This window comes from Takifugu rubripes, chromosome 11, assembly GCF_901000725.2.
Source record: "Takifugu rubripes chromosome 11, fTakRub1.2, whole genome shotgun sequence".
NCBI lineage: Eukaryota > Metazoa > Chordata > Actinopteri > Tetraodontiformes > Tetraodontidae > Takifugu > Takifugu rubripes.
Genome location: NC_042295.1, coordinates 6,205,014 through 6,331,016, shown reverse-complemented (window position 1 = coordinate 6,331,016; position 126,003 = coordinate 6,205,014). Strand labels below are relative to the sequence as shown.

Below are 126,003 nucleotides of genomic sequence, written 5' to 3'. Positions count from 1 at the left end.
GAGTTCAAGCACCTCGGGGTCTTGTTCACAAGTGAGGGAAGAATGGAGCAGGAGATCGACAGGAGGATCGGCGCGGCGTCCACAGTAATGCAGACTCTGCACCGGTCCGTAGTGGTGAAGAGAGAGCTGAGCCGAAAGGCAAAACTCTCGATTTACCGGCCGATCTTCGTTCCTACCCTCACCTATGGTCATGAGCTTTGGGTAATGACCGAAAGAACAAGTTCACGGGTACAAGCGGCCAAAATAAGCTTCTTCCGTAGGGTGGCTGGGCTCTCCCTTAGAGATAGGGTGAGAAGCTCTGCCATCCAGGAGGAGCTTGTAGTAGAGCCGCTGCTCCTCCGCGTTGAGAGGAACCAGATGAGGTGGCTTGGGCATCTAATTAGGATGCCCCCTGGATGCCTCCCTGGTGAGGTGTTCAGGGCATGTCCCTCCGGTAGGAGACCCCCGGGAAGACCCAGGACACGTTGGAGAGACTATGTCTCTCGACTGGTCTGGGAATGCCTGGGGATCACTCCGGATGAGCTGGAAGAAGTAGCTGGGGAGAGGGAAGTCTGGGCTTCTCTTCTTAGGCTGCTGCCCCCACGACCCGACCCCGGATAAGCGGTAGAGGATGGATGGATGGATAGGTTCCATTAAAAATGAGAACAAATGTGGAGGGACAACAATGACAAATGGAGCTCAAAGGGTTGTGGCCCCCCATCACATGTTTACTGTATGATGCACCTGTCCCTGTCCTCCTCTGTCTGTCTGTCCTCTGTATGCCTCCTCTTGTCTGTCCGTCTGTCCACCCACCTGTCCATCCTGCCCTCCCAGTGGAGAGTCCCCCTGTCCTCTGGTCCTTGTTCAGGGCTCAGGCTTCCTGTGAAGTGTGAAACAATAGTGATTGTAACAAATACTTGAATCTTGAATCACTTGAATTTGTCCCCAAATGCACCTCCCCTGGTGGTTTAAGTGTGAACGGGTCCGTCTTCGCATCTCCAGTCAACATGTGTCTGTTGAGAAACTGGGAAATTTGAAGTGTTTCTCTGGAGAAATGAGATGAAACAAAGCTAAAACCAAACAGTAGCTTTCATATAACATACATGTATTGTGGTAATTCTATGTTTCCTGGCCAGTTGGACTTCCAGTCGCCTGTTGATGGCTGTAGCGGCGAAAGCAGCTATGGAGAGGCTACTGTCAGACGTGTGTGAGTAGGAGTGTGAAAAGCATTTTAGAACCATTAACACCCTTTCCTCTCCTTTTAGGGCTTTTAAAAGCAATATAATGTGTCTGTGTTGGCTGGAATCTTGCTAGATAGAGATGAATCAACCTCACACTCCTCTGTTGAAAAATGTCATTTTTCTCAGTCTGTATTTCTCACCTCCTCCTCTTCCTGTCCTGCTAAAGTAGATCATTTCCATCTGAACCTAAACTCAGGTCTGCAGGTACAGTCTGATTGTCCTACATCTTGGCATCACTCTAGTTTGAATCAATCTCAAATCAAATCAATCTTTATTTATATAGCGTCTTATACAATCAAAATTGTTTCAAGGCGCTTTCCAGAATCCCAGGGCCTGACCCCAGACAAGCAACAGTGGCAAGGAAAAACTCCCCTTTAACAGGAAGAAACCTTGAGCAGGACCAGGCTCATGTAGGGGGACCCTCCTGCTGATGGCCGGCTGGGTAAAGAGAGAGGAGAAGGGAGAGGACAGGTAGAGGATAGAATGGAGAGGAGAGGAGGAGAAGGGTAGAGGAGAGGAGAGGGGTAGAGGAGAAGAGAAGTAGAGTGAAGGGGAGGTAGAGGAGAGGAGAGGAGAGGAGAGGAGAGGAGAGGAGAGGAGAGGAGAGGAGAGGAGAGGAGAGGAGAGGAGAGGAGAGGCACAGAGCACAGAAACACACACAAAAATACAATATACAATCACTTCAGCGGGGCCGGAGGTCATTATGCAGCTCCAAAGGCGGCGATACCTGTAAATAAATAGGGGGGGGGGGCAGAAAAACTACACAAGAATCAGCATAACTAGTCTGCTTGATGAGGAGGAGGAAAGGAGAGGAGAGGAAACCATGACCCAGTGGGGTGACAGAGGCCTGTCAGGTGATCATGTTTCCGGACCCCGGCAGCCTTGGCCTATAGCAGCATAACTAAGATGTGACCTAATGATTAGACGACCCCCTAAGTATGATAATCTGTCTGTCTATGATAGTAACTGGAACTACAGAATTAGTAAGAATAAGCTTTTTCAAAGAGGTAGGTTTTAAGTCTGATCTTAAAAGTGGCGATGGAGTCAGCCTCCCGTACCTGGACAGGGAGCTGGTTCCATAGCAGGGGGGCCTGGTAGCTAAATGCTCGGCCCCCCATTCTACTCCTAGAGACTCTGGGAACCACAAGTAGACCAGCATTCTGAGAGCGGAGTGGTCTATTGGGCTGATAAGGTATCACTAGCTCCTCAGGGTAGGATGGAGCTAGGCCTCTGAGGACCTTGTAGGTCAAAAGAAGGATTTTAAAAATTATTCTAAATTTAACGGGCAGCCAATGAAGCGACGCCATTACAGGAGATATGTGATCTCTTTTGTCAATGCCTGTCAGAACTCTGGCTGCAGCATTTTGGATCAACTGGAGGCTTCTTAAAGAGTTATTTGGACACCCTGATAATAAAGAATTACAGTAGTCCAGCCTGGAAGTAACAAATGCATGGACTAACTTTTCAGCATCATGCCGCGTCAGCAGCTTCCTGATCTTTGTGATGTTCCTCAAGTGAAAAAAGGCACTTCTAGAGACTAATTTAATGTGTGAGTTGAAGGAGAGATTTTGATCAAAAGTTACTCCTAGATTCCTCACAGAAAGACTAGATGTTAATGAGATACCATCTAGAGTGATCATGTGATCTAATCTATCCCTGAGAGGTTCAGGACCAAACACCATGACCTTTTTTCCTGAGTTAAGGAGGAGGAAATTTGAAGACATCCAGGACTTTATGTCTTTAAGACAGGTCTGGAGCTTCACTAACTTCTCTGTCTCCTCGGGTTTCATGGATAAATAAAGCTGAGTGTCATCAGCATAACAATGAAAATTTATCCCATGCTGCCGAATAATGTTCCCTAAGGGAAGCATGTACAAGGTGAAGAGGATTGGTCCAAGTACAGAACCTTGAGGAACCCCATGGCTAACCCTACTGTATGAGGAGGGAACACCATGGACATGAGCAAACTGGTATCTATCAGATAAATATGATCTAAACCAGTCTAGTGCTGTCCCTTTAATCCCAATCACATGTTCCAGTCTCTGTAACAGGATGCTGTGATCAACTGTATCAAAAGCAGCACTGAGGTCCAGCAGAACCAGCATAGAGACCAGTCCATGATCGGAAGCTATGAGAAGATCATTAGTGACTTTAAGAAGTGCTGTTTCTGTGCTGTGGTGAGCTCTAAAGCCTGACTGAAACATCTCAAACAGGCTGTTCCTCTGCAGGTGCTCCAGTAACTCCAGTCACCACCACCTTCTCTAGAACTTTAGAGATAAAAGGAAGGTTGGATATTGGCCTATAATTTGCTAAGACATCAGGATCCAGTGATGGTTTTTTAAGCAACGGCTTAATCACTGCCACCTTGTAGGACCGGGGTACATAACCTGACACTAAAGAACCATTGATCTGGTCCACGATAGAACTGCCTATCAATGGTAAAACATCCTTCAACAGGTGTGTTGGGATGGGATCTAAAAGATACGTGGTGGTCTTGGATTTCTGAATTAGCGATGACGCCTCAGAAAAATATATAGGGTTGAAGGAGTTTAAGGGCTCGTTGGAGACCCTGTATGTTCCCACAGTCAGCACATCTGGTTAATTTGGTTGGTTAATTTGGCCACAGTGCTGAAAAGAAACCTGGGGTTGCTCTTATTTTCCACAATTAAAGAAGAAAAATAAACTGTTCTAGCCTTGCGAAGGGCCTTTTTGTAAACTAATAGACAGTTTTTCCAGGCTACATGATAGCTGTCTATTTTACAAGAATGCCACTTCCTTTCCAGTCTTCGCACTTTCTGCTTGAGGGTCCTGATATGTGAATTATACCAGGGGGCACACCTCCTCTGATTTACGATTTTCTTTTTCAGGGGGGCAACAGAATCAAGTGTGATTCTCAGTGAGGTTGCTGCACCTTCAGCAATAGAGTCAACCTCTGCAGGGCTAAGATTATAATGATTGATCCCTGGGGAAACACACGGTGGTCCTGGGATCAGCACAGGGATCGCTTCCTTAAACTTAGCTACAGCATTATCTGAAAGCCATCTGCTATAGTAAGACTTTGTTCTGAGGATTGAAGAATCCTTAATCATAAATGTAAAAGTGATCAAATAATGGTCTGACAGGACTGGGTTCTGAGGGAACACTGACACATGTTCTACCGCAACACCATAAGTCAGAACTAGAGCTAGGGTGTGGTTAAAGCTCTGAGTTGGTTTATCTGCTGGAGGAAACCAACTGACTCAAGTAATGAAATGAAGCCATTTCTAAAGCTGTCATTTATAACGTCTATATGGATATTAAAGTCTCCAATGATAATGACTTTGTCCGTTCTAAGGACCAAGTCAGATAAGAAATCAGAGAACTCAGACAGGAACTCTGAATGTGGACCAGCAGGGGGCCGATATAAGTGGCTTTTCTGTCTTACAGTTCAGATGAGTGATGCCAAGAGTCAGGCTTTCAAATGAACTGAAGCCATGTTTTTGTCTGGGATTAATTAATAACTTGGACTGATAGATTGCTGCCACTCCCCCTCCTCGACCAGTAACACGAGGAATATGATAATTAAGATGGGTAGGAGTAGATTCATTTAAGCTAACATACTCCTCCTCCTGAAGCCAGGTCTCAGTAAGACAAAATAGATCAATGTGATGATCCGCTATCAGGTCGTGTACTAACAGGGATTTACACAAAAGAGATCTAATATTTAACAGTCCACACTTAATTGTGATATTAGCTTCTCCAACTTGTGCTTTAGTATTAATTTTAATAAGATTTTGGTGATTGAGCGCTCCCCTGCTCTGTGCTTGGTGAACTTTTAACCGTGGAACAGAGACTACCTCTATAGTGTTAAATATGTTATTGTTGGTGGATGAGGGTTCTAAGGAAGCAGCAGAGAGGTGTGTAAGACTACAACTCTGCATCCTGGTCTGGACCCTGGATTGTCAGGTCACTTTGGGTCTAATAAAATTAGCCAAATTACTAGAAATGAGAGAAGCACCATCTCATGTGGGATGGACACGTCTCTCCTAATCAGACCAGGTTTTCCCCAAAAAGTGCTCCAATTGTCTACAAAGGACACCTGGTTTTCGGGGCACCACCGTGACAGCCAGCGACGAAGCGACAACATGCGGCTAAACATCTCATCGCTGGCCAGATTGGAGAGGGGACCAGAGAATGTTACGGAGTCCAACATCGTTTTTGCGTAGTTACACACCGACTCCAAGTTAATTTTGGTGACCTCCGACTGACGAAGCCGGGTGTCGTTGGCTCCGACGTGAATAATAACTTTACCAAATTTACGATTACGTCTCGCCAGCAGCCATAAATTTGCTTCTACAAGTTCTGGCCCCCGGAATGCACTTGACTATGGTCGCTGGAGTCGGCTTCACGTTGCGCAAAACAGAGTTGCCAATTACCAGGGTCGGTTTCTCAGCGGGTGTGTCGCCGAGTGGGGAAAAGCGGTTAGCAACGGCAAGCAGGTGGTAGTGCACCGTGGGCCTTTGTTTTGGGCTACGCTTCCTACGAACCGTCACCCAGCCGCCCTGGCTAGCCGGCTGCTCGGCTGCTGCCGGGGGACTGCTAGCTGTAGCTATGCTAGGCAGCTCCGCAGCAGCTAGCTTATCCTGGCTACTTGACGCAACTCCAGCTAACTCCAAGCTGCGGAACCACGTCTCAAGCTCGTTAAGTCTAGCCTCCATAGCCATAAATAAACTACACTTTCTGCACCTATTCCCTTCACTAAGGGAGGCAGAGGAGTAACTAAACATTTCACACGCTGAACAGACAAAGACACCGGGTGAAACAGACGGTGAGGCCATGCTAACGCTAGTAATCGGCGAAGCCCTGTATTTGTTTAATATGGGTTGTTTCTCACTGTTGATATCAGGTGACTAGAATGTCCCAAGTGTTCAAAATTTTAAGTAAAGTGAATACAACACACTGATGAGAATTGTCTTTATCTTGTTGTTATGTGTTTCACCATATGTTCCTGTCTTCTTTTAGAAGTTAGCCAAGGTAGACTCATTAGCAAATGTAACAAAGTACAGAGACATTCCATTCACAGGATTGTTGTTTGTTCCACTGTTATCTCAGGACCAGTCAGGCAGGGGGTGTTAAACACCCATCATAAACGGGACATCATGGTGGGGTTGGTGATCGTATTTGCATAAAGAATGGGAACTTTGATCTGGCCACCTGGGAAAATAATGGAAAAGAAGGACTGTAGCAACACCAAATGGGACTGGAAGAAGAGGACGAGGCCATCCCAGCAGGGGATCTGGATTGGATTGCATGAACATTGTGAATTTGCATGTGTGTTACTATAAAAGACTGGGCCAAGGGATAGTTAGGTTGTCAGACTTCGTGCCTTGACAATTGACTCTGTTGTTGCTAGGGTTATGAACTGGCCCGGAGCTCTGTAATATTTGTATCTCGAATTGGTTCTATTGTCAAATACATTTTGAAATTGGCATTTTTCTTCTTGAAGTCTTCATTCAAAGAACACGCGGATTAGCAGTTACATACGGGAGGTATTGCGATCTAACAATTTGGTGACCCCGATGTGATGAAGACATAGAAGTCATCTGAGGCAAAGAATTAAACAACGGTCACTTCGGAGGACAACTGACGACAAAGGGATCCCTAATAAAAGGTAAGCAGACACCTTTTTAATCAAAGCTCTGCATATTGGCAATTTCCAAAAATTTGTCGTCACTGTCAATTGAAGTGTCCTAGTTAAAAATTCCAGTTACAAATATAGAAAATATTGAAACGACTGCAGGAATTACGGTTAGAGTCCGGAAAATAGAACGGTTAGAGTCCGTCAGTAAATACGGTTAGAGTCCGTAAGTACGGTTAGAGTCCGTAAATAAGAACGGTTAGAGTCCGTAAGTACGGTTAGAGTCCGTAAATAAGAACGGTTAGAGTCCGTAAGTACGGTTAGAGTAAACCGGAAATAGTACAGTGCTGTATTGCATATACACAGCACTGAAAAAGATTTAGGTTGGGACTCGGAGCGCAGTTGACGGGACGGACACTCCCGACGCTCGAGATTTGTGTTTTTGTGTGGGTTGGAAAAGTGCCAGAGTGAACGTGAATTAAAAGGCTCTTTGTCCTTGGGAATTAACCCCCAGAGTGGAACCGGATCAAAGACGTTTGATCTAGAAGCTTGTTTCACTGAGGCATTGAGTTGACCGTTGGAGTCATTCACATTCAATCTCACTTGGGAGCATAGTTAAAGATGAAACTAGAATGTGGCAAAGCGTGCTGGGATCAGGGAGAATGTTCTCCCTATCACCGGTGTGTAGAAGAACAGTGGAAGTGGACTCTTGATCAGGTGGTGAGTGGCATGAAAGAAGAGGACAGGGAAAGAGAATTGGATGCAATAAAAAAGTTGTGGAAGGAAGCTCAGAAGCAAAAGATACTTCCCCCTCCAGAGGTGAAGGTTAACTTAGCTGAAGCATTGTGTAAGTGGGAGTCAGAAATTCACACTATATTACAGGATCATCTTGATAATACAAAATTAGGGTTTATAGCAGAACAATCATGGCAAAAACAGGGTAAGGAGTTAGAAGATAAGCGTAGAAGGATACATGTTGTGGCTGTGGCATGTGCAGCGGTGCACTATTGCAGATCGAGGGGGGTCACACGAGTGCCTAATGTTGAGAAGCCTCCATTAGAAGATCCAAATCAGACACTGACACTTAACACCACTCTTTACCCATCATTACCTACTACCACTTCCCCACCCCCATATCAATTGCCAGTTTTGACTATAACAGTGGTCAGTTAGATGTGGACAAGGATGAAGAACTGCAGGAGTTACGTGAGACAGTGCGGGAACTCCGGAGACAGGTTAGAAGGATCAAACAGGGACAGGAAGAGGTTGAAGATAACTTAGGAAAAAATGAATTTAGACAGGAAGCTCAGGTGGTTCGCCCTAAAATCTCCCAACAAACTACATTTAAAAACAGGACAGTCAAAAATCTACATTAGATATTTTTAAAACATCTAGCAATCAAATAAAACAAGTAAAAAGAGTTGACCCCTGAGGAGGATTTGCCAGGGCTGAGCGCAGGGAGGAGAAGGCAAGATTGAGTTATGGCAGTGATAAAGAGGAGAGTGAGAATAAGACAGATGCCCTCAAAATTCCGGCTACATTTATTGGAGAATTGGAGCTTCAGGAGCCTGTTGAAGCTCAGACAGAATTATATGAAAAAGATCCGGGTTCAAGTATGGGAAATTATGAATTAGAATCATGGGAAGAGAGTGAGTGTGAGTATAGAGGTTTACCGTTGATAGGGGCCATGAACAATGAGGGGGTGGTGACAGCGCAGGAACAGCTCCTAAAATTCAGTTAGATGAAGCACTGAAAAAGCTTAATGATAAACAAAAGGAAGAAAAACAGATGGTTCAGCAGTTTTCTCGGCAGGTGCAGCCAGATCAGTTAGGTCCGCAACAAGATTTTACTCCGATAAACCCGTATTGGGTCAGTCCAAGGGGAGGCATGTGTGGGAGACGCGGCGGGCAGGGATACGGTTTGATAGGCGGGTACTTAGGCCGAGATCAGTGTCACGCCTGCAAAGGGTATGGTCATTGGCAAAGGGACTGTCCATATCACAACTACCCGGAGGTACCAGGCAGTGTTCCACCATATCATGGAATTTATCACCAGAGCTGATCTCATCTGACACCGTTGAGCTTGTGGGGTTCTCAGGGAGCCCGGAGAGACTGCCGTTTTCGGTGCCATTAGTGACTCGTTTTGCCGGACAGACTGTGTTGCACCCTTTTTTGACTTCACCACATTGCCCTATCAACCTGTTGGGACGAGATCTCCTTGTGAGGACAGGAGCAGTAATTCTGTGTGGAGATAAAGGTCTTGTGGTGCAATTTCCTAATGGACTGAAACTGAACTGCTGTATTTCACACCAAGGTGTGAAGGGACAAATGCTGATGAGTCCGACACCCTCTCCAGAACAGGGGGTGTGGGCGGACATTTACTGGTTAGAACTTGAGCCAGAGACCTCACCTGGTGTCGGTGTTGTGGCATTGTTTCAGAGCTGGAGGCCCTGGTTGTCGATGCTAAGTCCCTTTGCCCCGCCAGTTGATCCCTATCATGTCACCCTATTTTACGACCGTGGGAATAATGAGGTCTATCAGGATGCGTTTAGAGAAAAGTTACAGGGAAATTTCTGGATGATTACATCAACGTGTTTGTGTGTTGGGCCTGAGGGTGTGGCTGCACAGGTTGACTTTACTGCTGAACAGAATGATTGGTATGAGAGACTGTAAAGGAAATGTTGTCATTTCTGGGTCTTGCGGGCTATAGTAGACATTTCATTCCTGCATATTCGGAAAAGACTACGCCCCTACGTGCAATGGTGAATGAACAGGGAATGTGTAATTTGACGGCCCGGTTAACATGGACAACTGAGGGAGAGAAAGCATTCATTGCCCTTAAACAGGCACTCACCACAGCTGCACATTTGGCAGTTCCAGATTATAAGGAGACTTTCTTTTTGGATGTTTCTGAAGGAGAACATACAGTAAATGGTGTTCTCTTTCAGAAAAAAGGGGGTGACAGGAAAGTATTAATGTATGCAAGTATAATGCTGGACCCCATTGAAAACATGCAGCCACCATGTGTAAGGCATGTAGCAGGACTAGCAAATTTTTTACAAAAAACACCACATTTAGTGATGGGTCATGCTCTGACAGTTCTTACAACACATAGTGTGGTATCACTGGTCAGCTCAGCAGCATTCACCATGACCTCACGTAGGCAGAAAAGGATGGACAAGATTTTAACTGCACCACACATAACATACACACATAAAGGGATCAATATGGCAGATGGTATGGGAGAGGGTGAACCACACAGATGTGAGGAGAAAGCGAAGAAAGGTGAAGAAAATCAGAGTAGATCTTAAGGCGGAGCCGTTAAAGGATCCAGATGAAATACTATTTACAGACGGCTGTTGTTTCAGACACCCACAAGAGGGGCTGAAAGCTGCCTATGCAATAGTTAGAAAATTAGAAGAGGATTTTGAGGAACCCGAGTGGTGTTTTGTTATTGGACTTCTGTGCTCGTCTCAGATTGTCCATAACGAACACCTTGTTCAGACATAAAGGCGTCCACATGTGCACTTGGCACCAGGACGCCTTAGGCCGCAGATCGATGATCGACTTTGTGGTTGTGTCATCGGATTTGCGGCCGCATGTTCTGGACACTCGGGTGAAGAGAGGGGCAGAGCTGTCAACTGATCACCACCTGGTGGTGAGTTGGCTCCGATGGTGGGGAAGGATGCCGGACAGACCTGGCAGGCCCAAACGTGTTGTGAGGGTCTGCTGGGAACGCCTGGCAGAGTCCCCTGTCAGAAGGAGCTTCAACTCACGCCTCCGGGAGAGCTTTGACCATGTCCCGGGGGAGGCGGGGGACATTGAGTCCGAGTGGACCGTGTTCCGTGCCTCCATTGTTGAGGCAGCTGACCGGTGCTGTGGCCGCAAGGTGGTTGGTGCCTGTCATGGCGGCAATGCCCGAACCCGCTGGTGGACACCAGCGGTGAGGGATGCCGTCAAGCTGAAGAAGGAGTCGTATCGGGCCTTACTGGCCTGTGGGACTCCTGAGGCAGCAGATGGGTACCGGCGTGCCAAGCGGAGTGCAGCTACGGCGGTTGCCGAGGCAAAGACTCGGGCATGTGAAGAGTTCGGTGAGGCCATGGAGAACGACTTTCGGACGGCCTCGAAAAGGTTCTGGACCACCATCCGGCGTCTGAGGAGGGGGAAGCAGTGCACTGTCAACACTGTGTATAGTGGTGATGGTGTGCTGCTGACCTCAACTCGGGATGTTGTGGATCGGTGGAAGGAATACTTCGAGGACCTCCTCAATCCCACCAACACGCCTTCCAGTGAGGAAGTAGGGCCCGGGGACCTGGAGATGGGCTCTCGTATCTCCGGGGCTGAAGTTGCCGAGGTAGTTAAAAAACTCCTCGGTGGCAAGGCCCCGGGGGTGGATGAGATCCGCCCAGAGTCCCTTAAGGCTCTGGATGTTGTAGGGCTGTCGTGGTTGACTCGACTCTGCAACATCACGTGGACATCGGGGGCAGTGCCGCTGGATTGGCAGACCGGGGTGGTAGTCCCTCTTTTTAAGAAGGGGGACCGGAGGGTGTGTTCCAACTATAGGGGGATCACACTCCTCAGCCTCCCTGGTAAGGTCTATTCAGGGGTACTGGAGAGGAGGGTCCGCCGGATAGTCGAACCTCGGATTCAGGAGGAGCAATGTGGTTTTCGTCCTGGGCGTGGAACAGTGGACCAGCTCTACACCCCCCGCAGGGTCTTCGAGGGTGCATGGGAGTTTGTCCAACCAGTCCACATGTGTTTTGTGGACTTGGAGAAGGCATTTGACCGTGTCCCTCGGGGGGTCCTGTGGGGGGTCCTCCGAGAGTATGGGGTGTCGGGCCCGCTGATACGGGCTGTCCGCTCCCTGTACGATCGGTGCCAGAGTTTGGTCCGAATTGCTGGCAGTAAGTCGAACTCGTTTCCGGTGAGGGTTGGCCTCCGCCAGGGCTGCCCTTTGTCACCGATTCTGTTCATAATTTTTATGGACAGAATTTCTAGGTGCAGTCATGGTGTTGAGGGGATCCGGTTTGGTGACCTCAGGATCGCGTCTCTGCTTTTTGCGGATGATGTGGTCCTGTTGGCTTCATCGGCCCATGACCTCCAACTATCACTGGATCGGTTCGCCGCCGCATGTGAAGCGGCTGGGATGAGAATCAGCACCTCCAAATCCGAGGCCATGGTTCTCGACCGGAAAAAGGTGGAGTGCCTTCTCCGGGTAAAGGAGGAGATCCTGCCCCAAGTGGAGGAGTTTAAGTACCTCGGGGTCTTGTTCACGAGTGAGGGAAGAATGGAGCGGGAGATCGACAGGCGGATCGGTGCGGCGTCCACAGTAATGCGGACTCTGCACCGGTCCGTTGTGGTGAAGAGAGAGCTGAGCCGAAAGGCGAAGCTCTCGATTTATCGGTAGATCTTCGTTCCTACCCTCACCTATGGTCATGAGCTTTGGGTAATGACCGAAAGAACAAGATCACGGGTACAAGCGGCTGAAATGAGCTTCCTCCGTAGGGTGGCTGGGCTCTCCCTTAGAGATAGGGTGAGAAGCTCTGCCATCCGGGAGGAGCTCGGAGTAGAGTCGCTGCTCCTCCGCGTTGAGAGGAGCCAGATGGGGTGGCTTGGGCATCTAGTCAGGATGCCCCCTGGGCGCCTCCCTGGTGAGGTGTTCAGGGCATGTCCCTCCGGTAGGAGACCCCCGGGGAGACCCAGGACACGTTGGAGAGACTATGTCTCTCGGCTCCCCTGGGAACGCCTGGGGATCCCTCCGGATGAGCTGGAGGAGGTAGCTGGGGAGAGGGAAGTCTGGGCTTCTCTCCTTAGGCTGCTGCCCCCGCGATCCGACCCCGGATAAGCGGTAGAGAATGGATGGATGGATGGATTTTGAGGAAGTAGAAACAGGAAAGATAACAGGTAAAGAGTCAGCACAACTTGCAGAATTGAAGGCAGTTATTAGAGTGTTAGAAATATCAAAAGGAAAGAAAGTCACTATTTATACAGATTCAGCATATGTAGTGGGAGCTATACACTTAGAACTTTGTCAATGGTTGCGGGCAGGTTTTAATACAGCATCAGGCTCTCTTATAAAACATGAAGCAGAGATGAGGCAATTGGCACAGGCACTCATGGAACCAGCGGAGGTCGCAGTTGTAAAATGCAAAGGTCACAGCAAGGAGAACTCTTTAGAGGGAAAAGGTAATGAGGTGGCAGATCAGGCAGCAACGAAGGCGGCAGGTTATAAACCAAGTTACAATTTGTTGTTGGTAGAGAAAACGGTTCATGAAATGCTTCCAAGATACGACAGGGAAAGACTTGGTTGTGATCAAGAAGAAGCTTCTCCACATGGAAAAACAGTTTGGAAGGAAAAGGGGGGTTGTGAAAGTTGAAGGAATTTGGCGGGTCCCAGACGGCAGACCTGTTCTCCCGCCCGGTCTGTTAGATGCCGTTCTGGAAGAGGCCCACGGCCTGACACACTGCGGGAAACCACGAATGATGCAGAGAATGTTCAATATGCACACGATTTAATGTAAAATCAACAATTCGACTACATGAGGGCAAGTTTCCATGGCAGGGCAAGGAAAATTTTAGATTTCACTGATATGATAGATAGGGTCAATGGGTTCTGATACCTCTTGGTCGCAGTGGATGCATACACTGGCTGGCCAGAGGCGGTTCCCGTAAAAGTAGAAGAGGCAAAAAGTGTTATTAAATTTTTGATTAATCAATATATTCTAACACATGGTTTCCCCAAACGAATTAGATCTGACAATGGAACTCATTTTAAGAATAGAGATTTACAATCCATAGGCCAGCCCAGCACTTTTATGAAATATAAATCTTATGTTGTTCAACTAAAAACAACTCTCTCAGTTTTCTCCCAACAGGCAACCTCTGTAACCACAGTCAGTGAGGATCCAGGAATTCCACACACAGCTGCGTGGGTTCTTCTGAGAGTCATTAAGTGAAAGTGGTCAGAGCACAGGTGGACTGGTCCCTTTGAAGTTGCAGAGCGAACATTACTTGTTAACCCTAACATCCTAACATACTAACACCCTAACACCTTAACCCTAACTCTGGTGTTACTGGAATCAATGTACCCCAGCAGGTAATTCACAGAGAACGCTTGGACGGATCCAGGAACATCTAAAGAAGATGGCACCATGATTAAACTTCTATTATTCTTCATTACATTTAAGGGAGTTGTCAATGAATTGTTTGTATTGGCCTAGCTTAGGCTAGGTCAAAAGGGGGATTGATGATACTGAACACCAAGTGTTCAGTATTAAGTGAATACAGCACCCCGTGCACAATGCAACCAACGAACGATTGAGAAGACAGGAAGTGACGCAATACTCACCCCTAGGGCAGACACAGAAATCTGTCTCTGTCTCTAAAGAGATCTGGAAAGATTTTCAGTGTCCTTCTCAAACCTTTTCCACAGATTTGGGATGAAATCAAATTCCTCTCTCTTCCTTTCTGCTTTTTCTTTTCTGCTCTTATATTTAAGCCATAAGTCTAATTCTGCTCTTCTACACGTGGTCAAGCACCTGATATCTAATAGGTGAGATGCTGTAACATTAGAACATCAGGATCAGAACATCAGGATCAAAGCAACAGAAATGGGGCTTTTCCTCTGTTAACTGGCAGCTACTCAACTGGAGGAAATGATGGAGCTCAACTCGGGCGTTTTTGTAAACAAGTAGTCTTTACAGTGGGGGCCCCAGACCCTGGGGGGACCGCCAGAGTAAGGCCTCAGAAAACTGGAGGGAAAATGTAGGAAGAAATGCAAAAAAACAGAATGGACTATAATTATTTTTAAGCATTTGTGAGTTTAAATAATGCAATGTTGAAATCTTATTTGCCATGCTAATGTGGAATCATAATTTTTTTAGCTGAATGAACTTTAAACTTCCAATTCTGTGTTCATATCATGGGATGTGTGTTGTGGTGTTGTTTTGTTGATCTGATCATCATTGCAGATGGCAGTATTGACGCCCAAGTGTTTAGAGATGTCACCTCGGGGTTTAGTGGCACAGGATTTCATTAGCATTAGCTAGACATTAGCATTAACGGGACAGAATTAAGCACCTTAATTTCCACAAAAAGTAGCTGTTGAGAGTTTTGTGATGAAGACACATGTGAACCAGCAGAGTTGATGTGTGTGGAGACACGCATGCAGGATACACAGACCAGGCTGCTCGCAGGCATCTGTAGTAACTTTAGCATCAGAGCATAGAATAGTCAGCTCTAATCAGCTCCCTCAGTGAAGCGCATTAAGAGCTGGGTGAAAAGCAGTTTGGTTGGTGTCTGAGGATCCTTTCTTGTTAGGCCTGATGGACACGTCAGGTGATGGCTGAGAGTCTGAGCAGCCATTAATCTTTGCTGCTATATTGGCTGTGAAGGCACAGGGGAGGGGTCAGAGCAGCTGGTCAGTTAACTGCTGTCAGCTCCACTAATCTGGAACATTTCTCACTATTAAATGGAGTGTGTGGAGGACCACTGGGGCAAAACTGGATTCACTAAAACTGGAGAGGTTCTGTCACATCCCTTAAAGTTTAGAGCTGATTAAAATCAGGCAGAGTCCCCTGAAACTTCAGCCTGAAGCAGAAGAATCTTTGTGTGTCACCTTCTGATGAATGACGCTGGAAGTTGACTCAGCATTACCAGGAACCTGACAGAATGTCCCCAAAACATACGAGGAAGAAATCTACTCAGGGAGGTTCACCAGAGGCTCTGATGAAAATAGGGTTCTTTTTGGCCAAAATATGTGTAGCACAAAAGCAACATTTCACAGGACACAAAGAATAACACACAGAAATGCTGAACAGCTTCCTTCAGAAAACTGAAGCTGAGGAGAACTTTAACCTTTCAACACAAGGAATCAAGGCAAACATCCATAACAATGAACGACGGATCCACCAGCAGGCATGTCAAACTCAGTCCTCGAGGGCCACGATCCTGCCGGGTTTTCTATCCCACTGAATGCATTGTCAGCCTGGTAGGACAGAAAACCCGGCAGGATCGTGGCCCTCGAGGACTGAGTTTGACACATGCGCACCAGAGGAAGACTGGCTCCAACAGATCCAACTTTTATACCCACTGTAAATTTCTAAAAGTATCTTTTTGTTCCAGTTGTTTTCAATTCTGTGAGATGTCTCTGAGATGGTAAATCAGTTGAAAACGAGCCGTTGCATCAAAAGACTTTAGAGGCTACGTATAAACTAGTGCTGGATATTGGCTCCACAGGAGCAACACCACAGAAGAACTAGCCAGAGGAGAAGTTACCAAAGGCTGACTGTCGTCAGTGAAGGCCGATCCTTTGCATTCAACAACTGAAGAACTCACATCTGACTGGAAGATGAAGATGATGACGTCCATGATGAAGCATTCCTTAATACCTATTTCCTCCAGGAAGAGAGGGCTAAACTCCAGGAACGACCAACACCGCATAAAGTTATCAATTTGTTTCATATAGATGATCGTAAAGCTGATGGCATAGATGATCCTATGGCTGGTAGCTGATGGTATTGCTGATTCATGACAAAAGCCTTGCTTGTCTTTTTTTGCTGGATAAGCATACGTGCGCAGTTGTCATTAAAACCGTACATTTATCATGTATAGGTTATGCCCACAGCTCAGCTGTCCTCCTGCCCCCACCCATCTCTTTCACTCTGACCCCCCCCCTTCAGAAACACATATCAACGCTCTCACAAACATTTATGCACTGAATAAACAAGAAGGGATTGCAGGAAAAGCAATGACTCAGCAGGGTTAGTTTGGATGCTTTTATTAAACTGTCTTGGAGGGAATTTTACATTTCCTCCTTTATTCGGAGATCCATGTTGTTCCAGCTGAAACTTCATCTGGTGGTCTGAGTCTGACCTAAGTTGATCATGTTGGGAAAAGCCACCGTGAGTGTGTCCATGTGAGCTTGTGATGAACTGTCACTGCTGTTTGAGGAAGAGGGCGGCTCCCGACTGTATCCATCGATTGGGGTTTGAACCACAAGGGAAGCAGACGTGCGTCACCAGCTTCACCCTCTCTGAGCTTGTGTATAATGGCAGCAAGATCGTATCCCCTGAGACGGAGGAATCTGCAGAGTTCTTCCATCACAACAGAAAGAATAATGAACAAATTGAATAGAAAAACACACATTTCATCTCACTTCAACGACCCACAGCTGCTGTGTAAAGCTTCACACACCTGTAGAACCCAGGCCAGGTAGCATGTTGGGATTGCTGACACACTGGGAGAGTTGTGCTGGTTCTCACAGAGACAAACACCATCAAAACTACAACCTTCCAATTGGAGAGCTCCAACCTGGAAGACAAGTGTATCCACAAAAATGGCCACACCACTATAATGAACAAGCTGTACATCAGAGCGTGAGTATACATGTTGCTTAAATAGGGACATGAGGTCATGACAATTTACTTTTAGCTCTGAATTTTACTTTCTATCTACAAAGTTGAGACATCTTTTATCAAAGTTAAAATTGGATCAGTTTTTATTGTCAGCAATGAAAGAAAAAATTAGGGCAGGGGTTAAAAGGGCAGCATGATGAGAGGAGAGAGGGACAGAGGTGTAGTTTGCTGAACCAATAGATGCCAACATCAGGCAGAAGCTCCAAAGGTTTCTACCTGACTTCTCCATTCTATTCTACTTCTGTGGTGCACACATTTTTAAGATCTACCTTGATTTGCAGCTTTGCTCCAACGATCTGACTCCACGATGAGACAAAGACCAATTCATCCATAGAATAAGCCATGGATCTAAAAGGACACAAAGGGACATTAAGGTACTGCACACAGAGGCTCAGTACCATATGCAGGATCTTTACCTGGCAGTTTCCTGTCGTAGCGCGTTGAGGAACGTGTCTGGATGGAGGAGCTCAGACAGGTCCAGGATATCAGCTAGAAGAGTGTGAGAGGCTGCACGCTCCGCCCATCTCTGAACCAAGCAGTAGAAGAGAAATAAGAAAGTCACACCCACCACCAAAAGAGTCACAAACAAAGCAAAAGTGGTGAAAAACGGATGGTTAAATTTCTTCTGCTTCTATGTTTCTTTTTCTGAAACATGTTATATTATGTCCGTGTAGATTCTCAATCATCCAGGTCATAGTTATCCAAGTAAGACCTCTGCGTCGACTGGACTTGTTAGGGTTTTTCTTGAAAACTTTCGCCTTCTCTCCAGAAGCCTTCTTCAGTGAAGAAGAGAGAAGGCCAAACACCCTAACAAGTCCAGTCGACGCAGAGATCTTACTTGGATGTTATATTATGGTTACTGTGGGGCTGAAACCGGTTACTATGTCTCTTAGATATGTGCATCAATCAGGAACTATCACGACATTTATTATTCTGATTATTATTTTAGATCTACAATTAGAGTTAGGTTGGGGGATGGGGTAAGAGCCTGGAGAACTGACCTAAGGCTCAGACCTTTATCTATTCTGGGCCTCAATTTCAACACTTGAGGCCGTGTAGCTCAGTGGAGGGAAGTTGTGATAAAAATAAACCTTAAACTGAGGCCGTTACGTTTGGAATATTTTGGGTTTAGAGCGAACTATTACTCAGCGTTGTTATTTTGAAGGGTCTGTCTGTGTCAGGCTCAGCCATTAACTCTTAACTAAAACAGGAGAAGGCATTGGGAAAAGATGGAAAACAGAAAGAGAGGAGATGTACAAGAACAGCAGATGAGAAGGCCAGAACACCTACTGAGGACCAATGTGCTCCAGAACCACCCTTTGAAATGATTATTGGATCTCCAAGTCATTTTCTGACTATCACAAATGCACAGAACTTTAAACACTAACTTCTCAGTTTTACAGTTTTTGATTCTATTTTCTGGTACTTTAGTCAGAACCACTTTATCCTTTTAACTTTGACCTCATAAGGGGATGATAAGTTTTTCAGCAGCTGGTAAATACAACACGAAACCCAGCTAAAGTGGCCATGAAGAATAAGGAAGAACTGATACAGGTTGACTTAGCAGGTGTTTTGTTTAGGGCTTTCCTGCTTGAGAGCAAAGAGATGGAGGTTGGTTGACCTTTATGGCTCCAGCTCGGGTTACCACTGCTCTGAGGTACTGCAGCGGCTCTTCTGGTCCCTCCCATTCTTTTTGCCACATTAAAGGACACTAGGACAAAGGACAACAAGCAAAAAGGGGATTATTGATTCGTAGCAGCGACAGAACATCACTAAATGTGAAGTCAATTCTAGCAGCTGATTTGTGCTCTGATTCTCTGTGCTCAGGATTGGGATTTGAATAAAGCTGAAATTCAACAAAGACGAATAAAAACTGAGCAAGTAAAAAATCCAAAAAGACACTGAGAACAATCAGCAGAGTCAACAGGGTCAAGGTCAGCAGGGTCAACGGGGTCAGGGTCAGCAAAGCCAACAGGCTCAGGAGGGTCAGCAGGGTCAGGGTCAGCAGGGTAAACAGGGTCAACAGGGTGAGGGTTAGGCAACAGTTCCATTATTGTGTGTCCTTTTTATTACCTCTTGATTGAGCAGAGCACTGGCCAGTTTCTGGACTTCAGGGGTCAGCAGCTGGCTTCCTCTGATGACTTTACTCAGGGCAGCCAGAGACTGGTGGATACTCTGGGGGATTTTTAGCACCAATGTGTGGATAAACTCAAGTATAAAGTCATCTCCATGAAAGACAAAATAAAGCAACGTACCTGGACCAAGCGGATGCAGCTGAACTGCTCGAGAAGAATGAAAGAATGGATGGGGGAGTCCTGAACCTCAGTGGGAGGATCAACCTTCTGATGGATCAAAGAGGATCCCTAACAGAGTTAAAACAAAATCAGCATTTTAAACCCTGCAATGACCTGAAACTTCTTTTAATTTATAATGAGATTTAGCTACCAGGCCCCCCTGCTATGGAACCAGCTCCCTGTCCAGGCTGACTCCATCGCTACTTTTAAGATCAGACTTAAAACCTACCTCTTATTGCTTATTATAGCTTATTGTTGTTAATTCTGTAGTTCCAGTTATTATCATAGGCTGCCGGGGTCTGGAAACATGATCACCTGACAGGCCTCTGTCACCCACTGGGTCATGGTTTCCTCTCCTCTCCTCTCCTCCTCCTCATCAAGCAGTCTAGTTATGCTGATTCTTGTGTAGTTTTTCTGCTTCCCCCCCCCCCCCCTATTTATTTACTTCGGAGCTGCATGATGACCTCCGGCCCCGCTGACCCATTATATAGTGTATTTTTGTGTGTGTTTCTGTGCTCTGTGCCTCTCCTCTCCCCCTCCTTCTCCCTCTCCTCTCCTCTCCTCTCCTCTCCTCTCCTCTCCTCTCCTCTCCTCTCCTCTCCTCTCCTCTCCTCTCCTCTCCTCTCCTCTCCTCTCCTCTCCTCTCCTCTCCTCTCCTCTCCTCTCCTCTCCTCTCCTCTCCTCTCCTCTCCTCTCCTCTCCTCTCCCCTCTCTTTACCCAGCCGGCCATCAGCAGGAGGGTCCCCCTACATGAGCCTGGTGACCTCATAATGCTAATGCATCGATTAGCATCTTCATCAGAAAACACACAAGCAGACGAAAACAATGGAAGGAAAAGAGTCAGAGAGGTGGATGGATGGATGGATGTTTTTCACTTGTCTCCAGTGATACTGTTGGTGTTTTAGATCATTCTAATCTATATTTTCCTGTAACTAAAGCAACCCTCGACTGCATACTGTAAACTCTGAAGTGTTCCTCTGAGCAGGTGGAGAAATTAAGAAACCCACCTGGTTGATCTTCCTCCACAGATGCAGGACAGGTGAAAGTCCAGTGGACCAAAGTTCTCTGTCAAACTTGGAGCCTGTGGCCACGGAGCGGCTCAGCACTCGCAGCTGTGAGATCACCTGAGCATCAAGAGTTCCGAACACACACAATTCTTTTAGCCGACATAATCAAGAATGATGACGTTGGTGTTTCTGTGCTTACATGTCTGATTTAATCATTTATTTTGGAATTGTGATATGACGTTTTGTTGCCTGTTGCCTATTTTGCCAATGATAAATAGTTCTATTCTGGACCAGATCAATTGTGCTTTAGTAACAGGTTATGTACCCTGGTCCTACAAGCTGGCAGTGATTAAACCATTGCTTAAAAAAACATCACTGGATCCTGATGTGTTAGCAAATTATAGGCCTATATCCAGCCTTCATTTTATCTCTAAAATTCTTGAGAAAGTGGTGTGGCTCAGTTACTGGAGCACCTGCAGAAAAAAAGCCAGTTTGAGATGTTTCAGTCAGGCTTTAGAGCGCACCACAGCACAGAATCAGCACTTATTAAAGTTACTAAGGATCTTCTTATAGCTTCAGAACATGGACTGGTTTCTATGCTGGTTCTGCTGGACCTCAGTGCTGCTTTTGATACAGTTGATTACACATCCTGTTACAGAGACCGGAAAATGTGATTGGGATTAAAGGGACAGCAAGAGACTGGTTTAGATCATATTTATCAGATAGATACCAGTTTTCCCATGTCCATGACATTCCCTCCTCATACAGTAGGGTTAGCCATAGAGTTCCACAAGGTTCTGTTCTTGGACCAATCCTTTTCAACTTGTACATGCAACCCTTAAGAAACATTATTCAGCAGCATGGAATACATTTTCATTGTTATGCTGATGACACTCAGATGTATCTCCGTAGCATCTAGTCTCTCTGTGAGGAATCTTGGAGTAACTTTTAATCAAAATCTGTCCTTTGTGTGTTGGGTGGCGGCCAAAGGCAGGGACCTTGGCGGTCTGATCCCCGGCTGCAGAAACTTGCTCTAGGGACGTGGAATGCCACCTCTCTGATGGGAAAGGAGCCTGAGCTGGTGCGCAAGGTTGACAAGTTCCAAGTAGATGTAGTCGGCCTGACCTCGACCCATGGCAGGGGCTCTGGAACAAGTCTTCTTGAGAGGGGTTGGACTCTCCAACACTCTGGAGTTGTCAATGGTGAGAGGAGATGGGCAGGGGTGGCAATCCTTGTTGCTCCCTGGCTCAGTGCCTGTATATTGGAGTTTACCCCGGTGAATGAGAGGGTAGCCTCCCTTCACTTTGGGTGGGGGGACGGATCCTGACCGTTGTTTGTGCCTATGGCCCAAAGAGCAGTTCAGCGTATCCACCCTTTTTGAAGTCCTTAGAGGGAGTGCTTCTTCTGGGGGTTCCCTCGTCCTCCTGGGTGACTTCAATGCTCACGTTGGCAGTGACAGTGTGACCTGGAGAGGTGTGATTGGGAAGAATGGCCCCCCTGATCTGAACCCGAGTGGTGTTCTGTTGTTGGACTTCTAAATTTGTCTCAGATTGTCCATAACAAACACCTTGTTCAGACATAAAGGCGTCCACATGTGCACTTGGCACCAGGACGCCTTAGGCCGCAGATCGATTATCAACTTTGTGGTCGTGTCATCGGATTTGCGGCCACATGTTCTGGACACCCGGGTGAAGAGAGGGTCAGAGCTGTCAACTGATCATCACCTGGTGGTGAGTTGGCTCCGATGGTGGGGAAGGATGCTGGACAGACCCGGCAGACCCAAACGTATTGTGAGGGTCTGCTGGGAATGCCTGGCAGAGTCTCCTGTCAGAAGGAGCTTCAACTCACACCTCTGGGAGAGCTTTGGCCATGTCCCGGGGGGGCAGGGGACATTGGGTCCGAGTGGACCATGTTCCGTGCCTCCATTGTTGAGGCGCATGACCAGTGCTGTGGCCGCAAGGTGGTTGGTGCCTGTCGTGGCGGCAATGCCCAAACCCGCTGGTAGACACCAGCGGTGAGGGATGCCATCAGGCTAAAGAAGGAGTCGTATCAGGCCTTACTGGTCTGTGGGACTCCTGGGGCAGCAGATAGGTACCGGCAGGCCAAGCGGAGTGCAGCTACGGCAATTGCTGAGGCAAAGACCTGGGCATGGGAAGAATTCCGTGAGGCCATGGAGAATGACTTCCGGACGGCTTAGAAAAGGTTCTGGACCACCATCCAGCGACCGAGGAAGGGGAAGCAGTGCACTGTAAACACTGTGTATAGTGGCGATGGTGTGCTGCTGACCTCAACTCGGGATGTTGTGGATCGGTGGAAAGAATACTTTGAAGACCTCATTAATCCCACCAACGCGCCTCGCAGTGAGGAAGCAGGGCCTGGGGACCTGGGGGCAGGCTTTCGTATCTCCGGGGCTGAAGTTGCCGAGGTAGTCATAAAACTCCTCGGTGGCAAGGCCCCGGGGGTGGATGAGATCCGCATGGAGTTCCTTAAGGCTATGGATGTTGTAGGTCTGTTGTGGTTGACACGACCCTGCAACATCGCGTGGACATCGGGGGCGGTGCTGCTGGATTGGCAGACCAGGGTGGTAGTCCCTCTTTTAAGAAGGGGGATCGGAGGGTGTGTTCCAACTATAGGGGGATCACACTCCTCGGCCTCCCTGGTAAGGTCTATTCAGCGGTACTGGAGAGGAGGGTCCACTGGATAGTCGAACCTCGGATTCAGGATTCAATGTGGTTTTCGTCCTGGGCATGGAACGGTGGACCAGCAGGGTCTTCAAGGGTGCATGGGAGTTTGACCAGTCCACATGTGTTTTGTGGACTTGGAGAAGGCATTTGACTGTGTCCCCCGGTGGGGTCCTGTGGGGGGTCCTCCGAGAGTATGGGGTGCCGGGCCCCCTGATACGGGCCGTCCACTCCCTGTACGATCAGTGTCAGAGTTTGGTCCGCATTCCTGGCAGTAAGTCAAACTTGTTTCCAGTGAGGGTTGGTCTCTGCCAGAGCTGCCTTTTGTCACCGATTCTGCTCATAACTTTTATGGATAGAATTTCTAGGTGCAGTCATGGTGTTGAGGGGGTCCGGTTATGTGACCTCAGCATCGGGTGTCTGCTCTTTGCAGATGATGTGGTCCTGTTGGTGTCATCGGCCCGTGACCTCCAACGATCGCTGGATCGTTTCGCCGCCGAGTGTGAAGCGGCTGGGATGAGAATCAGCACCTCCAAATCTGAGGCCATGGTTCTCGGCAGGGTCAAGGAGGAGATCCTGCCCCAAGTGGAGGAGTTCAAGTACCTCGGGGTCTTGTTCACGAGTGAGGGAAGAATGGAGCAGGAGATCGACAGGGGGATCGGTGCGGCATCAGCAGTAATGCGGACTCTGGACCGGTCCGTTGTGGTGAAGAGAGAGCTGAGCCAAAAGGCGAAGTCCCCCCAGGACGAGCTGGAAGAAGTAGCTGGGGAGAGGGAAGTCTGGGCCTCTCTGCTTAGGCTGCTGCCCCTGTGACCTGACTCCGGATAAGCGGTGGAAGATGGATGGATGGATCTGTCCTTTAACTCACACATTAAAATCATCTCTAGAAGTGCTTTTTTCACCTGAGAAACAGGAAACTACTGATGTAGCATGATGCTGAAAAGTTAGTTCATGCATTTGTTACTTATAGGCTGGAATATTGTAATTATTTATTATCAGGGTGTCCAAACAACTCTTTAAGAAGCCTCCAGGTGATCCAAAATGCTGCAGCTCGAGTTCTGACAGGTATTGACAAAAGAGATCACATAACTCCTGTACTGGCGTCTCTTCATTGGCTGCCCATTATATTGATAATAATTTAAAGAATTCTTCTGACTTACAAGGTCCTCAGAGGCCTAGCTTCATCCTGTCTGGAGGAGCTAGTGACACCTTATCATCCCAATAGACCGCTCCATTCTCAGAATGCCAGTTTACTTGTGGTCCCCAGAGTCTCTAAAGGTAGAATGGGGGGCTGAGCATTTAGCTACCGGGTCCCCCTGCTGTAGAACCAGCTCCCTGTCCAGGTACGGGAGGCTGATTCCATCTCTACGTTTAGGATTAGACTTTAACCCTTCCTCTTTGAAAGAGCTTATTGTCACTAAGTCTGTAGTTCTAGTTATTATCCCAGACGTATAAATTATCATACTTAGAGGGTCGTCTAATTATTAGGTTAACATCTTAGTTATGCTTTTATAGAGGAAAACAATCCCTACATTTGCAAGTTTAAATGACCTTTGCTCAGTATTAGACTTTGATGTCTCATCAGAAATAGTTCCTTGTTCCAGTTATGTGTAGCAGAGAAAGTGGGATAACAGAGGGGAAGCTGTCAGTAGGTGACACTAGGTGGCCATATTCAGATGGTTAATGCGGCCTATTACATCCTGTAATAAACAGATCTTCCCGTGTTTACAGATGTGGGTCTGTTTATTACATCCCGTAATACCACAGGAAGATGGAGAATGGATCAGCTCTCCTCCTGTACACTTTAATGACTGTGCTCACTCTCCCTCGTGGTGGTGGTGATATCAAGAGGCAGATAAGATCAACCTGGTTGCTGGTTCATACGCCAGTGTGGAGGTTGTTGAGCATGAGTACATATCGATCTCTAATGCATTGGTTGGATACGGAGCACCGATGTCAGTCAGACTAACAAGTGAGGGTTGATGTGGGGATCTCGTCTTGTTTTCTCATGGGGCGGGCGCACGTATGGGTGAAGGCTGGTCCACCCAATGTGAACATTTGTAGGTTCGGTACCTTGCTCAAGGGTACCTCAGCAGTGCTCTGAAGGGGTTCTGTCACATTCCCCTACTACCAAAACCCCTCTGGTGATTTGTCACCCGAGCTCAAACCGAGAACTCTCCACTTCTCATCCAAGACACCAACAGCTACCACCGCCCGATGAATTAAAAATAAAAAAAAAACAAAAAACCTCAACAACAAGTATGAGAAACAAGAGACAGGGAGACATAGAGAAAATTAACATCTACTATTAAGAATGCGCAGAAAAGCAAAATCTTTATGGTCATAGCAGGGCCCCTCAGGTTCATTTATACCAGACCACTAATTTTTAATTAGCAATTACATTTACCTAGATTCAAATTTGTCCTTACACAGTAAGTAAAAGGTACTGCCTGTCTTTGGTGATGTGAATGAATCTGTTGACCTCTGTTTCATTGAGAGCAATATTTAATTATGGAGCTGTGATTACAGGGCAGAATAGGGAAGCAAAAACATCAAATATCTGAAGGAAAAACTTCTGGCTCAGAGGTCAGAGGTCAGGCTACACAAAGAGCACCTACACAATCTAAACAGGAACATTGCACGTATGTGGCAAAAAATCTCTTGTAGTAACCTTCCCCCAAATACTGACCACAAGGATGACTAGTTTGTCATGTATGTGCGCATAAATTCCTACCTCCCTACTGTATATTGTACTCTTATGCTTGTATGACTACATATACGTGTGATTGTGTGTGTCTCATATGAATGAACTGATGCAGAATGTGTCTGGTCCACCTGGGAGCTGATGATTCTTTGTGAGGACCTCTCAATGTTGGCAGGCAGACCAAAGATTACAGGTCTGTCGTCCTCTGGGAGAGTCTCGATGATGCTGCGGTAGTCCTAGAAAGACAGATGCAGGTTACACACTGGTCACAAACCAAAAGAGCTGCTGACAATCACACTAGAAAAACATTCAGAATGGAGCTGTGAAAGCAGGTAGTAAATCAAATCTGTTCTAGTAGTATGGGAGCATTAGCTGCTGATGCGCAGCTACCTGACACCTACCAATAAGGTGCAAGAGTTAGGCAGGCTGATTGCAGGGATAAAGGGGGACATTTCTACTCTGCTCCTTCTCTGAGGAGCACAGAAGGATGACAGAAGCTGTGTGCTGAAGAATTGCTCAAGGTAAGAGCGTAAAATGCGCAGGTCAAAGGGGTTATCTATGTGTCCGCCATAGATGGCACTCTCCAAAAGCCCATGAACAAACTCCAACTGAAGAGGTTTAGCACCTGCAGAGAGAAAACCACAGACAGAGGAAAGGGTCACACAGCATACTAATGCAGATCAATGCATGTCCAGACCAACTTTGATCCAATAACAACACTATAAATGCTGCAGAGGAACAGCACATTATAGTGGTCTTAATAGAGTTCCGTACCTTCAAAAAGTCTGTCGATGATCTCAAAGCTAGCACGGAGGTCTGACAGAGAAAACTCATAAAACTTAGTCCAGCCCTAAATAAAAACAAAATATACTTGTTAACTAAACAGGCAGGTAAATATGACGCAAGTGCATAAATGTGTAAGTGATGGAAATAATACTAATGACAAGCTAGTGAACAATTCATGATACTGACACCAAATCCACTAAAGTGGCACGATTTGTAAAAGAGGAGAATATGGGCATTTGGTGGGTACTTAGTATGGTCCTCCGGTGAACCAATAGAGAGAAGGACAGACTGTTTGTTTGACTTCAGTGTTTGTGTGTGTGTGTGTGTGTGTGTGTGTATGTGTGCGTGCATGTTCACCTGTGGTATGTAATTTCGCCTCTCCTGGCAGACAGCATGGAACCAAGCAAGACAAAAGAGAGACTGGGCTCGAGCAGGGTTTCCTCCTATGGACAAAAGAACAATTCCCAACATGTCACCTGTAACAGTCAAACCCTGTCCTGTCTAGCTTTCAACACATTCATTTTTATTATTTATGTGAAAACACAAAGGTCAAAGGCCAAAGACGAGGCTGGGGCTCTTCCCCTGCCCTAGCACTTGCTGGATCTAGTTCATATTTTAGCTTAAAAATTAAGTTTTGGTCATTTCAATCTCGAACAATGTAATAGAGTTATATATTTCATGATTATCAGATGGTGACAGGCACCTTTACTAATCTGCTCTGGAGTCCATGATTCATATGTTCTCAGCAGATTCTTCTTCAGACCAGGTGGAGACTAGACACAAAAAGGAAGACACAAACAAAGTGTTTAAATCAAGACTTGTAAGCTGGCAGGAAAATGATTCCCCTCAAAGGGTCAGACACAATTATTCAGATATTATGTCAATGTTCATTATAACAGCACTAAAAAAAAAAAAAGGAAAAATAATAATCTTTTTGGTTCAGTTCTGTGCAGCAAAACCAAATAGAAGCAGCAAATTGGAATAGTCATCCTTTTCTGTGTCAGGACACATGTGATGTGTCCTCTCCATTTTCAACCCAAATATGGTCAGTGTTTCTCAGTAACTATATTAGCAACAGGTGTAATACAACTAAACATATTAGCGTAATTTCCAGACTATAAGCCGCTACTTTTTTTCTACACTTTAAACACTGCAGATTATTCTACGGTGTGGCTTATTTATGTTTTTTTCATGTCGCACTATCACAACTATTGTGAATCAGTCATTTTTACTAACCCTCATCAACATGGGAAATACTAGAAGAAAAGCATATGATGCGGCTTTTAAGTTAAAAGCGATCACTCTGGCGGTTGAAGAAGGAAATCGAGCTGGCGCACGTAATCTTGGCATACATTACGGTAATCAATGGCGAGAAGGTGGAGACGCCCACCTAAAGAACTGATCGAAAGCAAAAAGACGACAAAAGCTTTTAGACGTAAACATAGCAGGTGGCCCAAGCATGAAAATTTTCTGGAAGACTGGGTCAACACACAGAGAGCAGGCGGCCGCGGTGTTTCTGCTGTACAAATCAGACGGAAGCTGATGAAAATAGAAGATTTTAGAGGTGGGCCATCAGGGAGTTTTAGATTGTTCATTGTTTGAGTAAAAAAGCATAAACAACGTAATTTGTGTGTAGCTGATACAAACATATATTTCAAGGTAGCTGCATTACAGACACCGTTAGAAAAAAAAAGCATTTACCAGTACAATATATTTATGTTGCTAAATGGATTAAATTAAAAGAAAAGTAAAAAAATCCCGATGTGATGAAAATTGGACTTAAGGTCTCTGTATAAACATACAAGTGAAAAGAGTGGCTGTTGTTTCTTACCTGTCTGTTTGTCACTCGTCAGTGACTCGTCTCTTACGGTAATAAAAACATATACCGGTACTGAATGTTTTCGATCTAATTTTCATATTACTACATGGGATACCTGCGGCTTAAAATCCGGTGCGGCTTGCATAAGTAAAAAATTGATTTTCTTTCTAAAATTAGATTATGCGGCTTTTAATCAGGTGCGCTCTGTCGTCCAGAAATTACGGTAGTCATTGGTGAACAGCCAATTCCACGTGGAGTATCAGGACCATGGTGCTGCTGAAGCTATTGTGTCTGTAACCATTGGGACTGACAATATACAATTCACTTCAACAGTGGAATGTTTGGTCCAGGGCTTCTTGTTATTGTAACCAGGGCTTCTTATCCAATAACATATACCAGTAGAAGTATCTGTGCATGTAAGTGATGCAGAAATTAGAGTTACGTGTCTATGGAAGGCTTGATTGTTCCTCCAGGACACTGAGCACTACATCATTTCTTTGATACATGCACTGCTCATGACATCAATAGAAAAGTCACTCTCTGTTTGCCTACCTCATATGTGATCTTGAGGGTCGATTGCAGTAATATGGGAGGAAATCTGGGATGAACTTCTGCTGTCAGCCAGAGACGAAAGCCTGCCTTTGGTCGAAGCCCATTCAGCTCCTGTTGATCAGACCGCACTCACAAATAAGAATCATGACGTATGCTGCTGTTTACGACAAGTCATGAAACACTAGATGACTGGAATGTACAGTGGGACCTCTACTTACGAATTTAATTCATTCCAGAAGTTGTTTCGTAACCTCAAAATTATGTAAGTAGAGACGTGTTTTCCATATAAATGCCCTAATCTCTTCCAAGCCCCCAAAATTTCGGACATAATTATTTTAATAAATCATAAAAATGCATCAAAACATGTAACAAATACATGTTACAATTAGATTACCGCACAATAAATGAAGGAATTCAGTTCAAGGCTTCTCCAGGAACAAAATGAACTTTATTACAGGCTAATCTCACATTAGCCGTCATTACTAGCAACGAACGTTAAGACTTGTGGTAACACCGCCATCTAATGGACAAACATACGAACACCCATAATAAATAAAAGTGAAACGAAGGCGACGCTGGGATACACACAAACTTGTACATATTGACATCCCTCCTAGCCAATGGGATGACAGGAAAATGCTAGGCGATAGCCAATGGCAGAGCAGCTACAAGCAAGTTTGTGTTCGCTAAACTCCGCGAGCTGCGAGTAGCAGCGGTAGCATATTTTTGACCTTCGCATCCTGAAATTTCTTTCGTAACAAGAGGAAATATTTTCCCGTTGAGACGCTTCATAACCTGAAAATTTCGCATGTAGAGACGTTTGTAAGTAGAAGTCCCACTGTACTTCAGAATAAAATGCACCAATCAATGAAGGGCAAGCACACAAATTATTACAAACCCCCAGAAGCCAATTAATTAAATACCTCAACTGAGAGGGTTTATTGATAACAGACTGTAATATGTGAGGTGGATAGAAAATCCTCCCATGTGTTCTGTCACTCCTTCAAGCTCAAATGCTCTACCAGACGGTCCTGCACAATATCGGGTGTTCCTAAAGTGGTACCTCAGATGCTCCAGCACCCTGATCACCAGAGGGATCACCAATGTCTTTACACACCACATCCTCTTCCAATTTCACTGTTCCTTCTTCCTTATGCGGCTATATCTCACCTGGTACCACACTCATTCCCCACTACCCCTGCAGACATGCCTTTGACCTCAGGACCTCCAGTCCCGCGTATTCCTTTGCCAGCCACCTGGTTATGTGGTTCTGTGTTAGTATTTTACATCCCGTTGTTATGTGCTGATTGCTTCAGTGGCTTTTTTGCATAGCCTCCACCTTGGATCTTGCCTTGTGTGGAAGGTCCCAGCTTCTACCCCTCTCATTATGCTTAAAACTTCTTCCTCACTGGCTTTCCACTGATTGAGATAGTTGCTTAGCCACCCATCCCTAGGAGCCCTCTTTCTGACGTGCTAATTAATCTCTTTTATTTCATCCTGTCTCGTGTCTCTGATCCGGCTAGTCTTCAGCCCCCCCTCATGTTACTTGGTGTAGAGCCTCCCAGGAATTGTGGGTAGCTTCCTTGTCTTTATATAAGTTGATTCTATCTCCTCCCCTGGCCATCTTATTATACTGGCACAATTCTGATTACCGTTAGGGCCTTTCAAGAAACCTCAGGACACTTTTATAACAAACAAACAACAAACAATCTAGCAGTGAAAAACCTGGGTAAACAAGTGCCTCTTCAGCACCCAGCTAATCTCCATAGGAGGAGATGTCCAGAGGGTTGGGGTGGCCATGTTGAAGGCGCCATCCCCAAAAGTCCTGTTCTTTCCATTAAGCTGATTTCTCAGGACAAACAGCAATACACTCTTTAGAGGTATTTGGCCAAATTGTGGTCAGAGGAGGCTGCCCCATTAACCAATTGGTTGTCACAGCGAGTTTTTGCAATGATGTGGCTGAGGGGGTTCAGACCTGTAAACAACTTCAGTAGGGACAGACCCTCATTTAACTACTGTACACATCGCACGTGATGCTGACTTATGTGATGCGCTGAAAGTTGACTTCTTGGTTTCCACAGCTGCATGGAGCTTCTGCTTGAAGCCTGAAGAGTCCTGCTGATCTCCTGCACTTCGGAACCCTCAGGATTCATATGTGAGACATGAACTTGCAGTTTTCAGAAACTGCTGTGTCTACCAGCATGTGGTACAGAGAAAGGATATCGGTTGGATGGGAATAGCCCTTTCTGCGGATCATTTGCAGTTAAAAAATTGTTATTTTCAGTGACTAAATTCCTGACAGACTTTGATGGTGTGATATCAGCACCATTTGGAACACACTCATCAGAGCCTGTGCACAAAAATCCAAATGTAACACTCAGATAGCTGTGGATAAAATTGGAGATTTTCTTTTGTTTTTCACCATGAAATCTGTTTAACTTGACACAGTTATGGTATAATTTTGAAAAACTGTAATTGAGATTGGACCTCAAAATACCTAAAGTCAGAATTAAGCTCATGGTGAAGCAGCTTTTTACTGTTTGGCCCAAAACTGTGGACCAGCCTTCCTTCACACACCACACCAGTCTCTGGTGTTTCCTCAGCTCTACCTGTACATGTGAGTGAGCGTATTAGTGTGTGTGCCTGTGTGTGTGTGTGTGTGTGTGTGTATGGGGGGGTGTTAAGTTACGTTATTTAGAACTTTTCTCTGTTTGTTTGTTTTGTGTGTCAGCCCCTATCAGCTCCAAAAAGAACTGCAATGAATTTTGTATTTGTGTCATGTTTAAAGCACCTTTCTCGCAACTCTGCATTTACGGTTTCTTCCCGAGCTAACTGCAGGAAAACATCCTTTTTGTTTGCTCTTGCCTACCAAGCTTTGGTTCATTTTTCTATGTTCCTGTGTTTTCCTTGTTTTTCATTTCTCATTCAGTGATTTTCTTTCTTTAATTTTTGGGGCTTCTTCTATTCCCCATTGCATCAGTTTTTAATTTCAAACTTGAGTGCTCACAGCCAGTTGCTAAGTAAAGAGTGACAAAAGGGAAAGAGTGACAGAAAGAGAAACAAAACCACAAAAAGGTCAGATATAAGTCCAAAATTTCAAGAGACATGTGTGTATTATTTAGTTGGTTTTGTACATGCAGCACCCACAGAAGGTGATTTCCACAACTATATAACTTTGACCAAGGCGGCAGAGCTCAAATAGCCTGTCAGGGTCATGGCTTGATTCCATTTATCATTTTATGATGCAAATATTAAAGCTTTAGAAATAGCCAAAGCTTCTCAATCTTGTACAAACAACTAGCAATCATGGCTTCCTCTAAGTAGTCGCCAAGCTGTGTGAAAATGAAAATGATGGAGAGAAGTTTTCCTAGGTGCTAGAAAGCCAGAAGACCCATTTGACCTCAAATTCATCAATTAGGTAGTTGGGGTACACTTTTATGTGACAAAATATGCTCTTCATGGCAGTCACCAGAAGGGAACTTCCTGTATCCTCTACACAATATTCATCACCAGACTATCGCAAAACAACATCTAGACAAGCTGTATGCATTTTAGGAAGCCCTGTGCAAATAGATAATACCTTTTGGCCACAACAATACTTCCCAACATAAGGATTTGGAGAACAAAGTCGAGAGAACTTTGTGAAAAGAACACCTGTTCAACAGATTTTCGGCTGTGTTGCAACCAACAATTTCTGGACAAAAGCACAAAACATAAAAAAGCTGAAGAGGCATTTGTTGAAGGCTTTGCCGCAGCCCACAGTGAGCGAAACATCATTGAAAATCTGTGGACAGCGGTCAAAAAAGAGGTGCCTGCAAGAAGACAGGAATCAGACTGAAATCATTTGGCAGGAATTCTTCAAAATAAAACTATTAGTTAGCAACAAATAGCAATTCCAAACTATTAAGGTTGTGAATATAAATCATGATTTGTTTTCAAATATGAAGGGAATATGTTGTTAATTTCATGCTTACTGTAACTGTACAAAATAACAAAGAGTTTGGCCAGGTATGCCCAATGCTTGTGTACTTCTCATCTTCTTCAACTCTTTATCCCCTTCGGGGTCGTGCGGAGGGCATGTATGGGTGAAGGCAGGTCCACCCCTGATGACTCCCCAGTTCATCGCAGGGCCCTATGTGAGCACTTGGAGATTTGGTACCTTACTCAAGGGAGCAGTGCTCTGAAGGTGTTCTGGTACTTTCCCCTACTATCAGTATCCCTTCCATGATTCGGCCACACCGGGGCTCAAACCAAGAACCCTCCACTGCTCCTGTACTTACATAGAGTATATATCATACTCACAACTCCACCCGTACCTGATAACTGTACCTGGTGCTCATCGCATATTGGTGTGTTAGTGGATATTATTTATGTACATTTTAATTCCACGCCCTTGGCATTTAAATATAACATTTCACCATCGTATAGTTGATGGGTGCGACACTAAAGGTTTATTTGATGTGTAATTAATAGTTATGCGTTGACAGAGCACTCACTTTTTCCAGCAGTGGAAGCCATGTAGTGACAAGGTGAAGGTTTTTCAGACAAAGCCATTCTCCATTTTGGGAACATTCTCGAAGTGTAGCTAAGGCCACATCAGCCTGGCCCTGACCCATAGAAATCTAGACGCAAAGGAGGGGAGAGGGGGTGGTTTAATTCTGTAAAGCATGTTGTGCTGTTACTGATGTAGTTACTACTTTTTTTTTTACCTCATGGTAGCTGGTCCTGCTCATAGTTTCAGCTGCTAGATCTGCAAGTTCTTGGGATGGATCTGCTCCAGGAGAGATGATTATCAACACCGGCTCCCATTCCTTTGTTTCTGTGTAGAGGTGATGTAGGTTCAGAGGAGGAGGGTAGAGCTCTTTCATACCTGCAGCCAAGAACACATGAGTACGTTAGGATGACACCACATCAACTTAACTTGAACATAACAAAGCAAGAGCGATTGAGAGAAGAAGGAAAAAACATCAGGAACAGACATCAGAAAGAAAGAGACAGAAAAGGGAGAAGTTGAGAAAGACAATGAGGGTGATAAGCAGTATGTTGTGCTGTGTCTGACTAAGCAACCCTCACAATTAATCACTTGTAATATAGAAGAGCTGATAGAGCAAAACTTCAATCTTCCAACATTGTTATGTAAAACACACACAGCAAGAGTAAAACACACATGTTCCACATTATCAGCATTCATCCAGCAGACAATTGCCCTTGAGCAGGAAAGTTCACCTTGGGTTTGGTGCACATACTGAACAGACTCAGGAGTGTACACCAAATGGTGACTGCTATTGTATTTGTGCTTTTAATATTGTTGCTTTTATCTTCATATTAAAATCCCTACCAACGCAGAAAAGCAATGCTGTGATAAAGTTCAACAGAAAAGCGAGCATAGCTAAAGTTGAAAATTAGGGTATAGAAGCCAGCAAGTGTGCGCAAGACTGTGCATGTTCTTCAGCCACGCATGCTTGTGTGCATGAGCCGTGCCCAGGCTTGGACTGGGGATTGACTGAGATTATCTGATAGAGGATTAAAGCACATGCTTTATTAGCATACTGATTTACAGCCAAAAACACATCCAGACTAAATTTTCTACTAAATTTTGAAAATCTTTCTGTCTCTACCAGTCTCTCTCACCAGATAATGGAGCCATGACTTGACTTACTAAATGACAGCCTCCTAAACAATTGCTTTATTTTTACATGTTTCAAACGTTGATATCAACCTCTTTGAAAAAGCTTATTGTTACTAATTCTGTAGTTCCAGTTACTATCATAGACAGACAGATTATCATACTTAGGGGGTTGTCTAATCGTTAGGTCACATCTTAGTTATGCTGTTATAGGCCAAGGCTGCCGGGGTCCGGAAACATGATCACCTGACAGGCCTCTGTCACCCCACTGGGTCATGGTTTCCTCTCCTCTCCCCCCCCCCCTATTTATTTACAGGTATCGCCGCCTTCGGAGCTGCATAATGACCTCCAGCCCCGCTGAAGTGATTGTATATCGTATTTTTGTGTGTGTTTCTGTGCTCTGTGCCTCTCCTCTCCCCCTCCCTCTCCTTCTCCTTTTCCTCTCCCTCTCCTCTTTCCCCTCCTCCTCCTTCTCCTCTCCTCTACCTCCCCTTCACTCTTCCTCTCCTCTCCTCTCCTCTCCTCTCCTCTCCTCTCCTCTCCTCTCCTCTCTTCTCTTCTCTTCTCTTCTCTTCTCTTCTCTTCTCTTCTCTTCTCTTCTCTGAGTGAGACGTGTGAGAGCGGAGGAGCGAGCGAGCGAGTGGAAAACCGTGCGAAAGCGCTATTTTTCCTATTCTTTCTTGTGTGCGAGTGAATGCTAGATAATATAGTTTAATTTATTGTGGTGTTTGCAAATTTATATTAGTTTATCGAGTGTTTGTGTGGGTGTGTGAGGCGGCCGACCGCGTGCGGCCGTCATGGCGGCCAACGCCGGTTTAACCGGCTTGAGTCGGAAGCACGGAGTCAAGGTGGGTGCGGGCTCCGTGCTTAATGTGGAGGAGGTGGCGCTGGCTGTGGGCCAAAAAATTGGCCACAGCTCAATCAAATCCGCCGCCCGCATGAATAGGGCGGTGGTGTTGTTCCTGGCCAAAGTGGAGCAGGTAAATATGTTGGTGGAGACGGGGATCACCGTGGGCGGACAGTTCGTCCAGGTAACTCCGCTAACACATCCGGCGGCACGGATTACACTGTCCAATGTGCCGCCGTTCATCAGCGATGAGTTCCTGGTACGGGAGCTGTCTCGGCATGGGAAAGTGGTCTCTCCCATCCGAAAAATGTTGTCTGGCTGTAAGTCACCGCTGCTGAGACACGTAGTGTCTCACCGCAGGCAGGTGCACATGATCCTCAACAATAGGGCGGAGGAATTTAATTATCGTTTCATCGTTCGGGTAGACGATTTTGATTATACCCTTTTTGCAACTTCTTCCGCCCTCAAGTGCTTTAACTGTAATGAGGAGGGTCATCTCGCCAGGGCTTGTCCGAACCGCGTGGCCTCAGACACGCAGGCGGCGGAGCCCGCCGCTCCCGCGCCCGTGGCGCCTCCGGCCCCGCGGCCCGTTCCGGCGGCGAGGCGTCGGTGGCTCAGCGCGGAGGAGGGCCCCGCTGCCCCGGACGGAGCGACAGCAGAGTCGCAGATGGAGGAGAAGCGGGACGAGTGTGTGCGTGAGAGTGAGGTGAGTGGAGAGAGCGAGATTGTGGAGATGGTGGTAGAAATGAATGGTGAGAGTGGTGAATCAGGGGGGAAGGTGGATTTAACTGGGGAGGTGTGTGATCTGAGTGGTGTGATGAGTGAGGTGGTGTGTGATTCAAATGAACTGGGGGGAAAAGGTGAGGTGATGGGTGAAACAGGTGAACTGGGTGAGACAGGAGAGACTGGAGACAGGATCCAGACGGGTGAGCAGGGTACAGTGGGTCAGGTGATAGGTGGACTCGATGGGCCAGGGATAGTGGCTGGTGAACGGGATGAAGGAGAAGTTAGCACAGGTGAACGGGGAGAAGGAGAAGTTAGCACAGGTGAGCGGGGTGAGGGAGCAGTGAGCACAGGGGAGCAAGGTGAGGGAGCAGTGAGCACAGGTGAGCGGGGTGAGGGAGGAGTGAGCACAGGGGAGCAAGGTGAGGGAGCAGTGAGCACAGGGGAGCAAGGTGAGGGAGCAGTGAGCACAGGTGAGCGGGGTGAGGGAGGAGTGAGCACAGGTGAGCAGGGTGAAGGAGGAGTGAGCACAGGTGAGCGCGGTGAGGAAGCAGTGAGTGCAGGTGAGGGCACGAGTGGCGCATCCGAGTGGTGGCTTGTTCCCGCAAGGAAGCGGAACAAGCGGAAAAGCGCCATGAAGGACAAGGGGGGCAAGACAGGAAGGCTGGAGGAGACAGTAGCAGACACAGACACCAGCGACTGCGAGTCGATGTCGGACGGCAGCGAACTGTCCGGCACAACGCCAGACGGGCAGGATTTTGACCTGTACCCCCCAGGCTTGTTTAAAAAGTTCCTCACCCAGACCAAGGGCATGAAAGGCCTTGATCTGGGAACATATTTTCCTGACCGGCTCTGCTTTATCCGGTCAGCGAGCTTTTTAATTCGGAATAAGGCAACATCAGGCCTCACCGACCCCGAAATATATAGGCTCAGGAAGCACATGGGCAAAGCACGAAAACAGCTAAATTGAAAGATATTTTGCCATGGCTTCTTGTACTTATTTTTTACTGTCTTTGATTTTAATCTTTTCCCTTGGCATGAACATATTCAAAATGGGAACGTTGAATGTCAACGGAGCCAGGGACGCAAAAAAACGGGCACTAGTGTTCGACACAGCAAAAAGAAAACGCATTGATGTCCTGTTCCTCCAGGAGACCCACAGCGACTGCGGCATAGAAGCGGACTGGGAGAAGGAGTGGGAAGGACAGGTGCTGCTGAGCCACAACACCACCCTCAGTGGTGGAGTGGGCCTCCTTTTTTCAAGGGGCTTCAATCCATCGTCCCTGGAGGTGGAGCATGTGGTGAGGGGACGGTGTTTGATGGTGAAAGCGCGCCTCCAAAACCACTCCTTGGTTTTTATTAATATTTATGCTCCCACCAACGGTACAGAGAGGAAGAGCTTTTTAGAAAAAGTTGGCACTCTTTTAAATGGTTGTGGGGATGATTTTTTATTTCCGGGTGGAGATTTTAATTGCACCGAGTCCTTTTTAGACCGCAACCATGCAGAGCCTCATCCAGCCTCGCAACATTGTCTGAGACAGCTGGCCTATTCTCATGGCCTGGTGGATGTGTGGAGGAGGATGCACGCAGACAACAGGCAATACACTTGGTCCCGCATGAGTGAGGGTAGGATCTCCTCGGCCAGACTTGACCGATTTTATTGTTTTAAACATCATTTTAGTGTTTTTAGGAGCTGTAGAATCATGCCTGTCGGCTTTTCAGATCACTCGTTGGTTTTAGGCGAAGTCGCCGTGAAGAACATTTTACCCAAGAGTGCATATTGGCATTTTAATTCCAGCTTAGCGCAAGACAACAGTTTTAGGGATGTTTTACGGCACTTCTGGTTGGGGTTTCGAGAGAGAAAGTCCGATTTTACGTGCTTAAGACAGTGGTGGGACCGTGGAAAAGTAGAGATACAGCTCCTGTGCCAGCAGTATACTCTCAATGCCACGCAGGACACACGCAGGTCGATCAAAGATCTGGAGATGGAGATAGTGGAGCTAGAGGCGATTGGCAGCTCCACGGGAGATAGAGGGTGTATTGAAACCCTCCAATCAAAAAAAATGGCCTTGGCCAGCCTGCTGGACAATCAGGTACAGGGTGCACTGGTCAGGTCCCGGATACAGGACATCACGGAGATGGATGCTCCCTCTAGCTTCTTTTTTGGGCTGGAGAGGAGGCGCGGGCAGAACCAAATGATCCATTCACTGTTTTCGAGCACAGGGCAGGAACTCGTGGAGCCGGGCCAGATAAGACGGCGAGCAGTGGAATTCTTTTCCTCGCTCTACGAGACCGAGTACTGCAGCGACGATGGCCTGTTCGACGAGTTCTGCGGGGGCCTCCCTCGGGTCTCTGAGGAGACAAACTCGCTGCTGGACAGGCCGCTGCAGCTCGACGAGCTCCACGCCGCACTGCTCGGGATGAAGGGAAAGAAAGCTCCAGGTGTCGACGGGCTCACGGTAGAGTTCTTTAGAACCTTCTGGGACATTGTGGCCCGCGACATGCTGGAGGTCTTTAACGAAAGCCTGGCCGCGGGTTCCCTGCCGTTGTCCTGCAGGAGAGCGGTGGTCACCCTCCTGCCAAAAAAGGGCAACCTGCAGGAGATTAAGAACTGGCGCCCTGTGTCTCTGCTGTGTCTGGATTATAGGATTCTGTCCAAGGCCTTAGCCTCCAGGCTCAGAGAGGCTATGGAGCAGGTCATCCACCGGGACCAGACTTACTGTGTGCCCGGCAGGTCCATAGGAGATAATGTCCACCTAATTCGAGATGTTTTGGAAGTCTCCAGATCACTGGACGTTGATACTGGTCTCATTTCGTTAGACCAAGAAAAGGCTTTTGACCGGGTTGAACACCAGTTCCTCTGGAAGGTGATGGAGAGGTTCGGGTTCAGCCCTGGCTTTATAGCGATGATCCGCGTCCTGTACTGTGACATTGAGAGTATGCTGAAGTTTAATGGCAGTCTGTGTGCTCCCTTCAGAGTGCGTAGAGGCGTCCGGCAGGGCTGTGCCCTCTCTGGAATGCTCTACGCCCTCTCCCTCGAACCCCTTCTCTCTAGGGTCCGTGCAAATGTGGATGGCCTGTTTTTACCGTCCTTTTACAGAAAAATTGTTTTATCTGCCTACGCAGACGATCTAATAGTAGTGGTGCGCAGCCAGAGGGACGTAGATGTTTTATCTAATTTAACAGTTTTATTCAACCGCCTGTCCGCGGCCAGGGTCAACTGGCAGAAGAGTGAGGCCCTGGCCGTTGGCAGGTGGACAAATGGCCTGCCGGTCCTTCCCCAGGACCTTGCCTGGCGGAGGGACGGCCTAAAGTACCTCGGTATTTTTATTGGAGATGAAGAAACTGAAAAGAAAAATTGGCTCGACACGTTAGAAAAGGTAGACGGAAAAATTCAAAAATGGAAATGGCTCCTCCCCCGCATGTCGTACAGAGGCAGAACTCTTGTCCTCAATAACCTGGTGGCCTCTGTGCTCTGGCACCGGCTCAGCTGCATGGAGCCACCCTCGGGGCTACTGGCACAACTGCAGACAAGAGTTCTGGCCTTCTTTTGGGACGGCATGCATTGGGTCCAGCAGGGGGTGTTGTACTTGCCCAGAGAGGAGGGAGGACAGGGCCTCATCCACCTGGCCAGTAGGACCGCCGCTTTTAGAATACAGTTTGTACAGAGGTTTTTAACAGGGCCGGCGGACCTAATGTGGAGAGATGTGGCCAGATGTGTCTTCAGACGGGTGAGTAACTTGGGGCTAGATGATGCTCTGTTTTTAACTGACTTTAAATTTGCAAAGTTAAATGGGCTACCTCCATTTTATCAGAGTGTTGTTAAGGCATGGGCCCTTTTTAAAGTTGAGAAAAGAACCAGCTCTGAATCTCTGTATTGGCTGCTAAGGGAACCCACGGTGCACGGAGCCAGGCTGGATGTCTCGGCCGAAGCCCCGCCGAGGCTGACGGCTGCACTGTGGCGGACCCGGACCCTACTCCTCCAGCACGTAGTGGCCGTGGCAGGGCCAGACCTAACGGGTGCGGAGGCAGTGGGTTCCCTGTTAGGCATCCGCTCTACCCAGGCAGCTGAGGGGGTGCTTCGGTTATGGAGGAACAGGCTCAGCACGAGAGAGAGGCGTATTCTTGAGGACTACGGCCAGGGGACCGAACCCGACAGCGAGGACCCCTTCCCGGAGATCAGGCTGGTTGCCCACCTCGGGAATCTAGACGGTCCTCTCCTCAGACCAGCAAAGACCTTCTCCCTGGTGGCAGTCGATAAGAAGACCCTGTACAACGACTGTGTGAGGGTACTAAACAGGAGAGGACTGTCGAACAAGAGCACCAGCGTGTGGGCCGATCGACTGGGAGGGGATGGAGCCCGCCCCTGCTGGAGGGTCCTCTACAAGCCGCCCCTGAGGAAGAGGACCGGGGACCTCCAGTGGAGGATCCTACATGGGGCTGTCGCCTTGAACGCTCTCCTCTCCAGAATGAACGCTGCTGTGTCGGACCAGTGCCCGTTTTGTTCCGGGCGAGAGACTGTGTTCCACGCGTACAGTGAGTGTGAGAGGCTCACTGTACTTTTTAATGTCATGAAGGGTGTTTTTAATGGTTTTAAGGAAACCTTTTCTATTAGAACTTTTATTTTTGGCGCAGGCTACGACTCAAAAGCCGCTCGCAACAAGTGGCAACTCCTGAATTTTATCTGTGGTGAGGCAAAAATGGCAATTTACGTCTCCAGGAAGAACAAAGTTTCAAAAACTGGAGACAGTGAGGCCGCCTCTGTATGGCGCTGTAATGTCCGGTGCAGGCTGACGTTAGAGTTTGGGTTTTATAAAATGATGAACGACCTCGGCAAATTCCAGGACATATGGTGTCACAAAAATGTTTTATGCACTGTGACAGAGGATCTTTTGCACTTTGCACACCCCCTGGTGGGATAAATTGTATTGTATTGTTGAGTTCTTAGTATTTATTTATTTATCTATTTTTATTGTGGTTGGTGGTATCATTACTATTATAACTATTGTTATTGTTATTATGATTACTATTATAACTATTGTTATTGTCATTATGATTACTATTATTGTTATGATTATTATTATGATTATTACTATTATTGTTGTTCTGTGGTTTTTCTAAACAGGGCGTTTTGTGGCCCTGTGTAAATTTGTGAATTAAAGTATTTTGTAAAAATCAAATCTCTTCTCTTCTCTTCTCTTCTCTTCTCTTCTCTTCTCTTCTTCTCTTCTTCTCTTCTCTTCTCTTCTTCTCTTCTCTTCTCTTCTCTTCTCTTCTCTTCTCTTCTTCTCTTCTCTCTCTTCTCTCTCCTTCTCCTCTCCTCTCCTCTCCTCTCCTCTCCTCTCCTCTCCTCTCCTCTTCTCTTCTCTTCTCTTCTCTTCTCTTCTCTTCTCTTCTCTTCTCTTCTCTTCTCTTCTCTTCTCTTCTCTTCTCTTCTCTCCTTCTCCTCTCCTCTCCTCTCCTCTCCTCTCCTCTCCTCTTCTCTTCTCTTCTCTTCTCCTCTCCTCTCCTCTCCTCTCCTCTCCTCTCCTCTCCTCTCCATTCTATCCTCTACCTCTCCTCCCCCTTCTCCTCTCTCTTTACCCAGCCGGCCATCAGCAGGAGGGTCCCCCTACATGAGCCTGGTCCTGCTCAAGGTTTCTTCCTGTTAAAGGGGAGTTTTTCCTTGCCACTGTTGCTTGTCTGGGGTCAGGCCCTGGGATTCTGGAAAGTGCCTTGAAACAATTTTGATTGTATAAGACGCTATATAAATAAAGATTGATTGATTGATTGAACCTCTGCAGGGCTAAGATTATAATGATTGATCCCTGGAGAAGCACATAGTGGTCCTGGGATTAGCACAGGGATCGCTTCCTTAACTTTAGCTACAGCATTATCTGAAAGACATCTGCTATAGTAAGACTGTGTTCTGAGCATAGAAGAATCCTTAATCATAAATGTAAAAGTGATCAAAGAATGATCTGACATGAGTGGGTTCTGAGGGAACACCGACACATGTTCTACCTGAACACCTTAAGTCAGAACTAGATCAAGGGTGTGGTTGAAGCTATGAGTTGGTTGGTTTATCTGTTGAAGGAAACCAACTGACTCAAGTATTGAAATGAAGCCATTTCTAAAGTCATTTATAACGTCTACATTGATATTAAAGTTTCCAATAATAATGACTTTATCTGTTTTGAGGACCAAGTCAGATAAGAAGTCTGAGAACTCAGACAAGAACTGAATGTGGCACAGCAGGGGGCCGATATACAACTACAAACAAAAGTGGCTTTTCTGTCTTCCGGTTCAGATGGGTGATGCCAAGAGTCAGGCTTTCAAATGAACTGGAACCATGTTTTGGTCTAGGATTAATTAGTAACTTGGAGTGAAAGATAGCTGCCACTCCCCCTCTTGGAGTTTTTCCTTGCCACTGTTGCTTGTCTGGGGTCAGGCCCTGGGATTCTGGAAAGCGCCTTGAAACAATTTTGATTGTATAAGACGCTATATAAATAAAGATTGATTTGATTTGATTTTGATTTTGATTTGATCCTTTCAATAGATCACCAAAGAAAGTAAAATGAGACAGAGATACGTGGCTTACTAAAGAAAATCTCTGCTAATGTACCAGAACCCCCACAGAGAGCTTTGAAAATATTGCTTCCTAAAGTTTTCTCAATATAACATAGTACTTTTATCTTGCTGAAAATATTTGCTGCTTAAAATAGTAGCGTTTCTCATATAGAATCCAAAATAGGGCCACCAACTTTTTTTGGAAAATGGCTGAGACGGGATGAAGTGTGTTTATGAACAGCTCTTTTCAAGGCTTGAATTTAGGTCTTGACTTTGATGAGAATATTCTGCACAACCTGATCTCTGAACTGTGTGGTGAGTTCCTTCTGGTCCCTGATGCCCTTTGTCCATTAATGGTAGACACCAAACCTCTGAGCCCTTACAATACAATACAGCTGGATTTAGAGTCAGGCTGTGATTCAGCATGGTGAATGGTGGCATGCCACAATTCAGACTTTAATTTGAACATCATGCACCATTTTCCTTCCACTTTATAATTCTTTGTTACTTTGTGTTGGTCTTTAAAAACTGATAAAATATGTTTAAATTGGTGCTTAAACATGAGGGAAGGTTGAGGGGGTGTGAACACTTTTCTAAGGAACTAGTTTATCCTCATCATGGAAAATGCAAGAAGAAATTTTACCGGTATGTTTTTTTAACCAGCCCTGTTAGTGTCACTGCTGTATTGCTGCTGTGTTACTGTTTGAAAAGAAAAGCAAAGGTAGTGTAGCGTGTTGGGGAGGGTCAGTGTGAGAATTTCCCAGCATGGTTTGTGGCATTGTGTCTGTGGGTTCAGGTTGGTGTTAACCCTGTTTTTGTTCGTTGTAAATGTTATCTTTTGCAACTTTTAATGTTAGTGTTCTATTTATTGAGTTCTGGTTGTTGATGTATTTAATTACTGTTTTAATTACTGTTTGCACCTGCACACCATAAGCGTGTGTGATTGAAGACCTCCCTTCGTTGACGTGTCTTTCGTTCAGTGTAAAGTGGAGCTTTATGCAGTCGAACTGCAGAATAAGCTGGCAGAAGTCTGCGTCTGAGTTCTTCCGCGACCTATGTTTCAATGCGGCTTATAGACAGATGCGGCTTGTATAAGTACAAAATTGATTTTCTTTCTAAAATTAGATTATGCGGCTTTTAATCAGGTGCGCTCTATAGTCCGGAAATTACGGTATACTGAAAGTATACCATGAAAGAAGCTACAGCAGCTCCTGTTGCTGTATCTCTTTATGTCCTGGGATGATAAAAAGAAACCAGAGCTCCCACAATGAAACCCATAATAACGCAGTGCACAACTCTACCAGATAACCTCCTGCTACCAGGTCGCGCCATGTATCGCGCTGCCCACATTATCCAACAGTCTTTAAAATGCATATGTTTGACCTTACCCAACATCTGGGTGGCAAAGGTCCCCATGGCACTCTGCAATCGGTCTGGTCTGAGAGCCTGAATTAAAAGAAGCTGAGGGAAAAAAAGTATTAAATACACCAAAAAACTCGACCTGAGCATTTGACTGTTATGTGTAAATAAATGAGTCCATGACAGAAATATATACTTCCTAACAGATGTATACTAGAAGCTATATATTTATAGTCTATGTTGGAAAGATGACCTGCTGGAAGGGAGATATCTTCTTCTGAATGGACAAAGGGATCTCCTGTTCACACTGTGAGCTATGCAAGAAGGACAGCCAGATATCGGAGTCTTTCAAACACAAGGACTGGAAGAAGTCTGGAAATGTAGTCTACAGACAAGACGGACAGTGGACGTCACACAATCAGACCAAAATCTATATTGGTTAATTCATTAGAACAGCTTCACCAACAGCTTAACCCCAACCCAAAAGCAGTATCGGCCAAAAACACATCAGTAACATTTTTATTGGATGTTAATATGTTTGAAACACTGATTCATTGCACTTACTTTAAGCATGGCTAGGGCGCCATGTCTCTCCTGATCAATCCAAGAGGGGAATACCTGTAGGTGAGCGGAGAAAGGCCACGTCAACACACAACTACAACTATGCACTCCTCTTCTCACACACAAGCTTGTAACACCTCTTTTGGAAATATCTCGCCTGTGATGGATCCAGTAAAGACCTCCCACTCCTAAAGCAGACAAGAGTTAATGCCCAGCAAAACTGAACAGCTACAAAGAGGAAAGTTCTAAATTATTTAAACAAAAAAAAAAAAAAAAAAGACTCACATTGTCTTTGAAGATTTCTGGGTGAATACCTTTAACAAAATGCAAAGCAAACATCAACTGGTCCTCCTAAAAGGGAGAAGGAGAAAATGGTTTTAGCACATCAATCATCCAATAGATACTGAAAACGTACAACTAAAATTTCGTGTCAGGAAAATACTATTTTTCTGTTATGATCAAGATAGCAGCTCCATAATGCTTCAGAGATAAATAATAGAGCTTACAGTTACAATAGATTAATGCTCTACAAAAATAGAGGTATGTAACTTACTATTGTATTACTTTTGAAATTGTAATTTAAAAATATATACCATACATCCCGGACTATAAGCCGCTACTTTTTTTTCTACACTTTAAACACTGCGGCTTATTCTACGGTTTGACTTATTCATGTTTTTTTTCATGTTTTTTATTCATGTTTCCGCTGTACAAATCAGACGGAAGGCAAAAGCAATCGCCACCGCGATGAAAATAGAAGATTTTAGAGGTGGGCCATCGGGGAGATTTAGATTGTTCATTGTTCAATGTAATTTGTGTGTAGCTGATACAAACGTATATTTCAAGGTAGCTGCATTACAGACACCGTTAAAAAAAGCATTTACCGGTACAATATATTTGTTTATGTTGCTAAGCGTATTAAATTAAAAGAAAAGACAAAAAATCCTGACATGATAAAAATTGGATTTAAGGTCTCTGTATAAACATACAAGTGAAAAGAGTGGATGTTGTTTCTTACCTGTCTGTTTGTCACTCGTTTCTTACGCTAATAAAAACATATACTGGTACTGAATGTTTTTGATCTAATTTTTCACATTAGTACATGGGATACCTGCGGCTTAAAATCCGGTGCGGCTTGTATAAGTAAAAAATTGATTTTCTTTCTAAATTAGATTACGCGGCTTTTAATCAGGTGTGCTCTTTAGTACAGAATTTACGGTATGTATACACACACACATATGTGTGTATACATGGGTGCAAGATTAAGAATGTAACGAAATGTAAGGTTTACTGTCTAATAAATCCATTTTCTCCCCCTATCACCCATACAAATTCCATGTTTTGTCTGCACTGCGGTTTGAACCAAGAACCCTCTGCTTGACAGCCCAGTTCCCATTGGACTGAGCCATAATTTTAAAGTGTTGACACAAATGTGATTCACAACTATATTCCAAAGATACGTCTTCGACCCATGCTTAGCTTAACTTAACGCCTGTTTTCTTCTTCAACAAGTGTAGCCTGAAACAACTTATGAATGAGAAATAAAGAAAGACCTATTTTTCTAGATTACCTTGAAAAGTGACCTGCAGACATACTCATAGACCATAAACTTCAATTTGGACTCCAGAGCAGAAATCCTGGCATCAGTATCCTCTGGTTCCTAAATTGGAACAAACGCGTGTGTGTGCGTGCGGGCACGTGAGCGACACGACACAATGAAATTTAATAATTAATACTTAATATCAGAGCTGTTTTTGGCTCTGACAGACAACAAAGAAGCAGCAGGACAAATGTGAGCTGTTCACTTACCTGGGTCTGAAGAGCCCTTTGGAAGAGATGCAGAAAAGCTGCTAGGCTGAAGCGATACATGTTGTTGATCTTGGACAGGTCTGTGATGACAAAGTACATCTTGCTGGCACTCTCAGCAAGAGGAAGGTATGCATTCCGCTCCTATAGGGACAAAACCATAGTGAAAGGCAAACAGACAGGGAAGGGAATCCAAGAGGTAGAGAAAGAAACGTGTAATGATAAAATGTTTAAATGGACTTAAAGGTTGACTGGAAAACAATTGAATACTGACTTGCTTGTATGTGGTGCGTGCGTGAAGAGAGGAGGAGAGATAAATAAAGCAAATTGATAAAAAGAACACAAGAATTCTGTTGCAATGTTGCCCCCTAGGGGAAGATTATAGTAATGTTAGGCCTACATAAATACCAAATTACTTGTGCAATGTAAGAAAATGTTTTTTACAATGCGCGACACCTCCATGAATTTGCACATATATAAGAAAACCATGATGTGAGCAGATATAATGAAACATAAAAAGCCCATATTTTTGTGTTGAGCAGATGTAGACTATTACCTGATCTAAGCATGTCTGCAGCCTGTGTGATTCCAGTAAGGACTCCTGAATAAGAGTACTACTGGCCTTGGTTTGGTTTAAGCTGTCCACCAGCTCTCTGTTGTCCAGAATGTTACCCTGAGCCGTAGCAAGAGTCTAACACAACAAAGAGACAGGCACAATTGAAACACATGACAAGTGGGTGAAGTTACTCTTATTATTTGCATACATATGCTTCCATAGGACACACTAATGGAAGCATTACTATTCATTATTATTATTAACTATTTCATTATCTGTTGCTGAGCATCAGTTACAATTTAGAATTTACAACAAAGAATTGGCTGTTTGTATTTATATATTTATTGGTGGGAGAAGTGTGTGTATGTATGTGTGTGTGTGTGTGTGTGTGTGTGTGTGTGTGTGTATATATATATATATATATATACACAGTATATGCACACACACCCACATGAAAAAAAAAAATCTCTTCCTCGCCCTTCCTTCAGATGTGTGTGGTTCCATGTTGGAGCCATCTACTCAGGTTGGGTGTTACTGCCCCTAGTGTCCTGATCACCACTGGGACCACTGTTGCCTTCATGCCCCACATTCTCTCTATCTCCTCCTTCAGCCCTTGGTACTTCTCCAGCTTCACGTGTTCCTTCTTCCTTATGTTGCTATCACTCGGGATTGCTACATCTATCACCACCACTGTCTTCCGGTGTTCATCCACCACCACTATGTCAGGCTGGTTGGCCACCACCATCTTGTCAGTCTGGATCTGGAAGTTCCACAGGATCTTGGCCTGCTCGTTCTCCACCACTTTCAGGGGTGTCTCCCACCTGGTCCCTGGGACCTCCAGCCCATACTCAGTGCAGATGTTCCTGTATACTATGCCAGCCACCTGGTTATGCCGTTCCATGTATGCCTTGCCTGCCAGCATCTTGCACCCTGCTGTGATGTGCTGGACTGTCTCAGGGGCATCTTCACACAGTCTGCACCTGGGGTCTTGTCTGGTATGGTAGACCCTGGCCTCTATTGCTCTGGTGCTCAGGGCCTGTTCTTGTGCAGCCATTATTAGTGCCTCTGTGCTGTCTTTCAGTCCGGCCTTTGTCAGCCACTGGTATGTTTTCTCGATATCAGCCACTTCCTCAATTTGTCGGTGGTACATTCCATGCATGGGCTTGTCCTTCCATGATAGCCCCTCAGGTTCCTCCTCCTTGGTGGGCTTTTGTTGCCTGAGGCATTCACTCAGTAGTGGGTCAGTGGGGGCCATCTTCTAGATGTATTCTTGGAGGCTTGCTGTTTCCTCCTGGACAGTAGTTCGGACACTTACTAGTTCTCGGCCCCCTTCCTTTTGCTTTGTGTACAGCCTCAGGACACTGGACTTAGGGTGAAACCCTCCGTGCATGGTGAGAAGCTTCCTTGTCTTGATGTCAGTGGCTTGTATCTCTTCCAGTGGCCAGGGTATTATGCCAGCAGGGTATCTGATTACTGGTAGGGCGTAGGTGTTTATGGCCTGGATCTTGTGCTTACCATCCAGCTGACATTTCAGGACCTGTCTTAACCTCTGCAGGTATTTGGCTGTGGCTGACCTTCTAGCTGCCTCCTCATGGTTACCATTTGCCTGTGGGATCCCCAGGTATTTGTAACTGTCCTGCACATCGCTGATGTTCCCTTCAGGTAGTTCAACTTTGTCAGTTGCGATCACCTTTCCCCTTCTAGATATCATCCGCCCACATTTAATATATATATACATACACACACACACACACATATATATACTGTGTGTGTGTGTGTATGTATGTATGTGTGTGTATATATATATATATATATATATATATATATATATATATGTATACACTCTGCACACACACACACACACACACACACACACACACACACACACGAACACACACACACACACACACACACACAGGATGTAGGATGACTGCATAAATCAGCTGATTGGTCTCAGTAATGATATTACGCAAAAACGATGTCGGACTCCGTCGCATTCTCTGGTCCCCTCCCCAATCTGGCCAGCAATGAAATGTTTAGTTGCATGTCGCCGCTGGTTGTCACGGCGGTGCCCCGAAAACCAGGTGTCCTTTGTAGACAATTGGAACAGTTTTTGTGGAAAACCTGGTCTGATTAGGAGAGACAGTGTCCATCCCACTCGGGATGGTGCCTCTCTCATTTCTACTAACTTGGCCAATTTTATTAGACCCAAAGTGACCTGACAAACCAGACCAGGATGCAGAGTTGTAGTCTAACACACCTCTGCTGCTGCTTCCATCGAACCCTCATCCACAAACAATTACATATTTAACACTGTAGAGGTAGTCTCTGTTCGACAGTTAAAAGTTCACCAAGCACAGAGCAAGGGAGCGGTCAATCACCATAATCTTATTAAAATTACCGGTAATACCAAAGCACAAATTAGAGAAACTAACATCACAATTAAATGTGGACTATTAAATATTAGAGCATTTTTGTGCAAATCCCTGTTAGTGCACGACCTGATAGCGGATCATCACATTGATTTACTCTGTTTTACTGAAACCTAGCTTCAGGAGGTGTGTTAGCTTAAAAGAATCTACTCCTCCTACCCATCGTAATTATCATATTCCTCGTGGTACTGGTCGAAGAGGGGGAGTGGCAGCTATCTTTCACTCCAAGTTACTAATTAATCCTAGACCAAAACATGGTTCCAGTTCATTTGAAAGCCTGACTCTTGGCATCACCCATCTGAACCGGAAGACAGAAAAGCCACTTTTGTTTGTAGTTGTATATCGGCCCCCTGCTGTGCCACATTCAGTTCTTGTCTGAGTTCTCAGACTTCTTATCTGACTTGGTCCTCAAAACAGATAAAGTCATTATTATTGGAAACTTTAATATCAATGTAGACGTTATAAATGACAGCTTTAGAAATGGCTTCATTTCAATACTTGAGTCAGTTGGTTTCCTTCAACAGATAAACCAACCAACTCATAGCTTCAACCACACCCTTGATCTAGTTCTGACTTAAGGTGTTCAGGTAGAACATGTGTCGGTGTTCCCTCAGAACCCACTCATGTCAGATCATTCTTTGATCACTTTTACATTTATGATTAAGGATTCTTCTATGCTCAGAACACAGTCTTACTATAGCAGATGTCTTTCAGATAATGCTGCAGCTAAAGTTAAGGAAGCGATCCCTGTGCTAATCCCAGGACCACTATGTGCTTCTCCAGGGATCAATCATTATAATCTTAGCCCTGCAGAGGTTCAATCAATCAATCAATCTTTATTTATATAGCGTCTTATACAATCAAAATTGTTTCAAGGCGCTTTCCAGAATCCCAGGGCCTGACCCCAGACAAGCAACAGTGGCAAGGAAAAACTCCCCTTGAAACCTTGAGCAGGACCAGGCTCATGTAGGAGGACCCTCCTGCTGATGGCCGGCTGGGTAAAGAGAGAGGAGAAGGGGGAGGACAGGTAGAGGATAGGATAGGTAGGAGAGGAGAGGGCTAGAGGAGAGGGCTAGAGGAGAGGAGAAGTAGAGTGAAAGGGAGGTAGAGGAGAAGGAGAAGGAGGAGGGGAAAGAGGAGAGGAAAGGAGAGGAGAGGAAGAGGGAGAGGAAAAGGAGAAGGAGGGGGAGAGGAGAGGAGAGGAGAGGAGAGGAGAGGAGAGGAGAGGAGAGGAGAGGAGAGGAGAGGAGAGGAGAGGAGAGGAGAGGAGAGGAGAGGAGAGGGAGAGGAGAGGCACAGAGCACAGAAACACACGCAAAAAATATGATGTACAATCACTTCAGCTGGGCCGGAGGTCATTATGCAGCTCCGAGGCATCTGAGGACCTTGTAGGTCAAAAGAAGGGTTTTAAAAATTATTCTAAATTTAACGGGCAGCCAATGAAGCGACGCCAGTACAGGAGTAATGTGATCTCTTTTGTCAATACCTGTCAGAACTCTGGCTGCAGCATTTTGGATCAACTGGAGGCTTCTTAAAGAGTTGTTTGGACACCCTGATAATAAAGAGTTACAGTAGTCCAGCCTGGAAGTAACAAATGCATGGACAAACTTTTCAGCATCATGCCGCGTCAGCAGTTTCCTGATCTTTGTGATGTTCCTCAAGTGAAAAAAGGCACTTCTAGAGACTAATTTAATGTGTGAGTTGAAGGAGAGATTTTGATCAAAAGTTACTCCTAGATTCCTCACAGAAAGACTAGATGTTAATGAGATACCATCTAGAGTGATCATGTGATCTAATCTATCCCTGAGAGGTTCAGGACCAAACACCATGACCTCAGTTTTTCCTGGGTTAAGGAGGAGGAAATTTGAAGACATCCAGGACTTTATGTCTTTAAGACAGGTCTGGAGCTTCACTAACTTCGCTGTCTCCTCTGGTTTCATGGATAAATAAAGCTGAGTGTCATCAGCATAACAATGAAAATTTATCCCATGCTGCCGAATAATGTTCCCTAAGGGAAGCATGTACAATGTGAAGAGGATTGGTCCGAGTACAGAACCTTGAGGAACTCCATGGCTAACCCTACTGTATGAGGAGGGAACACCATGGACATGGGCAAACTGGTATCTATCAGATAAGTATGATCTTAACCAGTCTAGTGCTGTCCCTTTAATCCCAATCACATGTTACAGTCTCTGTAACAGGATGCTGTGATCAACTGTATCAAAAGCAGCACTGAGGTCCAGCAGAACCAGCATAGAGACCAGTCCATGATCGCAAGCTATGAGAAGATCATTAGTGACTTTAAGAAGTGCTGTTTCTGTGCTGTGGTGAGCTCTAAAGCCTGACTGAAACATCTCAAACAGGCTGTTCCTCTGCAGGTGCTCCAGTAACTGAGTCACCACCACCTTCTCTAGAACTTTAGAGATAAAAGGAAGGTTGGATATTGGCCTATAATTTGCTAAGACATCAGGATCCAGTGATGGTTTTTTAAGCAACGGCTTAATCACTGCCACCTTGTAGGACCGGGGTACATAACCTGACACTAAAGAACCATTGATCTGGTCCAGGATAGAACTGCCTATCAATGGTAAAACATCCTTCAACAGGTGTGTTGGGATGGGATCTAAAAGACACGTGGTGGTCTTGGATTTCTGAATTAGCGATGATGCCTCAGGCTCGTTGGAGACCCTGTATGTTCCCACAGTCGGCACATCTGGTGATGGTCCAGTTGTTGGGATGGCCTGGTTAGCTTTCTCTCTGATAGCTAGAACTTTATCAGTGAAGAAGCTCATGAAGTCTTCACCACTCAGGGAAGAAGGGATACGTGGATCTAAAACACTGTGACTCTTAGTTAATTTGGCCACAGTGCTGAAAAGAAACCTGGGGTTGCTCTTATTTTCCTCAATCAAAGAAGAAAAATAAGCTGTTCTAGCCTTGCGAAGGGCCTTTTTGTAAACTAATAGACAGTCTTTCCAGGCTACATGGTAGCTGTCTATTTTACAAGAATGCCACTTCCTTTCCAGTCTTCGCACTTTCTGCTTGAGGGTCCTGATATGTGAATTATACCAGGGGGCACACCTCCTCTGATTTACTATTTTCTTTTTCAGGGGGGCAACAGAATCAAGCGTGATTCTCAGTGAGGTTGCTGCACCTTCAGCAATAGAGTCAACCTCAGCAGGGCTAAGATTATAGTGATTGATCCCTGGGGAAACACACGGTGGTCCTGGGATCAGCATCATCCTTAAACTTAGCTACAGCATTATCTGAAAGACATCTGCTATAGTAAGGTTGACTCTGTTGCTGAAGGTGCAGCAGCCTCACTGAGAATCACGCTTGATTCTGTTGCCCCCCTGAAAAAGTAAATCATAGAAGGTGAGCCCCCTGGTATAATTCACACATTAGGACCCTCAAGCAGAAAGTGCAAAGACTAGAAAGGAAGTGGTATTCTTGTAAAAGCGATAGCTACCATTTAGCCTGGAAAGACTGTCTGGCAGTTTACAAAAAGGCCCTCCGTAAGGCTAGAACAACTTATTTTTCTTCTTTAATTGAAGAAAACAAGAATAACCCCAGATTTCTTTTCAGCACTGTGGCCAAATTAACCAAAATGTGACCAAAATCTGTCCTTCAACTCACACATTAAAATAGTCTGTGGACCTGCCTTTTTTCACCCGAGAAACATCGCAAAGATCAGGAAACTACTGACGTGGCAGTATGCTGAAAAGTTAGTCCATGTATTTGTTACTTCCAGGCTGGACTATTGTAATTCTTTATTATCAGGGTGTCCAAACAACTCTTTAAGAAGCCTCCAGGTGATCCAAAATGCTGCAGCTAGAGTTCTTACAGGTATTGACAAAATAGATCACATAACTCTTGTACTGGCATTAGCTGCCCATTAAATTTGGAATCATTTTTAAAATTCTTCTTCTGACCTACAAGTTCCTCAGAGGCATAGCTCCATCCTACCTGGAGGAGCTAGTGACACTTTATAATCCCAATAGACCGCTCTGCTCTCAGAATGATGGTCTACTTGTGGTCCCCAGAGTCTCTAGGGTTAGAATGAGGGGCCGAGCATTTAGCTACCAGCCCCCCTTGCTGTGGAACCAGCTCCCTGTCCAGGTACGAGAGGCTGACTCCATCTATTCTTTTAAGATTAGGCTAAAAACCTTCCTCTTTGAAAAAGCTTACTATCACTAATTCTGTAGTTCCAGTTACTATCCCAGACAGACAAAGTATCATACTTAGGGGGTCGTCTAATTATTAGGCTAAAATTTTAATTATGCTGCTATAGGCCGAGGCTGCCGGGGTCTAGAAACATGATGACCTGACAGGCCTCAGTGATGTTATTTCTTGTGTAGTTTTTCTGACCCCCCCCCTTCTGTATTCATCTACAGGTATCGCCACCTTCATAGCTGTATGCTGACCTACTGACCTCCGACCCTGCTGACCCATTCAACTCGAGTCTACCGGCAGCTTATTTTAATTAATATAATGTATTTCTATGTTATCTGCCTATTCTCTCCTCTACCTGTTCTCCTCCTCCTCTCCTCTCTCTCTACCCAGCCGTCCATCAGCAGGAGGCTCCCCCTCCATGAGCCTGGTCCTGCTCAAGGTTTCTTCCTGTTAAAGGGGACTTTTTCCTTGCCACTGTTGCTTGTTTGGGGTCAGGCCCTGGGATTCTGTAAAGTGCCTAGAAACAATTTTGATTGTAAAACACGCTATATAAATAAAATTAATTAATTAATTGGTTGGTTGGTTCGTTGGTTGGTTGGTAGGTAGGTAGGTAGATTGTTAGCCTTGGCAGGGAGGTAGTTGAGTTCCCCAAGGACTTCATGATTCTCTCTCTCAGCTCAGCTGCCCTTGCGTTGAGTCCATCTGTCATTGGGGCTTTGTACTCAATCTCGATATTTGGGTGTGATGGTGAAACCACCCCCAAGCTGACCTGGTGTCCTGTCTCCCCCTTGCCATAGCGTCTTTGTACCGTGGATGAGGTACGGCGCTGTAACCCTAACCCTCATCAATCTCTAGCTGGGATAGCAACAGCTTATTAAGGATATTCGAACACTGAGCTAAGAGCTGCTATTTAGTCAGTGAGTATGAGGGGTTTTGATGCAACCATTTCATGTCCCAGGCGAAGTCTGAGCCAGTATGACTCTTCTGATCATTCTGAGGTATAGGCATGTAGCGTAAAGGGCCTTGCTTAAGAGCCCACCTGGATTTGAACCGGTAACACACACACACACACACACACACACACACACACACACACACACACACACACACACACATATATTGAGTTGAAGGACAGATTTTGGTCACATTTTGGTTAATTTGGCCACAGTGCTGAAAATAAATCTGGGGTTATTCTTGTTTTCTTCATGCGTATTGTTGTTTGTTTTGCTGCTGATTTGAGAGAGAGAGATGGCTCATGGTCCACGGAACTAACCTGGCTAAATAAAGCTTCAATAAAGCTTCAATTCCAGTCCCTGTTCTCTTAATCAAACCACCATCTATCGTGCAACTAAGAGATCAATTCCCTGGTGATTCGGGCAAGTTGACCCTTCAGCAGTGGGGCAAACGCAGCCTTCTTCCAGTCCAACAATGGCCCACCTCTCACAGGTCTGCCCAGCGGGTGGATGGAATTGCAGGTGTAGAATGAGCAATTCACTACCTGCACTGATCAAGACCAAGACACAACTAATGAGGAGAAGCAGCACATGGAATTCAACCCTTTACAGCAGGCCGTGAATAGATCACCAACTATCATCAACTTAAGACCAGGGACCTTCTGGGCCCCCCTGTTGGCAACACTACACACACACACACAAGCACACTAACACACACATACTTGTACCTCTAAAAGTGTTTCTTCCAACAGAGTGAGCTGTATCTTATTTTCTTCTTCCATTTGGAGTAGTCTGTTTTTTTCAGTTTCCAACTCAGGCTTCTCTTGCTGGATGGTTAAGGCCAGTAACTGCCAGACAAACATAATGCAGTCATGTAAATAAACTATAAAAGAACACGTAGAAAGATGACACATATAGGCACATAGCAAAAATTAGGCCATTGAGAACCACATCTGCAGCAGGTAGACAAACATCTATATGGAAGAGAGACTATGAGACACCTGTCCTCGCAGTCCTGCCCTTGTTGTGGTGAAATTGACCTCTGTCATCACAGAAGCCACATCAGGGGGGATGAAAGGTGTAGGGTTCCTTGTGGCCATGAAGAGGCGAAAGTCCTCATTGTAGTCGATTAATTTTTCTCCTATCTGAACTACATATCTGGGGCCTGGGAAAAAATATGGCAGCAAGAGAGAGCGGACGTTGTTCATACGAGGTAGTGCAGCTGCTGATGTCCGCATGTTCAAACCTTGAAGAACTTAAACACAAAATCTGAGGTTAAAACACACTTACATTTTTCTTAGACCTCCCACGTTAGCTTCTAAGGTAGGAATAAATCTTACTTTTTGAGAAATCCTATATGCATACGAACATCTCCAACACACATTGAAAGACCAGTTTACAGTATAACAATAAAATAATTAGGGGGACGTTTAAAAGGAGACAAGGTTTCATAATTTCACATATGCATTTTTGAACAACTCTGTCAACAGCTTGTTGTTTTTTAAGACAGCTCTAAATTATGACAAGTTGGTGGAGAACGTTTACGCAAGATAATAAAGTGCATCAGCTTTCAAGTTCTCCTCCGTGAACCATCACCTTATCGTGGTGGAGGAGTTTGCATACCCTAATAAGCCTGGGAGCTATGCTGTCTGGGGCAGTTTGCCCCTGGTAGGGTCTCCCAAGGCAGATTGGTCCTCAGTGAAGGGTCAGACAAAGAATGGTTCACAAGACCCAGCATGGAACATCAAAGGGAGAAGCCGCGCACCCGGCCTGGAGAGTTACCAGGGCCCCACCCTGGGGCTGGGGCTTGATCGCGAGCGCCTGGTGGCCAGGCCTACGTCCATGGGACCCAGCCCGAACCGGCTATGTGGGCAGTCCCATCCCCAGTGGACACACCACCCGCAGGAGGAGCATGAAGGGTCCGGTGCATTGTGGATTGGGCGGTGGACCAAGGCGGGGGCCTTGGCGGTCCGATCCTCGGTTATGGAAATTGATTTTCGGAACATGGAATGTGTGAGAATAATTATTATATTGTTATCATTTAAATGCATTTGTATGTTTAGCACCTAAGTGCATGAAGAAGAAACAGAGTGTTTTTCACCTCTCTTGATTTAGTACACTTGTCCAGAGCACCAGATTTACTCTGAGATTGTTATCTGAAACCCTAAAAGCATCTTGGGAGGAGGTGAAAATTCCACATGGATAATGAGCTGATGTGAATAAAGAAAGGTTTGCAGAGCAGCAGCAGAGCGACGGAGGGTGTTCCAGAGTGAATTGCTGCTCGCTCTCCCTTGCAAGGTACCTGTGTTTGTGTCTTTTGTTGATTCACGCAAGGTATTACTGGGTAGTTCTGTTTCAACTCTAATATAATTTGGTCCCTCTCGTCAGCAGGACGCCAACCACCAAAGACTGTGCGCAGCCAGAACCCATCAAAGGCGGTTCTGCATCAAAGACCTCGGTCGTGAATTTGGCGCGAGGCCGGTCGGGTAACCTCCTGAGACGAGAAGTCCTCCAGTGACGGAATTTGAACTACATTCTGGTGAACCAATGACACAGACGGGTAAAGTGCGTTCCCGCAATTGACTGAGGTTCAATCCAAGACCCATCGAGGTTCTCGACAAAATTGTCGTGGGGATCCTATACTATCCTCCTGAGTTGGAAGCAGAGGCAAGACTTGTCCGCCTCATTGAGGTAGAAGCCTGACAAGTACCAACAAAGGATTTTAAAGGAAGTATAGAAGTCTGAGATTATACGTCCTGCAGAGACTCACATAACTCAGAATGGGACAAGGACAGGCAAGAGACCAGTTCAAAATCCCTCCATGTTGTAGATACATGGAACAGAGGTATCCAGGGTCAACAAATTTTGTCAAAATATGGCATGATAAATTTGGATTTGATGGACAATTGGATAAACCAGAGAAATTAAGGACCCTGATGAAAGAAATAAAAGAAAAGGCAGAATCTGATCCCAAAAGAGGAGAAATATGGCCTCCATTGTGCCAAAGTCTGGTACGATGAGTCTGTTAAAAGACGAGAAGGTCACAATAAAGGCAAGAAATTAAAAGAAAAAGTGGAGGAAGGACCACCACCTTATTTTAGTCCTCCTCAATCTATATACCTGTCATTAACGGCCTATGTAAGACCCGAAGATGAGGAGACGGGCATCTCCGGCAAATGCACAGGATGGTAAACGTACCTGCACAGGAACCACCTGCACCCACACCACATAGTCTTATGACTAATAGCCCTCAAGGGGCAGAAGGAGGAATCAGTCATAATCCTTTCCTCCAAGGACATAACACACCTCAATTAGGACCCAATACACGTTCACAATATGACATGAGTAATATGAATTGGAGTAGACATATTCCTAGGGCGTTCAGTCCAGGACCCCCAATAGGCTATGGCGATTCATTCATCGCAGTAGCAGAACCAAAACCTGGTGTCGAAGATGTTTTTCCAATGATAGAAGTCGCCAATCCAAATAGTGGTGTAGGACTTCAACCCCCTACAATGTTGGTCTACAGGACCTGGACAGCAGAGGATTGTAAAAAAGCTTGTGCTGAAATTCCTAAGCCCGACGCGGACGTCGAAGCTTGTATAGAGGGAATAAATGAGTTAATGAGAAGTTACCACACAAATGGGGCAGAGACACAACAAGTCCTGATGACTGTCTTAGGCCCTAAATGGTCAACAGTCAGAGGAAATTGGACTCCCATAGAGCAGGCAACAGGACGGCCCTGGGCCTATGACACAAACGATCTCAGAACTCAAATTGATGGGGTATTTGGGAGAATGAGAGGTAAATTCACACACCATGCTGATTATAGTGCCATAGGAAGGTGCAAGCAGAGAGAAAATGAATCATATGAAGAATATTCTCATAGAACAGGCCTGGCCAACCCTGCGGCTCGCATGCGGCTCTTTGCCTGGTTTCATACGGCTCTAACGTTCATATCAAAGTTTGGGTTTGTGTTTTTTTAATGTTGCGTGTTCGCTTCGCTTGAGTTCAATACGGTACTTTCGCCAAAAGCGCATGCACGTTAGATAAAAATACCGCAACGTTTCTCAGTAGGGACAAGATCTTTTGAGTAAACAATTAGTGTCAAGTTCGCCTTCAAAATGGCAGGGAAAAAATGCACAGCCAAACAAGAAAACCTGCACGAAAGCTCCGTGACTCGGTTCTGTGATCGACAATTGAAAAGGCCACAGATTGCATTCCTCGTTGCCCCTTTTAATGTGGAGCCGCACTGTTTTAAAGCCCCGCTAGTCACAGATGAGGCTGCAGTTGAGTTGGAGATTATCGATCTTTCTGAGGAGGACCAACTGAAACCTGCTTTAAGGGAAGGGGCCATTGAGTTCTGGAAAAGTGTGCCAATGGAAAAATACCCCAATGTCAAACGGGCTGCGCTTAAGATACTGTGAATATTTGGGTCAACATTCATCTGCGAGTCTGTGTTTTCTATCCTGAAACACGTGAAATCAAAGCATCGATCTGTTCTGACTGACACCCATGTGAAAGAATTGCTTCGCGTGGCAGCAACTGAATACAAGCCAGATTTGAAGAAGATTGTTCAAAGCAAGGAATGCCAGAAGTCCCACTATACAACAAGCATAGTAAGAGAAAAAAAGATATTTTAATTATTATATTTTTGTTTGTGGACTTAGTTGAATTGAGAGTTTTGTGTGAGACAGTGCACACAATGTTCATTGTTGAAAATGACTGGCTCGTGGTCTGTAGAAGTCAAATTATCATGTTGGTGTGTGACATTTACAATAAATCTGGCTAAGCAGAGGTCTGTGTGTGTGAGGAAGGGATGAGGTGATGTTCATGTGTGCCCATGTGTATGGTGTGGCTCTTTGCGGTAACACAGTAAAAAATGTGGCTCTTAGGCTCTGACTGGTTGGCCACCCCTGTCATAGAAGATGTGTTCCGTCAGAGAAGTGGCATTCTGTTCTCTGATCATGATAACGGACCATATCAACAGCAATTAAAAATAGCACTCCATAATGGCACACGTACAGAAATAAAAGACTTCGTAGAGAAGCACATGATAGGATTCCCTACAGCATCTGTAAATGAATATGAAAACCATGCTATGCACGCAGAAAGACACAAGAAGAAAAAGGGAAAGAAAAGTAGTGAAATATTTCTAGGCCAAGCGAAGCATGTTACTATGAACAAAGAGGAAGAGGTCGCGGCAGCGGCCGCGGCAGAGGCAGAGGAAAAGGTCAAAGTGGACAGAGTAGAGATGATAGTTGTCATTATTGTCGCAAGTCAGGCCACTGGGCAAGAGATTGCAGGAAAAAGAAGGCAGACGGGGAAAGACAGAGAAGAGAGAATAACGGGGAGGATAAATCTCATCCATGGGACACATGACCAGATGAAGAGGAAGTAGAAGTGAATCTTGAGGAGATTTTTAGTGTAAATATTAAAAGACCAGAAATTCAGTTGGAAGTTGAATGAGTTTTGTTATGGTTTCTTGTGGATACTGGGGCAGGAAAGACAGTTGTAAAAGATGCAGTTCCGCACATTAGGAAATGAACAAACACAATGGGAGTGAGATCAGCAAATGGAGTTGTAGATAAAGCAAGACTGTCAGAAGATGTAAATATTATAGACCCGGTGTCGGGTTTACGAGCTAAGACTCAAGTGATTCTGTCACCACAATGTCCAGTCAATCTATTATGACGTGACTTAATCTCTCAGTTGAGGATTGCATTGTTACCAGGGAAGAAAGGACAAATTAAAATCCAGCGCATGACTACAGAAGTAAACGTGTTGGAAGGCCTGGATGAGCCAGTACCCTATTGGACCTTAGAAGTCATAGAAAATGCCGGTCTAGCAAATTTCATCAGATTTGTAAAAGATAAAATATGTGAGCTTGTGTTAGACACAGCTGAATGGCACAATCCACATACACTGCATGTAACCATGTGTTACCGCATGGACCGCCAGATCCAAAGTATGACAAGAAGTTTGCTCAGCTGCCAAAGACAGTTACGGGCGTGGCACAAGATGTCTATGTTCATGATGAAACTGCAGTGATAACGGTAAGCTGCCTGCCATCATCGGCAACAGCTTTGTATCACGTTCCAGGCTCAGTTACACATATATCACTATCTAAGCCAAAGGATGGGACGTGGAGGCAATTAGGATGTCAAGCAAGAATGTGGTCAGCCTTGAATGATTGGAAACAGGAGGGTCCAGTGAGATGGTACAACCCCAGATACAGTGTGGAAAATCACGCTGAAACACAGAGTGGCTTTCACTCCCTCGCAACATCTCAGTGTTGAGCATGAACAGACATGAGGTTTGTTTATGTTAACAGGAAAAGAGGAGGAGAAGCTAAGTGCACTCTCTCCTAAATTGTGGTCTGAAGGACCTGCAGATGTAGGATTGATTAAAGGAGCAGAACTAGTTAAAATCAGACCAAAGAGTGATTATCGGCCTCATCAGAGACAATATCCCCTTAAACCTGATGCACAGGAGGGGATAAAACCGGTCTTACAGTCACTACTGAAAGCTGGAGTCATCAGAGAAAGCAATGACTCACCTGTAAATACACCATTGTTTCCAGTTAAGAAAGCTCCACAATCTAATGGATGGCAGATAGTACAAGATCTGTAAGCAGTAAATGCCGCAGTAATTCAGAGAGCACCCGTAGTTCCAGATCCATCATACACTTTTAAATGATATAAGATCAGATGGAAAGTTCTTTTCTGAAATAGACATTGCTCTGTTTCAACTCTAACAAACATCACCTCTCTGGCAGGGAAAGAGCTGGAGCTTGTGGGGGAGGTTGAGCGCTACCGACTAGATATGGTCAACCTCACCTCCACACATAGCGTTGGCTCGGGAACCCAAGTCCTTGAGGGGGATTGGACACTCTTCTACGCTGGAGTTGCTCAGGGTGAGAAACGGAGAGCTAGGGTGGGCTTTTTGCTTGCCCCTAGACTCTCTGCCCCTAGTTTGACGTTGGGGCAGAACGAAAGGGTCGTTTTCCTGCGCCTTCGGGTCAGGGAACAGGTTCTGATGGTTGTTTGTGCTTATGCACCGAACAATAGTTCAGAGTACCCGCCCTTTTTGGAGGACCGAGGACAGATGCTGGACAGTGGGACTGGGGACTTCATCGTCCTGCTGGGAGACTTCAACGCTCATGTGGGTAACGACAGCGTGACCTGGAAAGGCGTAATTGGGAGGAACGGTCTGCCCGATCAGAACCAGAGTGGTGTGCAGTTATTGAACTTCTGCGCTAGTCACAGCTTGGCCATAAGTAACACTATGTTCAAGCATAAGGTTGGTCATCGGTGCCCTTGGCACCATGACGGCCTGGGCCGTAGGTAGATGATTGACTTCATGGTTGTGTCAGCTGATCTGCGACCATATGTTTTGGACACTCGGGTGAAGAGAAGCAGAGCTGTCAACTGATCATTACCTGGTGGTGAGTTGGATCAGGTGGGGAAGGAGCCACCTTGCGGACCTGGCAGGCCCAAACGCTTAGTGTGGGTCTGTCGGGAACGCTTGGTGGAGGAACCCGTCAGGCTGGTCTTCAACTCCCACAGAGCTTTGATCGCGTTCCGGGGGCGCGAGGGGACATGGAGTCTGAATGGGCCATGTTCCGCTCTGCCATTGTCGAGGCGGCTGTCGCGAGCTGTGGCTGCAAGGCCGCTGGTGCTGGTCGTGGCGGTAATCGCCGTACCCGATGGTGGACACCAGAGGTGAGAGGAGCCGTCAGGCTGAAGAAAGAGGCCTACAGGTCATGGCTGGTCTGTGGGTCTCCGGAAGCAGCTGACCGGTACAGGTTGGCTAAGCAGGCTGCAGCCAAGAAGGTCGCAGAGGCAAAAACTCAGGTGTGGGAGGAGTTCGGTGAGGCTATGGAGGAAGACTTTCGGTCGGCACCAAGAACATTCTGGCAAACTGTCCGGTGCCTTAGGGGTGGCAGGCGGCAACTTGCTCACACCGTGCTACGTGTGCATGGGGAGCTGCTGACGTCTTCTGGGGCAATTATCCGGCGGTGGAAGGAATACTTCCAGGAGCTCCTCAATCCTACCAACACGTATCCACAAGCAGCCGGAGCTCCGGGAGCGAATGACATCTGCCCAGGGTATCTTAAGGCTCTGGATGTTGTAGGGCTGTCCTGGTTGACACGCAACATTGCGTGGACATCGGGGGCAGTGCCCTTGGACTGGCAGACCAGGGTGGTGGTCCCTATTTCCAAGAGTGGGGACCAGAGGATGTGTTCCCACTACAGGGGATCACACTCCTCAGCCTCCCTGGAAAAGTCTATGCCAGTGTGCTGGAAAAGATGATTAAATCAATCATCGAACCTCTGATCGAGGAGGAACAATGCAGGTTTCAGCTCTTTACCCTTGCTGGGGTGCTTGAGGGGAGTTGGGAGTTTGCCCAACCAGTCCACATGTGTTTTGTGGACTTGGAAAAGGATTATGACCGGGTCCCTAGGACCATCCTGTAGGGGGTGCTCCGAGGGTATGGGTTGGATGGTCCCTTGATAAGGGCCGTCCAGTCCCTGTACCAAAGGAGCAGGAGCTTGGTCAGGATAGCCGGTTGGACTCCGCCAGGGGTGCCCTTTGTCACCCGTTCTGTTCATAACTTTTATGGACAGAATTTCTAGGCGCAGTGGAGGGTGTCGAGTTTGGTGGGCGGAAGATCTCGTCGCTGCTTTTTGCAGATGGCGTAGTTCTTCTGGCACCATCGAGCAGGGACCTCCAACACATGCTAGGGCAGTTCGCGACCGAGTGTGAAGCGGCAGGGATGCGGATTAGCACCTCCAAGTCAGAGTCCATGGTCCTCGCTCGGAAAAAGGTAGAGTGCCTTTTACGGGTCGGGGAGGAGGTCCTGCCTCAGGTGGAGGTGTTTAAGTATCTCGGGATCTTGTTCACGAGTGAGGGTAGCATGGAGCGGGAGATCGACAGGCGGATCGGAGCGGCGTCAGCAGTGATGCAGGCGCTTAACTGATCTGTCATGGTGAAGAAGGAGCTGAGCCGGAAGGCAAAGCTCTCGATTTACCGGTCGATCTACGTCCCAATCCTCACCTATGGCCATCAACGTTGGGTGATGACCGTAAGAGCGAGATCGCGGATACAAGCGGCCGAAATGAGTTTCCTCTGCAGGGTGGCCGGGCTCAACCTTAAAGACAGGATGAGAAGCTCGGACATCCGGGAAGAGCTCGGAGTAAAACCGCTGCTTCTCCACATCGAGAGGAGTCAGTTGGGGTGGCTCGGGCATCTGGCCAGAATGCCTTCTGGACGCCTCCCTTTAGAGGTGTTCCAGACATGTCCCACTGGGAGGAGGCCTCGTGGCCGGCCCAGGACTAGGTGGAGGGATTACATCTCTCAGGTGAGAGATGTAATCCCAAGCCAGGTGGCTTGGGAGCGGCTGGGGGTCCCCCCGGAGGAACTGATGAAAGTGGCCGGGGAGAGGGCTGTCTGGGCTGCCCCCGCAACCCAGACCCAGATAAGCGTGAGAAAACGAAACGTAACAAAGCTTTCAAGTTGTTCAACTCTTGGATTTTAACAAATGTGAACTCTTGAGTACGAACCTTGTGCTATGAGGTCTCTGCGGAGAAGAGGGTAGAGCGCAGGTTCAACTCCATCCATTTCACGGATGATGAGAATTTTTCCAAATCTGACCGCCAGCTCCAGGGATGTCATAAAGTTTGCATCCTGCAGGGCATGGACATGTATTAGATTATCTTGCCTTTCTGTGCTGGTGACCAAATAGATTGTTAGAACGCTCTTTACAGAAACCGCTCAATCATTTCAAACATTTCCGTTTAAAATTTTCATTTTTAATTGTAATTAAATTGAGACAAACACTTCCAAACAATGATCCTTGTGATGCAGGAGCACAAACATCTATGTTTTGTTGAGATACAGTATACAAACTAACAGACAGATGTAAATATGTTTAGATGACTTGGTGACAGCTTCAGGTTGAGCAAAGTGACAGATACAAATAGCTCAAAACACTCCAGCCATTTTCACAGTAACGCACTATTTCTACAGACAAAAGAAGGCGATGAGTTTTTTAATAGCATGCGCTCATTGATGCTAACTTGTTGCTTTGTGACAGTAAAAAGATTTGCCATTAACTTTACCTGTTGGCTGATAACCTCTAGTCTGTGCTGCTGGAGATGAGTGCACAACCACTCTGTAGCACGGGATGATGGATCAATCAGGAATGGATAGCCAACACTCTGAGTAAAGAACAGTAATTTCTGAGAGTCTGTGTGTGTGTGTGTTAGGAGGGCAGAAGTAGTAGTCAATTACTCAGTAATTACTTTCTATTTGATGCTGGTTTATTCCCACCAGCACACACACACACACACACACACACACACACACACACACACACAAACAACTCAACTGTGGCACCCTTTCTAAGCAATCATTTCTGCTCATTGATCTGAGGTTTATGATGGCCACAGGTGGAAACAAGAGGACTTCAAAGGAAATCAACCTGTAGTATGATGAGGGCGTTCTCCATGGAGAGATCATCTGACGGTAGCCCTTGACTCTTCCAGATCAACTGTTCACTCTCCGTGGACAAGAACGAACGCAGGTCAAACTCTGATAAACACAAAGTCCAAGCATACATAAATGACCATTTGATGTTTAGACTCCTGCCATCAGATGTACAGCAGGACTGATGATCATATATAATAACTAGCTTTAAAGTGACTGAATAGAGTGAAAGATTCACATTTACAGTGAGTAACATGTTTGTGATTTTCAGCTTCTTGGCTAACACACAGAAAGTGAGCTTTAAAACTGGAGAGCAGCTGGAACAATGACATAAAAGTCAACGTGATCTCTTCATTTTACATTTACACATGATTATTTCATTATATGCGACCACAAAAAATAGATATCTGGCACTATTAAGGGTGAAGTATTAATATAGTTTCTACTCTGTAGGCCAGACTGGGCTGTCCAGGCTTCCAGACAGTGCCTCCTTCTGTCTTCAGGAGCTGCAGACAAGTAGGTGATGAAGGCTGCAGCCAGCAGGGCCCTCAAAGGGAGGGTGTCCAACTCAGCAGTTATCTCACACATCTGTAAAAACAGGAAAGTTGGGACTCAAAGGAACAACAAGGACCAAGTGCACCACCAGTAAATGAAACAAACACTAAACAAAATTATTTTGATGCAGACGTAAAGGACATGGAAAAATTATGGGAAATTATGGGTTCATATACAGCAATGTTCATATACAGTTGCTCCCTGACCCCCAGTGTACTTCAGACATGCATCAGACATATGTTACCGACCGACCGACTGACCGACCGACCGACCGACCTGTGAGTTCCAGCGCCTGTGTTCTCCATCCAACTGTGATATGAGCTGCTGGGCTGCAGTAATTGTGTTCTGAGCTTTGGTCACTTCAGCCTCCAACTTGGCTGCTTCTGTCGTATGAAGCTGAAACCTGAAGAGAACGTCAGTCATTGAGCATGAGGCCAACACATTTAATGTGAAGATCTCATGTCTTCTGCTGCGTGCAAGAAGGCAAAGGCAACCGTAACACCTATTAAATATGTAAATCAGCTTAAAGCTAATGTGGTTTTAAAGTCTTTTCAAGAGGACCAGGATGAAAACAATAATAAAATATATTTTCCATACAAATGTACAAGAGAAGACATGAGTACAAGACAAAAGGAAGGGTAAAGGGCAGAAATAACAAATTAAACCATTGGATAGTGATATACTTCTCTTTCAGTTCATTGACTTTGGCTCCAACAGAGTTGAGCTGATTTTCCAGTTTATTCTTCTTGCTCTCCGTTTTCCTTAGATTTCTGTTCACACACATACAAAACAAAAGGTTGTCCAGTGTGGGGAGAACATGGGAAGAACATCTCTATGTATCACTGAGAGATGCACATGATAACGCTAAAACTTGACTACAACTTACTGATAGGCTTAAGAGGTAGTAATTCTTATTATTATAGTACCGTTATTAATCTAAATGACATCTGTGCAACTGGAATTAAGATGATTTGCCCCTCCCCTCAAAAAAGTTAGTGGTTCTTGAATATATCTAGCTCATTCAAATGTGACTATATCGTAAGAAGGCAGTTCAAATACAGCTGTAAACATTGTTCTATTGGTCTGGTTGTGCATATGTGTGTTCATACTCCATCAGTCCAGCCTGCTCCCTCTCCAGTGGCTCTATCCTCTCCAGGACGTGGGAGTATTGGACATTGGCTTTGACCCAGGCAGCCAGAGGAGCAGCTGCTGCACTTGCTCGCTTTGCATTCTAACCATAAGACAGCGTCATGTGGCAGAGGAAACACAGGTATAGCAGCTTTAATCGGGACAGGAAAGAGGGAAGAAATCTGACCTTGGGATCAAAAGAAGCCTTGTTTCTCTGAAGAAGCTCTTCCACACTTTGACGAATCTCAGTAGAGATGTTCCTGGCCTCAAATGTGGCTATATCCTCCCTCACACCACGCTTAGACAGGAAGCTACAAAAAAAACACCAAGACAGCAAAATTTAAGTTGCGGGGGGGAACTTATAAAATTGATGTAGAGTTGTTTTACGTGTCAGCAAAACTAAACAAACTGAACAGAGAAAAGCAGCAATGCCCTGCATGTGGCATCTGTACCGCAGTCCTGAGGTTATACACTTATAAACAGTTGTCGTTATACATAATAACGGTGTCCTTTATTTAAGATCTCCCATGACTCATGAATCATTATTATGTTATTGGGCGATATAGTGTGTAATACCCAGAACTTCACTCTGGTGGAGAAGAAAGATGGTAAAAAAAAAAAACACTACTGAACCTCATTCATCATGGTAGCTGGGATAAAGCAGGCAGTGAATTACCATTTTGTCCTCAAAGTTAATCGCCAGTCCTCAATAGACACTATTTGGGTTTTGTCTTGTTAACTTCTGGAATATATGTGTATATATGTGGAAATCCGTACTTTGAAGTGCATACTTTCTGCTACTTTGAGGTGAAATGCATTGTGGGATATCTAGATGTCCTAAGTCCACCCAATACGTCTGACGTATACCCCAAGAAAATGGGCGGAGCTAGTAAAATTTCTGGAAACTTGGAGGGTACCTAGCAGGTTGAACTGTTCTTTGGGGCAATTGTTGATGTTTTAGAGAGCACGATAACACAAAGATCAAGAAGGACACTTTGAGAAACAACCAATGTTTAAAAAGCAGGAAAAGTGGCAGCTGTTAGGACTGGCCATTTCCTGCTGAGCATGTGAGCATCAGGAAGAACAGGAGCCAGAATGATTGAAGACATTGGGCTGATCTGAAGAATCACTTTAATTATATCACTTTGGTGCAAACCCCAATCAGTTCAGACAAGCATCCGTGGGGCGTGCTGAACGTATGCTTCCAGTTCATAGAGACCCCACTTCACAATTTAAAGATTCACTCAGATCCACTCTACATCATATCCTTCAGGTGTTTCTAAGGTTTTGCCTGATGGGTGTATTTATTACCCCCTCATTTGATATTGTATACAGTTAGCATTAAGTCCAGGATGCTGCACAGACATATAACAACAGTTTAGCATCATTTGAGTGGTATGTAAGGAGAGTAAGTGTTTATAACACCGTCATGTGTCACAGTTACTGTTAACCAAAAGTAGATCCCTTCTTTCAGGTTTTCTGGAGAAAACTGAAAATGCATTTAAAAGGAGATTAGGAATAATGTTCATGGGTAATGTGCTGTAGCAATAAGCAACCTTTCTATATTTCCTTGTCACAAACAAAGGCACAGATAAGTTTTGTTGTTTTAGTGGGAGCTTTAATCTTCTATGTCCTATAAATGTTGAGTTTTTTCACACACAGTTTTTTCCCGTCATGCTAACAGATTTGAATGGAGAGGTTGCAACCAGCCACAGCTTCAAATATGAAATTTCTTGGAGATACAAATAAACTATGTGGATGGTATGTCCATCTATAGGGTACACTGCTCAAACAGCACTGCACTGCACTGACCCCCACCCTACTGTGGTTATAGTAACTTTTACACCTCCTCCAGTTCTTATAGGTCTGACGAGTTCATTTAAGAAATTAAATGGAGCTGAATTTCCTCATTAGCCTACTTTCTCCTTTATTCAGGTCTTTATTTAGGTCTTGTCTATGAACTCTTCACATTTTTGTCTTTCGTGTCCTAACCCATCTTACCTCTTCATGCTAACCCAGGAGGTATCAAAGATGCCCATCAGTCGAAGCACCCCCTCCAGAATGTCTCTGATGACATCAGGGGGCATGCGAAGAGAGCGGATTTCAGACAAAGCTTCAGGCTTGATGTTTCCAACAGCATGTTTTGCTTCATCCACCAAAGGCTACAGTAGAGAGAAACAGGTCAAAGCAAAGCATGCATCACCATTTAGATTTTGGAGCAAAGCAGAGATAACATTATTCATTTAATCTACCTGTACTTCTTTCAGCTCATCATCAATTTTGGCCTTTCTTTCTTCAATCTTTTCCATTTCTTGAGCCATTTTCCACTGTATCTTTTCCATTTCTGTCTTCTGGTCACTGGCATTCTAAATAGCAATCGGGATAATGTGCTATTTCACCAAGCAAGAATTCGCCACTGTATCTTATTCTCTTGGGTACCATTGACCAGGAAAGAGCCAGTTGATAAACTGCAGTATTTATGTAAATGATTGGCACTTTTTAGTGCACTGTTGAAATGTGGAGGTCAAAACCCCCCTGTACCCCCTGTTCTGAATGGAAATATGGACAGAAGCAGAAGTGAACAAATGCCAATAGAATTTTACAGCAACCATTTTCTCACATTACAGTATATCACCAAAACGTAAAAAAGATCAAATGAACTGTACCCTTGTTCCAAATTTGTACTGCCCCTATATATATTTTCAGTATTTCAAAATTGCTCAGTCTTTTGTTCCTTCTTCACCTTCCTATTCTAACTTAATACTCTTGTCTCTCTCCCATTTACACCTAATTTTTGCCTCCGTCTGTTCGGTTGGCGTGGAGGCTGCAGCTTAAACAGACGAGTTAAGGAGCTCTGCACCAACTTGGCCACACTCTCCGTTTTGCCTTCGTCTTACTGTCCTACTAGCCCAGGGGTCGGCAATCAGCGGCTCTGGAGCCACATGGGGCTTTTTAGTGCCGCTCAAGTGGCTCCCTGGAGATTTTTCAAAAATAACAATATGGAAAAAGATGGTGTGAATACATTTTTTGTTTTAATATAATACCTGTAGGAGGAAAAACATGACAAATAATCTTAAACTTTTCCAATGCTGTAAAAATGTGTATAATAAATGTTTAATTTCAACATCTTTGTGTCTCTGTCACACACACACACACCTGCATAGATGTTGTGATTTCCTGCAGAGCTGAATCTGCCTCCTGCTGTTTGGTCTTCAGCAGTGCTCTCTGCTCTGCAGCCCTCCTCTTCAACTCATCCACTAATGCTTTAGCTTCATTTAGCTTTGAGACCCCAGCCTGTAGATGCAGGAAGGAGTTTCTAACTGTTCTGTTTTGAGAGGGGTTAACAAAGAAATTTAAGCTTAAATTATACTGATAAATGATAAACGAACCTGCAAATGCTTTTGCCTTGTTGTGAGCTGGCTCTTTTTCTGGCTGCATAATGTGGCATAAAGATGCAAAAATGTCAGGTACTGGCTGGGTGTGGCACCATGTTGTCTGCAGGACTCATGGACCATCAGGAACAATTGGCATGGGTTTCCCTCTGCAGACACTGCTGCAGGAAGATGATAATGTAACTGGTTTAAATCCCAAGACTGCTTATACATGTGTGTGTGTGTGTGTGTGTGTGTATGTGTGTGTGTGTGATACAATATAGATACACACAGATAATTCAGATGATAATTTCATAAACATGGTTCATGGTTCTAATTATTGATTTATTTTGATGTGTGCGGTTTACACTACCTGATACTGGTGCCTCTGTCGTATTTCCTTTATCAATCTTCTCACCTCCTGTCTTTGCCAGCAGCAATTCGGGAATCTGATAAAGGGAATGGGTACACACAGCACATACATGCATGTGCATGCACATAGATAGATGACATAGTTAGATGATGGTTAGATGAAAAACATTGGTCCATAAATTACATTTTATTTCCTGTTTTCTTTTCAACAGTCACAGGATAATAATGATGAACAACATCAAGCTTGGGAGAAATATCAGCTAGAACTTGGCACGTCTAGGCTACAGTATGTTGTAGATGATGAATTGTTGACCAAGACTGTCTTTCAATTGTAATACCAACATCATATCTTTAAAACTTGAAATAAATAAGCAGTAAACATTAAAAGAGCGATACAGTGTGATACTTCTCAGTCAGAATTCAATATGACAAGCTATTCTTAAAGCTTTTTCATTAAATTGATTGTCTTTTCCTCATCACTGACCACCAACATGCTGCTTTCTGACCATCCTTCCATCCATTGGACTGAACACTTGCGATAGAACGCTGGGTTGCTCTCACAGTTGATGCTGAAGTTAGAGTGAGAGCAGTCCATGATAAGAACAATGTGGAGGTTCTGCTGGACTCCTACACAAACAGCAACAGAATAACTTGAGAACAGAAACTGAAGCAATCCCAAAAACACTTTAAAAGACTCCCAGACTCCCTTTATCAGATATAAAGGTGGAGGTGAGCAGTGAGCTACTCTAGAGTTGATAAAGATAATTCACTGACTGTAGGAGAAGTAGTTGTAGAGTGGTCCAGTGAATCCATCCTGAGAAGCAGCATCTTTGAGACAGGAGAGCAGAGGGTCCAGTTCTTCTGGCATGTAAAGTCCAGGAATTTCTCCTTAAATGTACATACAAACATGTCTCTATACAACCTTGAAAAACAAAATACTCACAACAAACATAGGCAATCATTTCTTCATCAAATTTCCAAACTGTGCATTTCTGCAGTTGATATATATAGTATCAAAAGAAACCAAGAGTTTAGGTTGTTTCAAATACTGCAGAGAACTTGACTCAGTGGTTCTTAACCTGGTTTCGATCGAACCCCAGGTGAGTCAGTCTCAGGGGTTTGCGGAGGTCAAGACACACACCCAGTTCAAATTATTCGTGATGACACTCCCCACTTGGCCATCATTGGCTGCAGGTGATCATGCTACATTACTTGGCCTATCTGTGCTGCGGGGAATATGGTGCACTCAGTAGTCGTCTTGCTGACTGTTGTGATAGTACGTCGTGTAATTTCTTCTTTAACATTTTAATCCCTTCATACTAACTATGTCAAGTAAAAAAATAAAGCAGTCAGCGAATATGTAAAATATGGATTCACATGCATCTCGGGTGGGAGTCAGCATCCTAACTGCATGATTTGCAATGCCAAGTTCAGCAATTCGAGTCTAGCACCGACAAAACTAAAACTTCCTAAAGCTTACCATTTAGCCTGCAAAGACTGTCTGGTAGTTTATAAAAAGGCCCTCCATAAGGCTAGAACAGCTTATTTTCTTCTTTAATTGAAGAAAACCAGAATAACCCCAGGTTTCTTTTCAGCACTGTGGCCAAATTAACCAAGAGTCACAGTGTTTTAGATCCACACATCCCTTCTTCCCTTAGTGGTGATGACTTCATGAGCTTCTTCAATGATAAAGTTCTAGCTATCTGAGAAAAAGCTAATCAGGTCATCCCAACAGCTGCTAGACCATCACCAAATGTGCCGTCTGGGAACATATGGGGTCTCCAACAAGCCCTTAAACTTCTTAAACTTCTTCACCCCGATATATTTTTCTGAGGCGACTTTGCTAATTCAGAAATCCAATTGCCCCACGTGTCTTTTAGGTCCCATCCCAACACACCTGTTGAAGGATGTTTTACCAATAACTGGCAGCTCTATTCAAAGGTCCTATAAGGTGGCAGTAATTAAACCTTTGCTTAAAATAACCAAGGATCCTCCTTTGTTAGCAAATTATAAGCCTATATCCAACCTTCCTTTTATCTTTAAAATTCTTGAGAAGGTGGTGGTGACTCAGTTACTAGAGCACCTGCAGAGAAACAGCCTGTTTGAGATGTTTCAGTCAGGATTTAAAGCTCATCACAACACAGAAACAGCACTTCTAAAAGTTACTAAAGTTACTTCTTATAGCTTCAGATCATGGACTGGTCTCTATGCTGGTTCTGCTGGACCTCAGTGCTGCTTTTGATACAGTTGATCACAGCATCCTGTTACATAGACTGGAACATGTGATTGGGATTAAAGGGACAGCACTAGACTGGTTTAGATTGTATTTATCTGATAGATACCAGTTTGCTCATGTCCATGGTGTTCCCTCTTCATACAGGAGGGGTTAGCCATGGAGTTCCACAAGGTTCTGTACTTGGACCAATCCTTTTCACCTTGTACATGCTTCCCTTAGGAAACATTATTCGGCAGCATGGGATAAATTTTCATTGTTATGCTGACGACACTTGGCTATATCTATCCATGAAACCAGAGGAGACAGAGAAGTTAGCGAAGCTTCAGACCTGCCTTAAAGACATAAAGTCCTGGATGTTTTCAAATTTCCTTCTCCTTAACTCAGGAAAAACTGAGGTCATGGTGTTTTGTCCTGAACCTCTCAGGGATAGATTGGATCACATGATCACTCTAGATAGTATCTCATTAACATCTAGTCTCTCTGTGAGGAATCTTGGAGTAACTTTTGATCAAAATCTCTCCTTCAACTCACACATTAAAATAGTCTCTAAAAGTGCCTTTTTTCACCTGAGGAACATCACAAAGATCAGAAAGCTACTGACGCGGCATGATGCTGAAAAGTTAATCCATGCATTTGTTACTTCCAGGCTGGACTATTGTAATTTGTTATTATCAGGGTGTCCAAACAACTCTTTAAGAAGCCTCCAGGTGATCCAAAATGCTGCAGCCAGAGTTCTGACAGGTATTGACAAAAGAGATCACATAACTCCTGTACTGGCGTCTCTTCTTTGGCTGCCCATTAAATTTAGAATAATTTTTAAAACTCTTCTTCTGACCTACAAGGTCCTCAGATGCCTAGCTCCATCCTACCTGGAAGAGCTAGTGACACCTTACCAGCCCAATAGACCGCTCTGCTCTCACGTTGGTCTGCTTGTGGTTCCCAGAGTCTCTAGGAGTAGAATGGGGGGCCTTTTAGCATTTAGCTACCAGGCCTCCCTGCAGTGGAACCAGCTCCCTGTCCAGGTACAGGAGGCTGACTCCATCGCCACTTTTAAGATCAGACTTAAAACCTACCTCTTTGAAAAAGCGTATTGTTACTAACTGTGTAGTTGCAGTTACTATCATAGACAGACAAATAATCATACTTAGGGGGTCGTCTAATCATTAGGTTAACATCTTAGTCATGCTGCTATAGGCCAAGGCTGCCGGGGTCCAGAAACTCTTCTCCTCTCCTCCTCCTCATCAAGTAGACGAGTGATGCTATTTCTTGTGTAGTTTTTCTGCCCCCCCCCCCGCCCCCCTTCTGTATTCATTTATAGGTATCGCCGCCTTCAGAGCTGCATAATGACCTCCGACCCCACTGACCCACTCAACCGGCAGCTTACTCAATGTACAGTTATGTATTTTTGTATGTATCCTCTCCTGTCCTCTCCTCTCCTCTCCTACCTATTCTATCCTCTACCTGTCCTCCCCCTTCTCCTCTCTCTCTACCCATCAGCAGGAGGGTCCCCCTACATGAGCCTGGTCCTGCTCAAGGTTTCTTCCTGTTAAAAGGGAGTTTTTCCTTGCCACTGTTGCTTGTCTGGGGTTAGGCCCTGGGATTCTGTAAAGCGCCTTGAAACAATTTTGATTGTAAAAGACGCTATATAAAGATTGATTGATTGATTGATTGATTGATTGATATTTATCCATGAAACCAGAGAAGACAGAGCAGTTGGTGAAGCTTCAGACCTGTCTTAAAGACAAAGCCTTGGATGTCCTCAAATTTCCTTCTCAATTCAGGAAAAACTGAGGTCATGGTGTTTGGTCCTGAACCTCTCTGTTCTGAATTCTGACAGGTATTGACGAAAGAGATCACATAACTCCTGCATTGGCTGCCCATTATTTTGAGAATAATTTTAAAAATTCTTTTTCTGACCTATAAAATCCTCAGAGGCCTACCTCCATCCTACCTGGAGGAGCTAGTGATGCCTTATAATCCCAATAGACTGCTCCGTTCTCAGAATGCTGGTTTACTTGTGGTCCCCAGAGTCTCTAAAGGTAGAATGGGGGGCGAGCATTTAGCTACCAGGCCCCCCTGCTGTGGAACCAGCTCCCTGTCCAGGTACGGGAGGCTGACTCCATCTCTACTTTAAAGCATAGACTTAAAACCTTCCTCTTTGAAAAAGCTTATTGTCACTAATTCTGTAGTTCCAGTTATTATCCTAGACAGAATTATCATATTTCGAGGGTTGTCTAATTATTAGTTTAATATCTTAGTTATGCTACTATAGGCCGATGCTGTCGGGGTCCAGAAACATGATCACTTGACAGGCCTCTGTCACCCCACTGGGTTATGCTCTGCACTCCTCTCCTCCTCACTGAGTAGATCAGTGATGATGTTATCTCTTGTGTAGTTTCTCTGCTTCTCTCCCTCTCACTCTTTGTATCCATCTACAACTTTCGTCACCTTTATAGCTATATGATGACCTGCTGACATCCGACCCCGCAGACCCATTCAACTCCTACACCAGCACTTTGTTGTAATTACCAGTAATGTATTTCCCTCATCTCTGCCTATTTTCTCCTCTGCCTGTCCTCCCCCTTCTCCTCCCTCTCTACCCAGCCAGCCATTAGCAGGAGGGTCCCCCTACATGAGCCTGGTCCTGCTCAAGGTTTCTTCCTGTTAAAGGGGAGTTTTTCCTTGCCACTGTTGCTTGTTGGGGGTCAGGCCATGGGATTCTGTGAAGCGCCTCGGAACAATTTTGATTGTATCATACACTATAAATAAAGACTGATTTGATTTAATCTGCATGGAAATTGGGAACACAAGAACACAACATTTGATTAATTCAAGGTGAAGAGAGCTGATCCTCACAGCATCGTACGAAGTTGCTTCCCTGATCACGTTTTTGCGTGAAAATCATGTTTTGCTAGTTTTGTTCTTTAAACGCTGTGTTGTTAATGCACAGTTAATTTTGTGCACCAGTAAAACATACCTATGCCTTAAACTTGAAAAAAATCATATTTTATTTTTCAATGAAGTTCAGTGAATGCACATATGAAACTCATGGGGTTCAGTACCTCCAGCAAGGTTAAGAACCACTGCTTTAACTGAACTAACTTTTTTACATCGGGAGAATCTAAAATTCAGTTTGATTAATTTGCTCAACCAGTGGCAAATAAGCATCAATTGACATCCTTCAAACATGCAAATTGCACAGAGAACTAGAAAACAAACTTCATATCAGCTGTAAATAAAAGCAAATTATCTTCTCCCAAAAACATGTTTCTAAAATTGGAATACAAGAAAATGGGTTGTTTAAAATCTTACCTGATGAGAGCAGGCTGTTCACCATCTCTAAGAAAGATGAATGCACAAACTGGTAGTCTTCTAACAGTAGGACGACCTGCTGTCCCTCTATACCTGCCAATTGCATCACCTATAATGTCACATAGAAATATCAGTTAAACCTGTACAACTTCATTGTACATGTCCATCAGAGGCATTATTTAATATTATTATTTAACTGGAATACCCCAGGCATATGCGTAAAGGAGCATCAACATGTCTTCAGCCTACTGTTGCATGTTAAAAGGAGCCAGTCTTACCGCCCTAAGATCACTGCTGAAATGCTTGAGAGAATAACCACGAGAGACTTTCGGTGTGAATAATGTACATCCGTGCATGTGTGACACCAGGTATGTGGCTGTATGTCGACCAACGCCACTCCGGCCGGCAAGAAGCAGAGAGCCACCGGGTCTACTCAGGACCCGATCCACCCTGGACACAAATTCACAAACTTCCCGGAAGAGCAGAAGATCCAGCTCTCTGTTATCACGACTATACAGCACCACTCCCTGAGGGGAGATAAACACATCCCATTATGACAATATACGGGTGTGGAACACTGCTCTCCTGAAAATGTGACCAAAAAAATCTTCATGAAAAAATACTGATCTCCTTTAATGTATGGCATTCACAACTGCATACAATACAAGGTTAGACTTCTCACCTTTTGTATAACTTCACTTAGGTCCGCTACATCCAAGCGACCCAGCGGTTTACCATTAGGAGGAAGGGACTGGCCTGGAACCATTACGGTCCCTTCTGAGGCTCCCCACGTCACATAGAAACCATCTGCACGCCAGTGGAAAATAACAAGTTGGCATGTAGTCTGTATGCTTATGTGGACATCAAAAAAGATACATTACACATGTGCAAAAGCTTCTTTAGAATATTAAAACAATGAGAAGTTAGAAGCTACTCTGGATGGATTATAGATCTGAGTCCTATTTATCTATAGAAGGAAAATATAAACCATGTTGAAGCGTCTTGCATTCTAAACTAAAACAATGTTAGTCTTTCAGTTTGAGCAGTTTTAAACCCTTAATCATACATCTAAACATATTGTTATGCTATGTATTATTGAAACCTTTCTTTAGGAGCCAGGTCTTGACTTTATATATTAAACCTCTGAATTTCTTACCTTTGGTTTTCCCTGATCACTGCTTTGTATTAAGCTACTCAACCTTTTCAGTCTGCAAAGTCCGAATGTGTAAATGTCACTTCAATAAATAGAAGACTGGTTTACTGTACCAGTCATATTGTCTAGAACATCAGAGCCCCACTCTCCCCGTATGATAGAGGAGAGGATGTTGTCAAAGTTGTGGAGGTCTCTGGAGGACACCAGTCGGTCTCTAAAAAGTCTACGAGCCTCGTAAGCAACGGCCTCCAACACACTGTCGGTCACATGAGATTGAGCTAAGAAGAAATAAAACAGACACAGACACGTTTGGAGTATTAACAGAAAGCATGTTCCAAGAAAAAGGAGCTCCATGCTGCACAAAACACAATTTATATACTAAGCATAAGACAACAATAAGGTAAGGTAAAGTACCGTATTTTCACAACTATAAGGCACACCTAAAAGCCTAGAATTTTCAAAAAAATCGACGGTGCGCCGTTCCAAAATCTGCTGTATGCCTTTGGTGGGTGCACTACGGTAAACGCTCCGTCCATCGATTAGGGGCACACCTATGCGTAAGGACCCCCTAAAATGGCATTGGTCAAGCGACATGCGTATGAGGCTTACTTTAAACTGCAGGCCATCGAATATGCGGCTGAAAATGGCAATCGAGCAGCTGCAAGACATTGTAATGTAAATAAGTCCATGGTCAGAAAGTGGAGAAAACAAGAAAGTGAAAGTGAGGAAGACGAAGCTGAGTTTCCGTGGGAACAAAGCAAAGTGGCCCAAGCTGGAAGACCGAGTGGAACAGTTGGTTGTGAAAAAGCGAACAACTGGAAGGGGCGTCTCTACTGTCAGCATTCGACAAAAGGCCAAAGCGATTGCTGAAGAAATGGACATTGAGCACTTCCAAGGAGGTCCGTCTTGGTGTTTTCACTTTATGAGGAGGCGGCATCTCTCCATACGCGCAAGGACAACTGTTGCGCAGCGGCTGCCCGCGGATTACCAGGAGAGGGTGGCCATCTTCCGCACCTACTGCCGCGACAAGATAACCGCGCCCAGCCACATCACCAACCTGGATGAGATCCCTCTGACTTTTGACATCCCTTTGACCCACACAGTGGAGAAAAATGGGACCAGCACGGTGGCGCACAACGGGGCACGAGAAGTCGTCGTTCACAGTGGTCCTCGGCTGCCATGGAAACGGACAGAAATTGCCACCAATGGTGATTTTCAAGAGAAAGACATTGCCGAAAGAAGAGTTTCCTGCCGGAGTTGTGGTCAAAGCAAATCAAAAGGGCTGGATGGACGAAGAAAAATTAAAGAGTGGCTGAGGGAAGTTTATGTTAGGAGGTCAGGTGGCTTTTGTCGCACTTCACCATCCCTGCTTCTATGTGATTCCATGCGTGTCCATCTCACAGACAGCATCAAACAACACAGTAAGCAGGTGAATTCAGAGCTCACCATCATCCTGGGAGGACTTACAAAGGAACTCCAACCGCATGACATTGGTGTGAACCGGGCTTTTAAAGTCAAGTTGCGTGCTGCGTGGGAGCGCTGGATGACAGAAGGTGAACACTCCTTCACAAAGACTATGAGGCAGCGGCGGTAAAGTTATGCCACCATATTGGATTGTAGACGCATGGGCTATGATACCGTCTTCATGTATTGTAAGAGCTTTCACGATCAACGCTGAAGCGGAACCGGTCGGTGAGTCTGATTCAGATGAAAAAGAGGAATTCGGGATGTTGGACATTGAAATAGCGCAGCTGTTTAATTCAGATACAGAAGATGAAAACTTTGATGGTTTTGTGGCGGAAGAATGAAGATTTTGTTCAATAAATGTGTCGAAACTCACTGTTTTACTTCCGTTGCCATTTTTTACTGTATGTTTTAGCATGCGCCTAATAATACGGTGCGCCTTATGTACAGTGGTATGAGAAAGTTTGGGCACCCTTGACAATTGGCATTATTTTTATTCACCAATCATTGGGTGTTTTAATTCACAACTTAATTTTGATATATCAAATAACTGATGAACACAATCATATTTCAGCAGTGAAGTGAGGTTTATTGGGTTAACAGAAAATGTGCAATATGCCTCAAAACGAAAAAAAGGCCAGTGCATAAATTTGGGCACCTAAATAGAAAAATCATATTAGTATTTAGTAGAGCCTCCTTTTGCAAAAATAACAGCCTGTATGAGTGTCTGGATCCTGGATGATGGTATTTTGGCCCATTCCACCTGGCAAAACCTCTGCAATTCAGTGATGTTTGAAGGATTCCGAGCATGGACAGCCTGCTTCAAGTCATCCCACAGATTCTCGATGATATTCAAATCTGGGGACTGGGATGGCCATTCCAAAACATTGTACTTGTTCCTCTGCATGAATGCTCGGGTAGATTTTGAGCAATGTTTGGGGTCATTGTCTTGTTCAAACACCCATCCCCGGTGCAACTTCAACTTTGTGACAGACTCTTGAACATTATTCTCAAGAATCTGCTGATATTGAGTGGAATTTTAACAAGATTCCCAGTACCAGCACTGGCCACACAGCCCCACAGCATGATGGAACCTCCACCAAATTTTACTGTGGGAGGCAGGTGTTTTTCTTCGAATTCTGTGTTCTTTTGCCGCCATGCATATCGCCTCTTGTTGTGACGAAACAATTCAATTTTTGTTTCATCAGTCCACAGTATCTTATTCCAAAACGATATTGGCTTGTCCAAATGTTCTTTCGCAGGCGATTCAGTTTGTGACGACTGTGAAGAAAGGGCTTCTTCCGCATCACTCTTTCGTACAGCCTTTCCTTGTGCAAATTGTGCTGTATCGTTGACCAATGCACAGCGATACCGTCTGCAGCAAGATATCCTTGGAGGTGGTCTATGGGTTGTTTTTAACCATTCTGACCATCCTTCATCTTTGCCTCTCTGCAATTTTTTCTTGGCCTACCACTTCTGGGCTTAACAAGAACTGTGCCCGTGGCCTCCCATTTCCTCACAATGTTCCTGACAGTGGAAACTGACAGCTGAAATCTTTTGGACAGCTTTTTGTAACCTTCCCCTAAACCATAATGCTGGATAATCTTGGTTTTGAGATAATCAGAAAGTTGTTTTGAGGCTCCCATGTTGCAGCTCTTCAGAGGAGAGTCAAACAGAATGAGAACTGGCATTTGGCCACCTTAAATATGTTTTGTCATTATTGAATGCACCAGTAAATTAAGTTCAAGGCTTAATGAGCTCACCAAACCAATTTTGTGTGTCCAATTATCTTGTGATGATTGGTTACAGGCCATCAAATCAACAAAATGACAAGGGTTCCCACATTTTTGCACAGCCTATTTTTTACATTTGATTTAATTTCATACAATTGCATACTATGAATACCGGTACTTAAAATCTGTGTTTGGAAATCAAGCTAACACTTGGCTCTTATGGGCAAATGAAGGACATGCCACCAAGAAAATTGTATGTGAAGTCAGAGTCCATTATTACACAACCTCAGAGGGGGTGCCCAAACTTTCTCATACCACTGAGAGACCTCGCCTTTTATTACAGTGTGCCTTATGGTCGTGAAAATACGGTAAAAGGATGAGTTCTACTACTTTATCTGGACACATGCGCTCAAAAACACATGCACTCAAAAATTCAAGAATCACCCATCCCAACTTCCAAAGAAATTGTTACCACTCTGCACACATCCCAGGACAAAAAAATTACAGTTTTATAGTCTTGAGTTTTTCAAAACTAATTAGCAAAACTACTAAGCAAAAGTTTTAATGGGGGGATTTGCTTCCTCCCCCAAGATATACAATGTCTTGGGGAGGAATGTAGAATGGAGTCACAAATGGGCCACAAGCATAAATACTGGTAGGGACCTCAAGGAAGCAATCATTTTATTTTCTGGGATAAATCCCCCCCAGCTTCTGAGAGCAATCCAAGTATATGAAGTTGGTATGTGTTACCTGTAGTGAGGTCATATCTCAGCAAGCTGAGGACCCATTCTGTGAGGACGCAGGGAGTGAAAAGGTAGTGTCTGTGGTCATCCACCGTAAACCTGGCCTTTGTCTGAGAGGGACAAGACACACACTTTGAATACAAAGGTCAAAATTACTAACAGTAAGTCAAATTAAGTATGTGGGTGGATTTAAAATAAGTCTCCAAAATTCAAAACATCATCCACAACATTTGTGGACCTGTTATAGTTTAACACTAGAAGGTGGAGAGACTTTCTCCATCATGACTGCAGTGCTCATGGAGTTGTTAACTTTGACAGGGTTAGGTCAAATAGTACGCCCAACCCAAAAAATCTGCTTGGATTTAGAAAAGGTTGGCAGATGCAAGCGCATCGCTTAAAGAAAGCAGACATGAGACACAAGAGGTTTCAGTTTGTTGAAATTGGCCATTAAATAAGCACCCTGCTAACTATTGCTGGAACCAGCATGTAGCGACTAGAACACTGTCAAGACTCTGTAGAATATTAGATTGCCTTGCAAGAGTGTGAACCTTGAATCCATCAGGTAAACTTATTAGTGAGTCTGAAAACAAACTGGACAGATCTTTGGTATATCTTTATTGATACAGAATGTGTTACAATCCAAAGATGGGTACATGGCTATAATTTCTGCAAAAGGTGGACATGAGAAATATTAAAGTTAAAATAGAGAAATCTATTATTTGCTGCCCTCAGATCTGCATATATTTTCAAATCTGCCTGCTGTTATTAATAATAGTTGTTAATAATTTTGGCCACAAATTGTATACTAATCAGAATTCATACCCAGATGAAGCGCAAGTAGAATGGACAGAAATCGGAGTATAAAAGAACACCTGCTGGAGTCCATACCTGCTCATAGAGCTCCACAAGAGAGCCAGCCAGTTGGTGTGTTTTCCCAGCACTGGCCCATACTGCCTGGCTGCCCAGGCTCTGCTGGAGAATTGGCTGAAGGTACACTGAGTAGATAGTCTGCAACTGCTCCCTGTCTGGATAGCTGCAACCAGAAGCAGAGAATGGAGGAAACATAATTAGTTCAAGTTAGACCAAGGTCGTTTGTTTTCTCAATTGTAATTTATTCTGCAAGTTACACATAACTTGAAAAACGTACTCTATCGTGCAGATCCGAACTATAGATGAAAATCGGGGAGTGAGTGGATGGCTCCCTAAAGCACACCCAGTTGACATGGAGGCCACCACCTGAATGTTCTCCAGACTCACCCATTCTAGACTTTCATTATAGAATCCATTATATGTTAAAACCTGGAGTAAAGAGGGAGACAAAAAGGACAGACATCTTTGGAAAAGAGATAGGAGAAAACTTTTACCATGATAAAAAAAAAAACCGGAACTGGAAATCTCTCCTCATTTTAGCTCATCTTTAATGTTCCTATTCATCAGCATCTTTTCTTTTCAATGTATAATTAGCATTTGTACTACCTGTTGCAGGAATGCAATCAGGTTGCATGTCCCCCACTTGTCAGGTTTGGGCAAGCTTATGTCTTTCAGGTAGAGAACCAGGTTCTCACAGTCTTTGGGTCTGAAGACTCGACCTGTGTTAGAACTGAGCAGCAAGCAGGTTTGGCTGAGCTTCTGCAGGACATGTCGAGAAGAAGTCTGGGCACTGCAGTGAATCATAGCAACTTGTGTGGAACGGAGCTGAGACAGGGCATGGCGGAGGAGCATGCTGAACAGAAAACAAGAAAGAAAACAGTCCGAAAATACTTCTTGTTCTTTCTGCTTCTTGATATCATAGATCTCATATCAGCTTAAAAAACAATTGGACCAGGACAAACATTAAGGCATAGAAAAAGCATTTAACAGAGAAAATGAATAAGGAATTAATCAGCTAATGAACCCCACTGTTTCAATGACATAAAGACCTTGAAAATGAAATTAGAAGAGGCAAAGGAAAAGAAACTCATTGAGACTTGAACAGTAACGACAAAGCCAAGTTATTCTTGTTTTTAAACCGCACATGAGCGAAAATACAATGAAGCCAGAGGCAGTAGTTCTACACGCACAGGAGCCTGAGCACCTACACAACACCTTTGATAGGCTAGAAATACAACTTAGTTGAGCATGTTTGTATGGAATCCTGTACTGTAATGATGTACTGAAATTAGGAAAATGTAAAGTGTATAAATTTCAAATCAATTCTTTTCCATGAGGTTACATAAGTTGTAGATGATATATACTGTGTTTTGACATTTTTGGAAGCACTTGCAACTGAGTAATAACGTGATGTTGATGTGTGTCCGTTTATGTCTCAAAATGAGGATAATTACCCTTTTCCACAACCCTCTGGCCCCACGATCATGAAGGGTTGTCGGTGCTGAGCAGTGAGCCATGGAGAGAAGCCGTGTAGCGCCCTCTGCATGGCTGGGGTCTCAATAACAGCCAGCGTGTTTGTATGACCCAGCTGTTCCGGTACCTGTTCCTTGGGATGCTGGAATGTATATGCTGCTAGATGGCCACAATCAAAGTCATAGTAGGTATCCAGCGGCTTGTTGGCATTAGGTGGACTTTCCCTGGCCCAACTCAACAACTACATAATTACAAGTCAGAAAAAGCACTTTTTGAAAACACTGTTAATATCCTCGAGTAGTGTCAACTAGTGCACCAGGTGCACATCTTTAAATATAATTTGATTACTGACTTATTAAGGCATAAAACATGAACCACTAAAACATGAACACAGTGACTGCATGGCTAAACCAAACAAATAGGAATCTTACCTCTTTGGCAAACTCCTGCCGTGTTTTAAAATTGATGTTTCCTCCAAGACCTCTAAGAAGACCAATGATGAACTGCCCTCTTTCTGTTACACCACTGAGATGTGACAGGCCATTGAATATTGTCCCCACCACAGTGGTCTCCACCACAAAATCATTCTAACAAAACAAGGCAAAGCTGAACTCTATTTAAATGTATGTGCTTCTGCTTGATGTTAAAAAAAATCAACATCATGTGCAAACATTCATCTGCCAATATACAGCAGATTCTACATTTCACATTCAACACAAATAAAGATCCATTTTTGAGACAAAGACAAGTAAAATAGGTACCTGTTTGAAAATCCAGTCAAGGGCTTGTTGGAAATAGTCTCCAAGCCAATTGTTGAGGTTTTCTCGGTATTGCTCTGGCTGACCCTTCACCCACGTATTTAACAAGGCATTGACATCAGTGTCCTGATCACTGAAAAGAAAGAAGGGTTTTACTATATGGTCAGATCAGGAAAACTGAATTTGCTACTAAACTAACTGACCTGACAAAGATCATGCCCATGCGAGATATGGTGGCTGGTGAGGCACAGCTAAGGTCATGTGACTCAAAAATGAAGTTAACATTGGGTCCAAACTGAATGCGTTCTCCACTAGGCAACGTTAGTAGCCGATTATCATCAAGGACAGAGTTCAGGCTCTCAATCCACTCGGGGTCGATGTCACCATCACAAATGATCCAAGAGCTCACCTCTAGAAAAGAATTATATACTTCAAAGTTAAGGAACTTGTACAACACATTAGTGTTTTGATGATATTGTCCAATCTATATCAAGATGATATTATACTGCTAGATGGTTTGTTTGTTTTACTTATATTAAACTGTATTAAGAGGTGTGACCTTGTGGTTCTCTGACCACATTCCTGGCGCTATTTGTGAGGACACCATCCGTCCATTCTCTGGTGTCCATGTCTATCTGTCCCAGTAGCTGCTGTCTTGGCATGGCCTTGGGATTCATTATATATTGCCTGACCTGGGAAAAAAAAACAGGCAAGGCATTTTCACATCACACTGTCAAAATGCTCTTTTCTTTCCCCAATAATTTGTACCTATAATCTTTTGGACTCAAATGTAACTATACGTAGTTTTTACATAAAACTGTCTCCATTATAGAAGATGCAGTGGAAGGAGAGCGCTGTACCATACTCACCACTCTGTCTGTCTTGATTAGAGCAGCTCTAAGCATCCTCCAGAGTGTAGACTTGCCTGCTCCACTTGGCCCTACAATGACTACACCCATGCGCTGCCTCAGCTGTTCATGCAGCTCCAAGGCCTTCTTCAGCTACAAATGATGGGGAAGAAAAAAGGTTTTCCACTCAGAGAAACCACTTCTTTCTGCATTGATGTGGACAACTCTAAATTTTAAACAATGGCTAACTAATATTTCCTAACACGATATTCATACCTCTAGTTAATGAACAGATTATTTCATAAAAACAAACCTGGCTTGGTGTAAGCTCAAGCTGTGCCTCCTTGTACACTTCTTCCAGTGCATGCACAAGTCTCTGGTCCACCAAATTGGTCAAATGAACTCCCGAGAACACATCTTTGACCAGAGCATCAAACCGAGAGGTATCGGCAAATGTCAGCTTGGACATAGTGTTTAGTCTCAATGCCTGAACCACCAGGTCTCTCTCCTGAACTGAATAGAGACGACAATCATTTATTCCCCATGCACATCATAGAAACACATCACATAGAATGTAAATTTTAACAAGAATATAATTAAATATGGAAAAGTAATTGAAACAGCTGCAAAACAATCTGCACAACCTATGGGCAAAGCAAGCCAAACAATCCAATATGAAAAAACGCTCCGCAAAACTGTGGAACAGGCTTTAGTTATTGCTTATTACTGCCCGCATTGGCAAAACCTCAATTACAATCAGATAAGCATAAAAGCTGTTCAATACATTTGTTTTCTTGGTCACATATGCTAGCCTTTCATGCACGAAATAAACATGATGTAACAGGAAGAAAGCAGTTGAGGACTAGAGAAGAACCTAAACGGATGACAGGAAATTAATGTGTTTGATGCATTTGCATAGCACAAAAGTACACAATGCTACATTTGTGCAAATCGGAGCAACTGGGAATAAAATGGATGACAACACAAAGTCGTGAAAATGGGGAGATAGTGAAGAGTCATTTAAGAGACAATAGGACAGCAAAGTCCCATTCCAGGAGAAAAAAATATTATGGATAAAGTGGATGATTTTAATTCAAGAAATGACTTTATTATCCTCTGTGACATATACCTGATGCAATTCAACTCTCACATTTAAAGTCCACTTGCAGAGTGTATAGGACTTTTCACAAGTGTGTGTAGCTATAAACAAACATCTCTCAAACCATGAAAGATCTTTAGAATATGGTTTAATGATGATTGATTTTTAATATAGTTGTACTGATTTGAAATTCCTAGATGTATATTACAATTTGACATTTCATCACACTATTATGGCTGTCAACACCTGTAAGTCTGCCTCCGTGAGGAGCTCCGACCAAACATCTAAAACTAGCAACAGTTGGGCAATTCATTCATCTGAAGCCGTGGTCCTGCAGGCTGGATAACTGAGAGTGGGTTCCAACTCCATGTGTTTGAAGAGGGAATGGGAAAACATCCCTGAATGAGCACATAGATCATTGAAATCCGTCTGCAGATTGATGGCAGCTGCCAAGATTGTTGGAGTGAATAAGGACTGAGCTTCAGTAATCATCTTTATGAAGATAGCTGCCAATATTTTTTTACAACTGATCCATTACTCTATAAATCCTGTTACGCTGTAATGGTTTAAAGACGCAATATAAGTTGTAAAGGTCTTTTTCTTAGGTTGAGAAGAACACACAAGTGAGGATAAACCAAATTTTACTGTCTGCCCAGAAATATTGGAGTCAATACTGGAATCTAAAAGTCAGGGGGGAGCTTACCTTTGTTCTTCTCCCGACTGTGCTTCTCTTGCTGTAGGAGTTTGCCACAGGCATTCAGCACTGTTTTCAGTGCACGCAAACCCCAGTCATAGTGCTGCTGGGGCGTCAACAGCTCCCTGAGCACAAAAGGAACTTACCGGTAGCATTTTTAATCATCGATACAATCTAGTCAGTGTGGGACCAGATAGAATGTGAAGATTACAACAGACTTTTGTGGAACTTTACAAAAAATGAAATCATCAGAAACTAACCATCCAAAGTGTAGATCAGGAAAAACATCAATCGTGAGGTGTATTACTGTAAATCTACCTGGCAAGGTTAAAGATTGCAACTAGTTTGTGCCCCAGCACATCTCCATTTTTGAAGCCTTCTGAATAGAGGATGACCTCAGCTATGAGCTCATTGTCTGGCCTACTCATGGCCACTGGTCTGAAGAGCTGTTTTAGATTGTCCGGGAGCTTCTGTCGACCACCATAGCCTTTACCTGCTGGGTTCAGTGTGATGAACACCCCAGAATTAAGGTCCAATTCAACCTGGAAGATAAAGAAGCAGAAAACATCATGACAGTTATGTCATGATTGAGTCTGATTTAACAGAAAATCAAAACTATACATAAATATACACGGAACTACTACATCGAAGAACTGAGAGCTTTACATAAAAACAAGAGATAAAGTTCAGAAATTGATTTTTAGCATCAGCACTATGAAACATCTTTGTCTGCATCGGTTCTCATCTTACTGACCTCCTTTCCCAGCAAATCACAAGTCGTTTTGTGATGTTTAAGGGAATCTTGAATGGCCTGAATCTGCATGGAGACAGCCGATAGAACCGATTCCTCCAAACGGTTAAACTCATCAAAGCAACCCCATGCTCCACACTTCAACAAACCCACAAAGATTCTTCCCATGGATTTCACGTCAATACCCTACAATAAAGCACAATAGGTTTGGCATCGTTTTTTTTCATTTGCTGTAGCTCTCCGTTAAGATTCTGTATCAGAATTACATATTAAAAATCTCCCTCATAATTGCTGCATAGCTTCTATGGTTATGTAGCTAAAATTGAGGTTGATTAAAAATCAATATTAATTTTGTGTGCTGGGTGTGACATCTGTCCTAGAAAAGGAGCTTACCTCATCACAATTAAAAACCAGAACTTGTCGTCCAAACAATGCCCCCAGTGCTTTGACGGACTCGGTTTTGCCTGTGCCAGCAGGCCCATAAGGATTCCCCCCAAGACCCATCTTCATGGCCTGGGTCAGAGTTAGGTAGCATTTATCAGTCAGTGGTGTATGCACCAATTTAGCTGCATTCCCCTGAGAAACAGATAAGATGAACAGGTAAGATGAACATGCAGAAGAGTAAATACTGGAGGTGGCCAAAGGACCCGCACACCTCTGTCTCATAAAAGAGGAGTAAACAAAGACTGAAGAGTAAAAATGAATTAAACAGCTGAACAAGAAGTCATGCCATAAAGCCTTAAAGTGAAAGAGGGAAGGTCACTCGCATCTTTTAAATGCACTTTATCAGGTTCAGATTGGTGTGGCTTTGGTCAGGTAACAGAAACCAAATCATTTTCTAATTATTACGGTACTTGTTTTTTCCCCCCTTGATAGTCTCCTCGAGAAAGGTATGGTACACGTAAACCCACCTGGTATTCATAAGTGTAGCTGAAATGTGCATCCACCATATGAATGACACAGCATCTGTCTGTATCCATGTAGAAGCGAAGCTGCTTCCTCCAGGCCCAGGAATCAGGGCTGGTGACCCCAGCTTGTTTTAGCTGCTTTACCACACTAATGTTGTGAATCACATCCAGGATCAAGGCCTTCAGCTTTAGCTGCAGTACGGTGGACTCTGTGCATAAAGACATACCCCTCACTCATAAGTAGGAAGCTGACGGTTACACCCAGACAAGTTAGACATGAATGCTTTTTAGGTAGCGGTGAACAAACTCCTTATTTATTAATGAGAATGTCTCAATGATGAATTAGCGAACATTGTACTGCACAGTGTATCATTTTTGTTTTTTTGAACCATGATGATGTAACATTTATTTGCTCAGATAGTTAACAATACACTCTGAACCAGTGGAAATTATAATTCCAATTATATTATATACAGACAATTAATATGCAATTGTGTGTTTTTCTTAAAATGAAACATGATTGTGATTGTATCTCAGTGTATATTCACGTCATAAAAACCATGTGGTTGTAATGCACAGTATTAAAGCTTTCTATGTAATTGGACATAATGGAGATTCGTCCGAAGTTGTAATTAAAGCAGCTTGAAAATAGTAGCGTAAGATAACAACCAAATTGCTTTCAGATGCAGATATCTACACCAAAGGAGCTTTAAAAAGTAATAAATAGGGAATGTACAGATGTAACTTTATGTTATCAAGTTCCCTTGTAGGAGCATCTAGTTTTAAAAATTCAGAAAGTGCAAGAAATGAATAGCTGATTCACTACGAGCCCACCTGACAACCAGAGCACAGCAACAGCATAGCTAAAGTACATTTAGAATACATTTAGAATACATGGAATTGAAATCCTGAACTCATCTCTTCTACTTGGAATTCACACCTTGTGAAATATTGATTTTTATTCTATTTAAAATAATATTTTTGTTGGCTTTGAGTTTTTATTTGGTGCAGCACTTTGTTTGACCTGTTTTAAATGCTCTATAAAAATGAACTTGGACTGGATACATATGTAGTCTGAAGTGAATGAAATGCTAACATATCAGATACTATAAAAAGCAAGTTAATGCATATAACTCTCCCAAATTACTCTGTGATTTGCATGTTTGACAAGAATACACACCTTTGTTGGCCTGATCAACACTGCTGGTGTCCACCGTGGTGTAATGTTCTAACTTAGCAGTGAGGTTCAGCTCAAGCTGCAGCAAATTTTGTTGCTTTAATGCGCTTTCCACATCTTCAGTAAACTGGATTTGCTCAGCCAAACAAAGAATCTGCATCACAACATCACAACAATCAGCAACGAGGGGTGGGATGTATAGTATGAACTATGAAATCTATTAAAGATGCAGGTTGTAAGATTTCACAGCATCCTGCAGTGAAAAGAAAGGTATTTCAGAAGTTAATCTCTTTCCTTTTCAACTGGCTCTGACAGGGTCCAGTGATTACGGTAACCGCAAATTTTAGAATGTATTTTAAATAAGCTAAAATATTAACAAAAGTGATTTTATCTGGTCTACTCTTCCCTTTCAGGGAAATACAGTGTAATAAAGTTACGCAACATAAAAAGTGTCCATTCCTATTTTATTTAATTTCTAGCAATATATCAGAAAACATCTCAAAGAAAAATTATTGTAATTATCGGATAACATATCTGGTGTAAGAGAGGTGTGACTTGTGTGTGGACCTGCAAAGGGTAACTTGAGGGATCAACTTCCCCTTTTTTCCCTGCTGATACACACTCATACAACAGTTGTTTCAGAGTGTCCTTCATTTGTGCTGACAACTGACTCAGCCATTCCTAGGAAAGAAGACAACACGTTAAAGGGGAATGGGGAATTAAATGCGCATAGATGATTTTTACTACACAATGCCAGGTTTAAAACCATGGAAAAATGTCCAAGTGTCTAAAATGAACTGCCGAGAAAGATTCTGTATAAAGCTAATTCCTGAAAAAGAGGAGCTTTACCTCCACAAGGCTGGAGATCTGTACTGACTGCTTGAGTGGGACAATCTCTCCCTCCAAAGAACACATTGCTAGAATGTGTTGACACTGCTCATCAAACACAACACTGTGGATGCCTGCACAGATAACAAACACAGATTATCTTCACTGTCAAAAGGAATCTGTCTTATCCAAAAAACAGAGGATCATGCAAATGTAAAACAGACCTCCAAAAAGCTTCTTGAGGTGCAACTGGATGACATGTGGGTTTGTTGCCTGACCAAGAATCTCTAACAGGTCATCATCTCCTATGAAATAGAATCGTGGGAAGGCAGAGCGCTTCTCCTGCAGCACATGCACAAAGATGCGATGTTTACATCAGATATACAGTATATCTCTAATGCCAGCACAAATACACGTGTATACCTCCAGGAACTCATTGAGACACTTTTGGCAGCGCTGCAGTTGGTCCAGTATATTGACCAGTGCAATTCTGATGCCAGCCCTGGTACTAAGAGAGAGGACTCTGTTGTCTCTCTGAATATCTGATATAATGGACCTAAGACACACAAAAATATCCTTTATAAAATACCGCCCTAGTAAAACAGATATGGAAGACAATTAATATAGAAAAGATGTGACGTATAGAAACAATGAAGAAAAGCTTTGGGTGCGATGTAAAATGGAAATCAACACAGCACCTAAAATCTTCATCCACCCGTTTGAAGCGGGCCTCCTCCCGAGGTAAAGCCCCTCGTCCAAAAATGGGTTCAAGATAAACCCAACGTCTCTGGATGGAATTCAGATTCAGCAGGTACTCATCTAAGTCTGACAGACGAACCTCCCACAGTCTGACCTGTGTGAAGACGGTGTTGCTTTATTGACCTTTTTAAAAGCAAACTGCACGAAATCAATAAAGCTCAAGAATGACTGATACCAAAAGAAGACGACACAATCCATTTTGTAAGTAAATACTGATGGAGAGTTCTTACTTTTCCTCAAAGAAGTATTTAAAATACAGACCCATGAGTCCACTTTCATACTTTTCAATAGTGGAGTTTCAGGAAGTAAAGTAGGATTTTCTTTGCCTATTCTAGAGACTTGGCTTGCACCAAGTTTCCAGTTTTCCATTGGTGATGAGCATTCATGCTCAGTCTCTCAACATTTTGATGATTCCGTGAACTTGAGATATTTTTAAATCTGTTAAGTCTGGCCTGTGAATCACTTCCAACAGTTAATCTCGACTCTTTCTTTCTCAGTGAGTTCCCTGCTGTAGACTGAAATTCTCCAAGAGGTCAAAAATCAATCAAGTATAACTGAAAGAACTAAAAAAAAAAAAAAACAGTTTTGGAATGCAAGTGAATAACTGTAATTTGGCATATCAACTACAGTATACATAAACATATATTTTTGGATGTGTGTGAATACATGCATGGGTTTAGCAAATACAATATTCAGTTTGATTTACATTTCGAAACAATGTCACTTTTTTGATACAGTGTTCACGTAGAGAACCAAGCATTTGGCCTGACCTTGTCTCTGAAGGTGTGGTAGTAGGGAGAATCTTTGAGAGATTGCAGCAGACATCGATTATCTCCCACCTAAATGAGTAAAGACAATTAGCTCTGAAATACAAACCTCAGAGAGAACATGGGGCATGCCTCGATATATGGGTGGCTGCTCACTTAACTTTAAATTTACTATGCTCACCCTTGCTGTTTCCAGTCATGCCTGCCTGGTAGTACGTAGGGGGCTGGATCTATAATAAGCCTGCTCATTGGTGAACTTTTGCCTTGGCCATAAGATGCCGTCATCAAGGAGAATTATTTGTCTCTGATTTCAATCCCTCCACAATGGCCATCTAAGCTGTGTAATACAGTTCTTTTGTGGTCAGCTATGGCTTGTCATAGCACTAAGAGCCCATTTGTAGGTGTAACTGCAGAGATTTGGCCCTCACCTGTGCACCCAGGTTATAATAAGAACCGTTCACATATGACAGGTTAGGCTTTTGGGGCTTCACCCACATGGTTATTCTATAACTCTTTTGTCTTTTCAGACTTTTATTTCCTTTGATGCTGATTCAGTCTACAAGGCTTACAGGACTTTGTCCGAACTAAGCACGTCAGTGGGCCCACTTACATGACTGTCAACATCAGATAACTGGGAGTACCGGTAATCAGATACATAATTATTATAATCTGATCTGAGGACCTTCTCTGCTGGAGAACATACTTAAGAGTATCAAGATTATTGACATCAGATAGGAGGAGTATGTTTGAGTGAGTGACGACACTGTGCCAGTAATATTTAAGGTGAAAGGATCTAGTACAGATGAGACAGTTTATAACAGCCTCTCTTTGTCTACCTGGTTAACTATGTCTCTCCAGTCCTTGATGAGCAGGAGTCTGCACTTGTTGCTGTCTGTGTACTCAGTCAGGTTGAAGGTCGCTGCAGCTCCCCACAGTTCCAATTCTCTCAGGGCCTCTCTGATTGTCACTTCCTCCTGAGCACGAGTGTTCAAATCCTAAAAGCAAGCACATGTACAATGATGAATAATGAAATAGTTTGGTTTCAGTCAGCACTTTATAATATATAAAATGCTATGTTACAGCATAGTATAAACCTGGTTACCTTTAGGTAGGCAGGAACTTTTGTAATAATTAACAATGGTAAAACACATCATTAACTGGGCTTACTGGCTGAACTATATCATTGCACCATTTTAAACTACCGGTATGTGGAAAAAATGGAAAGAAAACTGTAAAACACAAGAACTCATTTATATTTTAAAGATGAAAATATATAGATTGTGCTTGGCTGGATTCCAACATATCAACATCAAGCAAGAAACCTGCAAGTTCGGTCAGTCCAAAAGGTCAATGATGTCTCATTTGGTCAAATCTATGAAAATATTTGCATTTTGTTCAAACAAAACTTCTTAGATTTCTTCAACCTTGCATTTCTATTATTCAAGTGTGCAGACGAAAACGCGGGCTTTTAAACTCAATCTTGGGTGCTGCTACCACTGGAAGATGACAATTTATCCTGAACTATCCCAGCATCAACTGAGCCAATCCAGGCTACACTTCCAACTTCTTCCCAGGTGGAAAGAGGTGTGGAATAATACCAGGCAATGATCATAACTTGTGTCTTTAAACTATGGAGTGAGGCAACAGAGGAAGTCTTTTGCTGCTTTAAAAAACAGATTTGAAAAAATGTATATAGTCACAATCTGCCCACATAGACACATACCTTGAGTTCCAAAGCTTTTTCTCCAATAGTACTTGCCACACTGAGGAGATCACCAAAGGTGAGTTTCTCTAAAGTTGTTCCTCTTGGAAGGCCAAGCAAACGAAACATGTTCAACCAGTGCTCTTGGGAGAGGTGCTCTCCTTGTACATACTTCAGTACAGGCAACATACACTAGAAAAAAGGCACCATGTCAAAATGCAATTACAGCATTTCATTTATCCAACCTTTATAGGATATAAAACTAACTGAACTATCCACATTTTTGATTGAAAGCAGTTGTGTGTCAAAGTAAAAGAAAATGAAAATCTGTGTGTCTGGACCTTGTATTTATCCACTTCTGCCTGCAGCTTCACAGACATGGTAGTCGGCTGTTCCAGCTTCCGAAGTCTCTCTTGCCATGTAATCAGAAACTCCTCAAATACATGTGTTTTTTTCCTGGGAACACAGATACAAACATTTAAAACACAACTTAATACAAAAGTCCAGTCCATAAATACAAAAAATAAAATAACAAGTCTTACAAATATTACCACTTTCCAAGAAATTTAAAACGAAGAGGAAAGTGAAAGGGACATGCTTGGCTCTGTCAGACAAAACTGAAAATATGATATTTTGTGAAGTTTGCTCTGAGGAAAAAGAAAAGAAGATTCTTTAGACTTTAATGGTCAAAGCCCTGTACCTGAATACTATCCAGTCTTGCTGGGCTTTTTCTGTAAAGCCTTGTTGCCACACTTCATACAGACCCCACATCTGTCTGTACTCATCCAAGTCTCTATTTGTCTCTTCTGCCGAAGAGAAATCTGGAGTGTCCAGATTAAAACAGGCACAGTCCTCACTAGACAAGATGACAGCACAGGTCAGAATTGGGATGTAAAAGGATGAAGACAAATCTGAAGCTTGTGTCAATACCACACCAACTATTCACATCCTAATCAGGTGTAAACAAGTCACAAATTAAACATTTTGAGATCTTACAGGAGTTTAGTACGAACAAGCTCTAACTCCTGGAACTCTTGCTGCTTGTCTTTGATGGTTTGGAGGCACTGAAGCAGGGCAGCATGATCACCAGTCACAAGCATTTCATCTTTAGGCTTAAGTTGGTCCCAGTGGGCCTTAAACCGCTCAAGATTGGCCCTGTAGACCTCAATACATCCAGCAGCATTATTCCTCATTACAACCATCTGCCCAGGATGCAAAATAAAGAAGATAGTCAGAGGCAATAAATTATTGAGTTAAAAGCAATAAATACAAAGTGTGTGAAGGATTATTACTGAAATTATCATAGAAAATATGTGTTTATGACACCTGGTCTTGGATCATGAGCTGGTGGCTCTCCATGAAAAGCTCCAATTTGTCCCACTTGGCCTTTAGTGAGTTTAGTGTGTCCACACCGGCTCCAGCTACGGCTCGTAACAGGCGATTCTTCTCTTCACCATGTTGAAAATGAGGCAGTATCTTTTCACAAAAATACATGGACCATTTGAGTGTGAATTAATAGCTTAAAACAAAATAACACATCACATTAAATATAACGCAATTGTCCAAAGATCTGTGAACCCATGCAGGCTATTCTGAAAAGATCTCCATTTATTTTCATACCCTACCATATTTTGGAGTGGTTTTATCTTACTTCATTTTTTTGAGCTATGATCTGGTTGTATTTAGTATTAGCTTCACCAATCTCCTCCAAGCTCTCGGGTTGACTGGACAGGATTTCCAGTGATTCTGAAACAAAACTCTCTATTGTTTGGATGTGACCTGCAAGCAATGAGTGAACAAACAAGAGAAAGTAAGAACAGGGTGAGGTCAGAGAGAGAGGGAAGGAGGGAGACAGAGAGAGAGGGAAGGACAGAGACTCTTGTTACATAGGGTAAAAGAGGAGCATTGAAATAGGTATTAAGACTCTTTGCAATGAACCTTGAATTTTAGCTGGGGGGCTTTCATCTGTCATCATTAATTAAGCAAGGTGATGCTTTGGCTGTTTTTCAGTAGCTAGGACAGAGAGTGCTCAGGGATGGGGGACCACTGATTGGCATAAAGAACAGAGAGATACTAAACAAAACCTGATCCAAAGTCCTCAGGATTTCAGATCTGGCCAAAGTCTCGCTGTCCAACAAAACCATGGCCCAAATCACATAACCAACAAATACAGGAGTGACTTCAGGACAACTTTCTGAGCTTCCTAAATGGCCCACCAGGAGACCTGCTTTAAGGCTCATCAAACATCTCGGGAGCGGCCTGAAAATGGTCATCCACAGACTGTTCCCGTCTGAACTGACACAGCTTGGGAGAATCTGCCAGTTTGTGAGTGAGTTTGTTGCATCAAACCCCATATCAGAAGATCGGAGGCTGCCAAAGGTGCTTAAATCATGGGTTGCCTAAAAGAATCTGAACACTTATGTCAATACCACACTTTCCTTTCTTACTCTGTATAATTGTCATATGCACAAAAAGAGGGATTAAAAAATTACACAATCAGCATTCCATCTTTACCTTGAATGGACTTCCGCAGCGATACGAGCAGGATGTCAAACAGTCTCTGGATTAAGTCATCGATGACATTTTTGACAGGCTCACAGTTGACTGTAATACAGTCAACTTTCTCCTGGCTAAGGTGGGAGGAAAGAACATGGCTTTATGGATGGATGGATGGATGGATGGATGGATGGATGGATGGATGGATGGATGGATGGATGGATGGATGGATGGATGGATGGATGGATGGATGGATGGATGGATGGATGGATGGATGGATGGATGGATGGATGGATGGATGGATGGATGGATGGATGGATGGACGGACGGACGGACGGACGGACGGGTGAAGTGTGGTTTTGTTGTGTTTCTTTATGGATCATATGTACCTGGGCAGAGATTCAGACTCCTTTCCTCTGACTTTCAAAGCCTTGAAGTTTCTTTCCCAGTCTTCGACGGAGCACATATGCCTCTCCACTAACTTCTCTAGATCAACCAGGCCCAATACCAACCACTCCTGCAACACATTCATAACCGTAAACCTTAAGAGGCTGGATAAAGTCAAGTTTTTGCTGAAGGGAAATAATTCAATAAAAAACAAATAAAGTGGAGGCCTGATGAAATTACATTTAAAGATGAACTTGGTGAACTGAGTACTTTTTAACTGGAAGTGTTAGCGATAGCCTGTTAGCTATGTTACATTCAGACATTAAATCAAGATCATCAAAATGGCCATAAAGACATTATCATACCTGGAATTTGTGCTGTATAGCCTTCAGGTGGCTAAAAAGGTCTTCAGCTTTGTTGAAGATGGAGATGAATCCAGATGCATTTCTATCAACTATTAGGTTGAAGATCAAATCCTCTCTGTAAGCACTGACCCCTTTAAACTGATTTGGAATTGAGATGAACCGCTTCATCTCTCTGAAATAGCGAGCTCGCACCTCTTCAAATGGAGGGCGAAACTGCAAAAGGCCTTGCCTATTTACAAGGAGAGAAACTGTGGTTGATATTGAGATTCTTATAAGAGGCGATGAAGAAGCCAAGGTCTAAAGAGAGACTGTGGCCTTTTGTAAATAATGAAAGAGATAGATAGGAGTGCTATAGCCCCTTCACTGACTTGAAAGTGAGGTCTATTTGGATTTCAGGCAAGTTCTTGTTCAGAGCTTCTAACCCTTTCTGGTACTGGTGTTCAAGAGCCTTATATAGCTGGTGGTTCCAATGTTGGCGCCATGCCTGCATGTCATCAGACCTGAAACCCTACATGCAAGACATATTTATACTCCACATAAGCTATCAAAGAAAGATAACTGTATAAATAAATATACCTGAGCTTGCAGAGTGGCAAAGCCAATACGAAGACCATTAAGACCATCTTTCCAACGTTGCTGATGTTTCAGTAGGTCCACATTCATCAGTGTCAACACCTGAAAACCAATCAGAAGAGCTACCGATTACCCACTAATCACTCAGCTTACATTAGATATGTATTTCCCCTATTTCCTCCACATTTAAAATAGTACTAATATGTGAGCATAATAAAACCTTTTCCGTGAAGTCTGAGTGCCACTTGCGTAACTTTCTGTTCTCGGTGGAGAGTTTCTCAGCAGCATCCTGCAGCTGGATAATATAACTTTCCAATTCTCTGGGGTTGTTCCAAGTGATTTGAAGTCTACCATCTGAATCCTTGGAGGAAGAACGAGGGTTCTATCAAATAACAACAGAAAAAGGTGGATTACAAATAATTTAGTTGGAAAAGAACAAGTTGTACTGACTAATTATCATCTTACCATTTAATTGTTCTGTTATCAAAAGGTGGTGTTTTTTGGAATATTTATTTAATGCTGATTATGACTACAAGCAGCTTTATTCCCAATTAAAAATAGTTCACTCTTTTTCTTGACCCCTATTTTCCTTGCAGTGTCACAGGAGGGTGCTGGAGTCTGTCACAGCTCCATAGGGGCGGAGGCAGGGTACACTGATTGCAGGGCCCTATCTGAGCATTTGGGAGGTCGGAACCTTGATCAAAGGGCCCCTTGGCTGCTAAAGCTTTCCAAGTTTTGCCCACAACTGGGGCTTGAACCAGGAACTCATTGCTCTATAGACCACCACCACCATCCGTTCATTAGTCACAAAAACAAATGTCAGGTTATTGAATGAACAATAAGTTGATCGTCAACAGTGATAACATTAGAAAAGTTACCATAGAAAACTTACATAGATTGTAAATTTATAAATTACGGTACAGATCGGATTCTAACCATTCAGAATGGACATTGAAAAGAAAATAACAGTAAAAAAAAAACCTTAAATAGAAGCGAAACAAAGTGGTAGCAGAGGAGTGATACCTTAATGATCTGTTCAAAGGCCAGCGCCAGCACCAGCATCATGGGCCTCTGAGAGGGAATCATCTGCTGCTCAATGGTACTGTAAAAATGGGCCACCTGCATGCATGCATGCATGCATGACAAATGATTGAATAAACAAATCAATGCATGAATGAAATATCCTGATAGACTCTCACCTGCTTCAGAACCATGGCTTGTCTGTAAAATTTCTCTGCAGTGTTAGCAGCCTGTTGTATCGCAGCTGGAACTGTAAAACCCAAGGCTGTGAGCTGTCTCACCTCCCTGACTAAACTGCCGAGCCTGTCTGAATAATGGATCTTGAGCCTCCCATCACCATGGTCTAGGTCCATCACACAATGACTTGCCTGAAGACTGTTAAGATGAAGAAACAAGAAAGGCTGTGTGTTCAATTCAGACTATCACTCAATCTGAAGAGTGACAGAATAAAGAGTTGTGGGTGAAGAAACACATTCACTGTTGCTTTATCTGTTCTGTTATGTAACGAATATAAGTCACTTGAGATTACAGCAGAGAGCTCTCTTTCAAACCTGATCCCTGAATTTGGATCTGCTAGTCCAGACAGTATCTCTCGTGACCATTCTGCAAACTCCTCTTGTTCATATGCCTTCAGAACTTCCAGCAGCTCATCAGAGAAACACAGAAAACCTTTGAACCCAGAAAGGTCTGTCAGCAGTGCTTCAGCGATGCGGATGGAGTCTTCAACCTAAAAGAAGAATTCAAAGACAGTATGAAAAAAATTTGATTTTGTTACAGTAATGTAAATAATGTAGACACAGACAGACACTCACTTTGTGTATGAGCTGTCTGACCCAGACAATTTTATTGACCACTTCAGGCAGGTTCCTGCCAATAAATGGCCCAGACTTTTCTCCCGGCAATCCATGGCAGCGACTCTCAAAGTGCGTCTTTATGTCTAACAAAGAATAAAGAGCTTTATATTTGTATTAACCAGTAATTTTACAATGTACCTTTAATGTTTATTTGATGCACAGTCAATGCACAACACTGGCTGGCATATTTACATGGATGTAAACATTAAAGCAATTTGTATCATGCATGATCATAGTAATTATGTTTTTGAAAAAGAATTTGTTTTGAACCTTTGTTGTATTCGTGTAGTCTGGCCAGGAGTGTTTCTCTCTCTGACTGCAGTTCTTGGCTGATGGTGGGACGTTTAATCAACTCTTTCTGCTTTTGAAAGACCTGCAACAGCTAGAAAACAAAACACACCATTGACACCCACCCACACACACCGCATGATCTGACGTGAAAGAGTATCTCTTCTACCTGTTGTGGACTGTCCTGTACATCAGCAATGTAGCTCTTTAGTCTGCTGGCGGCCTCCTGCTCCAACGGTTTAATTAGCCGCTCAAACTGAGCCACTGCTGCTTTCCAAAGAGGCTACAAAACCACACAATAATGAACACAAAAACAACAATGTATTGCACATAATACTAGATGCAGCTGAATTGCATATATATTCATCTGCATTCACCTGTTTAAAAGCTACTTGTTTTGAGATTGACTAAAGGTTGGATTAGTGATCTGGAGAAAGTAGCACCAGACCAATGTGCGGATCAAGTTCCTATGGTTGCACACATTCAGTTAGAAGATAGCTGGACTAACCTCTGTATAAGGGTTGTAATGCAAAGGATTGATTCCAGAGAAAGGTTCATAAACACGGTTTGAAGACAATGCCTTCTGTTTCCCTCCTGATAGAAGAAGTAATAGTTTCTCATGAACCACACGCACTGTTGCCACCTGACAAACAGGAAACGCACATCGGTACATTTCTGTTCATTTAGGAGTTCATCACAGTTATATTTTCATAAAGAACATATGGAACTATTCATGTCAGCTTGAAAGAAAGTGTCACACTTGAACATTCATTAGAACCTCTTACCTCATCTAATCTTTTCACAAAAGAATTAAGCATTTGTGGGCAATGTTTGTTTTCCTTCCAGGGGTATGGCGTGTATCCCCTCCAGACCTGAGAATGCAGTTCAGCACAGTTGACCACAATCATGGTCAACCTTGTTTTCACGGTCAACACAAACTCTACTTTTCTGAAATACCTGTCCAGTCAGATGCTCGCAGTCAACCACCCACTGTTCACAAATATTAATAGCACTTCTTAGGCTTTCGCTCACACATGCAAAAGGCTCCTGAAATAGCTTTTCACCACTCAGCTTCCTCTGTACATATCTTTCAAGAGCTCCACCTAACACATGCACACACAAGCACAATAAAAACATTAGTTCCACAAAATAATTCACAACTTACAAGCTTAACAAGTCCCAAGGAAACTACAACAGAATTCATTTCTGAAAGAAGAGCAGTTGTTCTATATAAAGTGATGACTCCAGCAGCCACATGTTGCTATTCTCCTATGGGTGAATGTATCAGAGCCCCACCAATAACATCCATGAGACGAATCATGCGTGTTTGTGGATAAGGTTGAAAATCTGTCTGCCTCCACACATCGTCCAAAACGTGTCTGCACTGCTCCACAAGATCCATGACATCAGACATAGACATGGAGTTCAGCTCAGCAAACTCCTGACACAACCACAAAAAGATAAAGATTCTATGTCACTGTGGCACTCAGGATTAAAGTGTGGGGTTAAAATTGTTAAATACGTAAAGCAAATACGTAAACAGCGCACTATGAACTATTGTTAAAAGCAAGACTTATTTTTATTTTACCAGTTGGACGCATGCTCACCTTTTGTATTGGTTTAAATAGCTCTGTAAAATGTGCAGCCCGTTCTTTAACATTATTCTTCTCTGCCGACTCAGAAACATCAGCCCAATACTGAAACTCGTCTATGGGAGCCAGGATGCCTGAAAAATGTGCAAAAAAAATCATATCTTATGAACACTGGGATGAATTCTGGCCTCATAGGATTCATCCAAGTGCTTTTTATTTACTAAACTATAGCACACGTATAGTGTAGCCTCAGAAAAGCAATCAAAAAGATCTACCAAGGACGTTTTCCTCCATGGAGCAATTCTTTCTCGAGGCTGGTGCTCCAGATTGCCGGACAAGTGAGCCTAAACCCAGTTCCAGCTCACTCAACAGGCTTGCCATCTTGGGGTCAAATTCAGAATGCCACCGCTCATGCTTGAATGACAGACAGGCACATTTTACAAACCTTTAGACAAAATGTCTTATTGAAAGTTCCCCTTTTTAATTCTAAGATTCTCATAAAATGAGTGATTTAGAGATAACAAAGATAAGCATTACCTTTAGCAGTAGTGGTGCAAAGACCTGTCTTACAGCCTGGTACAGGCTGTTAATGGGAGAGTCCAACATGGAAGACACAAGTATGCTCTGATGAAGGTTGTCTTCTGTGATTACTGTGGGATGCATCTTAAAGAAGACCAAAACCTTTTCACTGCTCTGCCCCAATGTATCAATCTGTCAAAGAAAAGGATGATTAAAAGTGTGATACATAAAAGTCCTGCATTATTATAAGACCGGGCCATTCTAAGGCCACATTAAAAAACAATGATCTACTTACATTATATTCATTATATGTTTTAACAGTAATGTTGTTTTAAAATAGATACACTGAAATAGTCTACAGTATCAACACAGCTTTAGAGTGAGGTTGAATCTGAATCAGTACATATTATGTGGTTCTTTATTTGATATCAAAATTGTCAAAATAAATTGTAAAAATGTTTAAAGCCCACAACACACACATTTTTCAACATTCAGACATTTGCATCACCTTGTTTGAAAAGTGAAGGTCATTGTCATTTGTGCTTACAGACAGCAGAAATTCATTTGCGTCATCGAGAAAGTTATTGAGCTCAGGGCTGTCGGTCAGGGAAGCAGCAGGTCTCAAACCGTAGAGGTTCCCAGCTGTGTCCAGGAGGAACTTCTTGCGAGGATCATCCCAGCTGTGCGTCATCTTCAAGTGTAGAAATTTAACCTTAGAAATGGCACGGCAGAAAGACTTCTGACGAACTGAAATGACATTTTAAAAAGTTAGCTGGACTTGTATTTCTCCAGATATTTCTAAAGCTTTTAAAAGATTCTTTGCATGAGCAGAATCAACGAGCGATAAGTATTTATCGTATCTCAAGGAAATGTGCCAAATGCAGGAAGAATTAAATCGCAGTTAAGGTCACAGAATAAAGTATTAGTTCATTAGCTTTGCCTTTTTTGATGTGCCATTTTTGTTACCTTTGTGGGTTGGGATCTGGATTATATTTTCTTGTAAAAACAAAGCGGTAGTTAGCCAGTAGCTAATAACATCAGTTAGCTAACGTTAGCGAACAGCTGCTATGAGTTAAATTTGAACATTTTAACTGCATGACTTCAAAACAGGAGGCTGGCAGGCTGATAGATGCATTGTTCTTGTACCTTCTTTCCACCAAACGTTCTCCGTTCGAAGGTCTTGGTAACTTCATGGAATAAAGGTGGCTCAGTCTCTCGTATCCTTTCCTCCGGGATTATGCTTGCGTGGTTACCATGTAGCAACTACGAACTGTTTCACCACGTGATTCAGAGGAAGCAGACGTCTCTAGGGGACTTAAGCCGTTTACTTAAGCTAAATGCGGCTAAACTACGTCCATCAGATACTTACGGTTGATATTGGTGCGTGTTTTAGTTTATATTTTATCCGATTACACTCAGCCAAAATTCAAGACAAAAATGGTCTCAAGGTGCGACTTAAAAGCGTTGCATAGTAATGTTTATTGTTTACAAATATAAAGAAACCACCCTTATCATTATTATATATTAAACAATCTTTTAAAGGCACTTGACAAGAGTTTAAAAAAAATATTACAAATTTACATTAAACATGTCTATAAATGGGCGATTTACGATTAAAATGATGGATAACTATAAAAAACTATTATATAACTGAGAGTTGTTTATTTTAAACACCAGGTGGGACATCTTGTGTCCTTTACTGAGGAGATGCTGGCGGCTCTGAGTTCTGTAGTGACAGGATCTCTGAAGCACAGCCAGCTTGATCATCGGGCTCTTGATGAAGGTAGTGAAAGGGGTTGTAAGGTAGAGAAAGTGATATATTAAATTTAAAGGAACTGTTTTCAATGCTGACCTCAAGGATTTGGAAAGTTTTTTCCATAGTATTTTGGTCCAAGAAAGCAGTAAGATTTAAGTTTACCCTTTGACCCACAGGAAGGCAGTGTTGTGAGTTCAGGACAAGCGGTTTAGTTTCCTGGCATTTGTTCTGGATAAGCTGCAGCTGCTTGATTGATTTTCTAAAACCTGTGAAGACACCAATAATCTCAGCTACTGAAGGTAAGTGCAGGGACTAGTCTTTATGTCTGGTTTTGATAGAAACCCTTTAATTTCAGGTTTGTTTTTTAGCCAGAAATAAGCAGATTTTGTTGCTAATCACTCCAAGATTGGCTTGATTTGTAACTTTTAAAGAAAAAGAGTCAAGATGAACGCAGGCCTTTATTGTTTTTAGGCCAAAAACAATCATCTCTGTCTTATCTGCATTGAGCTGTAGAGAATCCAGACACATGCACTCAGTGATTTGATGAATACTGTACACTAAGGTGATGACAATGAGAGACTAGTCATGTGACGATACAGAGTGACTGTCTAGAGCTATGTTTCATCTGCAAAGGTGACAAAAAGATGTTAGAAAGTTTTGCTTCTTTGTTCAGCCACGCTACAATTTTACATGGAAATTTGCACAATTGCTAATAAGGTTTTTGGGTTGTTGTTTTGTTTTGTTTTTTTAAATCTTTTTACTGTTGGCTCACATGTAAGGTAAACCGGTGTCATCTGCACAAGAACTTCGGTCCGGGGTGACTGGACTTTAATGAGCGTCTTTAAAAACTTTTCATCTTGAATCTGAGAGGTGGAAGATAGAAACCAAACAGCAACCAAACTACAGTGACCTAAATAATTCACTACTTTCACCAACACCTGCAGAAATAGTTTCATAACACTATTTGGCATGATAGCATGAAAATTCATGTACAAATCATCTGGCAGTGTTCACACTGAAGACTTGAAGTGATGACTAAAAAAAGTATAAGCAGTCAGGTTCTGATCTGTGGTAAAGGTCTGACAGAAATACACCAGAAAACCTGATGAGTGAGAATTTCTGGCATGAGAATCAAAGACAACTGAATGGAGAAACTGATTCACTCCACAGTGACCTGGACACAATGGATGCCTTCACATTATATGTAGAAAATATAATCTAGTGTTCAAACGTCAGAGTATTTTACTGAGTGTGGGTGTGTTCATGAGAAAAGAGAGAGAGCGAGAGAGAGCGAGAGTAAACACATCTGGAATCAATAGAGCAGCAGATGCTGTCACTTTCCTTTTACCTCAGAATTCTTAAACAAACACTCAATTCACAGTAAATTACAGGAAAGCAATCTGACCTGCAAGCACACACACACACACAAATGTACACGCACACAAGCACATATGCAGGCCTATATATCATAAACAAGCAGTTTTTCAGATGCCCAGTAACCCCTACGTCCATGAAATACATGAAGTGAGATGTAGTTTTCTGTGCTTGCATCATTTTGCTGAGTGCTGGTTAAGATGCATCTCCATCTTTATAAGCTAACAAACCAAACCAACTCTGACCACTTGCTAAGATGCAGCTGTATTAACATCACACACATTTTCTAAAAGATGTCAGATGTCTTTCAACCCTCATTTTGTTTACTTCTTATAGGCAGCAGCACTGTTTTACGCCTCCAATCAACAGAGCTAGCACAGCTGATAAAAAGCCTCACTTGAACTTGAAGGACATAAAGGTCGGAAAATTCTCTTCGGTGACCCGGGAAGAAGTGCATTGGCATATAGAGGAAACCAAAAGGGTTTATTTAGGATCAACTTTTGATACAAAATGTTTTAAATAACAAGTCTTAAAACTTTTTAAACAGGTCTTTTTACAAGGATAAATTAAGATCTAACACTTTTTCGAACAGCAGAATAAGAAAAAACATTTTTCTACAAAAACGGTGACATTCATGACTGTTTTTCCAGCTCTGATTCATTGCTGCTTTCTCTATGAAAAATTTACAAATTCTGTATTACCAGTGATTTTTTCCTCAACTCAGGCCATGGTGCACAATCAGATTTCGACTTTTCAATGATGGTTTGCACTATTGTGTGAACAAGAGAGGTGACATGACGGTCAGAAAGGGGAGGTGTTCAGCTCACGTTAAACCTCCTGTTTTCAGTCTACAACTTATTTGGCTTTAGAAATTAAATGTTTTCCATATTTTAGTAGAATTAACTTTGTTTTACTTTAACTAGGCAGCAAGTACACAGCACTGCAGAATAGAAATAACACTGAGGTTTGCATGTGATCCCATTTTTAACTAAACTGATCAGCATTGGCTCTCTCCTTTGAGTTTGTAATTATTTATATGCTGTGGCCCATAAAGCTGGTACAATTATGTTTTCCGACGCATTAATCTCTTTTATTCCTATTGCTATCCATCAGTAATCACGTTAAAGGCCAACTTTCCTAGAATTACCGTAGTTTCTCTTGAAGCATTTGCAGAGAGCTCAGAGGTTTGTTGTGTTTGAATATGGCAGCTTAGAAGAGGCATCCCCAATAACATCAACTGGTCCTTTCACAAAGGACAAAGGTTAACAACATGCATGAAAGTGAAGTTAAGATGCAAACATAGGTTTTGCACTTAATATTTTCTTCAGGTCAATTTTTAAATATTAACTTTTGGGGAGGTACTCAAAAACCCTCCAGTATGAAATTAGAAACCTAAAATGGCCATAAAAGGACCCCTAATGGACATCTAATCCATCAGATTTAATCCTTTAATCTGATTCAAACCTGAATGAGAATACACATGGCAACACAGCTCCATGATTTCTCTGTTCTAGGTCCTGGTTGTTCAGTCCTCCATTTAGGTGATTAAGGCATACTTACAGACTCAAGAGTGTTTATGTTGGCATGATTACAGCCAGAGGCTTCCTTATGGAAGCTGCATTCCTGTCACCTAGCTGAGCCAGTTCATCAGATATCTCTATTGTATACTGTATTTTGTAGAGCTCCAAGTGTGAGGGAAACAGCTAAATGTCCATTCCTTTTGTCGCTCCTCATACCACTGTTTCATTTCCTTTCCCTGGTTTGATCCAACCCGTGCACGGTGCCCTTTGGCCCGATCGACTCGCTCTGCTGTCCCTGACTAGCCGAGTAGAGCATCGCTGCCAGGTGTGAAGGGTTTTTGCTGACCAGATCCACATGCCCGATGTAATGCCTACAAGCAGGGACATGAAGATTCGAAGCATTTCCGATGCCACATAGGAGTCCTGGGGGATGGTGTTGAATTCCCCCCAGTGAGCAAGCTGGTAAATGTAACAGCCAATGACAGTGGATGCTGGAACGGTGTACAGTACAGAAAACACTCCGATCTTCACCATTAGGCGCTCCAGCTTGTCTGTTTTAGCTCCATCTTTCTGCAAGTTGGAGCGGATTCTGAAGAGCGCTACCAGGCCAGCACAGATGAACAGGGTGCCTGAGGAAACAACAGTCATGAAGCCAAGACTTAATAATTAGCAAGTGTCCTCTCAAAGATTGGCACTTTTTGTAATTTGGTAATAGTACCAACCAGCTACAACTACTTTTGAGGAATGATCTTCCTCACATAACATCTCATACTTCACACGTTACTATGCATGCATGCAAAAATAAATTAACTAGGTGCTATGCTTACTGTCTAAAAATAAAGCTGGAATTCTCACAATTACCAACTTTGGTATTGTGGTTGTCCCAAATATCAATAAGGAGCAACTATTGCGCAACCAATCGAATGCATGTTTGTGCATAATCCACAATTTGCCCAAAATTCTGACATTTCTAAATGACCAAGGGTGAAATATTGAAACAAGAACAATATTATATTAAAAATATCTTAGTTACCAAGAAGAAGGTATGTAGCCAGTGGTGCCACAACAAAGCCTATTAGAGCCTCCTGCTGCTGGTTGCCAACATAACAGAGCCCTGTGAGGTCATCAGCGTCCACCAGCCTCATTATAAGGATGACAATGGTTTTAACAGCTGGGATGGCCCAGGCTGCTATGTGGAAGTACGAGCTGTGCATTTCAATGGCTTCATGTCCCCACTTCAGTCCGGCAGCTAAGAACCAAGTGAGGGTCAGAATTACCCACCTGAAACACAGCAAAATGTAACTATTGTTAAATAATTCTGTCAACAGTGGGGACAAACAGGAAAGAGACTCCACCGGAAAAGGAAGAACTTTTGCTGGGGCAGCAGTTTCCACTGTGACTGTACACACAAGGTAAAGTTTTTTTTTTATAAATGTTACTACAGCGACTGCCTTTGTATGTGCAAATGTCTTTGGTGTATCTTGGTGGTACCTAGCGAGGATAGAGAGATGCTTGAGGAAAACAGGATCAGTGTCGTATGTTTTAAGTGCTCCCTGAGTAAAAGAGTATTCACAACAGTTGAAAGAGGACAGGATGAGGCTTAATACCATAAAAATGTGTGTGCGTCCATATGAGTGTTTATACCAACCAGAGAGAGGAAGCCATCCCAAAGAAATAGAGCAGAAGGAAGACTATGGCACAACCTGTGCTCTTTAACCCTTCCTGGACTAGAACAGGTACCGCTGTTGCCTCCAAATCACAGGACACGTGTTCTCTCCCCAGAGTCCAGCGCACCTAAGGGATGGAGTATAAACCAACAACCGAAAGGTATTTTTATAAGAAAAAAGGACTCCCAATCTATTGGCTCAACTGTGCAAAAATCTAGCATTTTATTAGTCACACTTACGAGGTAAGCAACACTGTACAAATTACAGCACATTGATAGGAAGATAATTGGTCTTTCTGGGTAAGAGAAGCGTTGTGAATCCAAGACGAAGGTCAAGACAGTCAGGGTGGTAGAGAGGAAGCACAGCACAGCCCACACTGCCATCCATGCATCTGTAAAGACTTTAGTTCCTCTGCGGTACAGCCCACTGTCATAGCCACACTGCAATGTGCAGCTTTCGGTCTGTTTTAACCAGATGTACTGGTCTGGTCCAGAACCCAAGGCATGGCACTCCTGCTGGTGGTGAGGATTCCAAAGGGGCGGGTAAGGCAGGTCCTCATCCCCAGGACCCTCCATACACATGTGGTTGTGGTCATTTTGAGGTGGGAAGAGACTACAGTTGAGTTCCTATAGAGGAAACATTGATAACTCAATATTACAAGTTCCTTTACTATTAAGGAAACGCAGTACTCGTCAAAAACCTATTGCTTAGTCTAAGGATTCGCACCTCTGCCCTAATTTACAGCCAGTTTACAACCTGTGCGCACACTGAAATCTGTGACTTACCTCTGGCCATATGAATCCAAACTCCTGCAGCACCGGGAAGCATTTTTTCTTGACAGATAAACACATGCTAGAACACGGACCGATGGGGATAGGAATCTTCACTGTACACATCGGCACATAGACTGAGCACAGGAAGAACTGCAAGTAAAACCAGACACAATCATGTTAAACAAATGTGTGTTTGATGTCCAAGTGCTAATCATAGACATAAAATTTAACTCTAGGTTTGCAAAAGATTTTTGCAGTTAATTTATCTTGTAACAGCCAATATTGGGTTTTATTTTTAATGTTTAATGATAAAACAATTATCAAATGTAATGTACTGCTTTGTTCTTGGATCATAATATTGCCAAGAATCTGGTGATCTAATTAATTATGTTTTTAACAGCCTAAAAGCGTATTATAAAGCAAGTATACACCAACATTAACGTTAACAACGATGCAGCTGACTTTTAGCATTACATTGTGGCACTTATGCCTTATTTTTTTGGTGTGGAATTCAACCAAATGGACTACAACCCGGACTCCAATAACTAGTCTCGAAGGTGGGTCTTTAAAAACAATATGTGAGGTTAACCCACAGGTCTTGTGCCTCGTAAATGTCTCTAATCTGGTCTAATCCAGTTCTTAGTTTTCAGTTTTCAATGTTCTCCGTCAAACAGCAATAGTTTAGAAAGGAACCCCAAGAGCAAACTTCTTTCTTCAGCCTGAAATCATGTTACACTGGTTAAGGTGAGAAAAGGTGATGTCACAGAAGAATTGCAGATTTCACTGCTAACTTCTGAAGGAGGAAAGTTGCGTAAGGAGCTTGGAATGTGTGATGGCTGAATTTATGTTCCAAAGCATATTAGAATCCACAGTTTTTTGCAATTTCCTTTTGTTTTTCATCTTGAGAACCACCACAAATCTCAGTCGTTGCCATATTAAGAAAATAAATCTAAGTGACAGGGTGGCTTGAGCTCAAATTTAGCCCTAGAAAAGAGCCAAAATAAAACATGAGTTTGGGAGTGTGTCATGGTTGGACAGTAAATACACACAAAAGAATATATAGTTCTCCCTCTCCCTCTCTGCAAGAATCTAACAGCCATTGAAAACAACAAAATTTAAGTTATTTAAAACAACTACCAGAGTTCACCTACACTGAATTCAGATTTTTAAAGTTAATTTAGATAACTATACCCTAATTCATGTTAAAGATAGTCTTTGTATCTAATGTGACCATAATGACAAAGTTGCAGTGTCAGTGGACACATGGATGGCTAGTTTGCTTGTTTGTTTGCAGGGTGCAGAGTTGAGTGAAGAGCAGCTCCTGCAAGTAATGTCTGCACTGAGTGCTGGTGGAAGTAGTGTGATCCGCTCTGGGTGTTTTCCCAGACTGGCTCTTGGTAATGTGAGCACTGTCACACACTAAAAGCTTCTCTAGTTACAGGTTGGAAAGCCTCACATAAGAGCAAATGCTGGGAGATAAGGTTTCCTTTTGCCCATTATGTGCTCATGTGAGAGAGACACAGAGAAAGCTTGCACAGCCTGGTGGGGCAAAAGAGAGAGTGCTAAAGCTTTCAGTTTGGGTATAGTGTGAACATAAATAATGTACACTATCTTTAATGAACTGTTTCAGTGCTGAAGAACAGACATGCAAACACCATAGTTACACAAAAGCCTTGAAAACAGTTGGGATTATAATCTAAGGTGAAACTGTGAAATAGGATCACTCTTTTTCTTAGACTTTGCATGAGGCCAACAAGCAGCGTTTGTATGAGCTACTGAGGGCATCATTGTGTGGGCAAATCAGCATAGCATGAAGAGTTGCAGCCTGCTATCGTCTGTATGTCGCAGACAGGCAGACAGACAGACAGACAGACGAGAGGAGGTTCTTTCCTGGGGTGAGCTCTCCCTCTCATCATCACCACCTACCTTCAGCTGGCTGGAGCAGCCGTACTGGATGAGTGGCGTGAAGGTGGTCAGCTGCAGCTCGGCGTCCGACTGCAGCACGTTGCCGACCAGGTTGGGCATCTTGGTTACATTATAACCAAGACCCTGGCACATGCTGATCCGTATCGGGTCACATGTCATTTCCTCCAATTCTTCGCCAAAAGCCTTCACAGCGCAGAGCGCAGCGAGAAGCCCGGACAACAGGAGTAATAGTGAACTCCCTAGGAACACCATCGTTCAGGGTGACCCTTAAAAAAAACCTGAAAATGATCTGAAACCGCTGTTTGATTTAGTCCGGATACAGTTAAAGGCATGAAGTCGGTGCGTTCCGTAGGACACAAAACTCCGCTTCGAAGGAAACATCCAAACTGTGGACAGAATTCAACAGCGCGCCTCGATCAGTCCTGCCGCTATAACGTTGTCTTTTCCAAATATGAAGCAAAACTCTGAGAAAAGAGGAAGGTGTCCAATGATGTGACTTGTAGGCGTCCTGCTCCAAACTTCTGTGGCGGCGGTTTCAACGCTTGGAAAGGATATTCCTGGGGGGGTCTAATTCTCTGACCAACCCCTAACAAGGAGGCGGATTCTCGGAGAAGCAAGCATTTTCCTATCCCCTCTTTTGTTTTCTCTCCTCTCATCTACCTCCGCAGTTGTATTCTCGTGCACTCTTGTTTCTTTTTGGCCCATCGATAGGGTTGGGGTTGGACTCTCTGCTTTCTTTTCTACTTTCTTGTCTCTCATCCCACTAAATTAATAAGTAAACCATTGGCAACTAATATAGACATTATCCAGACGCTGTTTATACTGAATGATCATGTTTTACTTGGCTGAGTGAAAGGACATCTTCTCACTCTCCCCACCTCCTTCTTTCCATATGTGTGTGTGTGTGTGTGTGTGTGGGGGGGGGGGGGGGGGGGGGGGGGGGGTATTTAAAGTTCTAAATGATCCTTTAAGTCAGCCTAGAACTTCACTGTGGATCTCCGCCTCCTTCCCCGTAAAGGCCTGTCAGCTCCAAGTGCTTGTGACATTGTAATTGAAAGTAGGTCTTTTGAAGGGAGGTTCAGGCTCTGGCAAACTGTTTTGCATTGCAATGAATGCACACTTAGACAGGTTTTGTTTGGTAGTGGCATCCAAGCAAAAAGACTTTTCTTTTACGAGTAGCAGAGAGAGCATCACCCTCTCTTTCCGTTACTGTACAAGTTGATCTGTGAGAAACTTATTGGATTCCTGGCAAATATTTCAGGCACATCACTTAAGAAGGATTGAAATGTGTTTTCTTTCGAGTGACTTGCACAATTCTAAGAATGTATCAACACTTGCCAGGTGTAATCAAACTCCAAAGCTCAAAAATACTACAAATCCACACTTTCCTCACATGATTAAATATGATTGCTTTCATAGCAGCTGACGTGTAGTTATAGCTGACAGGACAATAAGACGATCAGATATAAGCCGTCCTGTCTGCACAGACACACAAAGCAAAGGGTCACATTTCAAGTGTGACCCTCCTTTCTGACCATTAAACATGAGTAAACAGGTCATTAAACTAACTCTCTGTCTTGTTATATCTGGTTGTCAGATATTTTTTTTAAAAAGTGGTCACTTCAGACATCTGGTGTATTTAATATACTGTGGTAGAGAGTGACAATTGATGGTTGGAAGCCCCCTCCCCAAGACACACACACACACTACCCCGCTGGTGTTATATTCCTGGGGTCAAGCCCTGAAGTAATTCCACTGAGCTGAACAATAGTGTGTCCTGCCCGGAGCTGATGATTATCAGGGTGGGGTGTCCGAGTGTGTTCCTCTGAATGTAAACAACTGAACCAAATGGATGTAGATATTAAATGGGAAATCAAACTTTTACCAAAGATCAGATGGACTCAGATATATATGAGCATCAGATAAATGCAAATCATTGAGCCCAATTTAATACATTAAATGAATGGCTTGAGTTTAACATTCACTTAGTTCACCACTAAACAGGAGTGTGAGGTACAAGGTTCAAGCTGTACATTAACCCCCCCCCCCCCAAAAGCTCCCAACAGACCCAGGGTCCATGTTTTTATAACAGTAGTTTGGAAAGAGCACCCAGTAGATTAATGGCAGGAACTGTACAGGAAATGGCCACAGAGTCCCGTTTTTTCAGTGATCACATTGAATTACTCAATAATCTGTACATTTGGATCAAACAAGTCACCATAGAAACAGAAGACAGTGGGGGTCAGTAGTGTGTCCAGTAGTAGGGGTCAGTAGAAGGGGTCAGTAGTGGGTCCAGTAGTAGGGGGTCAGTACTGGGTCCAGTAGTAGGGCTCAGTAGTGGGTCCAGTAGTAGGGGTCAGTAGTGGGTCAAGCAGTAGGGGTCAGTAGTGGGGGTCAGTGGTGGTTTCAGTTGTAGGGCTCAGTAGTGGGTCCAGTAGTAGGGGTCAGTAGGGGGTCCAGTAATGGGGGTCGGTGGTGGTTTCAGTTGTAGGAGCCAGTAGTGGTTTCAGTAGTAGGGGTCAGTAGTAGTGGTCAGTACTGGGTCAATTAGCAGGGGTCAGTAGTGGGTTCAGTAGTAGGGGCCAGTAGTGGTTTCAGTATTAGGGGTCAGTAGTAGTGGTGAGTATTGGGCCCACTAGTAGGAGTCAGAAGTAGGAGTCAGTAGTGGGTCCACTAGTAGGAGTCAGAAGTAGGGATCAGTAGTGGGTCCAGTAGTAGGAGTCCGTAGAAGGTGTCAGTAGTGGGTCCAGCAGTAGAGTCAGTAGTAGGGGTCAGTAGTATCAGTCAGTAGTGGGTCCAGTAGTAGGGGGTCCAATAGTAGGATTCTGTAGTGGGTCCAGTAGTAGGGTTAGTCATATGGGTCAGTAGAGCGTCCAGTAGTAGGGGTCAGTAGTGGGTCCAGTAGTAGGGGTGAGTAGTGGGTCAAGCAGTAGGGGTCAGTAGTGGGGGTCGGTGGTGGTTTCAGTTGTAGGGGTCAGTAGTGGGTCCAGTAGTAGGAGCCAGTAGTGGTTTCAGTAGTAGTGGTCAGTACTGGGTCAATTAGCAGGGGTCAGTAGTGGGTTCAGTAGTAGGGGTCAGTGGTGGGGGTCGGTGGTGGTTTCAGTTGTAGGGGTCAGTAGTGGGTCCAGTAGTAGGAGCCAGTAGTGGTTTCAGTAGTAGGGGTCAGTAGTATTGGTCAGTACTGGGTCAAGTAGCAGGGGTCAGAAGTAGGGGGTCCAGTAGTAGGGGTCCGTAGTGGGTCCAGTAGTAGGAGCCAGTAGTGGTTTCAGTAGTAGGGGTCAGTAGTAGTGGTCAGTACTGGGTCAAGTAGCAGGGGTCAGTAGTGGGTCCAGTAGTAGGGGTCATTAGGGGGTTCAATAGTAAGGGTCTGTAGTGGGTCCAGTACTAGGGTTAGTCGTATCGGTCAATAGTGCATCCAGTAATAGAGGTCAGTAGAAGTAATCAGTAATCAGGGGTCAGTAGTGGTGGTCAGTGGTGGTTTCAGTAGTAGGGGTCCGTAGTGGGTCAAGTTGTAGGGGTCAGTAGTGGGTCCAGTAGTAGGAGTCAGTAGTGGGTCCAGCAGTAGGGGTCAGTAGTGGGGGTCTGTAGTGGGTCCAGTAGTAGGAGCCAGTAGTGGTTTCAGTAGTAGGGGTCAGTAGTATTGGTCAGTACTGGGTCAAGTAGCAGGGGTCAGAAGTAGGGGGTCCAGTAGTAGGGGTCCGTAGTGGGTCCAGTAGTAGGGTTAGTCGTATGGGTCAGTAGTGTATCCAGTAGTAGGGGTCAGTAGAAGGAGTCAGTAGTGGGTCCAGTAGTAGGGGTCAGTAGTAGCAGTCAGTAGTGGGTCCAGTAGTAGGAGTCCGTAGAAGGTGTCGGTAGTGGGTCCAGTAGTAGAGTCAGTAGTAGGGGTCAGTAGTAGCAGTCAGTAGTGGGTCCAGTAGTAGGGGGTCAGTAGGGGGTCCAGTAGTAGGATTCTGTAGTGGGTCCAGTAGTAGGGGTCAGTAGAAGGTATCAGTAGTGGGTCCAGTAGTAGAGTCAGTAGTAGCAGTCAGTAGTGGGTCCAGTAGTAGGAGTCCGTAGAAGGTGTCAATAGTGGGTCCAGTAGTAGAGTCAGTAGTAGGGGTCAGTAGTAGCAGTCAGTAGTGTGTCCAGTAGTAGGATTCTGTAGTGGGTCCAGTAGTAGGGTTAGTCATATGGGTCAGTAGTGGGTCCAGTAGTAGGAGTCAGTAGTGGGTCCAGTAGTAGGGGTCAGTAGAAGGAGTCAGTAGTGGGTCCAGTAGTAGGAGTCCGTAGAAGGTGTCAGTAGTGGGTCCAGTAGTAGAGTCAGTAGTAGCAGTCAGTAGTGGGACCAGTAGTAGGGTGTCAGTAGGGGGTCCAGTAGTATGATTCTGTAGTGGGTCCAGTAGTAGGGTTAGTCATATGGGTCAGTAGTGTGTCCAGTAGTAGGGGTCAGTAGTAGGTCCAGTAGTAGGGGTGAGTAGTGGGTCAAGCAGTAGGGGTCAGTAGTAGGGGTCAGTAGTGGGGGTCGGTGGTGGTTTCAGTTGTAGGGGTCAGTAGTGGGTCCAGTAGTAGGAGCCAGTAGTGGTTTCAGTAGTAGGGGTCAGTAGTAGTGGTCAGTACTGGGTCAATTAGCAGGGGTCAGTAGTGGGTTCAGTAGTAGGGGTCAGTAGGGGGTCCAGTAGTGGGGGTCAGTGGTGGGGGTCGGTGGTGGTTTCAGTTGTAGGGGTCAGTAGTGGGTCCAGTAGTAGGAGCCAGTAGTGGTTTCAGTAGAAGGGGTCAGTAGTAGTGGTCAGTACTGGGTCAATTAGCAGGGGTCAGTAGTGGGTTCAGTAGTAGGGGTCAGTAGGGGGTCCAGTAGTAGGGGGTCAGTGGTGGGGGTCGGTGGTGGTTTCAGTTGTAGGGGTCAGTAGTGGGTCCAGTAGTAGGAGCCAGTAGTGGTTTCAGTAGTAGGGGTCAGTAGTAGTGGTCATTAGGGGGTTCAGTAGTAAGGGTCTGTAGTGGGTCCAGTACTAGGGTTAGTCGTATCGGTCAATAGTGCATCCAGTAATAGAGGTCAGTAGAAGTAGTCAGTAATCAGGGGTCAGTAGTGGTGGTCAGTGGTGGTTTCAGTAGTAGGGGTCCGTAGTGGGTCAAGTTGTAGGGGTCAGTAGTGGGTCCAGTAGTAGGAGTCAGTAGTGGGTCCAGCAGTAGGGGTCAGTAGTGGGGGTCAGTAGTGGGGGATCAGTGGTGGTTTCAGTAGTAGGGGTCAGTAGTAGGAGGCAGTAGTGGGGTCAGTATTGGGTCCCTACTGACCCCATCTATTGGACCCACTTCTAGGCCCACTACTGACCCTACTACTACTGACTCATCCAGTAATAGAGGCCTGTAGTGGGTCAGTAGTGGGGGACAGTGTTGGGGCCCCAACTCTATCACAAGACCCCATTCCAATTTGGACCAGCTTGGGATACTGACTTGACCAAACCATAATGTTGACATGTTTTTCTTCAAATGGACATTGTTTTTCAGTGCCTAAACATCAGAACCAAATCTGTACTCAGTTGTTGCTGCTCTGTGCGAACATTTGAAATACCTGATCCAAGAACTGACATCTGCAAGTTATCAGCAAGCTCATGTAGGGGATGGTTTTGGGAGCCAAACAACCAGCTACTGCCAGTGACAGCGTCCAAAAGAGGAAGGGAGTAGTTGGGAAGAAAGTGCCAAAAATGCATTTTGGAAATCAGATGGTCTCATTGGGCATCCCTGTAACCCCCACCCCCGACACACACACACACACACACATGCACGCACACGCACACACACACAAACACACACACACACACACACACACACACACACATACAAAGGCACACACACAAGAGTCAGTGACATATGATGACTGTTTTAGACTTTTGGAAAGGTGTATCTTTGTTTCTAGACATGTCCCAGACAAACATCAGCATAGCTATTCCAGCAAAATAGCTTCAGAACAACCTTTTCTGTAGACCACAAATGAGTTTCAGATTTAATTTTTGTTATTATTCTATAATGGACTTTCTGTCTGTCCTTCTGTGTATAACACAGAAATTTTAGGAATGCAGGATTCATGTCTCAGACATTCATTATAATGATGATGATGATGATGAGGACAATGGCATAGAAAACCTGCCTTGTGCTTATTGTAGGTAATTAACTTATCAAATATATTCTATTGGCAAGAATTGGTCGTGGTTATTTGGATGAATGACAATAGTTAGGTTGTTCAAATCATTAATGCATTCTTTTGGATTTCTATTGGTGTTAATAGGACAGTGATTTGGGCAGAAGATTGTCTTTGAGCCAGGCAGAAGCAAATATTCACAGGATTCTTTTTCTTTGCTGATACCAAAGGAAAAGACTTGAGCTTCCTCCCCAAATCACCTTGATGCTTCCTGCCCTCAGAAGAATATGAGTCTTGGTTGGACAGCCCCTCTCCACAGTATTTCTCCTAATCATCCCATATTTCACACATGACATGAATGGTGCAAATAAGGTAAAGTCAGGGTTTAAATTTGAATTTAAATTTAAATGGCAGAAATTTATATGTGGGCTTCTGGTCACATCCATAATGTAAAATCCCTGGTCAATTTTGGCAAATTGCTTTGTTGCACATAGAAATGATGTTAGTTTAAACAGTAAAGTGTCATCACATTTCATAAGAAGTAAGGTTTGGTTTGTTAAAAATGACTTTTTGGATGTTTTGGGAGATAGCTGAGAAATGCTACAGTTTTCTAAAAGCATTGAAAGACAAGTGGGGATTCATTTTTTGACCCCTTTTTTCACAGCGCAGCATTTGCGCATGGTCACACCTTGATAAGTCTTCTAACCTGGTTTAAAAGGAACCAAAGAACATTCTCAGGTTCCGGGATAAACAGTTTCTCTAGTCATATGTTACAGGATGTCCCCCCTGCATGCTACAGTGACAGGATGCCCATGCTGCATAGAAATTGGGCAGTTTGTAAAAGGGCATGTAGGACAAATAAACAATTTGTTCAGCATCACCCTTTGAACATTTAAATAACACAATATTTACAATTATTCAAAACCTGTAAAATAATATATATTGAAGTTAGTTTTGACAAAAGGTTTCGTCTGTGTAATCTTGCCCACTATGCGTATATGCTGATATGCTGATTGCTTATTTAGAGGAAGGGCTACTTTGTGAATATTTTTAACTTCCATGCTGCCGATTTATGCACTAAAATAAAAAGGAAGCTGTGACTTGTGCAAGTTTTTCAAACTCAGAGTCACATTTCACATTTTAATTCAGTGTCCACAAATATGATGGGTAATTTGCACTATTATGAAGGATAACTTGGCCTTGCTGTGGAAATCTGACCATTGCAACCTTTCACTTTGGCAGGCAGACTGTAAGACAACACCCTGAGGAGACAACAAGACACAACTGTGAATCTGTCACTAGGCAGGATCTTATGGCCATGCGCCCAACCCTTCTTCCTTGAAATTTGGTATGAATAGACATGCCAAGTCATTGGAATGGTGATAATTTGCATATCTACAGTTCATCTGCATAAAGTAGTATGTGATACATCTTATATGCATTTAGGTAAAGGTATATTTTTAAGTTTTTGGGCATGGGCTATAAATGTTAAGGGCTGCATCACTGGGGCCAAAGTATCTGTGGGAATGGGGGCCCAGACCATTACAGGACTGAGGGAGTTGGATTCAATAGAGAGCATGTCTGCTGTCTCCAGCTGATCTTTCTCCCTCTGTGGCTGCAGGCCCATATTGCTTTACTAACATCTACAACATGTAAAACGTCACACACACACACACCCCGATCCCCACGAATCACCCTTTCTTCCCTTCTGCAAAGGAAATGAAAAATCTGTTCGTAACTGTTGAAAAACGTATTTCCTCTTTCAGCTAGTGGAAAGAGAACTGTACTGCTGCACAACCATAAGAGTGGATTTCCTAAGACCTGGAGGGTTAGGGTTAAGATCACACAGTGTCAACCAAATCAAAGTGACAGAGCTTGATGCAGCATCAGCAAAACTCCCTTTTACCAGAAGCAGAGCTGTCAAAGGGGGCAGGACCAGGCTCATGGGGCTGCCCTCCTGCAGACAGCCGCCCAGGTAGAGAACGCACAGTACAATTACACTCACATTAAGCTGAAAGACTAGGAAGAGGCTTTTCTATTCTATCATTTTGAGCGGTGGCGTCATTGAAGAAAAGTCTGTATGGCCTGGTGGGAGGTGGCAATGGATTAGAGTGCTGATGGATGGTTGCAGTTCTTGGCTGTAAATCAGCAGGTTAACCCCTCTAAAACTATGTTCCTGTAGCAGACTTGGGCACCTGCAGAACATTTCTAATACCCCTTTTACATCAAAACTGTCTGGTTTTTAGACACAGATACACAAGTTTAAAATCACCACCACCACCAATCACATCACAAGAAGAGTTTTTCTTTTGACTTCATCTGCTCACAAGAATCATGCTGAAAGACTTCGAGCAAAACATTTTTAAAAAAGAGCAAGCAAAATTGAAACCCTCTCCCGCCGAAAACATTACAATCTTTACAAAAAGCCTGATTTCAGCTGCACGAGCAGCTAAAAGATATATATCAATATCATTATTTATCATAAAAGTGGTTAGCTTTATAGATCAAAGCAGAAGACATCAAAACTGTGGTAGCTGCTGAATGTGTCTCAATGTACTGTGACTATATTTTTGGTTTAGTAAAAAAGTGATCATAAATGCAGTCACATAAACGATAATGGACCATGCACATAGACACACAGCCATACTTAAAAGCCTGAGGGAGTAGTTTTCCTTCTCCTCTTTCTCCTGACCTTCTGTAAACACAGCTGCTTCTCCTCTCCTCTGACTGGTGACAGGGATGGGGGGTTATTAATGTGCTGTAACTAAGTAACCACATAATGTGGATCTCTGTGGCCCAGCGCAAAGACTGATTTATCTTCTTGGTTGCTGTGTTTGTACATGTGAGCCTATCTGAAACTACTTGACTGCCTGTTTGCATTTTGACGAAGAATGCTGCTGCTGCTGCTGCTGTTGCTGCTGCTGTTGCTGCTGGTGGTGCTGTTGCTCTGCTGCTACTGCTGTTGCCCTGCTTTTCTTGTTGCTGCTCTGCTGCTGCTGCATATTAATCAAATACATGTCCTGGATTAGTGAAACAGTTCAATGAGAAAACTTTGTGGTCATTTATTAAAGGCGACGATGATTTTAAGGCATCTGATCAATATTTACAACATAATTTTGAAGAGAAACATGGGGCGCTTTCGCAGTCAAGGCAGAAAATAGAATATATAGTTGTTAGAGCCAATTTAGTTTAGCTGTTTAGATGTTTACTTGGGATAAGATTTGTTGGCCTCAGGCCACGTGCTTTTATTTTGACACAGGCTTTGGTCACATGACCAATTAAAGATGGCTGCCCCTCCCTTGGCAGTCAGTTCTCAGTTTAACAAAGGAATGGTTAGTGGTGATATAGTTTTTTACCGCTTAGAGTTGGTATCTTTGGAAAGTAAAGGCTTTGAACTTAGAAAACAAACACTTTAGTTTACTTATTCAAACCTTTTATGTTGAGCCATTTTATTTGGGTTATTTAGCCTTAATTGGAATACAAACATTTGGATTTATGCCACTGTGTGCCACCTGCTTGCCTGCCTGCCATTTTCCCCCTCTGCTTGCTTGCCTGCCTGCCTGCCTGCCCTTGCCTCTCTCCCTCTGCCCACCTGCTACTTACCTGCTTGCGGCCTACTCACCAGCTTCCTCCATGTTGAACACCTTCAACCATCAAAACCACGGTATGAACAACTGTGCACAGTGTTTAAGATAGGCGCGTAACAATAACTATACAGCATCTTTCCTTTGAAGTTGAACAAAATTGGAACTGACACTCACAAAGTAAAAAACTTTTCATGAAGTGCCTAAAACATGGAAACTCAACTTGACATGGATTTGTTTGACAATGGAACTTGGATTTGTTTGAATTGTGTATAACATACACTTTTGAAATACTGGATTTTGGAAAACATCCATGAATTTAAACTGAATTTCTGCATTGACATCACTTTATTTGAAATAAGCACTCTTGGTGAAATTGCCGATGTCTCAATCCGAGTCAGGCGAAGTTGATGTTGCTGACGCATTGATAGAGGATACTAACACACAACCTATGGAGTCGCGTGGACATGAAGTTGCTGATTCTCCTACAGATGATGCTAATGTGCAAACCAAGGGTGAACAGCTGTTGAATCAGCGCATTGCAACCCGAAGGGGGAAATTGAGTTTTTGTACACGGAAACAAAATGAGTTAAAGACAGTCATGCAAGATGGCAGTGTTGCTGCTATAGACAAAGGCATTCAAGATCTTATAGATGCATTGGATGAATTGGACAAAGCTCATGTGTTGGTGCAAGACATGTTGACTGGTGATAATAGGCAAGATGACCATGTCTAATGGTATGAACCAAAAAAGAAGTTCTTCTTGTCTTTTCTTGAAAATGCACAGATGTTCAAAGGCCGTCTGTCTCAGCCATTACCCGTTATTACCCCTTTGGACAGTGTTTCCAACACATCTAGACGGACAAAGAGGTCTTCTCAAACTAAAGCATCATCACTGTCATCAGCCTGTGCAAAGGCTGAAGCAGAGGAGGCAGCTCTTCGTGAACGTGCTACCGTGCTTAAGAAGAAACACGCCCTTGAGCTGCAAAGGGCGCAGATTCAAAGTGAAATAGAACAGAGTAATCTGGACGCTGACATTGCTGCAGCAAAAGTGAAAGTTCTGAAGAGTTACGAAAAACAAATGTCCACAGCAAAAGCAGGCTCTACCCATCGATCAGAACCCATGGATGGAATGAACTCATATCTGGCGGAACAAGGGAAAAATGTAAAGGAAACTTATTTGGATCCAGAGACTTCAATTGATGTTCAATATACGCATATATAGACGGTTCCCAAGACTCCTCTTCAGATGCTTACAGCACAAAGACAAACCCAACTCTCCTACCGACTACCTATTCAGCCTCATTCTACAGCTTTCTCCTCCAATCCACCTGCTGTAGCAGCAGCCTCTATTCCTACAGCTGCCACACCTACTCCCAACATAGTAGCAGCTACCTCTGCTCCCACTGAGGTAGTACCCAACCCTACCCTCATGACTACAGCAGCTAATCCAACCACACTCTCTGCTCAGCCAAGCATGACCAGCGGTTTAACTGACATTGCAAACCTCCTTTTTCAGCAACAGCGGTTATCCTTGCTTCCCACTAGAGACATACCTGTCTTTGATGGGGAACATTTGAACTTTAGACCTTTTATGCAAGCTTTTGTGCATGGAATTAAAAATAAAGCCATAAGTAACCAAGACCGCTTATATTACTTGGAGCAATACACTTCTGGCCAATCAAAGGAGCTGGTGAGAAGTTGTTTGCATATGAATGCTGATGATGGATATGCAGAAGCTAAACGACTGCTGGAGTACCACTTTGGTGACAAGATAAAGCTCACAAATGCATACATGGAGAAAGCCTTGAGCTGGAGTAACATGAAGACAGAAGATGGAAAGGCATTGTCCAGCTTTGCACTCTTTCTACGAGCATGCTGCAACCTGTCTCAAAGTCTGCAAGATATGGAGGAACCTAGTTGCCCTCCAACCTGAAGCTTCTCATTTCAAAGCTTCCTTTTAAGTTGAGGGAAAGATGGCGGTCAAGAGCATTTGACATCTTGGAGCAGAGAAAAACTAAGGCTACTTTCTCTGACCTTGTTGCCTTCCTCGAGAGGCAATCTAGGATCATGCAAGATCCCCTTTTTGGTGACCTTCAACAGCCACTTCCCACAAAGAAGCTCTTGCAGCCCAAACCCACATCAGATTCCAAGCTTTCCTTTAAAAGCAAAGGTAGTTTTGTGAGTTCTGTGACGAGTGCTTCTGCCCCTCCTATGAGTGATGTCCCCAAACAACAATCTGCTAGCAGCAAATCCAATGTTGTAAGCTCTTGTGCGATTTGTAATGGAACACATGCTTTGACTTCATGTGAAGAGTTGCTTTCTAAGACACATGAAGAACGTGTTGAAATGTTGAAGAAGAAAGGTGTTTGTTTTGGTTGTTTGGGAAAGGGCCACGTGAGCAAAGATTGTAAACGACGCCTTACTTGTACAGTATGTTTCAAAAGGCATCCAGACATCCTGCATATTCAGAAGACAAATGATGGAGTCACAGACCACAAAGGTTCTAGTGGATCTGGAAAATCAATAAGTAGTGGATTGGTCTCACTGGAAAAGGATAGCATTGGATCTAGTGATGATCATTGCACACTGGCTATTGTACCTGTTCAAGTGAAGCTGAGTAATTCCAACCATGTTGTCCAGACATATGCATTCCTTGATCCAGGAAGTTCCGCCACATTTTGCACGGAGAGTCTCCGAAGACGACTGAATGCAAGAGGGAGACGTCATAGGATTGTTTTGCGAACCATGAGTCAAAAGAAACCCAATGACTGCATCATCATCAAAGGCTTAGAAGTAAGCAGTTTGGAAGGAGGAAACTTCTATGAATTGCCTGATGTTTATACACAGAAAGAAATTCCAGTCAGCAAAGACCATATACCAAAGCAGAAGGATTTGGAGAAATTGCCACATTTGAAGGATGTATGTGAACGCCATGTTGAAATGTGGGCATGCTGAACTTGTGCCCAAAGAGGAAGAGGAAATAACGGTACAGGCTGGCATGGGATGGTACATACCCCACCATGGAGTACGTCACCCCAAAAAAGGAGGCTTGAGAGTGGTTTTTGACTGCTCTGCATCTTATCAGGGAACATCTCTCGACAGCGAACTTCTGAAGGGCCCAAATCTCACAAACTCCTTGATTGGTGTCCTGTTGCATTTCTGTCATGGGAATGTGGCTATACTGGCTGTGTTGAGAAGATGTATTACCAGGTGAAGATACCACCAGAGCATGTTGACTTTTTGCGTTTCTTATGGTGGGAAGATGGAAACACATCTCAGCCTCTCAAGGAATACAGGATGACCGTTCACATCTTTGGAGCAACATCATCAGCAAGTTGTGCCAGTTATGCCTTGAGGAGGACTGCTGAAGACCACAAAGGCGGCTTTTCAGCGGATGCAGTGAACACGGTCCTAAACAACTTCTTTGTTGATGATTTGCTGAAGTCCGTGGATACAGAGACTAATGCCATTCAACTGTACAAGGAGTTGAAGGCTCTGTGCGCAGCTGGAGGTTTCAATCTCACCAAGTGGTCCAGTAACAGCAGAGCTGTCCTAGCCCACATTCCTGAAGGTGAAATGGCAAAGGGAGTGAAGGACTTGGACTTGGAAGACCTGCCACTGGAAAGGGCCCTTGGTATGCACTGGAGTGCAGAAGATGATGTCTTCAAGTTCCATGTGACACTCAAAGAACAACCATGCACCAGACAAGGCATTCTGTCTATGGTTAGTTCAATGTATGACCCGCTAGGATTTCTTGCCCCAGTGACATTTTCAGCAAAACACCTATTGCAGGAACTTTGCAGGCTGAATCTTAGTTGGGACAAAGACATACCCAACACCCACTCACAGTCCTGGAAACGTTGGCTGCAGGGCCTTGAGGCTCTCACAAACTTCAACATTGTCCACAGTTTCAAACCAAAGAAGTTTGGAAAGGTTGAACATGCACAATTGCACCACTTCTGCGATGCAAGTGAAGTCGGATATGGCATAGTGACCTACCTGAGGTTAGTCAATAGTCAGGAGCATGTGAAATTTGTGATATATATGTGATATTTGGAAATCAAGAGTGGCGCCGTTGAAGTTGATGACAATCCCATGTCTTGAGCGAACTGCTGCAGTCCTGGCAGTTCAAATGGATCGGATGCTCATGGATGAGTTGAAACTGGACCTGGAACCATCCGTGTTTTGGACAGACAGTGCAACTGTCTTGAAGTACATAAGGAGTGACAGCAGATGATTTCACACCTTTGTCGCAAATCGACTAAACGCAATCCGAGGCATGTCTGATATATCGCAGTGGAAACACATACCTGGGAAACTGAATCCTGCTGACTGTGCGTCACGTGGATTAAAAGCAGCAGACTTCCTGAAAGGCAGCAACTGGATCAACGGTCCCATGTTCTTGAAGGATTTGCCCAAAAACTGGCCCAACTCACCTGTTAATCTCGCAATTCCTCCAGATGACTCAGAGTTGAGGAGAGACGTGCTTGAAGTCCATGCCAGTGTTGTCAGCCACCATGATCCAACTAATGTGTTGCTGAACTACTTTTCCACCTGGTATAAGCTCAGAAGAGCTGTTGCATGGTTCCTAAAGCTGAAGAGTTTGCTCACCCAGTGCACTCTCAAAAAAAAGGGGACCTTAAAGGCAGTCACGGCTGGCCCCATGACACTCTCTGTTCAAGATCTGGAAGAGGCAGAAGAAGCCATTGTGAAGTTCTGCCAAAATCAAGGATTCTCGCAGGAGATGGCAAGTCTGCGCAATGGAAGGAACGTCAGCCGGAAAAGCTCCATCTTCAAACTGGATCCATTCCTTGACATATTAAGAGTTAGTGGTCGCCTGAGCAGGATGGCTATGCCAGAGAAGCAGAAACATCCAGCTATTTTGCCTAAGAGGCATTTAATCTCAGAGCTCCTGCTTCGGCACATTCATCAACAGGTTGGGCATTGTGGCAGAAATCACATTTTGCCAAGCTTAAGGCAAAAATATTGGATTCCTTGTGCAAATTCCTTTGCGAGGGAAATTGTGAACAATTGTGTCCCCTGCAGGCGAAACTATGCACGTGCAAGTGAACAAAAGATGTCCGATCTGCCAATTGATCATTTGACTCCTGACCTCCCTCCATTCTCATACGTCGGAGTGGATTACTTTGGACCAATAGAAGTGAGAAGAGGGCGTGGCATGGCAAAGCGGTATGGTGTGCTATTTAATTGCCTGACTACTAGAGCAGTCCATTTGGAAGTAGCACAATCGATGGATACTGACTCCTGTGTGAATGCGTTCAGGCGCTTCATATCCAGAAGAGGCCAAGTCAGTGAGTTGAGGTCAG

General features: G+C 43.9%; 2 protein-coding genes across 8 annotated transcripts; both read right to left on the bottom strand.

Moving 5' to 3' along the window:
* Positions 1 to 16,598: 16,598 nt before the first annotated feature.
* dync2h1 (dynein cytoplasmic 2 heavy chain 1) lies at positions 16,599 to 103,244 on the bottom strand. Of its 7 annotated transcripts, none has more exons than XM_029843321.1 (96): positions 103,108 to 103,244; positions 102,470 to 102,708; positions 101,980 to 102,153; positions 101,718 to 101,856; positions 101,458 to 101,576; positions 101,147 to 101,291; positions 100,808 to 100,953; positions 100,636 to 100,722; positions 100,359 to 100,493; positions 100,020 to 100,133; positions 99,833 to 99,944; positions 99,521 to 99,645; positions 99,260 to 99,435; positions 98,888 to 99,083; positions 98,712 to 98,807; positions 97,909 to 98,070; positions 97,692 to 97,790; positions 97,484 to 97,623; positions 97,116 to 97,344; positions 96,753 to 96,880; positions 96,382 to 96,497; positions 95,519 to 95,646; positions 95,194 to 95,343; positions 94,864 to 95,069; positions 94,568 to 94,723; positions 94,209 to 94,323; positions 93,889 to 94,059; positions 93,002 to 93,160; positions 92,169 to 92,237; positions 91,338 to 91,492; positions 91,063 to 91,195; positions 90,864 to 90,981; positions 90,661 to 90,773; positions 90,379 to 90,492; positions 89,815 to 89,965; positions 88,638 to 88,843; positions 88,120 to 88,302; positions 87,730 to 87,912; positions 87,294 to 87,517; positions 86,985 to 87,100; positions 85,496 to 85,695; positions 85,204 to 85,335; positions 84,894 to 85,026; positions 84,538 to 84,745; positions 84,338 to 84,467; positions 84,008 to 84,163; positions 83,558 to 83,817; positions 82,710 to 82,956; positions 82,381 to 82,532; positions 82,122 to 82,266; positions 81,241 to 81,343; positions 77,407 to 77,571; positions 76,823 to 76,947; positions 76,419 to 76,667; positions 76,141 to 76,249; positions 71,367 to 71,480; positions 71,077 to 71,219; positions 70,594 to 70,669; positions 70,239 to 70,402; positions 70,006 to 70,143; positions 69,102 to 69,215; positions 68,851 to 69,011; positions 67,037 to 67,160; positions 66,831 to 66,952; positions 66,405 to 66,491; positions 65,998 to 66,124; positions 65,613 to 65,754; positions 65,162 to 65,271; positions 64,800 to 64,898; positions 64,242 to 64,365; positions 55,678 to 55,841; positions 55,405 to 55,524; positions 47,122 to 47,256; positions 46,569 to 46,709; positions 46,330 to 46,419; positions 45,045 to 45,110; positions 44,897 to 44,947; positions 44,763 to 44,816; positions 44,452 to 44,583; positions 44,228 to 44,300; positions 33,804 to 33,964; positions 33,591 to 33,716; positions 29,095 to 29,205; positions 27,427 to 27,496; positions 27,081 to 27,166; positions 26,712 to 26,787; positions 26,339 to 26,562; positions 26,069 to 26,173; positions 20,553 to 20,669; positions 19,507 to 19,614; positions 19,325 to 19,426; positions 18,873 to 18,962; positions 17,668 to 17,777; positions 17,521 to 17,599; positions 17,031 to 17,147; positions 16,599 to 16,930 (listed from the first exon to the last, which is right to left on the bottom strand). In XM_029843321.1, the coding sequence occupies exons 2-96, from the start codon at positions 102,650 to 102,652 to the stop codon at positions 16,772 to 16,774; spliced, it is 12,897 nt and encodes a 4,298-aa protein (XP_029699181.1). In that variant the 5' UTR covers positions 102,653 to 102,708; positions 103,108 to 103,244; the 3' UTR covers positions 16,599 to 16,771. The 7 variants fall into 7 exon arrangements, with proteins under 7 accessions (XP_029699181.1, XP_029699178.1, XP_029699180.1 ...); XM_029843318.1 differs by having other exon boundaries at positions 70,006 to 70,174; positions 70,255 to 70,402; XM_029843320.1 differs by having other exon boundaries at positions 70,006 to 70,174; positions 70,255 to 70,399.
* Positions 103,245 to 105,555: 2,311 nt separating this feature from the next.
* Positions 105,556 to 111,821, bottom strand: fzd4 (frizzled class receptor 4). The gene is made up of 6 exons (XM_003968323.3): positions 110,978 to 111,821; positions 109,064 to 109,201; positions 108,518 to 108,904; positions 108,260 to 108,405; positions 107,645 to 107,892; positions 105,556 to 107,240 (listed from the first exon to the last, which is right to left on the bottom strand). Exons 1-6 carry the CDS (start codon positions 111,227 to 111,229, stop codon positions 106,822 to 106,824), a joined length of 1,590 nt encoding a protein of 529 aa, XP_003968372.1. The 5' UTR covers positions 111,230 to 111,821; the 3' UTR covers positions 105,556 to 106,821.
* Positions 111,822 to 126,003: the final 14,182 nt, after the last annotated feature.

Excerpts from the sequence above, each read along its gene's own strand:
- dync2h1 (XM_029843318.1), bottom strand. The coding sequence starts at position 102,652 with ATGACGCACAGCTGGGATGATCCTCGCAAGAAGTTCCTCCTGGACACA. Across the intron at positions 76,948-77,406 it reads TGTTCTAGACAATATGACTG|ATGGTTTCTATGTGACGTGG; the intron begins GTACAGTAAACC and ends ACTGGCGTGCAG. Across the intron at positions 26,563-26,711 it reads CATCGACAGACTTTTTGAAG|GTGCTAAACCTCTTCAGTTG; the intron begins GTACGGAACTCT and ends TTCTCTCTGCAG.
- fzd4 (XM_003968323.3), bottom strand. The coding sequence starts at position 111,229 with ATGGTGTTCCTAGGGAGTTCACTATTACTCCTGTTGTCCGGGCTTCTC. Across the intron at positions 109,202-110,977 it reads GCTGCTCCAGCCAGCTGAAG|TTCTTCCTGTGCTCAGTCTA; the intron begins GTAGGTGGTGAT and ends TTTTACTTGCAG. Across the intron at positions 107,893-108,259 it reads GGGATGGCTTCCTCTCTCTG|GTGGGTAATTCTGACCCTCA; the intron begins GTTGGTATAAAC and ends GCTGTGTTTCAG.